The sequence below is a fragment of the Arachis hypogaea genome, chromosome 3 (assembly GCF_003086295.3).
Source record: "Arachis hypogaea cultivar Tifrunner chromosome 3, arahy.Tifrunner.gnm2.J5K5, whole genome shotgun sequence".
NCBI lineage: Eukaryota > Viridiplantae > Streptophyta > Magnoliopsida > Fabales > Fabaceae > Arachis > Arachis hypogaea.
In genome coordinates, this window is record NC_092038.1 from 136,481,390 (window position 1) to 136,603,876 (window position 122,487).

Consider the following 122,487-nt stretch of genomic DNA (forward strand, 5'->3'; position numbering starts at 1 on the left):
TTGGTTCCTAATCTTATTTTTGTCACTGTCTCACAAAATCGTTAACGACATGCTGAGATGGACTAACGACTGTTACATTATACATTCTAGCGACTGTTTGATGTGACAATTAAAATTTTTTTACCTTATTTTTTTTCAACTAAACACTTAAAACCCTAATATGAGTCACGGATACCTAAGTTAAAAAATCAAACTACGTAAATTGAAACTTTAAAAATTAGATTAAAACTCGAATATAACTTCAAAACAGAACTTTAACTTATGTAGTTATTAATTTAAATGAAAATCAAATAAATCAAAATTCAACATAATTTTTATTAATGTTTTCAAATTCAAAATTTCTATACCAAAATTAACTAGAATTTTTCTTTAAATTAAAAATTTAATGAAATAGTGACTTTAATTATCTTAACCAATGTCCTAATTAATTAATTTTATGTCTTAAAAAAATTGTATATGAGAAGAAAATAATTAATTTGTCTACTTTAATAAATAGTTATTTTACTAAAATGAAAGAAACTATCTTTTTAGAATTTTTTAAGAACTGATTAATATTATATATATTTTATTACACTACATTTAGTTATAAAAAATTTATTTATTTCTAATGTTTATATTAAAAAAAATTTAAATTAGTGAATCTTAATATATAATATAATAATAATATAGTAATGATTTTATATATTGTACGGATATAAATTAATTATTTTTTTATTTATAAAAATTTTAAGAGCTTGTTTTATATATATATATATATATATATATATATAATGTGATATATTTTTTTATGTAAATAATCTTTTAAAAAAATCTAATAGTTAATTTATTATTTTTTTTGTTTTAGTCCAAATTAAATATTTTTTATTGTTTCTGAAAAGAAAATCTTTTGAAGAATTTAATAATATGTGATGAGAAATATCGAATAAATTATACAGAAACCAATTAAAACACAATATGAGAACATCTTTAAAAAAAGGACGTTTTAGTGGACTCCATAAATAAACATATGAATACATTGATAAATTATATTATTTTTTAAAATTTAACTACTACCACATATAATTAACTTCAAATTACTTCCTTCTTTTGTCGTCGCAGCTAGACGTAGGTGAATTCACTTTTTGAGAAAGAGACTATCTTCAATAATTGATTGGTTTTGCTTCCTTCAAAAAACTGAAATTCAATAATTTGATTTCTGAAATTTTAGATAGTCGCAACATTTGGCTAGTGATGAGGTTAGCCGACTCCACGCGGTAGCATAGGATCTGACATCTGAGGTCCAACTCAAATGTGAAGAGTGAAGACCCACCTACATAATATATAAATAAATATAATACCAAAATATATATATATATGTAAATAAATATATGAATATATTGTTGATAAATTATATCATTTTTTATAATTTAAAAATTAAATTTTTATCCTTTCTTATTTTTTATCAATTAATTTTATAGAAAATAACAAATAACAAATATACTGCTCATACCCTGACCCAACGCTAAGGCTCAGAATCCAAGTAAAAAGGCCCAACCCAAAGGAGTTGAGCCTCACAATACACAAACCAGATGCCACGAAGTCGGCTATCTTCACGACTTACTCTAAAGAAGTCGGTACGAGGATCAGCTGGCAGATAAACCCTCCCTCAAGAGGATAACTGCCCCTAGAATCTTTCTAATCACTTCCAAGAGCCATATCTCAACCACCCTAAGATAAAGGGACGATTATTTCCCTTAAAAGGTGGAACTACTCCAACGGTGGTTATTGGTTCACCACTATAAATACACTGACACCTCTCAGGTATCTCTAAGTCCTAATACTCTCTAGACCTGCTCACACCCTTGCTGACTTAGGCATCGGAGTGTCTTTGCAGGTACCACCCCCATTCGTTCATACTCACAAGTCGGACGGAGGCCCCCAAGGCGCAGACCCGCTCGAAGGCTTCCTTCCTCAGACGATTAGGCCAACCCAGCGAGTCCAGCCCAACAATCTCCGGTTACCCATCGTAACATTGGCGCCGTTGCCGGGGACCCGAGAGATCAACCAGTGATGGCAGACAGATCCCCCGAAGGGGGTCATGTGGAATCAGATTCCGAACAAGAGAATTTGGATACGGGAAACAATGACGCAGACCTGACCCTCCACCAGGGAACCAATGATCAGCATAGAGAAGGTACCTCCGGAGTCAAAAATCCGAAGGTGAACTCCTCAGAAGGGCGCGAATCGGAGAAGGACGGACAGTCCCATGCAACTGAACTTATGGGACTAGTCCATGTCCACCAAAGCCACCTGTAACAATTGGAACAGGAGCGGGAGCGACAAAGGGAGACAGAAAAGAACCTAAAAGAGGAGATGGAACGACGAAAGGAGTTAGAAAGAAAACTCTTGAAGTTGGAATCCTCCCTCAAAGGTCGGAACTCCCGCGACGAGCGAGAAGAGTCGCTCCTAGGAGGGGAGGATCCCTTCAGCAAGGATATAATGAGGGAAAAAGTTCCGAGGAACTTCAAAAGCCCCGATATGGACCTCTATGACGGAACCACAGATCCGAAGCATCACCTAAGCAATTTCAAAAGTTGGATGTATCTGGCTGATGCCTCCGACGCTACACGATGCAAAGCTTTCCCGACTACACTGTCGAAAGCAGTAATGAAGTGGTTCGACAGCCTCCCCCCGAGGTCAGTCACCAGTTTTGAAGACCTCTCAAGGAAGTTCTTGATGAGGTTCTCTATCCAGAAAGACAAAGTAAAACATGCACCAAGCCTCCTGGGAATAAAGCAGGAGGTCAGAGAATCCTTACGAGCCTACATAGAAAGGTTCAACAAAGCATGTTTAGAAATTCAAGACTTGTCCACCGAAGCAGTCATAATGGGGTTAGTCAATGGGCTTAGAGAAGGCCCCTTCTCACAGTCCATATCAAAAAGACACCCCACCTCCTTAAGTGATGTACAGGAAAGAGCTGAAAAGTACATCAACATGGAGGAGAATGCTAGGCTGAGAGATTCGAGTTGGCGACCTGGGAATCTCCCCTCAACAAAAGAGAGGGAGAGGGAGCCCAAGAAGAAGGAAGAACTCGGTCTCGATAGACCAAGGAAATATCACTCTTATACTCCTCTAAAGGTTTCCATAGTGGATGTATACAGAGAGATTTGCAATACTGAAAGGCTGTCACCTCCCAGGCCCATTAAAAATAAAAAAAGGGGGGGAGTCGCAGCGACTACTGTGAGTACCATAAAATATATGGTCACTCGACAAATGACTGTTACGACCTTAAAAATGTGATAGAAAAGCTGGCTAGAGAAGGCCGGCTCGACAGATATCTCATAGAAAGGTCGGATGGTCATGGGAAGAGAAAGCGAGACGATATGGATAGAAGAGACCCACCACCGCAGACTCCGGAGAGACATATCCATATGATCTCAGGAGGATTCACGGGAGGGGGACTCACCAAGTCCTCTCGCAAAAGACATCTCAAGCGAGTCTACCAGGTCGGAGGAGAGTCATCCGACCTCCCCACCATTTCATTCACAAGAGAAGATGGGCAAGGAATAATCCCTGGACATGATGACCCAGTGGTAATTACTATGATCCTAGCCAATGCCCATCTCCACAGAACCCTAGTAGATCAAGGGAGCTCAGCGGACATCCTTTTCAAGCCCGCCTTTGACAAACTAGGGTTGGATGAGAAAGAATTAAGAGCCTACCTCGACACCTTGTACGGACTAGGCGACACACCGATAAGACCACTAGGATTTCTACCCCTACACACTACCTTTGGAAAAGGGGAAAAATCCAAAACTCTGAGTATAGACTTCATAGTCATCGACGTAGGGTCAGCATATAATGCTTTGATCGGCAGAGCTACCCTTAATCGACTCGGAGCGGTGGTGTCAACTCCGCACCTTTGCATGAAATTCCCGACCCCAGCAGGAATAGCAACGGTGAGGGGAGATCAGAAGTTGGCAAGAAAGTGCTACAATGAAAGCCTGAACCTGAGGGGAAAAGGCAAAGAAATCCACATCATAGAGCTCGGCGGTGCAAGGGCCCGAGAAGAGCTGCGACCACAGCCGGGAGGAAAAACTGAGGAAATACAGGTCGACAAAGAGGAAGGAAAAAACACCAACATAGGAGCCAACCTAGGGGAAACCCTAAAGCAAGGGCTGATTAAGCTCCTAAGAGACAATTTCGACCTCTTTGCCTGGAAAGCCTCCGACGTGCCCGGGATAGACCCCGAGCTTATGTCCCACAAGCTCTCGGTGTACCTAGGGTCCCGACCTGTACAACAGAGAAGACGCAAGCTCGGCCCAGAACGAGCCCTAGCAGTGGAAGAGCAAGTGCAGGCACTCCTAGAAGCCGGCTTCATCAGAGAAGTCGAATATCCAACATGGTTAGCAAATGTAGTTCTAGTCAAGAAGCAAAACGGCAAGTGGAGAATGTGTGTCGACTACACCGACTTAAATAAGGCATGTCCCAAGGACCCTTATCCGCTCCCAAGTATTGATAACTGTTCATACCCTGGGTCGAGCTATCCGACCTGGGATGATTGGAGATAAAGCGACCGACCTCTTCAGGTCAGACTATCCGACCTCTTCTCAGAGAGCTTGGCCAAATCAACAAGAGAGCCCAGTAAAAGGCCCAAATAGAGGAACACGACCCAAATCCTAAGGCGGCCTAAGCCTATAGAGATAAGGGCGGTTCCAATGAAGATACGCTGACCTCAACTCTAAAGATAAAGATAAGATAAGATAACTAACTTATCCTACCCAACGAAGGTCACATCTCAACACTATAAATACACTGGAGCACCCAGGTATAACTCATACTCTGATTCTACAAAAAACATGCTCAATACCCTTGCTAACTTAAGCATCGGAGTCTCTTGCAGGTACCCCCCACCCTTCGGTGGCAAAGGATCAGCAGCACAACTAGTCCAACAAGTCGGACGCACCAGCTCCGGTCACCATTCACCAACCGGACACCTCGGTTCCGACCAGCACAGAAGATCTCGACCAAGATCGACCTACAATTTCAGGTAACCCCCGGAATAATACCCTTGTAGACTCTAGCTCAGGGTATCAATACTTGTCGTTCATGGATGCCTACTCGGGATATAACCAAATCTCGATGCATGAGCCAGACCAGGAGAAAACATCATTCATCACGCCCATAGCAAATTTTTGCTTTGTGGTTATGCCATTTGGGTTGAAAAATGCAGGAGCTACATACCAAAGGCTGATGAACAAAGTGTTTGCCCCCCACCTTGGGAGCTTAATAGAAGTTTATGTAGACGACATGTTGGTGAAAACCAAGAAAGAGGCCAACCTCTTAACGGACCTCTCGCAAGTATTTGACACCATAAGGTCACACAGGATGAGGCTAAATCCCGCAAAGTGTACCTTCGTGGTGGAGGCTGGAAAATTTCTAGGGTTTATGCTGACACAAAGGGGGATCGAAGCAAATCCCGATAAGTGTAGAGCTATCCTGGAAATGAAAAGCCCGACTTGCTTAAGAGAGGTCCAGCAGCTAAACGGCCGACTTGCAGCCCTCTCCAGATTCTTGGCAGGATCAGCACTAAAATCCCTTCCACTGTTCTCCTTATTGAGAAAGGGATGTCAGTTCGAGTGGACTCCTAAATGCGAAGAGGCGTTCCAGGAGTTCAAAAGATTCTTGAGTCAACCTCCGATTCTGACCCGACCTGTAGTTGGAGAAGACCTCGTCCTATACTTATCTGTAGCAGACAAGGCTGTCGCGTCAGCCCTAATAAGAGAAGACGAGGTCGGTCAGCATCCAGTGTATTTCATCAGCAAAGTTCTACAAGGCCCCGAGCTAAGGTACCATAAACTAGAGAAGTTTGCCTACTCCTTAGTGGTAGCCTCACGAAGGCTACAGCCTTACTTTCAAGCTCATACAATAAGAGTCCGCACGAACCAACCCATGAAGCAAATCCTCCAAAAGACGGGTGTTGCAGGGAGAATGGTTCAATGGGCAATAGAGCTCTCCGAGTTCGACTTGAGGTATGAAACTCGGACGGCAATCAAAGCTCAATGCCTCATCGACTTCATAGCTGAGTACGCGGGAGACCAAGAGGAAAAGCCAACTACATGGGAACTCTATGTAGATGGATCCCCAAACAAGACAGGAAGCGGCGCAGGCATAATATTGGTCAATGAAAGAGGAACCCAAATAGAGGTTTCCCTCAAATTTGAATTCCCAGCTTCAAATAATCAGGCAGAATATGAAGCCCTGATTGCTGGATTAAAGCTGGCAGAAGAAGTCGGTGCAACAAAAGTGATGATATATAGCGATTCCCAGGTAGTGACTTCCCAGATAAACGGAGAGTATCAGGCAAAAGACCCAAATATGAAGAGATGCTTGGAAAAAACTTTGGAGTACCTCGGGCGCTTTGCGGAAATCGAAGTCAAACACATAACTCGGGATCTCAATAGCAGAGCAGACGCCCTCTCCAAGTTAGCAAGTACTAAGCCAGGAGGGAATAATAGAAGCCTGATCCAAGAAACTCTCCAGGAACCTTCCGTGGAAAAAACAGAAGAAAGGCAAGTGGTCCTTGAGGTAACCGGATTAAACCTCGGATGGATGAACCCCTTGGTCGAATATATGAAATTCGACATCCTCCCCAAGGAGGAAAAAGAGGCTAAGAAAATCCGGAGGGAAGCACAACACTACACTCTGGTGAAAAATATTCTCTATAGAAGAGGGATATCAACACCATTGTTAAAGTGTGTACCGACCTCGAGAACCACCGAGGTATTGGAGGAGGTTCACAGTGAGATTTGCGGAAATCATTTCGGAGCCAGGTCGCTTGCCAGAAAAGTAATCTGAGCTGGATTCTATTGGCTGACCTTGCAGAGAGATGCCAGGGAATTTGTGAAAAAATGTCAACCATGCCAAATGTATGCAAATTTCCACGTGGCTCCCCCTGAGGAACTAATCAGTATAACTTCCCCATGGCCCTTTGCAAAATGGGGGATGGATCTGTTAGGCCCTTTCCCCCAGGCCCCGGAACAAGTCAAATACTTGATTGTGGGAATAGACTACTTCACAAAATGGATAGAAGCAGAACCACTGGCTACCATCACAGCCCAAAAAAGTCAGAGGTTCCTCTACAAGAATATCATCACAAGATATGGGATACCATATTCCATCACTACAGATAATGGAACCCAGTTCACCGACTCTACCTTCAGAAGTCTGGTGGCCAGTATGAAGATTAAACACCAGTTCACCTCGGTGGAACATCCGCAAGCAAATGGACAAGCCGAGGCAGCCAACAAAGTCATACTGGCAGGGTTGAAGAAAAGGCTACAAGATGCAAAAGGAGCCTGGGCTGAGGAGCTCCCACAAGTGTTATGGGCTTACAGGACAACGCCCCAATCTGCCACTGGAGAAACGCCCTTCCGATTAGTCTATGGCGTAGAAGCCATGATACCAATAGAAATCAGCGAACAAAGTCCAAGGGTGATTCTCCACGATGAGATTGGAAACGTACAGGGGCACAAAGAAGAGCTCGATTTGCTCCCCGAAGTCCGAGAAGAAGCCCAGATAAGAGAAGCAGCGCTGAAGCAAAGGATGACTACAAGATACAACAAAAAAGTCATTCGAAGAACCTTCACCCCAAATGACTTGGTCTTGATCAGAAACGACATTGGAGTCAATAAATCAGGGGAAGGAAAGCTCGCCGCCAATTGGAAGGGACCCTACAAAGTTAGCGAGGTCTTAGGAAAAGGTTATTATAAGGTAACCGACCTAAGTGGCACCGAGTTACCAAGGTCGTGGCATGCTTGTAACATGAAAAGGTACTATAGTTAAAAGCGAACTCTACTCCCTGATGTACTCTTTTCCCAACTTCATGATTTTTTCCCAAAATCAAAGGGTTTTTTTCTGGAGAAGGGTTTTTAACGAGGCATCATAGTGGAGGCTAAGGGAAAATAGGCCGTCAAAAGCCCTTAGTAGCAGTAAGGTACCTCCCCAATAAATAAAGATTTTTTTTTACAATATCTCTCATGAATTCCTTCTCGTTTACTCTTTCCTACGAAACGCGCCGACTTAAGCTCGACAAAACGTGAAAATCCCATGAACTGACCTAGATGGTCGTCAGGATAAAACGACGAGGTACAAGTCGGTGTAAAGAGGTTATAAAAGTTAATCGTGAGAAACTCGGAGACATTCCGACTTATAAGTCGAAATGAAAAATCGAGTAGAAATTAAAACGCATCGCAAAAATAACCTAAGTCATAAAAGCTCAACAAAACAAAGTTGAGTATAAGGAATAACCAAAAAGAGATAAAAAAAAAAACCTAGGGAAAAAGCTTAAAAGCTGTCCTAAAGTCCTTAAAGCAAAAAGGCTCGGAAAGACAGGCAAGCCAAAGGAAAGGTTTTCAGAAAAGATCAAGGGGACTTCGAAAGAGCAAAAATCAGAAAAGCATGCACACATAAGGTAACTTAAAACTCTTATCCAAAAAAGGGTACTTATAAATATTTTGTTTACGGCCTTAAAAGGCCAGAGAAATGTTAAGTTATCAACACCACCAACAAACAATAAAGAGTTTAAAAAAGGGGAGACCCACAGGCCGGGCCCCTATATAGCCAATAAATCTTTAAAGAGAAGTAGACGGATCACCACCAGAGTCGGGAAGAGAAGTCGGAGCGCCATCAGGACCAGGGAGAGAGGCATCCATAGGAGATGGAGAGGAAGTCGGAGAAACCTTTGAAGAGCTCGGAGCATCCTTTGAGCGAGGAGGGGACTCAATAATCCTCTGCCCCCGAGTCTTCAAGTCTAACTCAGAAACAACTTGGGGGGCAGGAGGAGACACTATAGCACCGTCAATGACAACCTTGTCAGGATCCAAAGGAGAAAGATCCAAGCCAGGAGCAATGACTCCGACTTGCTCCTTAAAAATCCTCCAGGTCTCTTCAGATCCCTCGGCAATAGAGTCCTCCAACTCGGCATAGGCAGTCCGAGCATTCAGCAGATCTTTTTTCACAACCACAAGATCCTCAAAAAGGCTTGAATAGCTCTCCTGCGCCTTCAGCCTTAAACCGACCTCCATGTTGCACTGGGCCTACAACTTGCTCTCCCTCTCCTGGAGACCCTTCCTCTCCTCCTCTAGTTTGGCGACCTCCTCCTTCAACTTCTTCTCATGTTCTTGATATAAAAGAAGTCTCTCCTCCAACTCTTTCGCCCTCGAGGACGAGCCAAGAGAGCTAAGAGGAGTCTTCTCGAAAATATCAAGAAATTTGGTGCACACCGCCGCCGCCCTGATACTCTCCTGAGCCAGAATAGTGAGGTGGTTCCGGATAGAAACATCATCCAAACCTATACGGGCATGAGGATAAATGTACTTCCGGATAAATTCAGGGGCATCCACATTGGCTTCACCCTCGAAAGAAGAACTAGGCTCTAAAGCCTTGCGCTTCTTCCTTTCAGGCTCAGGGGAGGATCGGGGGGAGGGGATGGCTGAGAAGGAGCAGAAGAGGAGATATTAATAGGTTCAGAAGGGGTCCCCAAACTACGGGAAGAAGAGGAAGGAGGAAGAAGAGAGGAGCTAGTTACCCTGGCGCCACCGGTCCTGGCGCGAGACCTTGCCTTGACCTCCTGAACCCTTTGGTAAGACTCATTTGAATTCTTCCTCGCCATCTCTGCAAAAGAGAAACAATTAGTAAAACAAGTCGGTAACTACAAGTTGGTAACCATAAGTCGAAAACAAGGTGGATAAGTAAAAGCTACCTAGTTGCGACTGGACGAAGGATGGCGCCCCCTGGAGAAATTTTTTAGTATCCAAATATGGGGCCCTCCCCCACACTTCTCGGAGGAACCCCACAATGACTGTCTCCACTTCATCCAGGTCATCCAGACCATATTTCTCACAGGGGAGGCCTCCAGCCAATATAGAGGAAAGCGAGGAGAAGAATTCTCATCCAAGAAAAAGGAGTGGTGACCCTCTACAGCTTGCACTTTGAAAAAATAATTTTTGAAGTCATAGAAAGATTCATCAAAAAGGGTGAAGACCCTCCGACCTTGTATAGCCCGGAAGGACACCCACTGTTGTTTATTATTTTGTCCACTGAAGGGCTTAGTCATATGGAAGAGAAAAAAGAAAATCCTTAAGGAAGTCGGAAAGTCTAAAGCATGGCTGACAAATTGATAAATTTTCAGAAAACCCCAGGAATTGGGATGAAGCTGGGTAGGTGCAACACGGCAGTGGCGTAAAACATCAATCTCAAAGCCAGAAAAGGGAAGGAAAACACCCAGGCGGGTAAGCATGCTTTCATACATGAAAAAGAAATGAGGGGCTGCCTCCGAAGCCTTCCCAAAACAGACCCGGTCTTCTGGACCTGGGGCAAGTAGTTCATACTTCGGCTCATCCTCATCAGAGGTGCAGAGCCGGTGGCGAGTGCGAAGATCAGTAAGAAAATCAGTGTCGACCCAAGGTTCCTCCCCCAGGACTGTGACATCAACCCACTGAGCAAGACTTTCAACAAAAGACATTTTCTTTCTTTGGAAAAAGGGTTGGTAAAACCTACAAAAGGAAAAAAGGAAAAGAAAATAAAAAAAACATGGTCTCTGAGGGGGAAGTATGGAATCAAACAGAGGTCTACGGATCAACCTACCCATCTAAAAAATAAAAGCATGCAAACAGAAAGCATGTCGTTAAAGGAAAAGAAGAAAAATCTAACCTTTATATGAGAATAAGGTTGGAGAAGATAAAAGCCTTCAAATGCAAGAATACTGTACGAACGGATGAAGAGAAAATTTGAAAAATCGCATAAACGAAACAACGAAAGAGAGCGAAAGTATTTATAAACACGTTAGGGGCATAATGGTAAAAACAGGCAGTCATTAATGGGTGCACCGTTACCAAGGTAATTAATACCTACGCGAACCTCTAACGGACGCGACGTTCGATTAGACGTAACTGTGAAAATCAAAAGTCACGAAAAGTCACGTCGGTTGCGCAAAATCACGTCGGTTCCCTCATAGGTCGACTACGACCCCGAGTAGAATACTCGAACCCAATCCTAAAATAGAAATTGGGCTCGAGTAGGGGCACTGTTCATACCCTGGCCCAACGCTAAGGCCCAGAATCCAAGTAAAAAGGCCCAACCCAAAGGAGTTGAGCCTCACAATACACAAACCAGATGCCACGAAGTCGGCTATCTTCACGACTTGCTCTAAAGAAGTCGGTACGAGGATCAGCTGGCAGATAAACCCTCCCTCAAGAGGATAACTGCCCCTAGAATCTCTCTAACCACTTCCAAGAGCCATATCTCAACCACCCTAAGATAAAGGGACGGTTATTCCCCTTAAAAGGTGGAACTACTCCAACGGTGGTTATTGGTTCACCACTATAAATACACTGACACCTCTCAGGTATCTCTAAGTCCAAATACTCTCTAGACTTGCTCACACCCTTGCTGACTTAGGCATCGAAGTGTCTTTGCAGGTACCACCCCCATTCATTCATACTCACAAGTCGGACGGAGGCCCCCAAGGCGCAGACCCGCTCGAAGGCTTCCTTTCTCAGACGATTGGACCAACCCAACAAGTCCAGCCCACTAATCTCCAGTTACCCATCGTAACATATACAAAAAAGATAGCCACAGTTTTATTAACTATTTTAAACCGTTTTAATTTTTTCGTGATTCATAACTTAAAAAGACGAAAAAACATTAACAAGTCTCGAACCCAACCTCTACCTGAGTCATTTGTTCAAGTGGATAATATTCCTTGCTTGCAAATTAATATAGCGATCAAGAATAATAATCTATTTAATTTATTCTACACAGCTGACATATTCAATCAAGAATACTCTTGGTCTGAAATATAAATAAAGTGAATATTATTGGGCTATAATTACCTGAAAAATAAACTAGAACAATTCAGAGTTGAATACATTATTATTCCTTGGCTTTAAAATGGTGGATAAAAGTGAATTCTTTTTCGAAAGAAAAAATCAAAGGTGATGGTGATCTCATACTACAGTTGAGGCAAAAAGTGGGAAGGTCAATGATATGTGCAAGATTTCTTGAGGGAAAGAGGGAGAGTGATCTTGTTGGGATCCAAAGTGATGGAACAATCAATCCTCTTGTAGTATTTGGGCTTCACCAATTTGCCAAGAACGTAGGCCTTGGATCTAACCACAAAGCTGAGTTTCAATGGCACCGGCACCATTGGCATCCCCGTTGAGCTGCTAAGGCTTGCGCCGCTTCCATACAAGGGGATCTTGTTCCCCATCACTGCCACGCTCACCACCCTTTGACTCTTCCTTGACTGGTAGAACTTCCTCATCTGTTATTCATTTAAGAACTAACAAATTAACCAAGTAATGAAAACAAAAAATGTATATTTATGCTTAGCTTGCTGTCGTATTCTTACATCGCCGGAAGCAATTACGATTTCCGAATATGATAGATCTAAAGGTGTTGATGCCACATGGACCCCGAAGAATGTGCCAGTGTTACGGTAAGTGAATTTGACGGTAGAATTCATGGTGATCATGTCAGTGTTCACACCCGTAGCATCAGAACCAGCTTGAACTCTCAGATGGTCAAACTTGATGCTCTGCGGTAGACACAGAACAAGTTAAAGGGGGATATGGAGGAGTGAAAATTAAATTGAATGAAATGAAATTAAAGGAAACCTTGACGAAGATGTTGGGCTTCATGGGCCTGCTGGCACCCCAGAGGATGAGAGAGAAGAGGGTGAAGAGAAGGAAGAAGGAAAGGAGGAAAGCGAGAAAATAGTAGCGGCGAGTGTGGACACGCGCGTCATGTTCGGATTGGAGAAGGCCTTCTTCTTCGATGATGGAGTCGATCTGATCCTTCTTCTTGTTGATGAGCTTGCGAGAAGCGGAGAAGCGGCTCGACGAGGACTGGCGAGAGTGGCGGCCCATGGACGACTGGGAGTGCGGTGGGGACCCCATTGGGCTGAGCACCGGCGTCGACTGGAACGACGTCGTTGTCTTCTCGCCATCGTGTGATGGACTCTGAACGTAGTACACTGCCCTCCTCGGAGATGACGACGCATCTACGCTTGTCACTTCCGAATCTGTTTTTGCATGCATTTCCGGTTAAGCAAGTGTTTGCACAAATTGAAGCTCCAATATCTACTATAAATATATCATTGTGGCTTTGAGTTAGATTTTTTAAGCTTCAAAGGGAAGAAAAGGTAGTGCAGGCAGTAAAGTTAAATAAAGCGACACAACTACACTACACGACACGGAGTGGAAATTGAAAGTGAGAATGGGAACGGTTGAGGAAGATGAACAAGTAATGAGCCGACAGCTAGCTTCGGTACAGTTGTCACTACCCAACAGTAAAACAAACACGAATCTGCTACATACTCCATCAATCAATCTTCTTCAAAATGGATCGCAAATTGGATAATATCAATTTAAAGCGCCACCACATGCCCGCCTTCTTCATAACACCTCACTCTCTTCTACTGTACTATAATCACATCTTTTAAACCAATGTGTTTAGACACTTCTACCTTCATTATCTTTAATTGAGATGCGAATGTCGGTGCCTCTCGGATCTGTCGTAACCCATCAAGCCAGCTGACATGGGTTTCTGGAATTTATATGACTACTGTTACTGTTATTTCCACGTCAGTTCTTTTTCTGCGAAAGTCATTTTCACATTTCATGTACTATCCATCCCTGATTAAGAAAAGAAAAAATATATCAGACTAGGCTATAGGCTAACAGCCTCGAGAAATCAGTATAAAAACATGAAACCTTTTATTCTTTGTCTGATTTTTTATTCCCATATTTAATACATTATTTATGATTCTATTTTATTTTAAGACGCATTCATATTGCTTTGTAATTTAATAGCGTATGTTAACCTCTAAGAAATCAAATAAAGTAATAATTTAATAACATTATGCAAAAACCATAATATTGGTACTTGTCCGAAAAGGAGAACCATCCTTTCTTAAATAGCAAAAAATTAGAAGTGCGAAATTGGTCCACTACTACATCACATGCTTCGCGTGCGGCCGGTGGAGCCCACACACGCCATGCTTGAGTTCAGTCAATGAACATTACACTAAGTTGAGAAATTGAATACAGATTAATATTAAACTAGATTCGCAATAAACCTCCAACATAATCAGAAATTGAATTGATATCTAAAATCTAAAATGGTTAACCATGTTAATCAAAAGTGCATCGCAAGATGACGACAATCATTGTGCACACCATGCACCTAACCTCTCAATCAAATCTAAGATACAAATGAAATAAGAAAAAAGCTAACAGAATATCCACAAAGAGAGAGGGGAATGAACAGCAGCATTATTACAGGAAAAATTTCTAGCTAATTTATAGAAATTGTCCCCTTCACATTAGTCCTGTTCCTGCATGGATTTAAAACCAACCCCTGATCCATTAAACAAACAGATCATGCAGTTGCTTCGCCTTTCCATTTGAACAAATCCTGTACGACAAATTCATATGGTTATGTTCTGCAAAACAACCATAATGCATTTCTAAACGTGCAGTACAAGAAAAAACCTAGATTGGGAAGCACCTCTAATTAAACAGCAACATAAAACAGGCGAGAGTAATAAGGGTATACAAGAAGTCAACAAACAAACTTTATCCAACCACCTTGGTCACATAATCATCAGCATTGCCCATTGGGTTCTATCGGTTAATTTATACTGACTACTGAGTACTGAGCAATCAAGAAGTCAAGAACACTATGCATGCACATGAAGAATGATTGCATAAAGATTTACCAAGCTGGTAATATCTATTGTTTTGCGCTGCCGTTCTTTCTTCTGACGAGTGCACACATTACACCAGCTAGAGAAATCTGATTTATACCTTTGCAGCTCTCTAAAAGCAGAACTGCACAGAAATAATGCAACTTTCAATCTTTCATTTGGAGAACAACAAAAACCAGTCTAGATTATTGAAATATATGAAGAACATTATTCTTACAATCAGATCTAATATTTGAGTATTGAGTAAATAATAGTAGCATTCTCACAAAAATTGCAGAGATGTAGAAATTTCCGCGCAAGAAAAATTACAATGATATAATTTGTAGTGCAAGTGAAAATACCTTCGGCACCAAAGAACTAGGTTAACCCGATGACCCCATGTAGTGGCTCTAGCACCATGGCGATGACGACCATGATGAAGGACAGCTTGTCCAGGGACATGCGAATAATCAAAGATCTCCTGCTTTGAAATATTGAACTCCATTAAAGAGAATTTAAGTGATAAAGAACTGTTTACTAAATAAGAAAAATTTTATCACAACAATTTTATTTTATTTTTTACATTACCACAATCAACCATCCAATCTTTATGTTATTCCATCTCCGTGACTTACCTCTGCAATACTTTCTGTATTTATATGTTTATCACAACGCATGCCCCGAAAAAACAATTCCCCTCCACAAAATTCCTTGCCCAGGCAAACATTCAAGGTTATGTCTGCATCATCCACATGGAAACCTACAAATGTAAGAGTATGCATTAGATATTAAAGGAAAGTTCAGGACATATTAAATAGTAAAAGAATCCTACTTCCTACGTTATTGAAAAATCTATATGCCAATAGCTTATATAGCATGCTGATATGGTTGTTTGTAACATATGCAAGACAAGAGTAACTCACTACTTTTAAGACAAACTCGAATGCAACATATGATATAAGTGAACTGCAGAGAAACTCTACCCAAGTAGAACTTGTACCTAAGTCAATATCTCTATCTTTGCCATATTCCACAATAAACCCGTGATGAGCATCCAGGGTTGATCCACCAAGTTCTGCAAAAAACACTGCACAAAAAGGGATTAATTGATGAACATGTCCTATGAGAAATGAAAATGAAAATCTTAATCTCTTCTGGCAAAAAAATTATGTAATTGGTCAAATCAGCATGTGTTAAATTTAATCATTTAGACTTTATTCACCTTTAGACAAAGGACTAATGAAATTTTCTCTAAGCTTGGCAAGCATAGTTTGAAGGCCAAAGTCATCGAGTACAGTACCATACTTATTCATTGTATTGGGACGTATAATCTGAAATTTTGTTTTGAAAGCCCACCTCTCAAAGCTTTCGACCTGAGGATGCCACAGATAAATTTCAACATGTACAAGATATAAATAAATACAAGTACATGCTTCTGCTTCCAAGGTCTAAATTAAAGGAACAGAATACCGCTAGTTAAAATTATAAATTACCTCAGATAACAGCAATTCACAAAAGTGTGGCTGAAGCATTTCAAATGTAAAAATGCCAGGGAAGGGCTCAGAAACTATACTTCTAAAACTGTCTTCATTATTATCACTAATTGCTTTCAGGAATGCTGGGACAAAGAATGCTGTAGGATTCATAGCGTACAACTCTTTATTGAGAGGCTGAAAATTGTGATGCAAAAAAACCGGTAAGTCTAGTTAAAAATGAATCACAAAGGAGGATATGTGAAGTTTATCATTAAACTTCAGCACACCTTAATCTTAACCATATCTGTTGTTTTTTGAATTGGAAAATAGCTTCTTTTAGCAGCTGGATAAATTAGGTTGAAACACATAAACAGATGCCCAAGAAAATTGAATATTTGAGCTCACGTTTAATATTTAGCAGGGGACTGAGAAAAACTAAATCATAGAATCTACGATATCCATAAAATGCACTTCCATTATATATATATATATATATATATATATATATATATATATATAAGGTGCAAGTACTTAACAGCTTAGATATTGCATACCTTATAATTTGATAGTATCATCTGTGTGTATTCTCTATACTTTTGGTCCTGCCAAATAACATCACAACCATCATAAAAACAAGTGATAGAATAATAAAAGCAAAAACAACATTGATAATAGTAAATTCGAAATCATAATCATTTTATAAAAGATAAACAGAGAAAAAAGCCCTATGTACATCTGTTAAACACCATCAAATGCCACAAGTTAAAAATCACACATTCTTAAGTTGACTTTTCGGAGGGGGACAGAAACTCACCATATATCGCAACACATTCCATAATGCTACAGAACAATATCAAATATTTCTCACAAACTGACAAGCATAGAGAACCAACCAACCCCCCCCCCCCCCTCTTTTTCCTTCCCCCCAAAAAAATCATGCAGAACAACCCTAAATCCTCTGCTTTCATTCTATCCAGGTGCTGTAAATTAATTTTACAATGACACCCAATTTAAACCCTTAAACCTGAAGCAGAAGCATCACTGCTAATTAACATTTCTTGAGACACAAGGTATGCAATTTACCCTACTACAACGCTACCAATATTAAAACACACAATCATTCCCAGCAATAAGCTTCAAGAAACAAGCAATAATGACCAGGAAACAAGCCTTTCAGGTAAGGACAACGAAATGAAAAACATTCAAGAACACAAAACATGCTAGCAAGAGCGACAAGCAAACGATGAACAAAAACGAGAGAGAGAGAGAGAGAGAGACTCTAATGCGAGCGGCAGGGGGAAGATAGTCGAGGAGAATGGTTCTGAGGTACTTGAGCTTGTCCCCGCGAGTTGCATTGAGCATGTTCATCGGAAGGTGCTTCTCCAGAGAGCTGAAAATCGAAGGGCTGAAATCCAACTCCAATTCATCGTACGATTCCGATACGTGGTCTCTGATCGGGTTCACCCTCAGTCTCTGGCTCGAAACCGCTCCACCGTATGCGCACCCGGGGACGGCGTTTTCGGCGCCCCTCAATGCCGGGGATGCCACCCTCCAGTGGTCAGTCGATTCGCTGTGGAGGGACATGGTTCGAACCCTGCATTGCAACAATCAGCGTTTTTCTCTTAACATAGCATTCAGGGTGCCAAAGGAAACACTTTAGGGGAGATTAGGGTTTTTGGTGAAAATGCGGGTACCTTTTTTGTTTTTCTTTTCTTTCTTTGTTTTGGTTTTTTTTTTTTTTTGGGTCAACTCTTACTTGTGATTGTGAATGCTGTTTATCTTATTTTTCAAGCACTGCATTATTGAATTTTTCTGTTTATAACATAGTTTTAAAAATCGAACTGGACCGGCCGGGTCAATCGGATTAACTGGAAACCGATCACTAGGCCGGCTCTGTTAAGCCTATAAATTGTTTGACAAAAATCGGTTATAGAACCGGTCGAATCGGCAATTAATTGGTGAGCCGATAGAACCGGCCGATTTTTAAAGGGTTTTCGGTTCGAAAAAACTCTCCAAACGACGCCGTTTTGCCTTTAGAAAAAAAAAAACCTAAATCCCTTTCGTCACCCATAACCCAGTCATAGTACACACACTCTTCTTGAAATTGAGAGAAGAACCCTAGCCCCTAATCGTGCAGCCCGCAGCCACCGCAGTTCGTAGCCACCGCAGCGACGGTTTTGACCACCGCAACACCGCGTCGTTGTCTTCGCCGAGCTCTTTCTCTCTCTCTCTGTTTGTTGGCGTCGTCTAGTCGTCGGAAGCAGGGTTGAAGATTCTGCGGTCGTCGTTGTCGAGCTCTCTCTTCTCCTTGCCGTCGCTGTCAACCGCTCTCTTCTCCTCCGTTGAGTTCTCTCTTCTCCTCGTCGTCGCTGTCGAGTTCTTTTTCCCCCTCGCCGTCGCCGTCGAACTCGCTCTTTGTCGCCGTTGAGCTCGCTCTCCGTCTCTCTGTTTCTTCCTCCGATCAGCATTAAACACTGCTTCCTGAATTTGATTTTGCTTGTTTTGTATTGTTGATCTGTTGTTAATAATACTGATTGAGTTGCTGGATTAGTTCATTGATTGGGTTGCTGAGATTTTGTTAATTTTTTATTATTCTGAGTCACTGAGATTTTGTTAATTTCTTATTATTTTGAGTTGTTATATTCTGCCATAGCAATATTGTTGCTGGATTTTCTAATCTGTCTCTTTGGCCCTTCCTTTGGTAAATATTAAGTATGCTTCTTGAATTTGTTTTTGATTTTATGCTTGTTTTGTACTGTTAATTTGTTGTTAATAATACTGATCGAGTTGTTGGGTTAGGTTAATAATTCTGAATTATTGAGATTTTGTTTAATTTTAATTATTCTTGATTTGTTATATTCTGTCATAAACTCATAATAATATTGTTGCTGATTTTCTGATTTTTTAATTTTGAGTTAATTTTAATGATGTCCGACAATCTCAAACGGATTATATGCTTTTATATATTAATTCTGGTTTATTATTATACATTGATCATGCCTATGCTTTCATATGTTAATAGTTAACAGTGAATGAAATAACAAAATTTGTTTCATTCAAATTCAATTAATTTATAGTTATTATGGTAAATTATAAAATTTTAAATTTTATTAGATTAAAAAATATTAAATTTAAATATTTAAAATTATATATAAAATTTTAATAATTTTATTTATTATTTAATTAAACTGGTTGAACTTCGGTTGAACTCCAATCAGACCATTAAACTAGTGAATCAGTTGCTTTATCGGTTTACTGCTCGTAACCTTGGTTTATAAGAAGTTTGATTATTAAAAAAAAATAGACAGCAAGACAAAAAAAAAAAGACTATATAGGTTTAAAACTTAAAAGTAGTAGATGAGAATAAAGGTGATTTAAAAAAAAAAAAAAAACTATGGTTGAATAAGACCTTGCGTATTGTTTTTATCGAGGTTTTGAAAATCGAACCGGTCATCGAACCGTTTTAATTATTGGTTTATTGATTTAAAGGTTCAATTGATTCGACCGTAGTTGAACAAAAAAAAATCGTTTTATAATAAAATAATAAATAAAATATAAATAAATACACCAAAATTATACGATCTTATCAATTTACAAACTTAAAAGTTTTTTTAAAACTCTTAAAATATATATTTCCAAGTACTTTTGTCATCATCTTTTTCGGCTTTACATTCATCACTCAATTAAAAGATTATTTTTGTCATCATCTTTTTCAGCTTTACATTCATCACTCAATTAAAAAATCCACAACCCTAATCTTCTGTGATTTCTTTTGAAAAAATAAAATCCTATTCAAGAAGGAAACCAAAGCTGTAAGTAATTGAGAATATTTGTGAAACTCAGCACCAAGACATAGAACAAATATACATATAGAGCAGTACCAAACAATCCAATTTTCAATTCGATGAATTATAAACAAAAGGGTGTCTAAATATCCACAGAATCAATAAAATTCAGCATTAAAAAGCATCAAAAACCAAATTTTGCAGTTAAACCGTGGTTTACTTATTTTAATTCCTCCTATTCAAATGATATTTCCACCTTAACTGTGGTTTCTGCATAAGAGAAATACACTACCATTATCATCATCACTCCCAAGATCTCCAACAACGGCATCATCTTCATGATTTTCTTGCTCTAAATCAATAACATTGGATGTTTGTTAATTTTTTGAAAGCATCAATTTGGTTTAAAATTAAAATACAGCAACAAATAATCATCCCAAACTCTGAAATGAATAATTTTATCAACAAAAATTCAAAAAAAGCATACTCATAAATTAAAAAACAGCCGCAGCAGAGTAACAAACCCATTTTAGCAATAATTTCGACAACACAAAATCAATTTCTTTGATTGATTTCACATTCAGAAAATCACTAATCAGATTCAGAACAGACTCAACAGAGCAATAACAATAGAACCCAATTACAATATCACAACAACCCACTACCCCATAATCTCAACAAACAACATCCAAACAATTAATCATTTAATCATGCTTCAACAATTACTCATTTAATCATGCTTCAAGCAAACAGTTTTTCAACAATTAATCATGCTTCAGCTTCCAAGCAATCAGCTTCAACAATTAATCATGCTTAAAACAATCAGTTTTAACAATTAATTATTTAATAATGCTTCAAATGGGTGTTGACCCGATCTGTATACGAATGGTGTTGCTGAATGAAATGATGAATGTTGAACCAACAATTAATCATACTTCAAGTAATAACAGCAAGGTTTGAAGTTAGAACCAACAATTAATCATACTTAAACAATTATTATTACAACAAATTAATTTTATACCTAGGGTTAGTGGAAGACAGGAAAGAATGTAGAGCTGGCGGCGACAGGGACAGTGGTTGGGGTGGAAGGGTCGAACAGAGCTGGCGTCGGCGAGAAGACACTCGCGACAGCAAGGAGTGGTGGCAATGGCTGCGATTTCCACGGCTGACTTCGCGGAGGAAAGGGCTGTGTGAATCTCCAAGCTGGCTCTAGGAACTTGCGACGGTGAGTGACTTCCACAGAACTTGCGATGACTGCGGTGGCTAGACGGAGGTTGCGTCGGAAGCTCGAGGTGGAGACTCGAGGCGTGGGAACTGAGTGCGAGAGGTGATAGTGGAGAGCTGGAGGGTAGAGGCTCGAGAGTGGGGGCTGGGTGAAGACTGAGGCTAGGGTTCATTTCTGGATCTGTGGGTAAAACGCAGCGTTTTTGGCAAAATTTAAAAAATCGGCCAGATCACAGTTCGGTTCGACCAACCGTTTCTGGCCAGTTCATCGATTCAACTCCGGTTCTTGAATTTAACGATTTTGCCTTCTGTTCGAACCGTATTTGCTAACGGTTCTCGGTTTGACCGGTTCGGCCGGCCGATTCGAACCGATCTTCAAAACATTGGTTTTTATGCATAAGTGTTCATGGTCTAGAGTCGAGTAAGGGTGCACATGGTCCGATCCGCCCCGGCTCCAAATATTTTAGAGGCTAATTTGGTGTATTTTTATCGGGTCTAGAGTCGAGTAAGGGTCTCAAAAATAGACCCGGTCATTATTTCGGGTCGGACCCCCCGGTTTCACCCGACCCATGTGCACCCTAAGAGAACTAAAAAGGTATATATGTTTTAAATTAATTTCAATATTATGTTATATTAATTATAAGTTTATTATTTTATTTTTAATCACGCTTGTTGAATTATAAAATAGATTAAAGAAGCATCAAATTAGGATTTATGGACAAATTCAAATTCAAATATGGATATCAATTTTTCGGCAATAAGTTTCTTCTTTATAAATAAGTACATCATAAATAAATTTCTTTATAAATAAGTTTATTTATAAATTATTGTTAAAGCTTTAAAGACCCGGTTTGGATCCGGTATAATTGTGGTCTGAAAATATTTAGATTTCATCGGGTTTAGAACTGGGTTAGGGTCTAAAAAATAGACCTAGTGTATATTTAAGGCCGGATCTGGATTAGGATTAACCCGCTTTCATCTAACCCGTGAACACCCCTATTCGTTACTTCGTTATCTAATTTTATTCTTAAAAATTTTTTCCAATCAAATTAATCCTTAATAACAAAAATGCTAGGTGTGTATTTTTATTAACTAAGTTATTAAAATTTAAATTTCATTTACATTTTTTCTCCTCCTTCTCTTTTAATGTCATCATCGTCATTACTGCCACCACCACACTAGGCCTCCTCTTTCTCCTTCAACGTCATTATTGTTACTGTCGCCACCACCGTGTTACAAGACAAATGCTGAATATCGTCAAATTTACTATCAGATTTAGCGTCACAGATTAGTCCATAGAATAATATGAGAATAAATTAGTCTATCTTGAGCCACAGGACAAAATAAGTTAAGATTAATATTTAAAGAAGTGAGAAAGCAAATATGTTTAACATGACCTTTAATTATGGTGAAACTTCTTAATTTCGCTATTGAACATTTGAACTTATCTTCATAATGTTTGCTAACTTCGAATTTGAAGTACGCAGATCGCCCAGCAGATTTTAGCCCATTTGTCATCCCGTAACTTGCATGATTTAACTACATATCTTTATTCATGTATGTTACATGATACACACTATTCTACTTCTACTTTATATATAAATATAAACCTAACTTATTAGGTTGCAACCATAATTCTGAAAATTGGACCGAAACAACCAGTTAAATCGAAAATCAGCGATGAAAACAGTCCGATCCACTATTAAAAACTGTCCATTCAAAAACCGGCAAAAAATTGGCCGGTTGGACCGGACCAATAATCGGCCGGTCTTGATAAACGGCGCCGTCTGAAAAAAAAAAAAACCCAACGTTCAGCCCTCACTCACTCACTCACCCCCTTCCCCCAACACGGCAACACCCCCACCTATTCGTGAATCACTATCCCTCTGAACTCTGAAGCAAAGTTCAAAATCACCCTGCGAAAACCCTAGGTTCTCCCTGCAATGGTTCTGCCGCAGTGCCGCCGCCATCCGTGCTATCGGCGCCTCCGTGTCCTCTCTTGTAACTCAGGCCCTCTCTTGTAGCTCGGCGTCCTCCTTCCCCTGTCCCCGTCCTCCCTGGCTTCTCTGTTCGAGGTTGGAGCAGCTCGCCGCTCACCGGTCTCCGTCGAAGGTTAGTGGCACTGCGTTCACTTCTTCGGTTCTGCTCTTCCTTTTATGCTCTGTTTGCTGATTTTTGAACGTGAAATTGTGAATGGATTAATGGAAATCAAATAATTGATTTTGTGCTGCTGCCCTTTTTTAATTCCTGAAATTTTGGTTGAAATTTTCTTGCTGCTGCTAAAAATGGAAATCAAATCATTATTGAAATTTTTGTTTAGCTTTATTGATTTCAGGTTTAGTGTGATTAGGGATTACTTGTTGCTGTTTTGTAATGTTTGTTGCTGAATGCTAAAAATGGAAATAAAATTAAATGCTGTTTGTTGCTGAATGATAATTTTTGTTGCTGAATGCTGTTGGTAGTATTAATTTTGTGCTGCTATTAATTTTCTGGCTGTGTTGCTGTTGTTGTGGGTTCTCGGTTCTAGTGTGCTGTTGTGTGTTTTGTGACTCTGCTGTGTTGATCATCTTTCTCAATTGTCAATCTTCACTCTTCACTCTTCACTCACTTGCGTTGTGTTGATCAACTTTCTCAACTGTCGATGTTCTTTATCAGAACTGAGAAGGAAAATGGCAATCTAAACCAGCAAAAGGATTTCCGCAGCGTAAGCGCGTGCTCACACTCGCAGGAACAAGAAAACTAACTTTTTTTTTGCCCTCTGGTACCTCTTCGTCTTTCCTTCTATTTCTGCACTTGCTCATTGTATAGTAAGTCAACTCTTTGGATTTATGGCATAATTGAATTGGAGATTCAAGAGACACAGTTGATTTCTAATACTGAAAATTCACCCTTAGTTTTGATCTAAATTGTTTTGTTTAGTAGGAGCTAATAGAATCTCTTCATGGCTTTATCATTGTTGTTTTCCAAGTTATACTAGTTTCTTGTAAGAGAATTAAAGCTAGCTAGTCTTGCCTTCCGTTTTGCACAAATAAGAATATGTAAATAGGCCATTTTCTCAAAACTATAGTTAAAATTAGGAAGTTTAATTTAATAATATATGATGCAGATACGCCCATGGTACAAATATTTGAGTAGAAACGAAGTATTTGTACATTGTAGCTTGCATATGTTGCGGAATAGGATAATAACAATTAAGAGTATTGAGTATTGATATACTTGTTATCTCTCCTTGAAATGTTACTCTCTATTTACTGTTTTAATTTAGCTTTGCATTCTCTCGGGACTTTTTGGAACAGTGATTATAATGTTGTTTATTGGGTTTCTTTCAATATATTATAGTATTATCTGATATCTTCACACTTTGTACTATTTGAATTGGCATTTCTTTCAATAGTCACTCACAAGCTGCTTTTACATTCTAAGATGTTTATTTATAATTTATTAATTATTTTATTCTAAAATAGTTTTTTCGGTTGAACTACGGTTAGACCGGTTGGATCAGTGAACCAGTGACTAGAGCAGTTTGATGACTAGTCCGGTTCTCAGAACCTTGGTTGCAACACAGAACTCTTCGTATAAATTAGTCCATGGAGGGAAAATACGAGAACAATACCCGTGTCTCTGTTAAACCTCACGTATCCTGGCAAAATAAGTTAAGTTTAATGATTAAAAAAAAAAAAAAAAGTGAGAAAGCAAATATGTTTGGCAGGACCTTTAATTATGGTGAATCTACTTAATTTCGTCATTGAACTTATATCCGCAATGTTTGCGGGCCATGTCAGCGTGTTGGCTCTCTCCTGCGTTTTCATGCTCACCTCCTTCTCTTCTGTCATTGGCATTGGTTCAGTGGTCAGTTCCCCCTACATTCATCTCTTAATACTCATTTTACCGTTTCACTACTTTTTTTTGTTTATAATTTGAATTTGTTAAAGAATATCAAATAAATATAATCCATAGAACCCTCCCTATATTTCAACACCAATCAGTTCGGATTATATTTATTTGATATTCTTTGACAAATTCAAATTATAAACGAAAAGAAAAGGAGAAAAATCCGATTGGTGAAACCGTAAAAAGAGTGTTAAGAGATGAATGTAAAGGGAACTGACCACTAAATCAATGCCAGTGACAGAAGAAAAGGAAGTGGTCTTGAAAACGCAGAGCCAACACACTGACATGGCCCGCAAACATTGTGGAGATAAGTTCAATGACGAAATTAAGAAAATTTACCATAATTAAAGGTCCTGCCAGACATATTTGCTTTCTCATTTTTTTAATCACTAAACTTAACTTATTTTGCCCGGATATGTGAGGCTTTAACAGAGACACGGGTATTATTCTCTAATTTATATGTTTTTCAATCTCAAATAACAGAGTTTACGAAGAGTTCTGTGTTGCAACACAATAAGTTAGGTTTATATTTATGGTTTAATTATTCTGCAGGTCCCTATAATTTCACCAAATTTTCAATTAGGTCTTTATATTTTTTTTTTAACTTTTCGATTGGATCCCTGTACATTAAATTTTTTTCAATTAAGTCTCTGCCGTGAGAATAACATTTAAGGTAACAAAATATTCTCTTTAAAAAACTAATATTCTTATGAATAGGTTAGAATAGCTAGTTGAACATACATCTATTTTTTAGAATTTGGATCCTCTAAATTTTAAATTTGTACTTTAGAGGGTAAAGTGTGATCTTCTACCCTTGAATGGTTTCTCTCTCATATTTATTCTTGGTTCCACCTATAAAATAAATGGTGAGAGATCACACTTAAATCTCTAAAGTGAAATTCAAACTTTAGAGAATCCAAATCCTGTGCACTGCGTTTCTCCTCCATTGGTCCATCTTCTTCATCCATAGCCGCCGTCGTCCATGGCGGAGGCTTGGTAGTCATCCGTCCATCGCATCCTTCTCTCTGCGCTGCTCTGTTCTGTGTTGCTTTGTTCTATGGTCTTCTGTGCTGTTTGCCCGTCGAAGCCCTCGCCGTGCCTCGCCTCACGTCACCTCGCTGCGACGCGCCGCGATCTGCCTGTACTCGATTTGTCAAAACAGGTGACATTAAAATTGATTTTTTTTCATTTTTTCGAAGTTGATGAAACATGTTTATGCATATATCAATTTTTTCGTAGTTGATTAAAATTGGTTTGCTCTAATTTTAGTGTTTGATATTCATATAGATATTGTTTTGAAGTAACACTTTTTAGGATAATTCTTGCTTAGATACTATCGTTCGTTTTTTACTTAAAGTGATTGGATCAAACTTAGATGTTGTAGTAGTAGTTATGACTTGTGAAGTTCAATTGGTGTGCAAATGCAATAAGGTTTAGTGATTAATTTTGAATACTGAAAGTATACTCTTAAGTATTGATGTAAAATTTATTATGCTGTCATTAGATTATATTGCATCAAATGTGTCTGTGATTGCGAGACATGGATTCTAACAGTAAAACCTTCTTGACGAGTTGATATATAATTTGGTTATGCTTAATTTAGTTGGATAGTAACTACATCAAAATGTTTTCTTAATCAGTTGGAAAACATATCATTGATATGCTATGTCCACTATACAATTATTTCTTAATTTAGTTCTTCTGATATATTTTTACATGCAGTAATGTGGATTTGGTTGTATTTAATGTCAATTTTAGGGTTGCTTCTGTTGATAGTGAAGATGCTTTTGATTCAGCTTCTGAAGTAAATGTACATGGGTATGTTGACTGTGAGTCGCTTTTATTTCATCGAACTTATTCGAAGCATAATCTTAAATGTTATTGGGTGTGTATTTGACCGGGATTGAACAGATGGACTATCAACACTAAGTACTATACTGCTGATGTTTCTGTGTCATCTTGGTGATGATTTTTCTGTCCGGAACCTGCCCGTGTTTGTGATGGTTTTTGACACGAATAATGTTAGTTCCTTCACTTGACTACCCTTCAATTTATTTTTTGGTCAATGATCATTTATTCCATGAAAAAAATCTTACTTTCATTGTTTTAGCGTGTGTCTTGTTTTTGGCAGCCATTCTAACAGTAAACTTAATTTTCATTTTTCTTGTTATATGCAGCCATCTTCTCTAACTGCTATCTAAGATTGTGTATCTGGCTTGATATTCAAAACTTTGATATGATCATGTATGATTGCATATATTTGCTTTTATATGCAATAAATTGTTGGGACACCTGATGAACTCAAGTATGCTCTCTCAGAATTCTTCTCGGCTCGAAATCGGCCGTTATCAATGTTATTATTGATCTCTATACTGGTTCAGAGAGTGGGAGGCTGCAACACAAGAACTGATTTTCAGATTTTAAATTCAATAATACAAATTACATAGTCTTGTAGTTTTCTATGGTGTATCATGATATAATAAAGACACAAATTATATTCCATAAATCTACACAAATGTAAAATGTTACATGATCACAATTGTAAACTTATTACTACTATTTCTATTTCATTTTATCTACTTTTTTTAGGTTCTTAAGATAAGGAATTTTGAAAGTAAAAAAAAAAAAAGAGAGAAGGTATTTTGGTACAATTTATATATAAAGATATGTAGTTAAATCCTGCTGGCCAAAATTTGCCTGCCCCGCGTACCTCAGATTCGAAGTTAGTAAACATTATGGAGATAAATTCATGGCGAAATTAAGAAGATTTATCATGATTAAATTAAATAAATAAAATCGAAATATGTAATATATATAGACAATTTATTATTTAAAAAATGCGATATATTCATACAAAGGCAAAAAGGATATGCGCGTAATGTGTATCTGAGATACGTATATTATTATATTGATTTAATTATAATATTATGTACCCGTATTATTGTATTTATATGGTTAATTAAATATTTAATTAAAAAAAAATTAAAAAAATTAACATTTAAAAATTTAAAACTATCCAAAATATGTGCAAAATAATATGTATGGCTAATAAAATATGAGTCCAAATTAATAATTGACTAATAAAAAAACGCACTCTAATAAAAATATTGTATGACTAGTAAGCATCCTATATTAAAAAAAAAAAATTATCCGATTATTGCTTATACTATACTAAAAGTGCGTGTAAAATATAGGATGCTTGCTAGCCATCCAATATTTTTATTAGAGTACTTTTTTATTTTTATAAACAATGGGGGTGAAAGAACACCTAAAGGAACAACAAGAAAATCACTCTAGGAAAGAAACTCCTACTAGATAAGTCATAAAACATAAAGGAATACTGAAAGGCAAAAAGAAAACAACATGATATAATATTTATATAACAAATTAATAAAGTTTTACTTGTAAAGGTTGAATTTAATAAATATCATATAATATTTATCTAAAATATTTTAAAGCAAAAACAACACTATAATATAAAGACATTTAATTATGATATTTTATTATTAATTTTAATGTAAAATATATAATTTAATTAAACTATGGATCAGTCGAGTCTACTTAAAAGTTAAAACATGACTTAACCTGATACAAAATTATACAGGATAAAATGACAAATTCGAATATAAAAAATACTTTGATTTCGAGCCAAAATTCAGGGGTTTTGAATCTTCAACACCCATAGGCCCTCTAGTCAACTTTTGAAGAACTATAGAACTAAGAGTTAAGATCATTGCCCGAAATCCAAATCCAATCCAATATTAAGTAATGATTATGTAGTTTGAGTTAACAAATCTTGTTTTCTCTCGTTTATGCTAGCACAACGTCCAGACAATATATTGTCACCATCAATTACTCATTTAGAATATTCATTTTACATGCAACGAAAATGATAAGATACTATAATACTATCGTATCGATTTTCTTTGAAAACCAATAAAATATATTATCTTTTAAGAATAGAACAATTTCGTATCATTATTATTAAATTGCATGCCAAATCCTACGTTAAATTGAATTCATAGTAAAATTGAAGAAATTACTCGACGATGATAGAAAATCAATACAAATAATAATGTCACTAAAATCATTACAAAGGAGATGGTGGGAACATGGTCAAGCAAATCATAGAGGTTGGCCACTCTCTAACTACCTGGCTAACGTGATCCACCTTCAATTTGTCTCCCTAAAATATTACATTTTGTAGCCTAGAGATAACTTAGCATATATGTTAAACGCTTATATGCCTTTGTAATTGTTCATACACTGGCTCAACACTAAGGCCCAGTTCCAAATACACCAAAAGATCCAATCTAAAGATTGCCTTCGTTATTCACCGACCTCTTTAAAAGAGGTCGGACTCAACACAGACTTCTTTCCAAAGAAGTCGGGCTCAAGAGATAGCTGGTAGATAACACTTATTTAAATAAGTAACTGCCCTTAAAATCTCTCAACCCACTTCTAGAAGCCATATCCCAACAATCCCTAGATAAAGGGACGGTTATCCACCTAAAAAGGTGGCACTACTCCAACGGTGGTTATTGGATCACCACTATAAATACCCTGACACTCCTCAGGTATCTCTAAGCCCAATACTCTCTAGACCTGCTCACACCCTTGCTGACTTAGGCATCGGAGTGTCTTTGCAGGTACCACCCCCATTCGTTCATACTCACAAGTCGGACGGAGGCCTCCAAGGCGCAGACCCGCTCAAAGGCTTCCTTCCTCAGACGATTGGGTCAACCCAGCGAGTCCACTCCAATAATCTCCGGTTACCCATCGTAACAGTAATAATATCGGTAGCTGCCGATAATCACTTTATAAAAAATGAACAATTTTGAATGTTCCTTCAGATTGTTTCCTCTCTATATAAGCACGTCTCTCTAAGTATTTCCTTAATCTCCATACCCAAGTCTAAGTTGCTAGAACAAGAACACAGGAATGGAAAGTGTTATGACAAAAAAAAGTGAAGCTTCTTGTGGCATTAATGGCCCTTCAATTTTGTTTTGCAGGATACCACATTGTCTCTAGACTTGCACTTAATATTGGTGTCGGTAAAGTTGTTTACCCTATTTATCGAAATATAATTGCCCTTCTTTTGTTGAGTCCACTTGCTTGTTTCTTAGAGAAGTAAGTTTCATGATTAAACATGCATATTTTATAGTTTCCTATAGTCTCTGTCACTTTTTATGTTAGCAAGATTTTAACATGAAACAATGAACAGGAACGAAAGACCACCTCTTACTTTTTCTTTGCTGTTTCAGTTTTTCCTATTAGCATTGCTCGGGTAAGCAATAAAAAAAAACCCTGCAATTTTCGAGTTATTTGTTTCCGTTTTATTCTTCTAACATTATTTTTCATTGGCTGTGCTAGCATCACTGCAAACCAAGGGTTTTACTTGTTGGGATTATATTATGCTTCTCCAACTTTTGCTTCTGCAATGCAGAATTCAGTTCCTGCAATCACTTTTGTCATGGCCTCAGCTCTAGGGTATTTCATTTCACATCTCCTTCTGAGTTTGAACATTTTTGTCATCTGATCTATTCACAAGTTGTTTTTTATAGACTTGAGGAAGTCAACATTGCAAGAATAGATGGATTGGCAAAAATTCTAGGAACCATTGCAAATGTTGGAGGTGCAACTGTGAACTGTGATCACTCTATACAAAGGCCCTCCTCTTCTCCACCTGCAGACACCTCAGATGCAAGAAGAAAGCTACATACATCAGTCATCAACCAAAGTTCAGAATTGGACATGGGGTTGCGTATACTTGCTTGGACATTGTTTGTCTTGGGCTGCTTGGATGGTTTTTCAGGTATCTTCGTCATAATCATTATTGATCATGAGTTACATGCATGAAAGTTGAAACTGCAAATTAGTAAACGCCTGGCTTCATTCTTAATAATGTTGCACTGACTCTATTTGCTTAATTGTTTTCTCATGTTAAGCAAAGTGGCTAAACCCTTTTTTCAGGCTCTTGTGGTGAAGAAGTATCCAGCAAAACTATCACACTTCCTTTACATTCTTCTTTGGATTAGTTCAGTTCTTGATTATAGCAGCCTTTTTAGAAACTGATATGGAACGTTGGAAGATAATATCAACAGAAGAGCTTCTTACCATCCTATATGCTGTAATACTCTTCACTTCATCAATGAAATATAGTTCGGATGTTGATCATCTTAATTGAAAAAGTCACGTGAATATGTGATTCATTCTTATCTAATCTCAAATCATGCAACTTGGTGTAAGTCAACTGAATTCATTTATGCCTTGATGATTCCAGGGAATTGTATCGTCTGGGGTGTCATATCTCTGCAAACATGGTGTATTCAAAGGGGTGGCCCTGTATGTGTTGCTGTCTTTCAGCCATTGCAAACCTTTTTAGTTGCTATAATGGCAGCCCTCATTCTTGGTGATCAGTTATGCTCTGGAGGGTATATAGAACAATTTATTAACCCTGAATATAAGATTTTCTTCAATCAGTTGAAAAATGGCATAATTACGTAATTTGACCACCCCCCCCCCCCCTCTTTTTTTTTTCTCCATTTACAGGATTATCAGCGCAATACTGATCATGGTTGGCCTCTACTTAGTCCTATGGGGAAAGAGCAAGAGCAAAGAGAAAAATGCAACCAATGCAAAAAAGTCATTACTAACAGAAGCCTTGCTCAACGATGAGGAAGAGAATAAACATGCTGATGCAGCACCTAAAGGCATACCTTGACATCTCGATCCATTGACATTGACAAATACATGCAATCATGCATACCATGGCATCTAGTTTCTGGTGTAGTATCAGCACAACACAACACAACAACTGAAGTAGTCCAGCTCTTTGCAGCATTGCAACTTGTGCAAGAATCAGCTATTTTTCATTAATGTTCTTTATGCTTATTTTCACCTAGTAAATCATATACTAGATATTCGAGTCAAGGGCTCGAGGCATAAGGCCTGCTGGCTAATGTTAGTTTAAACGAGAAGATAAAACTGTCCGCTAGAATCCATGTGCTTTTGCTTTACTCACTGACATGTACATCTGATTTTATGTATGAAAGGTCATACTCACTATGAACATTTAAAAACCCACTTTAGATGAATGATGAGTCTAAATAGATGAGTTCTCTATACATGAATGTTAAGTTTACCGTTCCTTTTTCAATTTTATAAACAGCATGCCAGCAAAAAGAAAGAACTTACCACGCAACTATTAACAAGGGGTCCAGAACTCAGAAACCCAACCGAGAACAACAGCAACTAAGAGGCAGTCACCACACTCAATGAACACCGCAGCCAATCAACCACTCACAGTGATACATCAACCGAATCCACAATTCACACAACTGCTAAAACTATTCAATCCAAGGGCTCACTTTTTAATTTGAATATGGAAGCAAAAGTGGTGTTGATTTCGGATATGGGGGATAGTTTCAGTGAAACAGAACTCGGACCATGCGAGTTCTCCGTCAGTAAAAAAATTGAAAACAACAAACAACTCGGAGGGTCCGTTTTCTGGCTTCCGAAATTCATATTTGTCCAACCACAAGTCGGACCATGCGATTTCTTAAGGAAAATTTTAAAATCAAACAACTCACATGATCCGATTTGTGTACTCCCACAAGTCGGAGTCTGAATTTTTTTTCAACTTTTTAAACACAAATCGGATGGTCCGATTTGTGTACTCCCACAATTTTAAAAAACACCAAAAATTACCATGTTAAAGTATAGCACTCATTTTGCTTCCATATCAAAATTTTTTAGCCAAAAAACCTTCCTGGTGCTTTTCAATAAAGTCTTGTCATATCCAAGTGGATGACATCACTGCAGCAGAATACTGATCTAAAGTTTCTGCATGAGTCCCAACCTGCTATTCCCACTGCAGCAATCAAAGGGGTGGACAACCCCCTCATCAGTAAAAAGGGCAACACCAAATATCGCTGGTAACCCTAGCCCAGTTTTACAAGAGTTGACTCAGAAGTAGATTCCGAAAATAGTTCTCCTTCCCTCTTGTAAGAAGCCATTCTAATGAGATATATACATCCCTACCGTATTTTCTGATTACTAAAGAAAGTGAAAATGGTTAGACATAACACACCTAGAGACTTGCTACATCAACAGAAGAAATGAATTAATATTAATAGACTCTAAATGGATAACATTAAGTAAAAATATTGCTGGTGACACCAGAAAGCACCACAATTCACAAGGGCATCCAAAATTTTAGATATAGAAGCAAAAGCAAGTTGAAATTACATAACCAAAGTCACTAGCAAGCACATACACTAGGAATTTAATTAAAACAAAGAAAGGCGTAAGATGATGACTCTTTAATCATTTAAAAAAAGGATGATGGCTCAATTTCTGTAACTATTCACTCAAATCTACCTCACAGTTACAATATCATCGATCTTCAGAATCATCCGCACACACTCTGTAGCCAAGGTGATTGCACTCGTGCTTACCAGCAGTGGCTGCACCACATTCTCCTCCAAGATGTTGGTAATCTGACCCTTCCTCACATTGATTCCGGCATTGATCTCTCCCTGCGCGTGCCGATTCCTCAGCTCAGTCACAATTGCAATGGGATTCAAACCTGCATTCTCAGCCAAAGTATAAGGAATGACTTCGAGCGCCTCAGCAAAAGCTCTAACACAGTAACCCTCCATCCCATGCAAAACCTTAGCCCAGGCACCAAGTTGCCTTGAAAGCTCAATCTCGGGAGCACCGCCACCAGCAATCAGAAACCTCTTGGCAACCAAACACCTAACAACACACAAAGCATCATGCAGACTCCTGTCCGCCTCATCCAGCACCAGCTGGTTGGACCCGCGAACAAGCACGGTAGTGGTCTTCCCCATATCCTTAATCCCAGTAATCTTCACAATCTTACCATCCCCAAGCGAAACCTCCTCCACAAGGTCAGCATGGCCCAACTTTTCAGCCCGGAAGTGCTCAATGTTGGCAATGGGCAAGCAATTCAAAGTTTTGGTAATAAACTCAATGTCATCCCTCTCAACATCCTTAATCACCAAAATCTTAGCTTTAGCAAGGTAATGCAAAGACAAATCAGTAACAGCATCTCTCAGAATACTCTTCTGAATCAACAACACATTACAGCCAGTAGACTTAATCTTCTTAATCATGCCCAAAATATAGCTCCTCTCTTCCTTCAGAATCCTATCCATCTGAGAGTAATCACTCACCACTATACTCTGCTCAATGTCGGTCTTAGGGGGCGAAATCTGGAACTGAATGACAGCGATCTTGGCATTCTCCATGCGGGTAGGTCCACCGGCAGCATGGCTGACCTTCTTGTCAAAAACGAGACCCTTCACAAGTTCAGTATCGTCGACTGTTCCGCCAAGCTTCTTGACGATCTTGATGTCGCGGAGGTCGACCATGTCAGGGGTGGCAGGGTCTACAACGGAGAGCACGGAGTCGACGGCGAGAGGGGCGAGGAGCGTCGAGTACTGGCTGACAACCTTACTGTTTAGCGAAGTGCTGGCAGACTTGACGAGGGAGTCCTTGTCGGAGAGCTCGACGGGGACAGCCATGGCGGAGAGAACGTCGAGGGCCTTCAGCGAGGCCTTGTGGAGGGAATCTGAGATGACGGTGGGGTGGATGCCGTGTGAGAGAAGGATTAGACACTGCTCGAGGAGTGCGCCGGCGATGACGACAACGGTGGTAGTGCCGTCTCCGGCGGCAGAGTCCTGTGACTTGGAGAGCTCAACGAGCATCTTCGCGGCGGGCTGGAGGACCTGCATCTTGTTGAGTATGGTGGCGCCGTCGTTGGTGATGATGACCTCATCGGAGGAAGTGGAGATCATCTTGTCCATGCCTTTGGGGCCAAGGGAGGTCCTGACGGCACTGGCGACGGCGCGTGCAGCGACAATGTTAGCATGGCGGATGTCCTCCTTGCGCTTGTTGTCGACGTAGGACTCCGTCTTGGAGGAACGGTGCTGCTGAGGGGCTGTGACTGCCGCCATTGTTGAGTGAGCGAGCGAGTGAGTGGGAACCCTAGTATGAGAGTGATGAAATGGGGAAAAAGTGAAAACCCTAGATTTGGGATTCAGACTTCTTTTTTCTTCTGTTGAGCGGGGTTTATGTCTTCACTCTTCTGGGAGCCGCGATTTATTCGGTTTTTTCACTTTTTCTAGACTCTTTCAGTTTCACTTCATCATTTTAATGATTATTGATTATTGATTATTGTATATATAAAAGGAAAAGTCTAGGGGCAAGCAACTTTTTCAAATTCTGACCAGTATGTAACCAGCAAAAAAAAGTGAGTCATTGGATGAAATTCCACACCAATCTCACACCATTAAAACTATCATTGATGGCTATTTGATGGCTACAAATGCCAAAAGTTACTACTCCATAACACTCCTCTATATAAAATCTGGATAAAAGTTTTAAGATTTTGATTAATTTTTCTTTCAATTTTTTTCCTATCTATCTTTTGAATTTTGTAAAAATAAAAACACTTAGGATAAATGATCCTCATAAAAAAAATTCAGGCAACTCAATTTTTAATATTAAACAAATAATTAGGATGTAATATTATTTGGTCCTGTAATTTGAACTAAATTTTAATTTAATCTCTAATATTTTAAATATTTTATTTCAGTCATAAAATATTTTAAATATTTTATTTTTATTTTAAAAAAAATTAAACAGATTTAATATTATGACACTATTAAAGTTATTGTTCTATTAGATAATCAATATGAGAGTAACTAACTAGATAAAAAATAAAAAATTTGTTGTAAAAAAAAAAATAACTCTTTATTATTCTAATTTTTCGAATTTCAAAACTACAAATACAAATAGTTAACTTGAGTTTTTTTTTTGTGACTAAATAGTTAACTTGAGTTAGTTTATATTGTAGTTAGTTTCTAAATTTTGTCTTAAATTTAACAGGAGTAATTTGCATATTGAATAGCTAATAACATTCTATTTTAATTTGTAAATAAATTAATTCATCAAATATCATCAATGTAAAAGTTTTTCCTTTAATTCTAGAGTATTAATTATTGATTGTTAATATTTAAAAGATTGAAAAAGAAATTATTACATAAAAAGTTTAGTTGTGTTTTTTTAATACACAAAAAAATATATCACTTAACTAATAATGTTATAACATTCACATCACTCATTTTATTATATCAACTTTAATAATAGGACAACATTAAATCTGCTTAAAAACTTCTTGAGATATAAATCAAACGTTTGAAACATTAAAAACTAACTTAGAATTTAGTCCAAACATTATGAATTAAAATAATATTTTATTTCAAATTATTAGAATAAACCATAAAAAATACACCTAAATTTGTATAGTTGTTGTATCATCACTCTAAAAAAAACACTTGTGTACATAATCAATAATAAAATTTAAAGCAAAAAATTCGATTTTCCAAAAAAACCCTGAAACTCACTGTAAACAACAATAGTAGAAGTGACTCATCAAGAACTTCGGTGTATCGGAGCCATTGAAGCCGTCATAGATTCTCACGAACAACCAATTCTATTACTCTGACATCACCACATGCACACAATCCTCTCCCGCATTCTCCAGCGTCCACTACACATTACTCTGCCGCTATAGCCCTTTCCCTCCTTGACTCCTTCAGTCTTCGACGGATCTTCCTTCCTCCTGACGAAATTCAGCATGGACACACCCCAAGGCTGCTTCATCTCCAAAAGGCTTCTTTAGTGGAATGCCTTAAGACCGGAGATCCTCTTCTTCCATTCCTTCTTCACGTACAAGCTGTCCAGCAACACTAAATAAGTTTGAAATGGACGAAAGCACCGAAAATGAACTTGAAAGTGAATTTGGTGTGGATTGGGAAGAAATGGAGAAAAGGGGAAAAGGGAAAACAATTGGAATAAAAAAGTGAGTTAGTGGAAGAAAAGATGTATGATAAAAATGAGAAAAAAAGAAGAACAAATGATGAAGATAAAAAGAAAAAAGAATAAATGATAAAGATGAAGAGTTAAAAATTAGAATTTTATAATTATGTATAAATCAATTTGAACATTTTAAACATATTTGAAATACTAATTTGAATTAAATTTTATTGTTTGTTTACATCAATTTGTAGAGTACAAAATTAGCATTTAATTATATATATTAACAATATTAAAATAATTTATAATATTTAAACTAACAGAGACTCATACTTTATAAAATAAAGAGTATATTTAGTTATTTAAAGTAAAAAACTTAATTAAAACGACCTGAAAATTTCAGAGATTATTTAAGACATTAGCTTTTAAAAATTAAAATATATATTAAAAATAATGTGTAAATATTCCGAAAGGTAGTAGGGATGAACGGCGAAGCTAAAACCCCCAAAAAGTCCTGAAGCGAGTTGGGGGCGTTACAGCGGAGCTCACTTCAACTGTCTCTGCAACCATGTTACAGAGCTACTTCAGATTCAGACTCACAACCACAACCGCCATGTCCCTCAGGCCTCTCAGGCCCTCTCTTCCTTCCGCCACGTCCCACTTAATTGGCCTCAGGGCCTTTCACCTCCGCCCCACCATAGCCTCTCATCTTCGTCTCCGCCCATGCTCCGTGGCGCCAACCGGGCCGGTTGAGCTGGAATGGAACGACAGGCAGCGCTTCAAGCAGAGAACCGTTGCTCTGCCGTTTTGGCGTCAACGCAACTCCAATTACGGCCGTTTTGCCTACCAAGACTTCTCCAGTGATGATGAATCCGACGTGGAACTTGCCTCTTCACGCTCTCCGGCTCAGCAACAAATGGTTTGTTTCCATTCATAAGGCGACTATCTGTTTTTCATTGCGATACATGAAAGCCACTTAATAAGAGTTATGATATTTTATTTTAGAAAAAAATCAGGTGAATTGAATTTGTTGCAGCCGTGTGTATTCTCTGTACTTGAGTCTTGAAATTCCTCGGTTGAATACAAAGATTTTCCGTAATTCTCAAAGTGATGGAAAAACTTATTTTATGCTTACAGAGAGAGTGCATCTATTTGCTTTGCTGGTGGACTTCAATTTGGATAATCTGATACTTTGCAAGGGGTAAATTTTAATTTATGGATATATTGTTTTGCCTGACAAAGGAAGTTGCTTGCTGGTTGTTAGGGAGAGTCGACTCTTGAAAACATTGATGAGTGGAGATGGAAGCTGACCATGCTTCTTCGCAATAACGAGGAGCAAGAAGTTGTGTCCAGGGAGAAAAAGGACCGGCGTGATTATGAGCAACTTTCAGCTTTAGCTACCAGAATGGATCTATACAGGTACCTTAATGTTATCATTATTTATAGGTTTTCTCAATTCTGTTTGTTAAATTCTGAACAAAATTACCCTGGGCAGCCGACAATATGCAAGAGTTGTTGTCTTTAGTAAAGCACCTCTGCCAAATTACCGCCCTGATTTGGATGATAAGCGTCCACAAAGAGAGGTATCACATTGCATTGATGTTTTCTGTTCTTTTCCTTTTATTTATGCACTAAGAGTTATTAACAAACACCAGCCTTATTAATTGTTTTAACACTTTAAAAAGTTGTGATGTTTGGTAAATTCTTTATCCTCTTGCATGTTCATGCTCTGATTGACTGATTTTTCTGTGCTCTTGCAGGTAATCTTACCTTTTGGTGTTCATAGAGAAGTAGATACTCATCTCCGTGCCCATCTTTCACAAAAGCCTACAAAAAGGCTAGGTTCTTTTGATGATTCTTTGCATAGATCAAGTGATGCTGGAAGTATTCACACCAATGACGGGATTTATGAGAAGCCAGTGCCTAGGATCCATAATTCTGTTGTCAAGGAGAAAATCCTTCAGCGAAGAAGTTTGGAACTGCGTAATAAGCAAGAGGATTGGCAGGTTTATTAACCCTATCTAAATTGCATCTTATTTGCCAGTATATTCTTAGTTGGCATTTAAAGAGTGTTGCGTGTTCTTTTTTGAATATCTTCCAGTATTTAATTTGTGGATTTTGGGTTCCGGCAATAAAAACATTTTTATTGCTGGTTCAATTCAAGTCTCATTCGTATTGTGAGTGCAACTTTACGAAATCTAAGTACAATTAACGACCTTATTGGTCTAGCCCTGATCGTTATTGTAATAATGATATCTATTATGTTTGAATACATTTTTAATGAGTAATAGTTCTTATATTAACAAATTTAAAAAGTTGTTTGTTTCATTGTAGTTCTTTTGACTGGAGTGTAATGAGCAATAGTTGAATATTCTAGATGTTTGTGAGTTTTGATTCATGTTATCTGGTTTCTGAGCTTGATGACTTATGATTTGAGATGTTTGTTGATCTTCTCTATCTGTGAAAATTTGTGTGTATAAATGTCCTTGTACAATTTTAGCTTTTAGAAATTTATAACAGATGCTGGTTTATCCGTAGGGGTCTCCTGACGGGCAAAGGATGCTCGAATTTCGTAGAAGTCTTCCTGCATTCAAAGAGAAAGATGCATTTTTGAAAGTCATTTCAGATAATCAGGTGAAAAGGGAAAAATGTATCCCATGTGTTATGTAATGCTGTCACTGTCATATTACAATTTTTTCTGAGATTCATGCTTTGTTAGCACTGGAACCACAGTTACAAATTTAGTTTAGGGCTGTGAAGTGAGTAATGACTTGTAACAATGCAGCTATCCGTGATCGATTGTATGACTGTGACACGTTTGGAGAGGCATAGACACTGGAACATACATTTCTGGACAACATACCTAATAGAGACTAATTTAGTTGTATAAGGTGCTATCAATCAGATCATGAATGGATGATATTCAATCTGATCAGAAAAATTTACCACAATAAAATACTCTGAATCATGTAGTGTTTTTTTTTTTTTTTAAAATGTTATAGAGGTTAGTTATCAAATTGGCACAAGTTATAATTTCTTAGCAAGCTATAATTCAGAATTCGTGACATAAGTTGCAAATTTTTTTCTTATGTAGGACCATTTATTGCTGAGACTATGAATCCTGATATGCTTTTATTGAATGATAGTTTATATTAATTGGTGTTATTAATGAAAATTTGCAGGTCATTGTTGTCTCAGGTGAAACTGGTTGTGGTAAGACCACACAACTTCCCCAGTACATACTAGAATCTGAGATTGAAGCTGGACGTGGTGCTGGATGTAACATAATTTGTACTCAGCCTAGAAGAATATCTGCTATGTCTGTTTCTGAAAGAGTTGCAGCAGAACGTGGGGAGAAATTGGGAGAATCTGTTAGTTTGTGAATCTTTTGGGCTTTCTCGTTCTTGAAGTATCTGTTATACTTATGACTACTTATTAACTTATATTATCTAATTTGTCCTTCTGAAGGTTGGCTACAAAGTTCGGTTGGAGGGTATGAAAGGAAGGGATACTCGTCTTCTTTTTTGTACCACAGGTGTATTATTGAGGAGACTACTAGTGGATAGGACTCTAAATGGTGTAACTCATGTTGTTGTTGATGAAATTCATGAACGCGGAATGAATGAAGGTAGCCATATATAACATGTATATTCCAGTGTTGTTGATTGCGATACAAGTTTACTTACCACTGGTTTTCACTTTTGTCAGATTTTCTTTTGATTGTCCTGAAGGAGCTTCTTCCTCGCCGTCCTGATTTGAGATTAATTTTGATGAGTGCAACCTTAAATGCTGAGCTTTTCTCTTCCTACTTTGATGGTGCTCCAACTATGCACATTCCTGTAAGCTCCAGACACAAACAGCTTATACCATATTCACTTTCTCTAAAAAAAGTTCGTTTATAAAATAGAGACAGCTCTTTTTTCAGTCAGGTCTCAGTAGTAGTTGCTTGTTAAATATTTCACGAAGTGTCATGCATAGATTTCTCATTTTGCTTATAGTTATCTTTAAAAATACCCTTCTCCTTTTGATTTTATGGCCTGTGAAATTATAGGGTTTTACATATCCAGTCCGAGCACGTTTTCTGGAGGATATTCTGGAAGTGACTGGATATCGGTTGAATCCTTATAATCAAATTGATGACTATGGTCAAGAAAAAACATGGAAAATGCAGAAACAAGCTCTAGCTTTCCGGAAAAGAAAGAGCCAAATTGCTTCTGCTGTTGAGGTGCGTAACTTGCTGTAACATTCTTGCTTTTTTAGCTATTCTTTTTGGGCTAATTCTGTTCATTTCTCTGAGTTTGTTTAGGATGCACTAGAAGTTGCAGACTTCAATGGATATAGTCTACGCACTCGGGAGTCATTGTCCTGCTGGTGCCCTGACTCACTTGGTTTTAACCTTATTGAACATGTGCTTTCTCACATTGTCAAGAATGAAAGGCCAGGTGCTGTTTTGGTTTTTATGACTGGGTGGGATGACATAAACTCCTTGAAGGATAAGCTCCAAACTCATCCTTTGTTAGGAGATCCCAGCCGTGTCTTGCTTCTTGCATGTCATGGATCCATGGCCAGCACTGAGCAGGTAATGTTCATAGTAATAGGCTGGAAAGAAGCCAGCAAAAACAGTTTCCACAGTCTAGTTTGCGATTTAATTCAAGATATCAAAGTGCTATATAGTTCCCCTCATAAGCTTATTGAGGGTAAATATTGTATTAAAAATGGGTTGTTTCTTTTACTGGCTGTGGGGAACATTTTTTTTTTTCAGATTATTTGATTGTAGAAGGGGAGATATTTCAAAATGCAACTTGGAATCAAGAGTCTTGTAGAGCATGAATTTAATCTCATCCATTTACTGCTGCAATTGCGTATCTAAGGGACTTACTTTGTCACGCTTGCATTTATTTTGCTGCGGAAGATGGGGGAGTGTTGGATTTCATGTCATATTGAAGCGATTAACAATAACATCTGTGTGTCACCTTACATTTCTAGTCATATTTATGCATAGCAATGTATTTTCTTAAAATTTTGTTTGCTTTCCTGTTTTTTCTTTTCTTCTGCAGAGGTTGATATTTGAAAACCCTGAAGGTGGGGTGAGGAAAATTGTTCTGGCAACTAATATGGCTGAGACTAGTATTACCATCAATGATGTTGTCTTTGTGGTTGATTGTGGTAAAGCTAAAGAGACATCATATGATGCACTAAACAACACACCTTGTTTACTTCCATCTTGGATATCAAAAGCTGCTGCCCGGCAGGTATTTTTTTATTGTTTATTTAATTTTGTGGATATTGATTATTTACCCCTTTGAGGTTGAACATTGTCAGATTAAACTGGCTAAGGAAGACCTAGAAAAATTGAGAACAATGTTAGAAAAACCGTTGATCCGTATTTTTTCCTGAAATTTTGGTTTTTCATCGGGTAATAGGATCAGGATCAGCTGTATTTTCTTTACAACAAAAATCTAATAAGGTTAGATTGTAAATAATGTGTCAATTGGAACAGATGGAATTGTTGCTGTCACATGCATAGACATTCTTGTATAGTTTAGCTAACATACAGATGTGTATAGATTCACAATGTTTGATACTTTCGAAATTACTTCTTGTTATGAAGTATATGGATTTGCTTATTTCGGTTGCTTAAAAGGTTTCAATTTCTTTTCTTTAGAGAAGAGGAAGGGCTGGTCGTGTTCAACCTGGTGAATGCTACCATCTATATCCCAGATGTGTTTATGATGCTTTTGCTGATTATCAATTACCAGAACTTTTGAGAACACCTTTGCAGTCCTTATGTTTGCAAATCAAAAGTTTACAACTTGGAAGCATATCTGAATTCTTAGCTAGAGCTCTCCAGCCACCAGAGCCGCTATCGGTAAAAATTCATTGTGCATATTTTTGGAACTTGTGCTGAAATACGATGGTTGTTAATTAACTTCGTTACCAGTGACTTGTATACATAAATTTTAATACATGTTCAACTTATATAAGTTTTATTTTATTTAATTAATTGTATTGTCAATTAATTTGATTCTGCAGGTTCAAAATGCTGTTGAGTATCTGAAGATTATTGGGGCCTTGGATGACAATGAAAATTTGACAGTTCTAGGTAGAAGAACTAGTACTTTATTGTTTCTTGCTCTCAACTTCCCTTCCCATTTATTCTTCCAACAAAGTTTCTCCTGTCATGGGTTTATCCAAGCTCTTCTTTTTTAATATTACATTTAGCTATATAAGACAACTGCTGATATTGTCATATTGATTTGTTACTTTCCAGGGCGCAAGTTGTCAATGCTTCCTGTTGAGCCCAAACTCGGCAAAATGCTCATTCTCGGCGCTATCTTCAACTGTTTGGATCCCATAATGACTGTTGTTGCTGGTCTTAGTGTAAGGGATCCATTTGTGATGCCGGCTGACAAGAAGGATGTAAGTCACCATGACTATCGTTTTCCCTTGACATTGGATGTAAATCTTGCTAGAAAAATAGTGGATTTTATCATTTTTTATGTTATCATGTGATGACATCACTTGTTTTTTGGAATATTAATATTGGAACTAAAGTTTAACAATATAATCTGATTAAGTATGTTGGACCTATCAAGTACCAAGCATGCTCTCTGGTAGAGCATATTAATGTTGAGTAAAAATGGCTTCTATTGATTCCTTTTTAGCTCAAATATTATCACTAATTTATCAAGCAGGATTAAAATAATCAATATGCTATGTGTGAGGCAGAAAAGGCTTAACTTTGTATTTAATTGTTTTATATGCATGTTTCATACAGCTTGCAGAGTCTGCTAAGGCCCAGTTTTCTGCTCGAGACTATAGTGATCATCTTGCACTTGTCCGAGCTTATGAGGGTTGGAAAGAGGCTGAAGCTCAGCAAGCTGGCTATGAGTACTGTTGGCGAAATTTTCTTTCTTCTCAAACACTTAGGGCCATTGACTCTCTTAGAAAGCAATTCTTTTACTTGCTTAAAGATATTGGGTTGGTTGATCACAATTCTGAGACCTACAGTAGATTGAGTCCTGAGGAGCATCTTGTCCGAGCAGTCATCTGTGCGGGTTTGTTTCCTGGAGTATCATCTGTTGTGGTAATCTCTTGTTTATGTTAATTCTACTTCAGTTTCCAATTTTCACTCTTCTTTTTCCCCCCTGGCTTTCCATGTGTGTCAGTGTTTACTTTGGTCCATCCATATGCGTCAGTGTGTGTATTGTACTGCTCCAACATCTGCAGAATCCATTTTCTAATTCTATTAATGGTATTTTCATTAAACAAACATGCCTGAGTGACACACATATACACAAATAGGAGGTGTATGGGATTCCTTACAATTGTGCTCCCTCTTAGTTTGTACTCAGTTTTCCTGTTGATATGGGCTGTTGTTTCAAGGACATATAAACAACAGACGATAGCACGGGGAGTTGATCCCATCAATTCAAAAACTCTTGTGATGTGGAATAATACTATCTTATTTATATTTTAGTTATCATTTTATTTTGTAAATGTTGTTGACATGAAGTTGTGCAAATTGTGTTTTGCAGAACAAAGATAAGTCAATAGCACTGAAAACAATGGAGGATGGCCAGGTTCTTCTGTATGGTGTAAGTTTCTCATATATATGTTGTTTTACTAATTCTCATTTTCTTATAACCCAGTTTTTTTTATTGGATTAAAGTATAATTCACCCAAGTTCTAATAGTTTAATTTTGGGTTTCTATTATCTTTTGGTTCTGTGCTGTCTAGAACTCTGTAAATGGTAGTGTACCCAAGATTCCATACCCATGGTTGGTGTTTAATGAAAAGGTGAAAGTGAATGCTGTATTCCTTAGGGATTCGACTGGTATATCCGATTCAGTGCTGCTCTTATTTGGTGGGAATGTATCCAGAGGTGGACTGGTAAGTTATAGCTTATTTCCTCAACACTTTTCACAGATCAGTTGTTCTTTATCGTATATGTACCAGTTGTTTCCTTTTGACTGTTTATTGTGGTGCAATTTGTGGTGAGCATATGATTCTTTTGACAGGATGGTCACCTAAAAATGTTGGGAGGTTATTTGGAATTTTTCATGAAACCTGAATTAGCTAACACTTACTTGCGGTTGAAGGGGGAGCTGGAGGAACTGATACAGAAAAAAGTATGTTCAATCCAATTGATCATAGTTTTTATTATATTCCCGCATTTCTCAAATTCTTCCGGCCATTATTCATTTGTGTAAAGACTTATTCTTCATTCAATTTTCAGTCTCTCCAAGTCCATGACATACTTATAATTTACTTTATGCTTTGCATGTTTTGCCAGCTTCTGGATCCCATGTTCGATACACAATCGCATGACGAGCTTCTTTCAGCTGTTAGATTGGTGATATCTGAGGACCACTGTGATGGCAGATTCGTGTTTGGTCGCCGGGCCACACCTGCACCCAAAGTAAAAGAGGCAACAAACTCCAAAAGTAGTGCTGGAGTAGAGGCTGAGAATTTTAAAAACCAGCTTCAGACATTACTTAACAGGGCTGGACATGAAGTGCCAACTTACAAAACAAGGCAACTGAAGAACAACCAATTCCGTTCCACTGTCATTTTTAATGGCTTGGATTTTGTTGGCCAGCCTTGCAGCAACAAGAAACAAGCAGAAAAATCTGCTGCTGCCGAGGCTCTTCTATGGCTGAAGGGTGATATGCATTCTTCACGCGATGTTGCCAGCCATATGTCTGTGCTTTTGAAAAAGAGCAACAAGAAAGATAAGAAAACTTCATCAAAACGTGCTAAGTGGAGCTGACTCAAATCTACAAGATCTCCCTATCCTGGATAGATAATTTTTACATGGTTTTTCACCAAGGAAGAACATGTTCATTTTCAAGGCACTGGTTTCATCTTTCCAGTCACAATTTCAACAGTAAGTGTATGGAACTACTAATGGTGAGGGAACTAGAATCTAGATGTTACAATCTGAGCCCTTGTGCCCTTTTTTAAGATCTGGGAGTACTTGTTCTTGTAAAGGGTGATTCCATCCAGAATCTACCGAGTTTCAAAGCAAAACGGAAAACAGCTCTAGATTGGGAGGCTGAGCAGCTACCGTTCAGACTAAGGACACTAATCTATGCTGATCATGCAGTCTTCCAATTCATTGTTTTTGATGTGGAAGTTGGAAGGCATATCTGTCCACTATTCTTTAAAGTATATTGTAGCTGCTTAGGAAACAGGTTTACATTAATCAAGTTAGCCGATCATCCATTTGAATGAAATGTAGTATATGTATTAAGGGACTTGGTACACCTACAAACAATCTTTTACTTATAATACATTTCGTCTTTATATGGAAAGTAGTCCTGAAGTGAGAAATGTAAAGGGAAAATGCAATTCTTATACCATATTAATATAATGAGGTGGCATTGGTGTTTACTTTTGGATGAAGAACAAATAAGAAAAAGGTCATCTCAGAGAGTATGATTATACATTAATTATTTTTAAACCATTCTCTAAATAAAGAAAAATAGATTAATAGGCAATTAGTCTATAGTTGCTTAAACCAAAGCTTAGTATAATTGCAGAAATTACATGTCGTTCTGCAATGTAATAGACTAACATTACGTTGAATTAATATGAATTTTTAATCAGAATAACATTACGTTGAACTAATATGAATTTTTAATCGTATATTATATTGTATGAGCACTAATGTTAAAATAATTACGTCATTATGTCCATATTTTAGTTCAAACTAGTGTTGCTATCCTTGTGGTGCACAAAATAAATGTGTAAATAATTTACTATTCAAGAATAAAATGTAAAATTTAAGAAGTATAAATGAGGTAAGGTTTACTTTGGTCCCTGGAATCACCAATGATCATTAAAGAAGTCCATAACTTTCGAAAATAAAAAATTGACTCCTGAATTTATAAATTGTGAATCTCTTTTGTCTCTGATTCAACTGTCCATAACACAGTATTGACATGTAATGTTAAAATGTTTGTGTGATAGTTCCAACAATAAGGTGACACGACTAAAATTTCAGCATGATCAAATAGGTGTTTTAAATTGATTAATTAACCCATTTTAGTTATCAGATTTTATACTGGTATTTGACAGAGAAACTAAAATAAGTTCAATTGATTAATTTGGGAAAGCTATTTACTGTTAGAGATGACAGTTGAATTAGAGAGGTAGGAGATTCACAATTTTACAAATTCAGTGACTGATTCAATCATTTTCTAAAGTTGAAACTATTTTAGTGGGAGTTGGGAATTTCAAATACCAAATTGAGTTATATTTCAAGTTCGACTATATGCTATATTTTAGGCGACCAAAAGTCCAAAAGCGAATAGTAAAGAAGACAATGAAGACAAGTGGAATAAGAACATGCATCCATAGAAGGGACAAAGACTCCTAGCAATACACATGGTGCCTCTGGAGATAAATACATAATGGGACGAACCAACCAAAAACATCCAATTGGTTCAGTTAAATAACTCTAAACTTATTATCATTTGCCGTTATTATACATCATGAAGATACTTTGAGGGCAACTCAAAGTCATATTTGACAAGCCATTCGAAACCACCATGAGGAACTTCTTGTATCAAAACTGCATTCTCAGGAAGGAAAACAATGTTAGTGAGGCCAGCTCCATTTAATTCCCAATAGCACATCACAAGAATTCACCACATTTGCAAAGTTTGACATGCTTCCACCAGCTTCCATTACAATCGCCTTGAATCCCATGCTTCTATCCATCTTTGCTATTTCAGCTGTGTTAGTGAATGATCTTGAAAGAATCAAAAGCCTTGGCTGCTGCTTCTTATTCTTATTATTCTCATCTTCACCCTTCTCTCTCAATTTGATTGCATTAACTCTCTTCTGTGAATAAGAGTCTCTCAGAAAACTCCTAAAGTCTTTCATGGAATAAGAGTACTTTTGAGGGTCAATGCTTAGTTCTTTCGGATACCTTTTGAGACCAACATTCACACCTGGGAAGCAGTGCACTTGGTTATCTTTGCCAATGTTCAAGACCTCATAATTGGATAGCTTATTGAGGATTGCTTGGTACTTAGAAATCCACCAAGGACGCATTTCGGACACAACAAATTTAACTTGTCCATTGAATTGTCTAGAAGTCAGAAACAGTGGGATGATGATGTCTGTGAATTCATGGAATTGGTTGCCAATATAGCCTGAAGTAGAGAATACCACAGCTGGAATGCTGTGATGTTGAGTTTTCAGGCAAGATTGTTGTTTCAGGTCTCACAATGTAAACAGAGGAGGATTTTCTGCGGTTCAATTGCAAGAATGATTAGCAGAGTTAGGGTCCGGGTTGCCAATTTTTCGGTCAAACCGGTCAGACCGGTCCGGATTTGATAACCATGCGTGAAAGTTGCTTCCCACCTTCCCTTTATTCATGTGTGTAACATGATATACCGGCCACATTCTCTTCAACCTTTAAGAACCTGACCTTGTTCGCTTGGCTTCAACCCCTGACTATGTCCTTCATAACCTTGTTTTCTAAATCAAAACCCACTTGGGACTCTCATCTTCTTCACCTTCTAACACCATTCTCAACAACCATTTATCACCAAGGCACCCCTCTACTTCTCCTGCTACCAACCCAAACAAAAACAACAGCAGCAGCAACACAACCCCTTTTCAGGCTTCAGTGCTGGTAACAACCTACTTTTTGGGTTACCAAACAACCCCATTAGCCCAATGCAAATTCAAGTTTTTCAGTCTCTCGTGACAGTATCTATGGTGGGTCTGTGTCAAAATCTAAACTTCACTTTCACCTAGTATGAGGAGTGATGGTGCTGGTGACTCTTTTGTTGATGAGCAAGAAATGGGTGATTAACTTTCTTTTCTCAACGGTCACTGAATAATAATGTGGAAGCTGTGGATTCAATTAGGCTTGATTTGGGTCATGGCCTCATGGGTGCTGTCAAAAACAATGGCGATGGCCATTTCTTCCATAGGAGGAGTTACTCGGCTAGTGACGCGTTCTTTAGGATGCCTGATGAAGTGGGAATTGAGTACAAGCCATGTCTTTACTTTGCAAGAGGGTTCTGCAAAAATGGAAGCAACGGCAACTTTGCTCATCATCATGATGACGTGGACAACGCCTGCCATTGTTGATTCTCCAACTGTGGAAGAGCATGGGGCTCTTATGAGTTTAAAGGCTGCACAACATCAAAGATTAATGGCTGCTTCTCAGCTCATGTCTGCTGGTGCTGCACTAACCCCAATGGACAAATAGTCAAATACATTAACTCTTCCATGCTGCTAAGGAATGATCCCTAAAGGTTATGATGCATATATATTTATAAACTTGTTAATGGTAACCATAATGATAGGACTTTTGATACTTGTTCTCTATATCAAATTTTCTTCTTCATATTCATAGACGTGCACCTCACGAAGGAAAAAACTTCAAATTTAAAATAAAGGAGCTGTGCCATATCGAATGGTGTATCTTATTGGGTGAATGTGTTGATACTTGCTCTGTACATCAAGTTTTTTCCGTCATATTAAGTATTTTATTGAGCGAATGTGTTGAATATTTTGAAAAAAATGCTTGATGTAAAGAATAAATATCAACACAATTATCCATCAAGAAATACAATTTAATATACATCTCCTTTATTTTATATTTGATGTTTAAGAATATTTGTCTTTTCAATTCATTGCGATGAATCATATCCAAAAGTTTTCACCTTGAGCTTTTGTATTTAAAAGATTTAAAAAATTTTAAAAATTTAAAAGATGTTTATATTTCTTATGATTTTTTAATAATTTTTTTTGTGTTGTATTTTGTTTATTTTTAAATAAGATATAAAGATATTATTTTATTTTATTTATTTATTTTTATTTTTATTTTTTTTACCTTTGTTCATGTCAGTTTATGTGATGTCTGAGTGTCTCTCTAACAATAAAAAAAATAATTTGTGAAAAATAAATTTTAGGCATTGCAATAATACCACTTTTTATTGTTATTTGAGCTAACATTAGATAGAAAACTAATATTTAAGGTAAAGCGTAGTAATATTAGGATATTTATCACATATTTAGAAAATAATAATATTATTGTAATATTTTTATATATTTTTTGTGATATATGAATATCTTTTAAAAAATGGTAATGACTACAAATTTTAATATTTTTACTTTTGATAATATAAAATATTAAAATTTAAAAATAGAAAAAAAATTAAAAATCATTGTAATTATGGTAAGTTTTAAAATTTAAGACCTTTTTTATAATCTATTAATCTTTATTTTGTTGATGGTTATGTGTTCATACCCTAACTTAGAATGTAAGTCAGGCCCAAATTAAGACAAGAGGATAAATCCAAAAGGATGACCTTCACTTATTTTCGGACTTCCACTAAGAAGTCGGAGTCAACACCAACAGAGCAGTCAATACTTATCCGAGTGATTTACTGTTTCCTTAAATCTTTCACCCACTTCTAGAAAAGAGATCTCAAAAACTCTAAGATAAAGGGACGGTTATCCACCATCAGAAGTAGAACTACTTCAACGGTGATTATTGGATCCTCTCTATAAATACACTGTCTCACCCAGTAAACCTAAGTTCTAATACTCTAAATAACCTGCTTATCCATTTGCTAACTTAAGCATCGAAGTGTCTTTACTGGTACCCGACGGTGATTTTCAAACGTAAACTAAGTCGAAAACGACCTTCTTCTAGTGTTTGGGTCTCTCGTTCAAACCCAGTCATTCGGTTCTAAGTAAGACCGGAACACTATGTTATAGAAAATTTAGCACAGTCTTTCTTAATAATAATTTTAAAAAATTTTAAAAATTAATTAGGATACTCATAATTAACAATACAATTATAAGTACATTTATTTTATTAGATAAAATTAAATCGTTAATTTTAAATTATTTAAAAAAATTAATATAGTAAAAGCAATAATTAAATAACTTGTTATTTTTAAAACATAACATGTTTATTAGCCATAGCCATACAATATCTTTGTTAGAATTCGGTTATTATTACCATCTATTATTTGAAATCATTTTAAAAATAATTTTAAAATTAATTAGACAGTACTCATAATTAATCATACGAATACAAATATATTTATTTTATTAGATTAAATTAAATTATTAATTTAAATTATATTCATCTAAATTTTAAATTAAAAATTTTATAATTTTAAAAGTTTATATTATTTCAAAAAATTGGATAGAATGAAAAACTTAAAATCAAACCATCGTAATACTGTCTTAACTAAAACATTATACCGCGTGTAAAAGAAGCTTTGCACATATTATGGTTAGCTTTTTTAAATTTAAAAAATTTAAATCATTATTTTTTTCAAATCGAATATTTAATTATGAATACAATAATACAAATATCTAATATTATATAGTTAAATCGATACAATAATATATGTATCATTTAAATAATAAATTGTCTATGTCTTACATATTTTAAAAAAATATTTTATTTATTTAATTTAAATATAAAAATTTGCATAATTTCTTCTATTAAATTAGAGGTGTACATGGCCCAAAGATTCGGTCCGGTCCTGAACACTTTAAGGACTAATTTGGTGTGATTTTACCAGGTTTAGGATCGAGTAAGGATCTCAAGAATAGACCCGGTCATTATTTCGGGTCGGGTCCGAGCCATGGCTCGGATCACCCGAAATCGGCCCGGTGGCCCGGTCATCATACATAATTAATATTTTGTGTTATTAGTGATGGATGATGGCTATTCTTATGTGGAATTTAAGTATTGTAAACCTTAATATTTTGTGTTATTAGTTATTATCAGACTATAAGTTAATATTTTATGTTTAAAATGGGGTTAAGTACTGAAATCGTCCTAAGGTTTGGGGTGAAAATCAAAATCGTCCCGACCTTGAGTGGCTATTCTCGCGAGTCGTCGTTGCTCGGTAGATCTGCTGCCTCAAGCTCCGCCGTTCCCTTCTCCTGCTTGTCTGCTGGCACCGCCGTTCTCTTCACTGTGTTGCTGACGTTCTTTCTCTCCCCGAGGCCTGAGTTCTGCCGCTGCTGTCTTGTACTCGAGCTCCGGTGTCGCTGCTGTCCGCGAGTCGTCGTTGCTCGGTGGCATCAGATCTGCTGCCTCAAGCTCCGCCGTTATCTTCTTCTTCTTCTGTGAATTAGATTTTTTGTAGAATTTTTGAATTTTTTGTGAAATTTGTTGTGGAATATCTAAATTTTTTGCTTGGTGATTCTGAATTTGTTGTGGAATATCTGAATTTGTTATGGAATTTATTTTCTTCGTTTGTGAACTGAATTTTTTATAAAACTTCTGAATTTTTTGTGAAATTTGTTGTGGTTGATTCTGTGTTAGTTTTGTTTGATTTTTCCTAACAAGCTGAGCCCTAAGCTGTTGCTACCGTTGCTCCTCTTGTTCCTGCTGCTGAGCATATCTCTACATATAGAGCTGCATTTGCAGGATATTAAAGTAAATCCCAGAAGAATCAGGAAAAATTAATTAAGGTCTATTAAAAAGCAAACTTCTACCTTGCTATAAATTGCTGCTGCTTCTGAGTGTTTTTGATCAGTCCTTGCAATATACTAGGCGCATCTATATTGCTGGAAGTATAAGTCAAATTCAACAAATTGAAACAGCATTGCATCATGAGCATATATATAACAACAGGGTCTTATTAACTTACCAACAGGTCGGTCAACACATTTCCTTCCGCCTGAAATGCCCTGGCAGAAGCATGCAACTGCTTCTTCATCAGATAATCATAGATATACACATCCAGCCTGTTTTATGGGGGATGATTTTTTTATTTTTGTTTAAAGGTAAAATTATTCGAAAAATTTTATTTATGAATAAAAGGACGATTTTATAAAGTTTTGTAACGTTAGAGATGATTTTTTTTTGTCGGGAGACGAATTTGATTTTCATTCCAGACCTTAGGGACGAAAACAGTACTTAACCCTTTAAAATGCATAAGGTTTTAGACTATATAATGCATAATATTGTATTAATTGTATTGATTTAAATATTTAGTGTTATTAGACCATATTAGTATTGATTATAGTTATACTTTAATTTTAGAAAAGAGTTGGTTTTTATTATATTTTTCCAAGTGAATTTTACTATATCAAATAATGGTTGGAGTCTTGAAAATTTGAATATTTTCACATGCTAGCTTATAAGAAGGTATCAAGGTAATGTAATGTTAACGGCCCGATTTTCATCCGGTTTTTACCTGGTATAATCATGGCCCGAAAATGTATAGGTTTCATCGGGTCTAGAGTCGGGTTCGAATCTAATAAATAGGCCCGGTATATATTTCAAATCTGAGTCTAGGTCACATCAAACCCAATTTCACCTGACCCATGCACACCCCTACCTTAAATCACTAGATTAGTATTTAAAATCTGAAAATTACTTAGACTACCATTCCTTTATTTATGTAACACACGTAGTATACTACTTTTCTTTTATTTATATAATTTATAAGTGGATGAGTTTTAAATTTACTTAGTATATTGGTATTCTAATTATTTTAACTGTTGATCTCAATTACAAAAATATATATAATATATATTAATTAAAATTAATGATTAAAATTAATAAAAACACTAATGTTCTAAAAACTTTCTATACAATATACATTATACCTGTCCTCCTACTTCTACTCTATCTTTTGACTTGTAACTAGCATGATTTAACTGCACATTTTTATTTATATATTTTTTGGAGACTACATCTTTATTCATATATGTTATATGATACCTATTTTTCTACTTTTATTTTATATATAAATATAAATCTAACATATTGTGTTGCAACCAGATCTCTTCATACGTCGTTTTCAAACAGATTTATTCTTTCTTATAAAATTTTCATAAACTTTTCGTAAATTTTTTGACTCCACAACTTGTGTAAAAATATATAATTTAGTCCATAGAGGGAGAATACAAAAATAATACTATATGACTATATCTCTGTTAAACCTCAGGTATCCTGTCAGAATAAGTTAAGGTCAGTGATTAAAGAAGTGAAAAGGTAAATATATTTAGAAGATTTTTAATTATAATAAATTTTTTTAATTTTGCTATTGAACTTATTTCAATAATATTTGTTGGTCACGTAAGTGTGTTGACTTTTTTTAGGGTAAAAAGAACTAACCACTAAACCAATGCCTAAAAGAAGTGGCATATAAAAACACTCGAGAAAGTCAACATGCTTACGTGACCAACAAATATTATTGAAATAAGTTTAATGGCGAAATTAAGAAAATTCACTATAATTAAAGGTTCTGCCAAATATATTTACTTTTCCATTTTTTTTAATCACTGACCTTAACTTATTTTGACCGGATACGTGGGGTTCAACAGAGACATAGTATTATTTTCGCATTCTCTCTCCATGGACTAAATTATATGTTTTTACACAAGTGGAGTTAAGAAGTAATTTATGAGAAGTTGATGAGAAATTTATAAAAAAGAAGCTGTTCTGTGTTCCAACACAATAGGATAAGTTTATATATGATACCTATTTTTCTACTTCTATTCTATCTATAAATATAAATCTAACCTATTGTGTTGCAACCAGACCTCTTCATGTCGTTTGAAACCGGTTTGTTCTTTCTTATAAATTTCTTATAAACTTCTCGTAAACTTTTTGACTCCACAACTTGTGTAAAAATATATAATTTAGTCTATGGAGGGAGAATACAAAAATAATACCATATCTCTGTTAAACCTCATATCTAATCAAAATAACTTAAGGTCAGTGATTAAAGAAATGAAAAGGCAAATATATTTAGAAGATTTTTAATTATAGTTAATTTTTTTAATTTTACCATTGAACTTATTTTAATAATATTTGTTAGTCACGTAAGTATGTTGACTTTTTCGAGGGTAAAATAAACTAACTACTAAACCAATGTCTAAAGGAAGTGGCCATATGAAAACACTCGAGAGAGTCAACACGCTTACATGACCAACAAATATTATTAAAATAAGTTTAATAGCGAAATTAAGAAAATTCACTATAATTAAAGTCCTGCTAAATATACATTTTTTTTAATCACTTACCTTAACTAATTTTGACCGAACACGTATGGTATTATTTTGGTATTCTCCCTCTGTGGTCTAAATTATATATTTTTACACAAGTGGAGTCAATAAGTAGTTTATGAGAAGTTTATGAGAAATTTATAAAGAAGAAGTTGTTCTGTGTTCCAACACAATAGGTTAAGTACTTATATATGATACCTATTTTTCTACTTCTATTCTATATATAAATATAAATCTAACCTATTGTGTTGCAACCAGACCTCTTCATACGTCGTTTGAAACCGGTTTATTCTTTCTTATAAATTTTTCATAAACTTTTCGTAAATTTTTTGACTCCACAACTTGTGTAAAAATATATAATTTAGTACATGGAGGGAGAATACAAAAATAATACCATGTCTCTGTTAAACCTCATATCCGGTCAAAATAAGTTAAGGTCATTGATTAAAGAAGTGAAAAGGCAAATATATTTAGAAGATTTTTAATTATAGTGAATTTTTTTATTTTACCATTGAATTTATTTCAATAATATTTGTTGGTCACCTAAGTGTGTTGACTTTTTCGAGGGTAAAAGGAACTAACCACTAAATCAATGCCTAAAGGAAGTGATCATATGAAAACACTCGAGAGAGTCAACACTGACTAACAAATATTATTAAAATAAGTTCAATGGCGAAATTAAAAAAATTCACTATGATTAAAGGTTCTGCCAAATATACATTTTTTTAATCACTGACTTTAATTTATTTTGACCGGACACATGTGGTATTATTTTCGTATTCTCCCTCTGTGGACTAAATTATATGTTTTTACACAAGTGGAATCAAAAAGTTTATGAGAAATTTATGAGAAATTTATAAAGAAGAAGCCGTTCTGTGTTCCAACACAATGGGTTAGGTTTATATATGATACCTATTTTTCTACTTCTATTCTATATATAAATATAAATCTAACCTATTGTGTTGTAATCAGACCTCTTCATATATAGTTCAAAACGGGTTTGTTTTTTTTTTTTTATAAATTTCTCATAAACTTCTTGTAAACTTTTCGACTCCACAATTTGTGTAAAAACATATAATTTAGTCAATGGAGGGAGAATACACAAATAATACCATGTCTCTGTTAAACCTCACGTATTCAGTCAAAATAAGTTAAGGTCAGTGATTAAAAACGTAAAAAGGCAAATATATTTAGAAAATTTTTAATTATAGTGAATTTTTTTAATTTTACCATCGAACTTATTTCAATAATATTTATTGGTCACGTACTGTGTTGACTTTTTGGAGTGTAAAAGGAACTTACCACTAAACCAATGCCTAAAGAAAGTGGCCATATGAAACACTCGAGAGAGTCAACATGCTTACGTGACCAACAAATATTATTGAAATAAATTTAATGGCTAAATTAAGAAAATCACTATAATTAAAGGTCCTCCCAAATATATTTGCTTTTTCATTTTTTTTAATCACTAAACCTTAACTTATTTTCACCGGACACGTGAACGTGAGGTTCAACATAAACATAGTATTATTTTCGTATTCTTCCTCTATGGACTAAATTATATGTTTTTACACAAGTGGAGTCAAGAAGTTTATGTGAGATTTATAAAGAAGAAGCCGTTCTGTGTTCCAACACAATAGGTTAGGTTTATATATGATACCTATTTTTCTACTTCTATTCTATATATAAATATAAATCTAACCGATTGTGTTGCAACCAGACCTCTTCATACGTCGTTTTTGAAACGGATTTTTTCTTTTTTATAAATTTCTCATTAACTTCTCGTATGAAGAGGTCTGGTTGCAACACAATCGGTTAGATTTATATTTATATATAGAATAGAAGTAGAAAAATAGGTATCATATATAAACCTAACTTATTGTGTTGGAACACAGAACGACTTCTTCTTTATAAATCTCTCATAAACTTTTTGACTCCACAACTTGTGTAAAAACATATAATTAATCCATGGAGGGAGAATACAAAAACAATACCATGTCTCTGTTAAACCTCACGTATCCGGTCAAAATAAGTTAAGGTCGGTGATTAAAGAAGTGAAAAGGCAAATATATTTAGAAGATTTTTAATTATAGTAAATTTTTTAAATTTTGTCATGGAACTTATTTCAATAATATTTGTTGGTGACGTAAGTGTGTTGACTTTTTCGAGTATAAAAAGAACTAACTACTAAACCAATGCCTAAAGGAAGTGGCTATATGGAAATACTCGAGAGAGTCAACACGCTTATATGACCAACAAATATTGTTGAAATAAGTCAATGACGAAATTAAAAAAATTCACTATAATTAAAGGTCCTATTTAATATATTTGCTTTTTCATTTTTTTAATCACTAACCTTAACTTATTTTGACCGGATACGTGAGGTTTAAGAGAGACATAATATTATTTTAGTATTCCCCCTCCATGGACTAAATTATATGTTTTTACACAAGTGAAGTCAAAAAGTTTATGAGAAATTTATAAAGAAGAAGTCGTTCTATGTTCTAACACAATAAGTTAGGTTTATATTTTTATATAGAATAGAAGTAGAAAAATATGTATCATGTAACATACATGAATAAAGATGTGCAGTTAAATCATGCAAAATTATGGGTCAAAAAATAGAGTAAAAGTAGGAGGATAAGTATAATGTATAGTGTATAAAAAAATTTAGAACATTAGTATTTTATTTATCTTAACCATTAATTTTAATTAATATATTATATATATTTTTTAATTGAGATAAACAGTTAAAATAATTAGAAGACTAATAATCTAATATAGACAAATAAAAGAAAAGTAGTATATTATATATGTTACATAAATAAAGGAATGGTGGTCTAAGTAATTTTTAGATTTTAAATACTAATTTAGTAATTTAAGAGAGGAAATTATATAGGTTTTTATATTGAAATTAAATAAATAAAATATTTTTTAAAATATATAAAATGTAGACAATTTATCATTTACCTGCATTCAATATTTTTTGTATATTATTTATCGATTTAACTACAATATTAAATATTCGTATTACTGTATTCATAATTAAATATTCGATTTGAAAAAAATAATAATAATTTAAAGTTTTTAAATTAAAAAAACTAACCATGATATGTGCAAAACTTCTTTTATACGGTGGTATAATGTTTTAGATGAATATAATTTAAATTAATAATTTAATTTAATTTAATAAAATAAATATATTTATATTTGTATGATTAATTATGAGTATTGTCTAATTAACTTTTAAATTATTTTTAAAATGAATTCAAATAATAAATAGTAAGTAATAAACGAATTCTAATAAAGATATTGTATGGCTAGTAAGCATCTTATATTATAAAAATAACAAGTTATCTAATGATTGTTTTTACTATATTAATTTTTTCAAATGATTTAAATTAACGATTTAATTAATTTAATCTAATAAAATAAATATATTTGTAATCGTATGGTTAATTATGAGTATTCTAATTAATTTTAAAATTTTTTAGAATTATTATTAAAAAAAACAATGCTAAACTTCTTATAACATAGCCATCAACAAGATAAAGATTAATAGATCTCTATCCTGGATAGATCATTTTGATGTGAAAGTTGTAAGGCATATCTGTCCACTGTTCTTTAAAGTATATTGTAGCTGCTTAGGAAATAGGTTTACATTAATCAAGTTAGCCGATCATCCATTTGAATGAAATGTAGTATATGTATTAAGGGACTTGGTACACCTACAAACAATCTTTTACTTATAATTCCTTTCGTCTTTATATTGAAAGTAGTCGTGAAGTGAGAAATGTAAAGGGAAAATGCAATTCTTATACCATATTATTAATATAATGAGGTGCCATTGGTGTTTACTTTTGGATGAAGAACAAATAAAGAAAAAGGCAATCTCAGAGAGTATGATTATACATTAATTATTTTTAAACCATTCTCTAAATAAAGAAAAATAGGTTAATAGGCAATTAGTCTATAGTTGCTTAAACCAAAGCTTAGTATAATCCCAGAACTCTCTCCAATATAACAGACTAACATTATGTTGAACCAGAACTAATATGAATTTTTAATCGTATATTATATTGTATGAGCACTAATGTTAAAATAATTACGTTATTATGTCCACATTTTAGTTCAAAATTAGTGTTGCTATCCTTGTGGTGCGCAAAATAAATGTGTAAAAATAATTTACTATCAAGAATAAAATATAAAATTTAAGAAGTATAAATGAGGTAATGTTCATTTTTGGTTCCTAAAATTTCCAATGCTCATTAAAAAAGTTCATGATTTTCGAAAATAAAAAATTGGCTCCTAAATTTATAAATTGGAAATTTCCTTCATCTCTGGTTTAATTGTGGATAACACAATATTGACATGTAGTGTTAAAATATTTGTGTAACAATTATTGTTAAAAAATTGGCTCCTAAATTTATAAATTGGAAATTTCCTTCATCTCTGGTTTAATGGTGGATAACACAATATTGACATGTAGTGTTAAAATATTTGTGTAACAATTCTAACAATAAGGTGACATGACTAAAACTTGAGCATAATTAAATAAATGTTCTAAATTTGATTAATTAAGTCCATTTTAGTTAATTGATTTTATTATTTTATATTGCTATTTGACAGAAAAACTAAAATAAGTTCAATTAATTAATTTGAAATAGCTATTTAATTATATTGAAGTTTAAGTCATATCACTTTACCGTAAGATATGTCACATGAATTAGAGAGGTAGGAGATTTATAAGTTCTGCTGCATATACAAGTTTTTTTGACTTACAAATTATACAAGTTGGCCCAAATCCAACAAAAACAACCCTCACATATACGAGCGTGTAAAAACGCGCCCACTCAACCAATTTCCATAGCGCGCTCACTCACGATTATGAAAGACGGTTCTTCTTCTTTCTCGATCAAAATCCCAACCCTGAAGATTCAAATGACGACGCTCAAAATCTCCCAAGAAACTATCAAAATCGTCACCAAAACTCAAGGAAATCAACAAAAAAGACTTCAAAATCTTCATAAAAAACACAGAAACAAAAGAAGAAAGATTATTCAAGGTACTGTTTCACTAATCGTCGAGGTTTTTTACGTTTCTCTTTCTCATTTCGATCGCGAAACACTAGATAGTCATATTTCTATTTATTAAGTAGATTCATTATGTGTTCTTAGTTTAAAATACATGTTACTGTTCACGTCATATTGTTTAATCGGTGATAACTGTTTTACGTACTATTTCACGTATAGTTTAACGTATATTTCCATGTGTTTTTGTGCATGTTTGTGTGTTTCGAACTGAGTTTGTATAAATAAAAATTTTCGTTGTATTTCAAGTAAATTCACGTGTAACTAGTGCTGTTGTTCTTGAATATTGTTCTTGTGCTTCTAGTGTCATTTTATACATGTTTGGTTAACTTGAATATCATTTTGAACTCATATTATGTCATGTAATCAACAAAATAATAGAGATGTATATGGCTGGTATTTCGGTGGATTTTAAGTGAATTCGAGTGTAACTGATGTTGTTGTCCTATTCCTGGTGTAGCTAGAAACAAAATATTGTTCTTGTACTTTTGGTGTCATTTTATGCATGTTTAGTTGACCTGAATATCATTTTGAGCTCCTATTATGTCATGTAATCTAAAAAATAATAGAGGCATATATGGCTGGTATTTCGGTGGATTTCAAGTGAATTCGAATGTAATTGGTGATGTTGTTATCTATTAACCTTATTTTTTATTTCTTACAGTAAAAATGACAAGTAAAAATCTTACTGCACCAAAATATAATGTAGATACATATATTTTAGACCAACTCAATTTTTTCTTGTATAAATATAGTTTATTTAAATGATTCTCGCTTGTTTACAGAAAACTCATGAAAGAAAGTGAAGCCATCAAATTGATGAAATGAATCGACTTAGAGATAGAGCCATTTTGATAAAGCGAAGCTATCAGATTGTCCAAGCCGTCTGCAGCATTATTAAGTCCTTATTGTCAATTGCGTTCAGAAAATATTGACAGTGAATAGTTTGAAATGTCGTAAAAAGTTAAACATTGTGTACTAAATTGTCTGTTTGAATACATACTTTCTATAAATTATATAGTTTGTGAATATTTAATCCAAGCTTTTTATAAATTTTCTTTACAAAAATAAACTTTTGTGAAGCTGCCTGTATTCAAATGTTGTTAATTATAGCTTCAAAAAATCCAGAAAAACAAAATTAAATAGACTAATATGCCGGATTTCTTTTATAATACACCGAAAAATAACCAAAATACACCAGAAACGCGTGCATACATATTTTTCTGTAAAATTTAACCAGGAGATATGAAAATTCAGAAATTTGAATTGTTACCCTCCTTAAGTATTGAATTGTCTATGTATTGTATATTTAAAACAAACAAATTCCTTCAGATAGTTCAAAACACTAATTTTCAAACAAAAGCAACACCTCAAAATATAAAAAAACAAAGAAAATATAAAAAAGAAGAGCATGCAGAATACACCCAAAATGTTCATTGGTACACCGAAATAGTGTTACGCTACACCGAAAAAACTATTCTATGCTACTAAATCTCTGAACTGATAATTCATAACATGTCCATGATATTGGCTGAAATTTGATTGCACCACTAAGCTACCATAAAAAACTATAGAAAATAAAATTACATATTAGCAAAACTATTAACAAAAATAAACTCAATTACCGCTATTTAAAGAATATCACTTCTACCTCATTTAGAGCTTTTATTTTTTTTCCTTTGAAACATTTGCAATCCGTTTTTTTGTCTTTGAGTTCAAGCTCAAAAAAGAAATTCTGATTCTTCTCTTTCATTCTTAATAAGTATTTCCCAAATTCTTTTGCATCCTCTCGTTCCAAAATATTTCGCACTTCTCTCGTTCAGAACTCATCATCAAACAGAAACTAAAACAATTCAACTATAGAATCATAAAATACAAACAAACTACATTATTTAGACTCAAAACTATACCTCAACACTTGATTCGATTCATAGCAATAATACAATTCACCCTTGTTCAATTGAAAAGTCTGAACTTGTAAATACACCAAAAAGTCCCCACAATACACCAAAATAATTTTGATATACACCGAAACGAGAAATGCAACATATTCATCATAACTCCTAAAATACATTCAATTCAAACCATCAACAATGAACAACAATTTTCACAAGCATTTTCACAATATTATTCACCTACAGAATCATAAATAACTAACGAAAACATTAACTAGAATTGAACCACACCTCAACCACTTCATTAGATTTAAAACAATAATTCACTTCACGCTGGTTCAATTGACAGTCTAAAGTCTAAACTTGAATTATTCATTATTTTCAAAACTGATTTGAATGAAGAAAGAGAACACAGAGAAACGAAAGAAGAAAAACGCAGAGAACACAAAGATGGAAGATCGAAAACAGTGAAAAAATTTGAAAAATGAAAGGAAATCCGTTCGAAAAAGGCAATTATATATTCGCACGTTGATTGAAAAATTGGTTAAATTAGTTGGCGTTTGAGATGAATTAGATTTAAAAGACTTGTAAGGACTTATATAAAAAAATGACTTATATGTGGAGAATAATTGTTTACCAATTTAGTGACTAATTCAATCATTTTTTAAAATTGAAACTATTTTAATAGGAGTTGGAAATTTCAAAGACCAAATTAGATTATATTTTACGTTCGACTGTACGCTTATATTTTAGCGACCAAAAGTCCAAAAGCCAATAGTAAAGGAGACAATGAAGACAAGTGGAATAAGAACATGCATTCATAGAAGGGACAAAGACTCCTTCCAAGCAATACACAACATGGGACCTCTGGAGATAAATACATAATGGGACAAACCAACCAAAAACATGCAATTGGCTCAGTTAAATAACTCTAAACTTATTATCATTTGCTTGTTATTATACATCATAAAAATACAAAAAGTTTCCACAGTAAACATCTTGACTCCACTAAACATTGTTTCAAGTACAAATATTTTGTGCCACATGATGATTTCTTTGTTCATCATTTATTCTATACACTACTTGAAAAACAATGGATAAATATAACAATAAAACAAAAAAGACTCATCCACCGTGAACAAGTACTTACATTACTGCTGCAATAGCTCGTAGGCCTAAACCTATTGAGATCTAGCATCTGTTGTTCCAAATACACAGATTTGAATCTTTCCCATCCAAGATTCCCAATGGATTTGGGGAGGGGGGAGGGTTGCTTTATGATCATGTGATCTTGTGGATATTGCTGAATAAGAGTGTTTTCTTCCACACTTATCTTGTAATCCAAGTACTTTAGTCCCATATTGTGAGAATACAGGAAAGCTAAGAGCAAACTTAGAGAGTAAAATAAGGTTTGCAAGGAGTTTTTAATAGGAGAGAACTTGTAGGGAATTTTCATAGGAGGATTTTATTCTTGATCGTTGAAATTATAGCATAGATGATACTATATATATTTCTGTAGCATTGTAATTGAAACATCGTCAAAAATAAGAAAGAAAATTAATTCACATCATATTTTCTCATATTGTATTTGTTATAGTTAGTGTATTATTGTGGGTAGTGTTCAATTTCATATTACTTTGTATCTATTAGAAGTCCAAATTCTGCTGCAGACTCAACAATTGGTATGAAGAGCCAATGTTATATTATTCATTATTTGCGTGGTAAAATTCAATTTTGAATATAATGGCTTCTACTAGTGGTAATGTCAAAATAGGCAAATATGAAATCGAGAAATTTAATGAGAAAAATGATTTTTTCTATTGGAGGATGTAGATGAAAAATCTGCTTATATCACACAAAAAAATACACAAGGCACTGGTAGGAAAAGAGAAAAAGCCGGAGGAAATGAAAGATGAGGATTGGAAAGAATTAGATCTTGAGGCACGGGCTGCAATAATCTTATGCCTTGAGAGGGATGTTGCTTTTTTGGTAAATAAAGAAGTAACTGCAGCAGGCGTTTGGGCAAAGTTGGAGAGTAACTTCATGACAAAGACCCTAACTAATAAGATCTACTTAAAATCCAAATTGTATACATACAAGATAGAAGAAGGTACATCAATCCGAGAATATATCAATAAGTTTGATAGGATTATATCAAACTTAAAGGATATATATGTGAAGATTGATGATGAGGATCAGACACTCGTATTGTTACTTTCATTACCAAAGTCCTATGAAAATCTGGTGCAGACATTGATGCTGGTGGGTAACACTCTGACCATGGATGAGACGAGAGCATCACTTTTAGCGGATAATCTACGTAAGGTTGCTACAAGTGTAATGTCATCTCCAAATGGAAGAGAGTATAATGATCAAGCACAAGGATTGTTCGCAGCTAGAGGAAGGACTAATGAAAGAGGAAAAGGTAATAAGCGTGGAAAGTCTAGGCCAAAATCTAGACCTCATGCAGAGAGAACATGCTTTAAATGTGGGATCCTGGACATTTTAAAGCAAATTGTCCAAATAAGAAGATAACTTTCAAGAAACAGAACAATGACAACCCAAAAGAAAAGCAAGAAGCAAACTACGTCTCAAATGATGAGGGGGACTGTTACTCTGTGACAGAACAATCTTATGAAATCTTCAATAAGTGGATTCTTGATTCAGGAGCATCTCACCATATGTGCCCAAATAGGAAGTGGTTTACTACCTATCAAAGCATAAATAGTGGCACAGTTTTAATGGGCAATGATCATGCTTGTAAAACTATGGAGTTGGGTAGTATAAGAATCAAGATGCATGATGGAATAGTAAGAACCTTAAAGGATGTGAGACATATTCCAAACTTGCGGAAAAATCTTATCTCCATAGGTTTGTTGGAGAAAAATGGTTGCAAAATAGTTGCGAAAAATGGGGTACTAAAAGTTGTTCATGGTTCTTTGGTAGTGATGAAGAGAGTTTGTCACGGTAATCTTTATTCTCTTTTGGGGACAACAGTCATAGGTGAGTTAGTAATTGGAATCGGTGGAAGTAGAGATCAAACAAATTGCACAAGAATATGGCACATGCAGCTTGGATATATGTCAGAGAAAGGTCTATCATTGCTTTGTGGACAAGGTTTGATGAAGAATATGAAGAAACAACAAATGAAATTTTGTGAGCATTGCGTGTATGGAAAGACACACTGGGTGAAATTTTTTACAAGCAAGCACAAAAGCAGAGAGTTGTTAGACTACGTGCATACTGATGTTTGGGGCCTGTCTAAAGTTACTTCCAAACGTGGTTCTAGGTATTTTGTTACTTTTGTTGATGATTATTCCAAGTATGTTTGGGTTTACTTCCTCATGCATAAGAATGAGGTATTCGACACTTTTAAGCGATGGAGAGCAATGGTTAAAAACCGAACAGGTAAGAAGTTGAAACTCTATGATCAGATAATGGCACAGAGTACATTGATGGGGCTTTCAAGGAGTTTTGTGATCGAGAAGGCATTGTGAGACACTGGACAGTTAGAGAAACACCACAACAGAATGGAGTCCATAAACAACTGAATTGTACGCTACTTGAGAAGGCACGGTGTATGCGCTCTAATTCTGGGTTAGGCAGAGAGTGGTGGGTGGAGTCGGTTGCTACAGCTTGCTACATAGTGAACCGATCCCCACATTCTTCTCAAGATGGAGACACACCTTATAAGGTGTGGTCAGGGAAACATGTAGATTATGAAAAACTCATAGTTTTTGGATGCACAACTTATTATCATGTCAAAGATAATAAGCTTGATGATAGAGCTAAAAAGGTAATCTTTTTGGGGTATCCAAGAGGAGTTCAAGGGTGTCGTCTTTGGAGCGTAAATGATTCTAAGTTTGTAATTAGCAGGGATGTTATCTTTGATGAACGATCTATGGTAGCTTTGTCTAAAGATACGATGCCAGATGATGGTGATGTTGAAAAAACTTCAAATACTCAAGTGGTGGAGATAGAGTCTAAATACCAACAAATAGATTCTAATAATGTTCAGGTGGAGCATCCTAATGCTACTTAAGATGATGCAGAGGATGAACTTGATCACGAGGATATTCAACGAGAAAATGCACATACATTACAACAACAGGAGCATGATTCTTTGGCATCCACTAGGCCAAAGAGAAATTATAAATTCGTTTAGAAGTTTGGGTCAGACAAGCCTTTGAGATATTATGGGTAGGTAAACTTGGTAGATTATGAACTCTCGGTGGAGGATGATGAATCAATCACCTTCAAACTTGCTATCAAAGATAAAGATAGAGAAAGTTGGTTGGTCGCCATGGAAGAAGAGATGCAATCTCTCCATAAGAACAAGACATGGGAGGTGGTCCCATTTCACTGTGGGAAAGACTGTAATTGGTTGTAAATGGGTGTATAAAAGAAAAGAAGATCCTACTAAGTCAGATGGTATAAGATTCAAAGTTAGGTTAGTAGCAAAGGGATTTGCACAAAAAGAAGGTGTTAATTACAACGAGATATTTTTTCCTGTGGTGAAGCACACTTCCATAAGGGTGCTTTTGAGTCTTGTTGCTCAGGGTGATCTTGAGTTGGAATAGCTAGATGTAAAGACAGCTTTCTTGTATGGTGACTTAGAGGAAGAAATTTACATGTATCAACCTGAGGGTTTCAAGGTTGAAGGTAAAGAAAATTAGGTATGTCGCTTAAAGTAATCGCTATATGGACTGAAACAATCTCCTCGACAGTGGTATAAGCGATTTGACTCCTTTATGTTAAAATAAGATTTTTCCAAAAGTAATTATGATTATTGTGTATACATTAATAAGCTTTCTGGAAGTGATTATATCTATCTTCTATTGTATGTAGATGACATGCTTATTGCTTCTAAGAGCAAGGTGGAGATAGATAGGTTAAAGGTTCAACTTGGTAAAGAATTTGAAACAAAAGATTTGGGTGTTGCACGAAAAATATTAGGCAAGAAAATTAAAAGAGAGAGATCAAGGCAAAAATTATTCTTGAGCTAGAAAGGGTACATTGACCGCGTTATTGAAAGGTTCGAAATGAAAAATGTTAAGCCAGTAGTAACACCGTTGGCTCCACATTTCAAGCTCTCTGGTAAACAATCTCCCACAACAGTAGAAGATAAGGCTTACATAGAAAATGTACCTTATGCTAGTGCAGTTGGTAGCCTGATGTATGCTATGGTGTGTATACGCCCAAATATTTCATAGACAGTCAGTATTGTTAGCAAGTTCATGGCAAATCCGGGTATGGCACACTGGGAAGCAGTTAAGTGGATATTAAAGTACTTAAAGGGTACCATTAACATAGGTTTATGCTTTAGTGGAAAATCATGTCAAATCAGCAGTTTTGTTGATTCTGATTATGCTGGTGATCTAGACAGAAGACGTTCTATGACCGATTATGTATATAAAATACAAGGTGCTCCAGTTAGTTGGCGATCAACATTACAAGCTACAGTGGCACTATCTACTACAGAAGTTGAGTACATGACAATAGCAGAAGGGGTGAAAGAAGCATTGTGGCTAAGGAGTCTTCTAGATGATTTGGAATTTCAGTAAGATTGTGTGAATCTGAATTGTGATAGTCAAAGTGCAATTCATTTGGCAAAAAATCAGGTTCATCATGCTCGTACCAAGCATATTGATGTAAGATATCACTTCGTGCGTGATGTTATAGAGAAAGGCAATATTTGTCTTGTAAAAGTACACATAGATGAAAATTCCGCAGACATGTTGACTAAAGTAGTATCGGAAAACAAATTCCAGCATTACTTGGATTTGCTCAACATTATTCCATGTTAAGTATTACATGGCGAATAAAGGAACTACATTTCGTTTGATCCTGGTAAAGGGCATAGGCAGTCGTTGTCAAGATGATGCAACCAGATACGAGTACTACAATTTGTTCGTTCAAAATTTGAGTCAGTTTTTCAAATTGTGATCGAAGTGGAGAATTGTGAGAATACGGGAAGGCTAAGAGCAAACTTAGTGAGTAAAATAAGATTTGCAAAGAGTTTTTAATAGGAGAGAACTTGTAGGGAGTTTTTATAGGAGAATTTTATTCTTGATCATTGAAATTATAGCATAGATGATACTATATATATTTCTGTTGTAATTGAAACATCATCAAAAATAAGAAAGAAAATTAATTCACATAATATTTTCTCATATTATCTTTGTTATAATAAATACATTATTGTGAGTAGTGTTCAATTTCATATTATTTTGTATCTATTAGAAGTCCAAATTCCATTGCAGGCTCAACACATATCCTTTGAGGGCAACTCAAAGTCATATTTGACAAGCCATTCGAAACCACCATGAGGAACTTCTTGTATCAAAACTGCATTCTCGTGAAGGAAAACAATGTTAGTGAGGCCAGCTCCATTTAACTCCCAATAGCACATCACAAGAATTCACCACATTTGCAAAGTTTGACATGCTTCCACCAGCTTCCATTAAAATCGCCTCGAATCCCATGCTTCTAGCCATCTTTGCTATTTCAGCTGTGTTAGTGAATGATCTTGTTCTTCTTCTTGAAAGAATCAAAAGCCTTGGCTGCTGCTTCTTATTCTTATTATTCTCATCTTCACCCTCCTCTCAGAAAATTCCTAAAGTCTTCATGGAATAAGAGTACTTTTGAGAGTCAATGCTTAATTCTTTCGGATACCTTTTGAGACCAACATTCACACCTGATAGGGGTGTTTATAAGTCGGGTGAAATTGGATTTGTCCTGACCTAAATCCGATCTTAAATATATATCGGATATATTTTTTAGACTCTAATTTGGTTCTAAACTCGATGAAATTTAAATATTTTTTAGCCAAAACTATACCGAGTCCAAATCGAATGAAAATTTGGTCTTTAAAGGTTTAACAATAATTTATAAAATAATTTATTTATGATACACTTATTTATAAAAAAAAATTATTATCGAAAAGTTGATATCCATATTTGAACTTGAATTTGTCTATAAATTCTGATTCGATGCTTCTTAATCTATTTTCTAATTTAACAAATATGATTAAAAATAAAACAATAAGCTTATAATTAATATAACAATATTAAAATTAATTTAAAACATATATATCTTTTTTAGTTCTTAGAATACATATGGGTCGGATGAAGCCGCATTCGTCTTGATCCGGTCCAAAATAATGGCCGAGTCTATTTTCGATACTCTTATCCTATTCTAAACCCAATAAAATCACACCAAATTAGTTCCTAAAATATTCGGGACCAGACGAGTCTTTGGCCGAGTCGAGCCATGTGCACCCCCTACCGGGAAGCAGTGAACTTGGTTATCTTTGCCAATGTTCAAGACCTCATAATTGGACAGCTTACCGAGAATTGCTTGGTACTTAGAAATCCACCAAGGACGCATTTCGGAGACAATAAATTTAACTTGTCCATTGAATTGTCTAGAAGATGATGATGTCTGTGAATTCATGGAAGTGGTTGCCAATATAGCCTGAAGTAGAGAGTATCACAGCTGGAATGCTGTGATGTTGCCTGCACTGTGGGAATTTCATGCCATCTTTCACTGCCTTTATTGACCATCTCTTACACGCCTCGTTGCTTCTGCATCGTCCTTTCGCGCAGAAGGCCATATGGTCCATGCCATGAGGAGTTTTCTGGCAAGATTGTTGTTTCAGGTCTCACAATGTAAACAGAGGAGGATTTTCTGCGGTTCAATTGCAAGAATGATTAGCAGAGTAACCCGGACCGATTCAGGGTCCGGTTTATTAATTTTTTGGTCGAATCGACCAGACCGATCCAGGTTTGATAACCATGCGTGAAAGTTGCTTCCCACCTTTCCTTTATTCATGTGTGTAACATGATATACCGGCCACTCATACTCACCACTGCTTCTTCTACCATCTCTTCATTCATGTGTGTAACATGCATGATATACCGGCTACTCACACTCACCACTCACCACCGCTTCTTCTACCATCTCTTCTTTCTTTTTATTTTCTCTCTTCAACAACAAAACCCAAAACGAAAAGATATCATTTTTTTTGTTGTTTTTCTTTTTTAATCTTCGATTATACGATTATGGGTAGTTTTGAAGCCACGAATGTTGTGGTGGCCAGAATCAACAAGCTTGACCCTGAGAATGCGTCGTTGGCCACATTAGTGCTTTTTATTTGGTTAGTTCTCACAATTCTTAGCTACCAGCACTTTACATGTTACTGTGGATATTATTATTTGCTCCGATCTAATCATTAATGTTGGGAATTTCAGTATGAATACAGCATCAACTATTTGGATGATCCCGTTAGGATTAAGTGGAGCTATAAGGTAACTTAATTACTGCTGTGTGCTCATGAACATTTAGAATTCTGTGACAACAAATGTCAAAATCAAGTGAACGGTTGCAATTGCATAATTGTTTGTTTGTGTTGCAACAATGGTGTATCTAACGAAGTTGGAGCTGGTAATCCTTGGCCTGCTTGCGTGTAGTGTTAGTAGGCAGCAGCCATTATTGAGGGTACCCTGATTGCAACACTGATGATAATGATACACAATGTTTAGGGCCATGTTTATAGTAACGACATACAAGTGGTTTGACACGTGGGACTCATGCTGCCGATTCTTGGAGCATCCAATTTCTTGGAGCATCCAATTTCTTGGAGCATCCAATTTCTTGGATGGGGTGCAGTGTTCTCTCAGGAATTGTTAGAGGATACAGATGGCAAAAAATGGGTGCTTTTATTAACTTAGGGTCATATTATGTAGTTGGAATTCCATCCGCTATTGTATTAACTTTCGTTTTGCATCTTGAAGTAAAGGTATGTAAATACCAAACTGAAATCTATTGTTATTATTTGCGGAGTGTCTTAGGTATTGTGCAGGGACTCTGACTTGGAATCATATGTGCCCTTGTTGTTCAAGTACTTAGTCTTATGATAGGTGTCAACTTTTTTTTTTCTTTTTGCTTTTTCTTTGAACTTTTAGTTTTGCTTATTAGTTACTGATATGGTTAGGGATAGCTACCGAAAGAGTTAATAATTCAGGATAAATAAGTACTGATAGAGTTAATAATTCACTAATATTGAACGTAACCTAACTGAGTTAGAACTTAATTGATTCGATTTACATAAAGTTATTTTAGCATATATATGTAAGCTAATTTATTTTAGAACATTTGTCTAATATTGATTCCAGCTCGTGCCCTGACTCACTAAAATAACTCTCTATATAAATCGAATCAATTAAGTTCTGACTCAGTTAGGTTACGTTCGATGTTACTGAATTATTAACTCTTTCAGTACTTGTCTGTGCTGAATTATTAACTCTTTCAATAGTTATTCTTATCTAAAATAACAAATTTAACCATATGAGTAACTAATAAACAAAACTAAAAGTTTAAAGAAAAAGCAAAAAAAAAGTTGACACCCCTTTTTGCCATCAATGCAAAGAGTTATGAACTTATGATCATGAGATGAAGTACTTGAACAACAAGGGGCAAGGGCTCCAAGTCAGAGTCCCTACACAATACCTAAATAATTAAGACACTCCCCAAATAATACCAATAGATTTCAGTTTGGTATTTACATACCTTTACTTCAAGATGCAAAACGAAAGCTAATACAATAGCTAATGATGTCTGTGAATTCATGGAAGTGGTTGCCAATATAGCCTGCAGTAGAGAATATCACAGCTGGAATGCTGTGATGTTGTGTGCACTGTGGGAATTTCATGCCATCTTTCACTGTTTTATTGACCATTCTCTTACACGCCTCGTTGCTTCTGCATCGTCCTTTCTCGCATAAGGCTTTATGGTCCATGAGGAGTTTTCTGGCAAGATTGTTGTTTCAGGTCTCACAATGTAAACAGAGGAGGATTTTCTACGGTTCAATTGCAAGAATGATTAGCAGAGTAACCCGGATCGATTTAGGGTTCGGTTTACCAATTTTTTGGTCGAACCGACCAGACCGATCCAGGTTTGATAACCATGCGGAAAAGTTGCTTCCCACCTTCCCTTTATTCATGTGTTTAACATGATATACCGGCCACTCACACTCCCCAGTCACCACTCACCAATGCATGATATACCGGCCACTCACCACGGCTTCTTCTACCATCTCTTCTTTCTTTTTATTTTCTCTCTTCAACAACAAAACCCAAAACGAAAAGATATCTTTTTTTTTCTGTTTCTTTTTTTAATCTTCGATTATACGATTATGGGTAGTTTTGAAGTCACGAATGTTGTGGTGGCCAGAATCAACAAGCTTGACCCTGAGAATGCGTCAAAGATCGTTGGCCACATTCTCTTCAACCTCTAAGAACCTGACCTTGTTCGCTTGGCTTCAACCCCTGACTATGTCCTTCATGACCTTGTTTTCTAAATCAAAACCCACTTGGGACTCTCTTCTTCTTCACCTGCTTCACCTTCTAACACCATTCTCAACAACCATTTACCACCAAGACACCCCACTACTTCTCCTGCAGCAGCAACAACCACTTTTCAGGCTTCAGTGCTGGTAACAACCTACTTTCTGGGTTACCAAATAGCCCAAATTCAAGTTTTTCGGTATCTTGTGACAGTATTTATGGTGGGTCTGTGTCAAAATCTAAACTTTCACCTAATGTGAGGAGTGATGGTGCTGATGACTCTTTTGTTGATGAGCAAAAAATGGGTGATTACCTTTCTTTTCTCAACAGTCACTGAATAATAGCGAGGATGCTGCGGATCCAATTAGGCTTAATCTCAATTATAAAAATATATATAATATATATTAATTATTAACGAAATACTAATGTTCTGAAAACTTTCTATACAATATACATTGTACCTACCCTCCTACTTCTACTCTATTTTTTTTACCCGAAACTTGCATTTGGTAATGTTACCCGTAGCTTGCATGATTTAACTGTTACATGATACATATTTTTTAACTTCTATCCTATATATAAATATAAGCCTAACCTATTGTGTTGCAACACAGAATTCTTCATAAGTTCTATCATTTGAAACTGGCTTGTTATTCTTTATAAATTTCTCATAAACTTTTCATAAATTTTTTGACTTTATAACTTGTGTAAAAACATATAAATTAATCCATGGAGGGAGAATATGAGAATAATACCTGTGTCTCTGTTGAACCTCACGTATCTGGTCAAAATAAGTTAGCATCAGTGATTAAAGAAGTGAAAAAGCAAATATATTTTGCTTAATTATGGTGAATTTCCTTAATTTCAATAATGTTTCGTTGGTTACGTAAGCGTGTTGACTCTCTCCAGCGTTTCCATCGCCACTTCCTTTACTTCTGTCACTAGCATTGGTTTAGTGTTTAGTTCCTTTTTACATTCATCTCTTAACACTCTTTTTATGGTTTCACCAATAGAAATTTTCTCCTCTTCTTTTCCTTTATAATTTGAATTTGATGAAGAATTTGTTAAAAAATATTTCAACACCAATCAGAGCTGGTTACACCCTTCCATGGCATGGAAACTAGAAGCGATTACTTCATTGCCAACCGTTCCTTTTAAATCAACTAACTTTGTGTTCAACTCCTTGTTGGTTTCATATAATGACAGATGGGAATTGCAAGTGCGTTGGATACTTTGTGTGGCCAATCATATGGAGCAGGACAGCATCACATGTTAGGCATACACGCTCAGAGAGCCATGCTTGTTCTTACCATCCTTTGCCTACCCATCTCTATTGTTTGGGCAAACACAAAATCCATTTTGATTTTATTTGGGTAAGATCACGAAATCTCCACAGAAGCAGGAAGATATGTTCAGGTACTCATTCCATACCTTTTTGCTTCTAGTGTTCTCAAGTGTCAGACTAGATTTCCACAGACACAGAGCATTGGAGTTCCAATGATGCTCAGTTCTGGAGTAGCTACTGCACTGCATGCTGCTTTGTGTTGGGCTTTAGTGTTAAAAGATGGCTTAGGGAGTAAAGGAGCTGCCTTATCAAATTGTATATCGTATTGGGTGAATGTGTTGATACTCGCGTTATATATAAAGTTTTCTCCAAGATGTTCACAAACTTGGACTGGGTTTTCATTCAAGGCATTCCATAACATTCTTCTTTTTTGAAACTTGTTATTCTTTCTTCTATGGTTTGGTAAGTTTCTACTAACTGTTGCTTTCCTCACAGTTACACTGTTTGGTAAGTTCCAGACACCAAATTGGAGTGTATTTTAAGTTCGACTATACGTCATATTTTAGGCAACCAAAAGCGAATAGTAAAGGAAACAACGAGGACAAGTGGAATAAGAACATGTGGTAGGTTCATAGAAGGGACAAAGACTCGTTCCAAGCAATACGCAACATGGTGCCTCTGGAGAAAAATACATAATGGGACGAATCAAGAAAAAACATCCAATTAGTTCAATTAAATAACTCTAAACTTTATCATTTGCCGCTATTATACATCATTCCGACAGTAAACATCTGAACCAACTTCAATTTAATTTCATAAGGCACATGATAAATTGTTTGTTATTGCAAGATGTAATCTCTGATTCCACTGAACATTGTTTTCCCTCAAGTACAAATATTTTGTGCCACGTGATGACTTCTTTGTTCATCATTTATTATGTACACTACTTGCAAAACAATGGATAAATATAACAATAAAACAACAACAAAAACTCATCCACCGGGAACAAGTACTTACATTACTGCTGCAATAGCTCAAGGGCTTTCTGCAATGTAGGCCTAAACCTATTGAGATCTAGCATCACATTCTGTTGTTCCAAATACACAGACTTGAATCTTTCCCATCCAAGTTTCCCAATGGATGGGGGGTGCTTTATGATCATGTGATCTTGTGGATATTGCTGAATAAGAGTGCTTTCTTCCACACTTATCTTGTAATCCAAGTACTTTAGTCCCATATCCTTTGAGGGCAATTCGAAGTCATATTTGGCAAGCCATTCGAAACCACCATGAGGAACTACTTGTATCAAAACTGCATTCTCAGGAAGGAAAACAATGTTAGTGAGGCCGGCTCCATGAACTCCCAATAGCACATCACAAGAATTCACCACATTTGCAAAGTTTGACATGCTTCCACCAGCTTCCATTACGATCACCTCGAATCCGATGCTTCTAGCCATCTTTGCTATTTCAGCTGTGTTAGTGAATGATCTTGTTCTTCTTCTTGAAAGAATCAAAAGCCTTGGCTGCTGCTTCTTATTCTTATTATTCTCATCTTCACCCTCCTCTCTCAATTTGATTGCATTAACTCTCTTCAGTGAATAAGAGTCTCTCAGAAAACTCCTGAAGTCTTCGATGGAATAGGAGTACTTTTGAGGGTCAATGCTTAGTTCTTTCGGATACCTTTTGAGACCAACATTCACACCTGGGAAGCAGTGAACTTGGTCATCTTTGTCAATGTTCAAGACCTCATAATTGGACAGCTTACTGAGAATTGCTTGGTACTTAGAAATCCACCAAGGACGCATTTCGGACACGACAAATTTAACTTGTCCATTGAATTGTCTAGAAGTCAGAAACAGTGGGATGATGATGTCTGTGAATTCATGGAAGTGGTTGCCAATATAGCCTGAAGTAGAGAATATCACAGCTGGAACGCTGTGATGTTGTGTGCACTGTGGGAATTTCATGCCATCTTTCACTGCCTTTATTGACCATTCTCTTACACGCCTCATTGCTTCTGCATCGTTCTTTCGCGCATAAGGCCTTATGGTCCATGAGGAGTTTTCGGGCAAGATTGTTGTTTCAGGTGTCACAACGTAAACAGAGGAGGATTTTCCATGGACTCTGATATCTCCCTGTACTTGGCAAAAATTTGTCCTTTCTTCTGAAAAGCATCCTTGCTCCATTTTCTTTGTTTCTGTCTCTTCAACTGTAAAATGAAGAAGTTTCTGTCAAAATTATTGGCCTCATCACCACTATTCAAGTTTTCAAAATCATTTGCTTCATCACAATCAAATTATCGTCTATAAATGGACCTGAATCAATGTCTTACCTCTGGCTATTCGTGGAAAGTTGCTAGTTTCATTCAGCATCAGCATTTTGGTGTCAACGCTGACATAGAGCTTCAGCTTCACTGTGATGAAACAGAAACAAGAAGTAAGAACTAAGAAATGAACATGAGTAATCCACCATGCATCATGCATGTATGTTTATTAAGAACTAAGAGTTGAGGACTCACAATCATGAATAGAACCTATGTAAGGCTTAAAGACTGTGCAAAGACTCAAAACTATTATTAAGCATCCCACAAATGCTCCATATCCCAATTTTTTCTGCTCATAACGGCTAAAGCTTTTGGCAAATATTGAATTGTACATCATTTTGGAATTTGGATGGATATGATCAGATAATACCAATCAATCTTATGCAGCTCTGAACACTGAGGAGACTAACTAAAATGCTGCCTCACATTAACAAATAGAAGTCATTTATGCTTAGTGGATCACCATTCACAACTAGTATGTTGGCCTCCACATACTTTCTTGAACCAGGAGGATCCTCTATATACTAATATAGTATTCCCTAGAAATGAATATGATTTTTTGGTTGACTGTTTAGACATGGAATCCTTTACAATCATTACTATTAGTTAGCTTATATTCTTTATTTCTATTTCTTTCTTCATGTATCAACCAGCTTGAACTGCCTGCAGGGCCCACCTTTGAAAAATATTAACCAACTACAGCTTCTTTAAAATTTTTTGATTTTTTCATATCATCAATTATTGCAATCACCCTGAGTTAGTACTTAGTACCACTACTAGCTAGCACTACACTTCCATAGTTGGTGTCACAAAGTTATTTTTACTTATAGAATCAACCTCTGCATGAAGAAAGGCACTTCAGTTAACGTAAGAAACAAAAAACCAAGGACACACACAAAATGATTAAAGTGTAGCATGGACCATTTTATAATTAGAATAGTATGTTGAATATAAGTATATAACCTAATAGATGAACGTGGCATCATATATAAGAAGAGTTTACAAAAGTTAAATTAGATTGTCGGCAGGAATTGAATTGAAGCTGGTTTTAATTAATAATTAACGTTAATTGTAGCAAGAGAAATTGAAATGAAACAAGGCGTTTGGTAGCAGAGAGTAAGACATGTTAACAAGCTTAGTATTTTTCTAATTGTTTTTGTACAGTAGGGTGGGGTGCATGATGAAGCAGAAGTAGTAGGGGCTTTCCAATGGTTCCATATGTTTGATTTCTTGTAGAGGAATGCGTGTGCCTCATAAAATAGTTAATTAGTATTTTTTTATTTTCCAAGTTAGGTTTGGATTTGATTATCTCGGAGTGCAACCACCCTAGTCCTTAGCTGGTTGAGACACACGGAGGGATGCACGTATAGGAACTCAACATATTTAGAAGCAAGGTATCGAATAATCCAAACACAAAACACTCAACTAACAAATCATTGACCTTTATATTTTGTTACATCGCATGCCAATTTTGATCTTCATAATTATAGATTATAAGTCAGCGTTAGGTAGTAAATTGTGGGAGTAGGAGCATACATAATATATATGTAACTGCAATGTGCCCTCACAGTGCGATCAACAATGCTGAGTTTTTTCCTTTTAATTCCACTTCTGTTTTTAAACGTAAATTGGTTCGAATTACTATGTTTTATTTTAATCAATTTTTGTTAGGACAGGGATCGCCGGATGGAAAAAACATACTAGTTCTCCCTAAACCTAAATTTAAAGCTATTTCAAAGTCACTGGATCATCTCTCATATGATTGGCCGAATTGGTTGACTAAGTTATAAATAAAATAGTTATATAAAGTTCTATTTTTTTAATAATAAATAATTTTTTAATTATATTTTTTTATTAAATTAATTATTATTTTTGTATTTTAATAATTTATTAATTAGTTTGTATTATATTTTTTAAGTATGTTTTTTAAAAATATTAATAAATCAAATAATTATGATGAATAGAAAGAATATGTTATGACCAATAAAAGTATTTTGTATTTTTTTTTAATTTATAGATGTTCAATAAAATTTAATATTTATTTCAATAATTGTATATAATAAAAAATAAATTAATTTAAATAAATAAATATAAATATAAATAAATATAAAAATATTAAAAATTTTAGATTATATATATATATATATATAATTAGAATATATATTAACAAAGATAAACTTAGTGTAATAGGCTAATAGCAAAAGAAAATTTAAGTTTCTCATTTTTCAAGAATATTTTGAAATTAATTCCAAAATCTCTACCGCTAGATTATTGGTGTACTAGAAGCTTCTTAAACGTAAAGGGCCTTACATTTTTTTTGGTGCTCAAGGGCCTTACATTATACTCATACATATTGGGCTTCCAATTTTTTCTTCTTTTACGTCCTCGTCTCCTCACCCAGACACTCACTCTTGTCCCTTAAAATTACTAAAAGGTGAGTTCTTTGATACAGAAAGATTGCGTTCCGAATTTGCCGAAATGCTTCAGCACCCAATGGAATATGGACAAGTATTATCATGTCACATGATTCATGTAGTCTAACAAAGGTAGAGAAATTTTAGCCGTTGAATTTCTTGTTCATTTCCAATCTAATTGTTACTGATACTCAACAAATTAGTATTTAAAAAGCTGAGTATTTTGAAGCATGCATATGGATATTAAGTATTTTGAAGCACACATATGGATATTGTTATATGCTTTATTTTGTTACAATATCTTATACAAGGTAGGGATATTATGGCTGTACACTCTGAGTCAGGTTCGCAGGAGAAGAAATCAGGCAATGGATTGAATGAGTTACTGATTTGTATTGCCGAGAACATGCAGAACAACATAAAGATTATCTATTACAGTTTACAGGTTTGTTTCTATAGTAGATAGATTTAACATACTATCTTGAATACATTTATACAGCCAGGAGTATTATATTTGGGATGGACTACTAAGTAGCAAGAATGGTTTGCCTCTTTTCTTTCTCTACCAGCTTATTTGGGATGGTGATTTGGTATGGATTCCAATGTGTGGTTCTACTCGAGTGCTTGAAATGCATATATAAAGCACTCTTAGGAAAAGGAAAAAGAGTGAAAAAGATAGTGTTATATGCCTTATTTAGTTTTGTTGTTGTTAAGGAAACTTGCTGACAAGGTTGCAGCTGCTGACTATTTTGTGAATCTGAAAAATAACTTGCAACATTTTTAGTGACAAATAGGTACTTATGAATTTTCTATGTAAGTCTTAAGAAGAAAGGTGTATTAATGACTAGTCAAATTGACGGATGGAACATTAATATGGCATTTGCAGTTTGTGGGACTACACAAACATTGTCATGAATTTCCTCTCTGGATCCAGTGAGGTAGATGGAAGTAAAAGTTTTGCCTGGCTTCAATACTTCGATGTTGTTATCACTGGCAGGTCATGTTCTTTTCCAAGGATCTGTATTTGTTTATGTTTGTTTGCCACATCATTCTGGATATTGTGAATTTTTTCCTATATTATCAAATTATAGAATTTTCATTTCCACAACATGCAAGCTTTGTTACGTCCCTGTATTATTTTGTGCATTGTACTTGCAATTTGTTTCCCTTTGATGAGATATCATGAATCACACATTTTACAAACTAGATAATTTAAAAGAAACATATAAGTTAAAACTAACATATTTTATGAGAATATAACATGACTTTTCCTTGTTAACCCAATCAATTCTTCAATTCATGCAGTGCAAAGCCAGGATTTTTTCATGAGAAAAATCACCCCAACCTATTTGGGGTTGTGCCTGAGACTGAAATGCTTCTCAATACAGATAGTGTTATATAGCCAGGATTTCTTAGGTTAGCAGTACAGCAGATTATATTATTGATTTCTTCAATGGTCTTGTGGGTTGATTTAAGAACTCTAGTAATTGTTGGTTGCTGTTATACCGAAGTTTCTTGTGAAAATTTGAATGCTTTTACATGTAGGTTCTGTATGTTGGGGATCACATTTACGGAGCTATACTACGCAGCAAAAAGGTTCTTGGTATATCATATGATTCCTTCCAGCTATTATATTAAATATATTTTTGCATTCAATTCTATTAACTAGTCTTTTATGGCATCTCTTCTAGCTATGATCTGCGGAATAGTACAGATACATGAAAATCTGAGACTGAAATTGATGAAATTTTTCAATAAATGAATCAACTCGCTGCTGGCTTATGTAGAATTCCTTCTTAAAAAATTTATTTGTATTCGCGGATTCTCGAAGTAACTTATATCTTATTGTGATGCTATGTTCTCAACGAGCAGGATGGAGGACCATGCTTGTAATACCAGAGCTTGAGAAGGAGGTTCAGCTTCTGAGGGAGTCAAGAGATACCCGCAAGGTACATTTAAATTTTATTATATATATATTTTTTAATTTTATTTTTGTTATTTTGAAAATTTTGAACAAATGGCCAGGATAAATTAGTCCATAAAGGATTGAGTTATGCTACACTGCTAGAATTTTAACAGAGGTCAAGTAAAGTCAATTGTTATCATTCAATAGAATAAAGTGGTAGGAATGCTACGCCTATCTAAGAATCAACAATCATATCAATTTTTTTGGTATGGTAAAATAGTTCTGGTTGTCTATCATTTTTAAGAATACTCTTTAATAGGTATTTGATGCTTTTAATAAGGCATTCTTTTGAATTCTTATCCCTCTTGTTGATTGACAATTAACAAGCCAATACACATTCAGGAAGAATTTTACATATATAGTCTTGTACAGGAACTTCAATTCCTGAGGAGCGAGCGTGATCGCATTGAAGATGAGATACATCATTTGTAGTGGTCTCTCAAGTTAGTATAACACTAGACCTCTCATAAGTCCTACTCATTTTCTGTCTGCGGTCTTAGAGTAGTGCATTATTTTTCAAATTAAAAAACTTACCAATGTTTTTTTTCTACTTCAGTTATAGGGGAAAAGTTGAATTGTGACTATACCGAAATTTTCCAAATATATGAAGAGATTATAAGCATAAAGGATTTTTCTATACACACCAAGTTTAATGGTAATAATTATACTCGATTCTAAAAGTTGAACTATATGCTATGATTCCTTATGTTTTAATTAGATTTCTTGTGAGGGGAGAAGAATGGTAGTTGATTTTGATTTTATTTTTTCCTTTTTGTTTTACCATTTTATTTTGCAATTGAGCCTATCTTGAGTGAAAATCTACTTCTTGGCTTTGCTTCAAGATTCAAGTTCATGCTACAGTAGTAAGTGAGTAATGAACATTTTATTTTGTGTCTTTTTTAAGTTAATATTTTAAAATGTGTATTTTTTGTTGAGTTTGATATATTTATTTTCACGTACTTTAGTACTTAGTAAGTGCTTTGTTGACTTCACAACCTCTTTAGATAAAGTAGTTTTATATTGTTCAATATTTTTAGTAAATAATTTACAAATAAGTGTTTTTCTAGTTAATATTTTGGAATTATCTATGAGTTTAATATTGTTTATTTAGTGTTTTTAATGTTAATATCTCAAGTTTAACCTATGATGTAAAGAAAATAAGTTATAGTAAAGAAAAATGGTATAAATTATTATAGTTGGTAAGTCTTTTTTAAGCTTATGTATGAAATTGTGGCGGTTCAAAGCCATCGCATTCTTTTTAAAAAATGCACATAAATTTGCGGCGGTTGTGTAACCATCGCAATTATTTTTAAAATTTCGCTTACTAAAATAGATAATCGCTGCAAGATCATCAACATGATTAGCAACGGTTGTGCCAGCGGTTCGTAAAAACTACCGCAAAATCAAATAGCCACGCCCTAAATTACAATGATTATATGTCGTTTTGTGCCGATTTAAAATCGTCGCAATTCTCCAAAAAAATTGCCGCTATTTACTGGTTCGAATAAGTAATTAAGATGTAGAATTCGAATAAGTAATTTTTGTACACCCTTCTTTAGTAGGGTGAATGCAACAAACCATTAAATTGTTATACCCTACAATAATTTATTATGAGTCCAGTTTAATCTTAATTTACATCGATCTAACTCGACTTATTTACAAACCTACTTATATTATATACCAAAAATAAATATACAATAACAATATATGCTTAATATATTATAGTTAAAATTTTATTATCTCCTTATCATATTATTTTAGTTAATTATTACACGCTACTTGAAAAACTTAATTTATCTAATTATAAAATTACTAAACTATTATTATTTATTTTTTATTAACAACAGAACAAAACATAAAAAAACTATAAAGTAATTACTTTAGAGTGAAAAACACCAATGTATGGGTATTTAATAATTAATTATTTATTAAATATATCATGTAATTTTGTAGAAAGTAAAAATTATAAAATACTTAATATATATTATATTCAAAAGTGAAAATAATAATTTTAGTGAATAAAAACTGTTTTCTATAAGGCAACAAATACTATATATGGATCAAAATGAAATTTATATTTGTTTAGTAGTGCAAGTTTGCATACTAGTTGAATGAAATTTTAAAATATTTTAATCAGCAAGCACCATGTTTTAACAAATATATATATATAGCAATGTTAGAAACTTAGAATCGAAGTACCACACCACCCCATGACAACTACATGCATTTCTAGTTTCATAATAGGACAAATTTTACTCTCCAATATACTTTACACAGCTTAACTAACTCCGTTAGTATTTGGAACGTGGAAGTTGCCTCCCATCTTCCCTTTATTCATGCAACATGCATGATATACCGGCCATAACATAATCCTCTTTATAAACTTCTCAACTTTGGCCAAGAACAATGCATGTATATTCGAACTCGTTAAAGCTGATGATAATGATAATGATAATGATAAAAGAGAAGCAGCTATGTTTTGCAGGATCTTTGATAATAGTGGCTCTTCTAAATGTCGCAATTGAAGTTATCTCAGCGAGTTGGCTATCCCGCGTTTCCATAGCCACTTCCTTTTCTTCCATCACTGGCATTGGCTTAATTGGTCGGTTCCTTTTACATTCTTTCGTTATTAACACCCTTTTTACAGTTTCTTCCATCGGATTTTTCTCCTCTTCTTTTGATTTATAATTTGAATTTGTTAAAAAATATCAAATAAATATAATCCGAACTGAACTATCCCGATATTTTGTTCGGGTTAGTTATGAAAATATTTCAACACCAATCAGACCCGGTTATTCCCTTCCATGGCATGGAAACTGAAGTTATTACCGATTCGTTGTCAACTATTTCTATTGAATTGACTAACTTTGTTTCAACTCCTTGTTGGTTTCATACAATAACAGATGAAAATGGCAAGGGCTTTGGATACCTTTTGTGGCCAATCATATGGAGCAAGGCAGCATCGGCATCGCATGTTAGGTGCACAGGTATGCTAAGTTGCTAACAGAATGTTAAAATAACTCCATTTATTAATTAAAGTCAGGTAAATCCTCAAAGTTTTTGAAAAATTATTAAATGGGATTTATTAGATACTTAGTAGTAACATTACCGAATTTAGAACATACATAAAGAAAAGAATTTTGATGTGGTGCAATTCAATATATAATAACTCACTTGTTTTTGGATTGCTAACACTTATTTTTATTTAGTTTGGAAAAAAAACTAATTTATTATATACAAATGATTTAATTAAAAATAGCTTCATTTGAAATTAATCGTAAGTAAATTTTTACCTATTAAATTGTTAATTCTTTTCAGTTACTGACTTACTGTCTTTTTCTATAGAAGAAACAAATTGAACTACACACAAAACTAAAAATACTATTAAAAAAAACCAAAAAGAAAGTAAGTAAAAAGTTGGCATCTCTTGCTCCCAATCAATGCAGCCAATTATAATGATCAGACCAAGTACTTCGACAATATAAGAGCACGTTGATTCCAAGCCAAATTCCCTACACAATATGTACATAATTAAACCACTCCACATAATAATAACTATAAACTATTTAGATAGACTTCGGTTTGGTACTTAGATACCTTTACTCTAATATGTAAAACAAAAGCTAATATGATAGCTAACCGAACTCTAACTATATAATAAGATCCTAAATTAATAATAGCACCAATTTTTCTGCCGTTTACATCCTCTAACGATTCTTGAATCAAGTTAAGTATCAATACATTCACCCAATAAGAGATACAATTTGATATAGCAGCCCCTCTACTTCTTAATCCAAATTTATACACCAACACCTAACAACACAAAGCAACATCATCGGAATTACAATACAATGGTGTATCTGTAAAAATCTAGTCTAACACTGAAGAAGACTAGAAGCAAAAAAGCATGGGTGTTCTTCATAAATTGTTATTTTCGGACGGACTGAAGGGTATTCTTTCACGAATGGTCAGAGGATGTGGTTGGCAAAAAAATTGGTTTTATTACAGTCTTATTATGTAGGTGGAGTTCCGTTATTAGGTTTCCTTTTGTGTATTAGAGCAAAGGTATGTAAATACCAAATTGAAGTCTATATAGTTATTATATGTGGAGCAACTTAATTATGTACATATATTGTATAAGGACTATGGCTTGAAATCATATGTACCTTTGTTATTCAAGTACTCGTCTTATCATCATAACTGTATGCATTGATTGGGAATAAGGGTGTCACCTTTTTATTTACTCTCTTCTTGGTTTTTCTTGGTACTTTTAGTTGTGCGGGTTAATTACTCATATCCTTTAATATATTTCTTTGTGCAGACAGTGACAGTTACTGAAAAATTAACCATTCAATAACATAAAGACGTTTTTTGAATCCACGTTGATGTAAATTGAATTGCACCACACGAAATAAAATACTTTCCTTCATGTATGTTCTAAATTTGTATAATATTAATACTAACTAGCCAATGAATCTCATTTAATAATTATCCAAGAATTAGTGCTTGTTTGGGTGCTATTAAATTGATTTAAAAAAATTTAATGAAAAAATATATTGTTTATTTTTTAGTGTGTTTGATAAATTTCTAATAGTAAAAATAAAAATATTAAAAAAATAAAAAATATCTTTTTTAAAAAGTTACAATTCATATTTTTTTAAAATTTTTTTTAAAAAAATATATTTTTCACCTAATAAATGAACAAAAAAATATTTTTATCTTATTTTATCCAAACATAATTAATAAATAAAAAAATATTTTTTCATGAGATATCCAAACATAAAATTATCTTTATTTTATAAAATATCTTTTTAAAAAAATTATTTTAAAAAAAATCTTTTTTAAAAAATGATGCTCAAACAAACCCTTAATTAACTAAATTAAGGATTCACCTGAGTTTAATCAATAGATGGAGTATTTTAACCTTATGTTCACATAGCCTGGCATGTATAGCCGTATAGGCACCATTTCAATTCCAAAAAAAATTTCTTTGATTAAGAATCTCATATTCGTCTCTTCAATTCATTGCACCGAATTATATCCAAAAATTTTCGCTTTGAGCTTTAAAAGATTGAAAAGATGTTTATACTTTCTATGATTTTTTAATAATTCATTTGTTTTGTCTTGTATTTTGTTTATTTTTAAATAAGATATAAAAATACTATTTTATTTATTATTTTTTTTTACCTTTGTTCATGTCAGTTTATGTGTTTTTTTTTATTAAAGATAGAAGACTCGAACCCACAACCTCTTAATTAAGTAGGAGGAGATTGCCATTTGAGCTATAACTCATTGCCTAATTTATGTGTTTTTTATTTTAATAAATAAATTAAATATAATAATTACTAAAATAAATAATTTAAAAAATATTTTCTGAAATAAATATCCTTCTTTTATTTCGTTTACAGGTAGACGCGACACGCGTACATATATTTGTAAAAAGAATTTCTGAAAATGATAAAAAAATATTAATAATATCAATAATCCAAATTTTTAGTATGTAATTAGTACATAAAAAAATTGGTAGGAGAAATTAAAATGAATATATTTGATCAATTTGTATTCAAAAAGAATACATACAAATTTTAGATTAAATTATGATCCAATTATAAGGAGCTTGGGTGAGTAAAGATATGGCGCCTCTCTTTACCACTGTGCCATCTTGTTCTTATTAATATAGGTGACTAAAAATTAAATATATAATAAATTTTTATTTATATTTTTATTCTTTTAAATATAGATTGACATAGATACTAACACAAGTAATAACACATAATATATAAACACATTGATATTGATTGTGTTATTTTTTATTTTCTCTTGTTCATTTAAATTGAGAAAATATTTTGTATTAGTGACAAATTTACTATCTGTTTTTATACCATAAATTATATCTAAGAATTGATATTTGATTGTCATTAGTATATTTTTTGAAAACATGTATTTAACTTTTAATTTTAATTTATTTTTATAATTTTATATTTTTATTTAATTATGACCGGGTTAACCGGTTGAACTTGTGACCCACCGGTTGAACCAGTGACTCAGTGACCCAGTAATCTGGCCGGGTCGATTACCGGATCGGTTTTGATAACTATGTCACTAAGCTAGAGGTACGCAATACATTCAGTCTTACTCTAAATTACTTTACACTACTCTTACTTATTTGAAAGTTGGAGTCCCTTTGCAGGTGCCCAACGCCGCCTTCCCAGCACACAAACGACGTTCCACACTTTGTGCTCCAAGGAAGGCCGGTTCGAACCCCCACGAGACGAGCTATACCTTGGAGCGTCGAATCCACACAGAAACACCTGATATTATAGTTAAATCGATATAATAATATACGTATCTCGAATGAACGTATTTTTTAAATGATAAATTATCTACATTTTACCTATTTTAAAAAATATTTTATTTATTTAATTTAAATATAAAAACCTGCTTATTTTTTTTCTTAAACTACTAAATTAGTATTTAAAATCTGAAAATTACTTAGACCACCATTCCTTTATTTATGTAACACATAATATATACTACCTTTCTTTTATTCATATCATATATAAGAGAATGAATTTCAAATTTACTAAGTATATTGGTGTTCTAAATTTCTAATTATTTTAACTGTCAGTTACAAAAATATATAATACATATTAATTAAAATTAACGATTAAAATTAATGTTACACTAATATTCTAACAACTCTCTATACAGTATACATTATACCTACCCTCCTAATTTAACTGCACATCTTTATTCATATATGTTACATGTGATACATATTTTTCTACTTCTATTCTATATATAAATATAAACCTAACTTATTGTGTTACAACCCAAAACTCTTCATAAGTTATATCATTTGAAACTGGCTTGTTCTTCCTTATAAATTTCTCATAAACTTTTCATAAACTTTTTGACTCCACAACTTGTGTAAAAACGTATAAATTAGTTCATGGTGGGAAAATATGAGAATAATATCGTATTTCTGTTAAATCTCACGTATCTGGTCAAAATAAATTAAGGTTAGTAATTAAAGAAGTAAAAAAATAAATATATTTAGTAGAATCTTTAATTACGGTGAATTTTATTAATTTCGTCATTAAACTTATTTTAATAATGTTCATTAGTTACGTAAGCATTTTCATGGCCACTTCTTTTAGACAGAATTTACTAAAAGAAGTGGCCATGGAAACACTGGAGAGAGTCAACATGCTTACGTGACTAACGAACATTATTAAAATAAGTTTAATGACAAAATTAATAAAATTCACCATAATTAAAAGTTCTACCAAATATATTTGCCTTTTCATTTCTTTAATCACTGACCTTAAGTTATTTTCACTCGATACGTGAGGTTCAGCAGAGACATGGTATTATTCTCCTATTCTCCCTCCATGGACTAAATTATATGTTTTTACACAAGTTAAAAGTTTATGAAAAATTTATGAGAAATTTATAAAAAAGAAAGAAGCCAATTTCAAATGATAGAACTTACCTTCTGTTTTTTTTTTTGTGACTAAACTTACCTTCTGTGTTGCAACACAATAGATTAGGTTTATATTTTTATATAGAATAAAAGTAGAAAAATATGTATCACATGTAACATACATCAATAAAGATGTGCAGTTAAATCATGCAAGTTACGGGTCAAAAAATAGAGTAAAAGTAGGAGAGTAGGTATAATGTATAGTGTATAGAAAGTTTTAAGAATATTAGTATTTTATTAATTTTAATTGTTAATTTTAATTAATATATATTATATATATTTTTGTAATTGAGATCAATACTTAAAATAATTAGAAGACTAATATATTTAGTACATTTGAAATTCATCCTCTCATCTATTATATAAATAAAAAAAATAGTATATTATGTGTAATACATAAATAAAGGAATGGTAGTCTAAGTAATTTTTAGATTTTAAATACTAATTTAGTAATTTAAGAGATGAAATTATGCAGGTTTTTATATTTAAATTAAATAAATAAAATATTTTTTAAAATATATAAGATGTAGACAATTTATCATTTATGTGCATCCAAAATATGAATATTATTGTACCTATTTAACTATAATATTAAATATTTATATTATTGTACTCATAATTAAATATTTAATTTAAAAAAATAATTATTTAAATGTTTTAAATTAAAAAACTATGATATGTGCAAAACTTTTTTTATACAGCGGTATAATGTTTTAGATGAATATAATTTAAATTAATAATTTAATTTAATTTAATTTAATAAAATAAATATATTTGTATTTGTACGATTAATTATGAGTATTGTCTAATTAATTTTTAAATTATTTTTAAAAATAAATTCAAATAATAAATGGTAAGTAATAAACGAATTCTAATAAAGATATTGTATGGCCAGTAAGCATCTTATATTTTAAAAATAACAAGTTATCTAATTACTGCTTTTACTATATTAATTTTTTCAAATAATTTAAATCAATAATTTAATTTAATTTAATTTAATAAAATAAATATACTTGTAATCGTATGGTTAATTATGAGTATCCTAATTAATTTTTAAAATTTTTTAAAATTATTATTAAAAAAGACAATACTAAACTTTCTATAGTATAGCCATCAACAAGATAAAGATGAATAGATCTCTATCCTAGATAGATCATGTTTATTTTCAAGGCACTGGTTTCATCTTTCCGGTCATAATTTCACCAGTAAGTGTATGGAGCTACTAATGGTGAGGGAACTATAATCTAAATTACAAATCTGAGTCCTTGTGCCCTTTTTTAAGATCTGGGAGTCCTTGTTCTTGTAAAGGGTGATGTAAATTGAATTGCAAAATAAAATACTTTCCTTTATGTATGTTCTAAATTTGGATAATGATCCGTTCCACTTAACTCGAACTTCACCAACAAACTCAAAATCAGAATCAGCAAAACAAAATAAAGCAAAATAATTTTTTCGCAAATCTCTCTACACTCAAACCATCGAAGTCTCAATAATCGAAATAATAGCAAACACGACTCTATCAAACTTAACGGAAGTTCAATAGACTAATAATATAAATCCAGAAGATGAGTCCAGTAAGAGGTACGCGATTCATTCCAATCTTATTCTGAACTCTCTCACACTCATACTTACTTGAGCGTTGGAGTCCCTTTTCAGGTATCCAACGCCGCCTCCCCAGGAGAAGACGACGTTCCACTCCCCTCGCTCCAAGAAAAGCCAGTTCAGCGCTAGCTGAACGAGCTATACCTCGGAGACCTATTTTCACACAGGAACATTTGGTGCCCACCGTAGGCCACGATTTTTCTAACCCCACAACTTCTCTTCCCATATATCTGTATACTCTTTTTTGCAAGTTGCGACGCATGGCAGACGAGTGCAGCCACGCTCCCTCGAACACCAATCAGGCCGAAATTTTGGCAATCAACGAAGCCTCAAGACCGAGAACCAAAGAATGGCCGAGCTCCTACGATAAATGGAGCATGACCGAAGTAAAGAAGAACACAAAAGTGCCGAAAACAAAGACAACAATGACGAGCACACTTCGGAAACTAAGCACACCATCCCTAAAGTCACCAAAACGACCACCAAAAAGAGAACCAACCCCTTCGCAAAAGAAGTCATGAGTTTCGAAATGCCCCAAAATTTTACCTTACCGTCAACCCTAAAGCCCTACAATGGAATAGGAGACCCGAATGACCACGTCACCAAGTTCCAAGCCATGATGTTCATGAATAAGGATTCCGACCCGATCTTATGTCGTACCTTCCCAACTTTCCTAGACGGAGCCACCTTGATTTGGTTTTCCAACCTCCCTGAAGGTTCCATTTCAAACTTCGACAAACTAGCTGACCAGTTCATTAACCACTTCACCGCGTCCAAAATATACGTCCATAACTCTGACTACCTAAGCGCACCATTAAACAAGGACCGAACGAAAGCCTAAAGGACTACATGACCAGGTTTGCCGAAGCAACCAACGAGATACCTAACCTAAACCCCGAAGTCCACCTCCACGCTTTGAAGAGCGGCCTCCGACCAGGGAAATTTCAAGAGTCCATAGTCATTGCAAAACCTAAAACTCTGGCCGAGTTCCGCAAAAAAGCAACGACACAAATCGAGGTCGAAGAATTCCGAGCACTGCAGAAAGCAAATAAACCTACCTCGAACAGAGAGGAGGAAAGGCAAAACAGACAATCCAACAACAGAACGGATCAAAGACCTTTCAGGCTAACGCCTAAATTCGACAACTATACTCCCCTGAATGCGAAAAGGGAGGACATTATAAAGGACATTTTGCACTCGAAGCTCATCAAACCCCAAACAGGGCTGATACATACCAGGACCAACGACATGTGGACAGGTCAAAATACTGCGCCTTCCACAAAAAAATATGGTCATACTACAGACGACTGCGTAATAGCCAAATATGTTCTCGAAAAGCTCGCCTGCCAAGGACTGCCAGACAAATATATTGACAACCGAGGACGAAAGCGAAATACAGAAGATCTCGGCCAACACACCAAAACAACTGACAATTCCCAAGATAAAGGGAAAAAGGTAGACACAGATATCAATCCACCACGTAGAATAATAAACTGTATTTCTGGTGGTTTTGCAGGTGGCGGATGTGCAAACTTGGCAAGAAAAAGATCATACCGAGCTATGATGACGATGACAGAATCAACCCCTTCCGAACATGCAAACAAGGACAAGCCAAAAATCTCATTCACCCCTGACGATTATAAGGCAAACGATCGAAACCTGGACGACCCAGTCGTCATCACTGCACAGGTCGGAGAACCACTGGTAAAGAAAATCCTGATGGATCAAGGAAGTAGCGCAGACATACTCTTTTACTCAACGTTCCAAAAGATGAAACTGAGTGACAAGAACCTCTAACCCTCATCAGGAGAACTGGTAGGTTTCTCAGGTGAGCGTGTTTCAATTCGAGGCTATATTTGGTTACAAACAACTTTTGGAGAATATCCCAATAGTAAAATAATAGACATCCAATACCTAGTCGTTGACTGTAAAAGCCCCTATAACATCATTCTGGGCAGACCATCCTTGAATGCATTCAATGCAATTGTTTCTACTATGCATTTGTGTGTTAAGTTCCTTTTGCAAGATAGCAGGGTCACTACTATATATGGAGACCAAAAGGAAGCCAGGCAATGTTATAATGCCTGTCTAAAGAACGAGCAACCAAAACAACCCGAGCAGCAATACGTCTAGGCAGTCTATAATTCGGAAAAATTACCCCCAGTGGCCGAGTTAGACCCAAGGACCAACCACCAAGAACGGCCAATGCCAACTGATGATCTTACTAAAGTTCAATTAACAAGCAACGAAGCCAAGTGTACATACCTCGGCAGCACACTAACAAAAGAAGAACAAGATCAATTGACCGAGCTCTTAAGACAAAATGCCGATCTTTTTGCATGGACTCCCGCAGACATGCCAAGAATAGACCCCAACGTCATCTGCCACAAGTTGGCCATCAACCCATCAGCCCGACCTATAGCCCAGAAAAAGAGGCACCTCGGCGATGATAAAAGAGTAGCCTCCCTCGAGGAAACTACAAAATTACTCAACGCCGGATTCATCAAAGAACTCAGATACTCCACCTGGTTAGCCAATGTGGTAATGGTAAAGAAAAACAACGGTAAGTGGAAGATGTGTGTGGACTACACAGACTTAATAAGGCATGTCCAAAGGACGCATACCCCCTCCCATGCATTGATAAACTTGTTGATAGTTCCTCTAGTTTTCAATGTTTAAGCTTTATGGATGCCTACTCTAGTTATAATCAAATTCTAATGCATGAAGCTGACCAAGATAAAACTGCTTTTATCACTGACAACGGTAATTTTTATTCTAAGGTCATGCCATTTGGACTCAAAAATGCAGGTGCCACTTATCAAAGACTCATGGACAAAATCTTTGTAAATCAAATCGGCCAAAATATCGAAGTCTACATGGACAACATGGTAGCAAAATCCAAACATACGGCAGAACACATCACTGACTTGAAAGAAATTTTCCAACAACTCTGACGATATAACATGAAACTTAACCCAGAAAAATGCGCCTTTGGGGTCCAGAGTGGAAAATTCCTCGGGTTTATGCTGACTTGCAGAGGCATAGAAGCCAACCCCGAAAAATGTCAGACTATCCTAAACATGAGAAGCCCAAAAATAATTAAGGAAGTCCAACAGCTCACAGGCCGACTTGCAGCGTTATCCAAATTTTTCCCCCGTACAGCACACCGATCACATCACTTTTTCAAAAGTCTCAAGAAACACGAACAGTTTAATTGGACCGAAGACTGTGAAACGGCCTTCACTGAGCTTAAAGCCATACTATTAGCACCCCCATTATCCGAACTCCAAAAGTCGGTAAGCTACTTTATCTTTATTTATCTATCACTAACTATGCTATCAGCTCTGTCTTAGTAACAGAAACAGGAAAGCACCAACATCCAGTGTATTTTGTCAGCAAATACCTCCAGAACGCCGAGATCAGATACCTGAAGCTGGAAAAACTAGCTTTGGCTCTTGTAACAACTGCTCGCCACTTACGGCACTACTTCCAGAGCTATACAATTGTGGTCCAAACAGAACAACCTTTGAGGCAAATACTAACGAAGCCTGACCTGGCAGGAAGATTAATCAAATGGTCGATAGAATTGTCGGAATATGACATCCAATACCAATCCAGAGGGGCCATTAAATCGCAAGCACTGGCCGACTTCATTGCGGAACTAACCTCGGAAGAAAAAGAGACAAAGGACAAACAATGGACACTATATGTCGACGGAGCCTCAAACAGTAAAGGCTCCAGAGCTGGAATACTGCTCGAAGATGAAAAATGAGCAGCATTAGAACAATCTTTGAAATTTACTTTTCATGCAAGCAATAACCAGGCCGAATATGAAGCTCTAATAGCAGGACTAAGGCTGGCTACACAATGGACATCACACAGTTAAATGTCAAATGCAATTTTCTCCTCGTGGTACAACAGGTAACAGGTAATTTTCAGGTAAAAGACCCACTATTGAAAAAATACAACACTGTCGTCACTAACCTCATTAGCAACTTCCAACAAATCAATATATCCCACATACCCCGGGAACAAAATAACAGAGCAGATATCCTTTCAAAACTAGCAACAACAAGAAATCAAAGTACCACGCCGATGCTATCTCAACTGACACTGGACGAACCTAGTGTCATCTTACCAACAATGTCGAGTATTTCACAGGAGGATGACTGGAGATCACCCTTCATAACCTACCTGCAAACAGGTAACGTCCCAAACAACATTCAAAATCCAAGAAAGTTCAGGAGAAGAGCAAGCTTCTACACTCTGCTTGGCGACGAGTTATACAAGAGAGGATTCACAAGACCTCTACTACGATGTTTAAACATAGCAGATGTCGGGCTGGCAATGGACGAAATCCATGAAGGTGTCTGTGGTACACACATCGGCGGCTGAAGTCTAGCTTCCAAAATCTTGCGAGCCGGTTACTATTGGCCAACATTACAACAAGACTGTATGAACAAGGTCAAACACTGTGACCACTGTTAACGCCACGCACCGATCATCCACAACCCGGCCGAACAGTTACACTCATCCGAGATATGCTGGCCTTTCAACAAATGGGGACTCGATATACTCGGACCTTTTCCACCCGCACCAGGACAGGTTAAATTTTTAATTGTCGCCATTGATTATTTTACAAAATGGATAGAGGCAATACCTTTGGCAAAAATCACTTCCGAAAAAATAATTTCTTTCGTATGGAAAAACATATTATGCCGATTCGGTATTCCTCAATTCATTATCACTGACAATGGTAGACAATTTATAGATCAAAGATTTACAAATTTTTTACAAAATTTCAAAATAACCCAACAGTTCTTTTCTGTCGAACACCCACAAACTAACGGTTTAGCCGAAGCAGCAAATAAAATCATTTTGCAGGGTCTCAAGAAGAAGCTCGAAGACTCAAAAGGAGAATGGGCCGAGCTTATCCCTGAAGTGTTGTGGAGCTATAACACAGCTGAACAATCGTCAACAAAGGAAACACCTTTCAGACTCGTCTATGGGTGCGACATAATGATACCTATAGAAGTATCACTACAAAACATCAGAACCATGAAGCTCGGCGAAAGACAAAACGTAGAAAACAGAAGAACCGAGCTTGACCTCGTCGAAGAAGATAGAGACATATCGGAACTACAACAACTAGATTTTAAACGAGCTATAGCTCGAAAATACAACAAGAGACTAAAACCAAGAATACTATCGAAGGGATACCTCGTCCTTCGAAAATTCGAGGACATACGACGGCTGCAGGGACATGGAAAGCTAAGTGCAAACTGGGAAGGACCTTTCCAAATATTCAAAGTCATTGGCAAAGGAGCTTACACACTAAAAAAACTTGATGAAACTATCTTACAAAATAGTTGGAACATATCTTCTTCAAGATTGTATTTCAGTTAGCCTATAAGTCGGGCAAGGTGATGCACTCTTTTTCCTACTACTAGATTTTATCCCTAATGAGGGTTTTGCTGGAGAGGTTTTAATGAGGCACACCACCCCGCACACAGTTCATCATATTCTAATTCAATCAAATTTTATCCACATTCTATACCGTACTATAATCAAATCTAACAATCGAAAATATTCAAACATGTAACAGAAACATGAGCCAATATACTAACGTTCGGCTAAATGCCAGCAATTCATAACAAACGTATCTAACAAGGCCAAAATGGCCACAAATCCAAACAATCTTTTCAAAAAACAAAAGTCTAAAACTAACACAGTCTAAACACCAGGATTTTCATCCTCACCCTCATCATCATCATCATCGACCAGTTCAGTCCCAACAACTACTTTGCAAGGGTCCATCGCTGATAGATCCACAGCAGGCACCAGAAGTTTTGCCTGCTCGGTAGCTCTGTCAAAACCAGTAGCGAACATCTCAAGCCCATGGTCTTCTTTCTCACCCTCAAGCTGCTTCTTCTCAGCAGCAAGGACAACCAGCATGGCCTCCAAAGCAATTTTTTCCTCGTCGAGTTTCTTTCCAGCATCCCCGGCAGCAGTCAACTTCTCTTGCAAAGAATCCACCAAGTCCAGCGCAGTATAAAGCTTATTCCCCTTCTCCAAATTATCCTACATCAGTTGGTCAATTGATGCCCTATCAAACGAGTCTCTCGCATGTTTGAGCTCTTGCGTTTGACCAATCGACAATAGCCGAGCCCCTATCACCTGAAACAAAATAACAGAATGACTTACACAGATAGCTGCTAACACCATCAAAACAAAACAAACTAAGACAACTTTACCTGAAGGTACTGGCAGACACCCACATCACCAACTTCTTGCACCAGCTTAACATCAACAGTGTAACAACCACCCTTCTAGAAACAAAATTAAATTCGAAATTTGAAAATCAGTTAGGAGATAGGCTTAGAATTTTAAATTTATGGATAGGAATCTAGTAACCACCCTCGGTTTGAAATTAAAATTATCCCAACCACCCTATCCCCAAATGTATATAAATAGGGGTGCACCTATAGGTAGAAAATAACTTCTCTCAAATACCAAAACCTCTCCCTTCTCTCTCTACAAAATATATTATGTGTGCAAATACAAGAGGCAAGCTCAAAGAAGCGTTAGAAAAAAAAAAGAGTAGGGAATTATGTTTTTTTTTAATGCTTGGCATGTGTTATGTTCCATTTTTATTTTCTTCCATTCACGAATGTTATCATGGCATTAATTATTTTTCACTCATCCTTTATCCATGTTGATCATGTCTGTCCATCATGTTATTCATGTCTTCTTAAATCATTAGTACATGTCTCCTTATGATATTCATTCAATTATTTACTATACCTATTTTTGTGCTCTTTCATATGATATTCCCTTAGGGTCGAGAGTACATGCCTTCTTATAATGCTTATTCAGCTATTTAATATACGCCATTTTATTATGTGCTCTCTTATATTATTATATTATATTATTCCCTTAGGATCGAGAATACATAACTTCTTTAATATTTTGTGCAATTATTTAAAATGCCCTATTTCCTGTACTTTGATATGACATCTTTCAATCCATGCTATTATACTACCAAGATCTTTTAATTAGAAAATTCATACATATGCCAGAGTCTCATATTTTTTATATATCCCTTTATCATCATAATTGTCCCTTTTCTTGCATGATCTCTTCTTATATGATTTTCCTCTCGTGTATGGTTAAACAAAACCTAATTATAAATTAAACTGAGGGAATGATCCTTCGGTAAGGGAAGGTGACCTCCAAAGACAAGATATCGATATGATCCTTCGGTAAGGGAAGGTGATCGATCGAGATGAACCTTCGGTAAGGGAAGGTGATCGCCAAAACGTTTGGGATAAGAACCTTCGGTAAGGGAAGGGGACTCCCACCTTTTATACCGGTTTGAGCTCAATACCTTCCATAAAAGTTATAAGTTAAGAAAGGAGAAAGCATGAATGAAAAGTTTGATTATGTTTTTTTTAAGATATATTTATGATTATGTTGATGTTACTTAAGATGTTATCCTTCTATTCTCTTTCTATGTTCTTTCCTTTTTACCTATATGTTTTACGCTTTACAAGAGGTTCATATTACATGCCATATCGTACGACTTTCTTTTAAAATCCCGCACGTGGGCTGGAGATAGATATGGAGGTGTTGCATAGCACTCCTACTGAGACGTTAGGTTCTCATCCTTTTTTCTTTTCCTATACTGTCTCCAGAGGAACATGGCACAGCGGATAGAGACGACGCAGTGTCCCCCGAAGGTAACTTCTGAGTATGACCCCTCGAAGCACGCGTGGGTAGTTACGACCACTACTACCGTACTCCAAACTATCTACTTAGGTCGAGAGTTCGTGGAAGGAGAATCTCAGCTGCTCATCGAGTCCTAGTTCATCCCACACAACGGAACCAGATCTTCACTGCGCGAAAAGGTGTTGGAGGAAAACCACTGATACCTCGATACGTGAATAACTGAAGGGTCCTAACCAAGGATAGGATAGGACACAAGTATGGGAGCCTCTCCAACAAAATTAGTTAAGACGTATTAGTTTCTTTTCTTTGTTTAATTACCTCTAAGCATTTTATTTTGAACCGTACTCATGGATAAGGTTATTATTTCATATTTATCATCATTTTAGTACTACTTGTTTTCCTCTTCACACGTACTTCCTCCCTTCCTTGCGTAACGATTAAGTTCAGTCTCTTTCTCTATCGAGTGTGCCATCTTATTTAAAGACCCTCAAAGATAGGATATAACTTAGGGTGTTACAAATAGGGTTTTGGCAATACTCATCAGCCACCACGCTCAACGGAAAATGCTCACACTAAAGAGATGAGACCTCCTGCTCCCCCTTATACCCATGAAGACTCCTCTGATTCTCAACAAATTTTTTAACCTGCTCCATATCAACCTCTTCCCCACCAAACTTATCCTCGGCTGCCCCTGAAACTTTCTCTTTCCGACCCACGCTTTTTCGCTTATAGCTCACCTTTTTAGCAGGCGACGACTGATCCACCTCATCCTCTTTCTCAGCCACAGTATGACTACTGGAACCCTATTTTCCACATTTTTTGTTCAAAAAATGCCTTCAAGCTATTCGAAGTCATCTTCGGAGCTCTCTCAACTACAGAAGAAAACAAAACACACATTAAAATCAATAAATCAACAAACGAGACGAAGAATATGACAAATTCACAACTTACCAATATAACCCAACAATGCATCACTATCAGATTCTAACTCCAAAATTTCCACAACAGACAACAAACTTGAAGACGAAATATTGTTAACCAAAAACTCTACCAACATCTCATTCTCATACTCCATTTTCTCTAACCCTAGAATCTGCCTAGGCCTCGGACAGCAAAACAAAGGAAATCTTTCCAACAGGCAATCATCAACATACCACGGAAACTCCTCGGCAGCACAAGACACTTTTACAAACATTGACTTAAAACCTTTGTACGACGACTTGTATAGACTAAACACAGAACGACCAAGAGCACTAGCCAAGTTTATCCAACCCCCTCTCCTTACACCCTTACATTGAAACAACGCAAAAAATACTTCCAAAGATAGAACCAAATCAAGATAAGACATCAATACCTGGAAAGCCCTAACGAAAGTCCACGAATTAGGATGTAATTAGGAAGGTGCGCATTTTATTTGATTCAAAACTCCGCATTCGAACTCATAAAAGGGAAATCTCAAACCCAAATAAACAAAAACACAACTGTACATAAAGAAATACTCAAATCCCTCCCCACGATGATATACACGATCAGAAGAATAGCATGGCAAAAACACAAGACTAACACCGCTACCCGCCCTAACCCATGAAGAAGACGCACCCAACTGAGCCAAACTACGATCATCATCAAACATAGAAGCATACTCTTTAACCGACTCTGCCACCCACAAAAAAGGGTCCCGGGGATCCCACACCCAAACCTCCTCAACGATCTTATCTTCATTTTCAGAAACCCCTTTCTTCCCTCGACCCTTAACATTCTTACCCACAACACTCTTTCCTTTATCCATCAAAAAAATAAACCAAGAACACACACATGCAAAATCAAGTTATGAAAGAAAACCTAACATTTCCTGCTCATCTTCACGATAAATGCGAAAAACTGGAAAATGAACTACAATCCAACCCGCTTCAACTCCCACTATAGACACGACCTTTCGAAAACCCCAGCACAATCCCAACCGTTAATCTAAGACACAACCATTATGATCGTGGAAAGAGAAACGGAAATAGCCTCGTTCCTTGCTACACATTAATTGCAACTGTCCCATCAACTCCACATTTCCTCTTTCCCAACGCACTAAAAAGAAAAAATTCAAAATCTACCGCGAAAATCAAAACCCACAACAGCAAAGCCACCGAAACCCTTCACATCTCCGACGTATATCTAAGCCATCTACACCACGGTCTTTTCATTTACAAGCCCAAACAAAACACTAATAAACAAGGATGAGCTTGGGGGCTCCCACTGATTCTGATTCCAAACTATAAATCATCTTTAAAGCTCACCCTGTTTATAACTCGGACTTCCAAAACAGGCCGACCTTGGGGGCTATGATCTGCTTCACTTAACTCGGACTACACCAACAAACTCGGAATCAGAATCAACAAAACAAGATAAAGCAAAATAACTTCCCCGCAAATCTCTCTACACTCAAACCATCGAAGTCCCAATAACCAAAATAATAGCAAACACGACTCTATCAAACCTAACGGAAGTTCAATAGACTAATAATATAAATCCAGAAGATGAGTCCAGTAAAAGGTACGCGATTCATTCCAATCTTATTCTGAACTCTCTCACACTCATACTTACTTGAGCGTTGGAGTCCCTTCTCAGGTATCCAACGCCGCCTCCCCAGAAGAAGACGACGTTCCACTCCCCTTGCTCCAAGGAAAGCCAGTTCAAGCGCTAGCAGACGAGCTATACCTCGGAGACCCTATTTTCACACAGGAACAGATAATATTAATACTAACTAGCCAATGAATCTCATTTAATAATTATCCAAGAATTAGTGTTTGTTTGAACGCTATTAAATTGATTAAAAAAATTTTAATGAAAAAAGATATTTTTTTTATTTTTTAGTGTGTTTGGTAAATTTCTAATAATAAAAATAAAAATATTAAAAAAATAAAAAATATCTTTTTTGAAAAATTACAATTCACATCTTTTTTTTAAAATATTTTTTTTTTAAAATATGTTTTTCACCTAATAAATGAACAAAAAAATACTTTCATCTTATTTTATTCAAACATAATTGATAAATAAAAAAATATTTTTTTTAAAATATCCAAAAAATTATCTTTATTTTGTAAAATATATTTTTTAAAAAAATTATTTAAAAAAAAATCTTTTTTAAAAATGATGCTCAAACAAACCCTTAATTAACTAAATTAAGGATTCACCTAAGTTTAATCAATAGATGGAGTATTTTAACCTTATGTTCACATAGCTTGGCATGTATAGGCACCATTTCAATTCCAAAAAAAAACTTCTTTGATTAAGAATCTCATATTCGTCTTATATCCAAAAATTTTCACTTTGAGCTTTAAAAGATTGAAAAGATGTTTATACTTTCTATGATTTTTTAATAATTTATTTGTTTTGTCTTGTATTTTGTTTATTTTTAAATAAGATATAAAAATACTATTTTATTTATTTACTTTTACCTTTGTTCATGTCAAATTATGTGTTTTTTATTTTAATAAATAAATTGAATATAATAATTACTAAAATAAATAATTTAAAAAATATTTACCGAAATAAACATTTTTTTTATTTCATTCACAGATATCAATAATTCAAACTTTTAGTATGTAATTAGTACATACAAAAATTGATAGGAGAGATTAAAATAGATATATTTGATCAATTAGTATTCAAAAATAATATATAAAAATTTTAGATTAAATTATGATCCAATTATGGGTAGCGTGAGGTTGATGCACGATAAATAAAACACAAAAAGATGATATAACCATTTGTCAATTATCTGAAGAGGTTGATGGGATATGGTAGGAAGAGAATTAAAATGGTTATTTTTCACTATCCAAATGGGAGATAACCGTTTCAATTCTCTTCACACTATCCGTCAATGTCTCCTAACCGTTTCAAATTTTTAAACGAAATAATTAAATATAATTTTTGAAATTTTAAATTTTAAATTTATGAAATTTCGTTTGTTGCATGGAATTATATAAAAATTTGAAATATAATTTAAATATTTTTATCCCATATTCAATGGAGATGGATTGATTGATTGGATGCTTCATTAAGGGGTCAATCCAAGATAACCGTATTAATAGTGGGCAGTTTAACGATGCACTTATGAACGTGTTAAGGTGCTTATTTTAAATGAACCGTTCATCTTCCTTCTTATTTAAAATGGACGATTTATCTTTCTTATTATTTGAAACATTCCATTCTTAAGAGTTTGATAAAATTAAAAGTATTAATATTTTTTATTATTTTCAAAAATTATATTTAATTATTTATAAATACATATATCTCGTTTACAATGTATATCTCGTTGATACTGTAAACGAGATACAAGAAAATTAAAAAATTACATATATATGTAAACGAGATATATGCAAAATTATCTCACAGTGTAAACGAAATAAATAAAGGATATTTATTTCGGTAAATATTTTTTAAATTATTTATTTTGATAATTATTATATTTAATTTATTTATTAAAATAAAAAATTCGATGTTTGAGTGTCTCTCTAACAATAAAATAAATAAATAATATGTGAAAAATAAAATTTAAGCATTGCAATAATACCACCTTTATTGTTATTTGAGCTAACATTAAATAGAAAACTAATATTTAAGGTAGAAATCAGAGTAGTAATGCTAGGGTATTTATCACATATTTAAAAAATAATAATATTATTGAATATTTTTATATACTTTTTTGTGATATATGAATATCTTTTAAGAAAATGTAATGACTACAAATTTCAATATTTTAACTTTTGATCATATGAAATATTAAAGTTTAAAATAGAAAAAAGATTAAAAAAAACACTCAAAATCATTGTAATTAAGTTTTAAAATTTAAAATACTTTTTATAATCTTTATCTTGTTGATAGCTATGCTATAGGAAGTTTAGCAACGCCTTTTTTTAATAGTAATTTTTTAGCAATATTTGAAGAATAAAAATTTATGTTAATGAACTAATATTTTTAATTAAAAAAATAAAGAATTGGCCGACACAAATATAAGATGAATATAAAAAAAGTATTAATGACAATATGTTTTCTTTAGTTATATTATTATCATTATCACTTAATATTACCAACAACTCACAATAATAAAATTTTGTGGCTTACAAAAGTCAATTCATTGTCATTTAAATTTAGACCCTTGGTAGTAGGTAGTACTTGCCATTATCTGGAATTTAAGGTGTTAAAAAATTTGAAATCATAAAAAATAATCATATACTAATATCAAGTACTAATAATTATTTATGTGAGATTTAGTAGAGTACAACGTGAAAGAAAGGAAATAAGAAAATAAACCGCGTTTGAAATTAAAAAATAGAAATTAAGATAAATAAAAAAATTAAAATTTTATATTTATAAACAAATTTTTTTTATTTCATCAAATATAATAATCAATTTCAATTTCAAAAAACAAACACAACCTAACAGTTTGAGAAAAAATTGGGTCGCAAGTCTCAACAAATATGAGGTGGAGTTTTATATTGAAGTATACTTTTTCTATTGATATTAGTTATAAAAAGAAGGACTTACCAGCAATATGAATGAGAGAGGTTAGCAGGAGGGAAGCTGGGAATGCGGCAAAAGAAGTGTTCAGAATTCAGATACTGATACCAGAAACAAACCACCACTGTATAATTCAATATATACCCTCCTACTTCTACTCTCTTTTATATATAAATATATAAATATATAAATATATACTAACCTGTTGGGTTGCATTACAGGAGAACTCTTCATAAACTCTCATTTGAGACTGACTCGTCCTTTGTTGTAAGCTTCTCACCAACTTCTCAGCTCGGCGACTGTATGTAAGAGAAAATAAATTAGATATGGAGAAAGAAGATGAGAATAATGTTTCTGTGGAGCCTCACGCTATTCAGATATCCGGGTCAAATGATGAACAAGTCAAGGCTGATGATCATGATAATGACAATGATACAACAGCAGTACAAGTACCGCAAACCAAGACAAGTTTGGTGGTAAAAGAAGTGAAGAAGCAAGTATGGCTGGCAGGGCCTTTGATATTAGTGTCTCTTCTCAATTTTGCAATACAGCTTATATCTATAATGTTTGTGGGCCATCTCGGCGAGTTGGCTCTTTCCGGAGTTTCCATGGCCACATCCTTTTCTTCTGTCACTGGCATTGCCTTAATGGTGATCAATTCGCTTTTCCTTTATCTCTTTATAATAGGAATTTTCTCCTCTTCGTTTCGTTTATTATTTCAATTTGTTAAAGAATATCAAACCAATTCATTAGAACTTTTTGAGAATAACTTTTTGTTTATGATTGCCAACTGTTTCTATTGAATCTGAATTAGTACTGATGAACCTATTACTATGACCTTAGTTTGAATTCTCTGTTGGTTTCATATTATAACAGATGGGAATGGCAAGTGCCTTGGATACATTTTGTGGCCAATCATATGGAGCAGGGCAGCATCGCATGTTAGGCGTACACGCGCAAAGAGCCATGATTGTTCTTATGATCGTATGCGTACCCGTTTCCATTATTTGGGCAAACACAAAATCCATTTTGATTTTATTTGGCCAAGATCATGAAATCTCTGCAGAAGCTGGAAGATTTGCTCAGTTAATTATTCCATGTCTTTTCGCCTTTGGTCTTCTTCAGTGTCAGACTAGATTTTTACAGACACAGAACATTGTAATTCCGATGATGTTCAGTTCTGGGGCAACTACTGTACTACATGTTGCTTTGTGTTGGGTGTTGGTGTTCAAATCTGGATTAGGGAGCAGAGGAGCTGCTATATCAAATTGCGTAGCTTATTGGGTGAATGTATTGATACTCGCTGTGTATATCAAGTTTTCTCCTTCATGTTCACAAACTTGGACTGGCTTTTCAATGGAGGCATTCCATGGCATCCCTTCTTTCTTGAGACTTGCTATTCCTTCTGCTGTTATGGTTTGGTAAGTCTCTACTCAACTATTGCTTTCCTCAGCATTACACTGTTGGAGATCCTCAAATAATGTTTTTGTTTGGTTCCCCCTTGTTCTGAACAGCTTAGAACTATGGTCATTTGAATTGATGGTTCTCCTGTCCGGTCGTCTTCCAAATCCAAAGTTGCAAACATCAGTGCTTTCTATTTGGTTAGTAGTTCTCACAATTCTTAGCTACCAGCACTTTTTACATGTTATTTTGGATATTATTATTTGCACCGATCTAATAATGTTGGCCAATTCAGTTTGAATACAGAATCAACTCTTTGGATGGTCCCTTTTGGATTAAGTGGAGCTATAAGGTAACTTAAAGTACTACTGTGTGTTTATCAACATTTAAAATTCTTTGACAACAAAACGTTGAGATCAAGTAAACGGTTGCAATTGCATGATTGTTTGTTTATGTTGCAGCACTCGTGTATCTAATGAACTTGGAGCTGGTAATCCTTGGGCTGCACGCTTAGCAGTTCGTGTAGTGTTAGTAATGGCCATTATTGAGGGTACCCTGGTTGCAACCGTGATGATAGTTATACGCAATCTTTGGGGCTACGTTTACAGTAACGATGTACAAGTGGTTCGACACGTGGCACTCATGCTGCCAATCCTCGCAGCATCCATTTTCTTGGACGGACTCCAGTGTGTTCTTTCAGGCATTGTTAGAGGATGCGGTTGGCAGAAGATTGGTGCCTTTATTAATTTAGGGTCTTATTATTTAGTTGGGGTTCCGTCCGCTGTTGTGTTAGCTTTTGTTTTGCATACTGGAGCAAAGGTATTAAATACTAACATAAAGTCTATTGTTATTATTCTTAGAATGGCTTAATTACGTATGTAGGGCATTGTGTAGGGACTGTGGCTTGGAATCATAATTGCCCTTATTCTTCAAGCACTTGGTCTGATGATCATAACTGCACGTACTGATTGGGAGCGAGAGGTGTCAACCTCTTACCTACTTTCTATTTTGTCTTTCTTCATATTTTATGACTTTATGATTTGCGGTTTGTTACTCATATCATTTAATTTGTTTCTTTGTTCAGGCAGAGGAAGCTACTAAAAGAGTCAATGATTCAATAACACCAGACGTCTCTTGAACCTACCTCATGTCATATTCTAAATTAATGTATACACCAAGGATAGCTTACAACAGTGAAATGAAGTTTTACTATACTGATACTATGTTTTTTTAGCAATTAAACATAAAGCAAATATAAGTGATGTCTCATTAGCATTTAAAGGTCTGTATGACTACTGTATTCCATTTTTGTTTTCATCATTGTTAAAATATTCTATGAAAGGAATTCTTAATTTTGTTAAACTTTTCATATTTATTCGATTGAAAATTTTAACATAGTACAAAATTATTTTTTTTGAAAAAAAGAGCTCAACATTAAAGTGGAATAAAGAAACACAAACAAGAATTATAAAAGATAAACCAACTTGTATATTATTTCTGACATAACCATTAACAACATAGATTATTTATCACACTATTCTGTAACACATGAAAACGATTGATTCACACAAACTACAATTTTTATTATATTATTCTGAAATATGACATCATTCTATTATAGCCAAAGTCAAATAGTCCATATAATTAAGAAGAACCCAACTAATCCATAATGTGCTCTGTGTGTAATGTGTATTGTTGACCGAATCTTGTACTCAAAGTCTGATTATGTGCCCCAAAACAAATAACAAGCTTCCATGAATAACTTTATTCATGTAGCATATTACAGCTTGATATACATTATGTACCTAAACAGATTCACAAATACATCATGTATCTTAGCTTTGACCACCAAACACTACAGCTTGATATACATTATGTATCTAAATAATAGCCCCCGCCAAACGTGATGCCGGTCTTATCTGAATTGCCAGTAATAGTATATTCTTTTTAAACCATTAATTAAGTATTCATTGTCAAGTCATAATATATATATATATATATATATATATATATATATATATATATATATATATATAATAAATTAATAACTCAGCGCACTGATTAATTTTGAAAAAATAAAAAAATCAAACTGTTCCTGCATAATAATCTTGTCTTATGTATATTTTGGTTTTTGAAAGAATTAGACTTTATTTTTTCTGTACGAAGATGAGATATACTTTGGTATTATGAAAAAAATTATGTGAATATTTTCAAAAGATAGTCACTGAAATAATCTAAAAAAATATTTATATTTTTATAGTAGGTAAAATTATTATTTTGGAATCTTAAATTACTAGTGTGAGAATTGATCACTGGAATAAAATGTATGATATATTTTGTGCGTTATCTATTTATAGGATTAAAACGACCATTCTGTCAGAAATATATTTTAAATTTGACCGAATTATAATAGTTGAATCACAAAGCATCATTGAAAACTTTAATGAATTGGTTATTTCTGAAAGCCACTGAAGATCAAACTTTCAGAAGCAAGAGTAATGTGTTGCAATATCAAATTCCAACCACTGTTTATATAGAAGATACTAATGCGCTAACAGTCTAATACAAAGACATCTTAACAAATTCCTAGTGAACCTTATTGGAATAAGCACGTCCTTCGGTTTTGGTCAAAGAAGAAGCTCAATTACTATTGTTAATTTGTTATATATTATTTTGGTCTGAGCTCAAAATTAAATATGCTGTACACCAACCGCTTTCACTTTTATTCTCCTGGTGGACAGTATTAATGTATTGTACAATGACCTTAATGTACAACTACGGTTTTATTTTGGAAGACCAATTAAATTTGTCATGTTGTATCAAAATTTAAATTAAATTAAAATAAAATACTATAGTGATAATTCTCACATTTAATTTTAAATCACTATATAATCTCATAAAAAAAATATAGAGTACCAACATATTATTTATCAACTTATTGCTAATAATAATTAATTATTATATTTTAAACATATATATAAAGAGATACAGAAAATATATCTATAAGGACACTTCTATTAAACACAATTATAAAAAATATATTTTTATTAGACACATTCACAAAAATACTTCTATTAAATATAATTATAAATAAGAGTCAACAGAAATTAGCATGGGAAATGATTTGTTGACTCATGTCTTGGCTATTTGTTGTTCTTGACCAATAAGACACTAGTATAGTAATACTAATATGTTCAAGACTGAATTCCAGTGTCATTTTGCAAAGCTTGCAGTAAGATTTTACAGGTATCCTTATGGGCCTAAATTTGGCTTAGTGAATATAGTCCAGGGGAGGGGAGAAGGGCATTTGCCCCCATCAAGCATTGATGTATCTACAGTTAATTTTGTGCCTCTAAAATTTGTATTTGTTTTTCAAAGAATAAAATATTATTTTTATCCTAAATGTTTGGGGTAAATTTTATTTGTGTTCTTAACGTTTAAATCGTCCTATTTGTATCTCTACCGTTTGTAAAAGTAATTCAATATTATCCTGCCGTCAATTACACATCATGAGTGTTTTAGTTTGAGTTTTAAAAATTTCTTCTTGAAGTTAGAATACAAATGTTTGAGATAGAATCGATGATTTACTCCGAAAAATAGCTCATCAAATGTTGAAATTAATTTCTACAACATTTACATAATTCACTTTTCTAGGGATATAATTGAATATAAACACAAATAGTGAGTATAATATTAAAATCGAACACATCCAAGTCCTAATTGAGAATGAATACATTCAAGTGAGAATAATTAAAAAATATAATCTGATTTGTTAATATAATTGATAGTAGGATAACATTGAATCACTTTTATAAACGTTAAGGATACAAATAGGATGATTTAAACGTTATGGACACAAATAGGACTTACCCCAAACGTTGGGGACAAAGCCGATATTTTACTCGTTCTCCAAATTATCGATTTTATTCTTATACTACTGTTATGTAGGATATTCTGTTAATTATTTAATTTTGACCCCACAGTGGGATTACATTGAAGCTAAATAAAACTTTTTTTAAATTCAAATAAGGCACTTTAAATTTTAAAAACCAAAATAGAATTACGCCCAAACGTAAAGAATCAATTTAGTACTTTACCCTTTATTATAATATCATTTTTGCTTTCATATTTTTTTTTTTAAATGACGCTCTTATTTTTTACAAGATATTTAAATAATATTTTTTAATTTATTATAAAATGCATATTCGTTCTTATGCGAGATTAAAATAATTATATTTTTGTTTATTTGATCAAAATATTTTTTAATAATAATTTTATTTATATAAATATATTAATGGTAAGTATTTTATTCATTCAAATAATAATAATTTTAATGATTTAGTATATATTTATTATTAATTATTGTAATAATTTTATTTACTTTTGATATTTTTTTACATAATATAAAATATTTTAACTTGTTAGAAAAATATTTAATTTAAAATTTTTATATATTTTCATGATTAATAATAAAATATTGAAAATAAATAAAATTTATTACACTAATAATAAATTTATTATTATAATATTTAATTTTTTTAATTTTTATTATTTTACTAAATTTATAATTAAATCACTATATTTTAAAAAATTTTAATTAAATTTTTATATCATTTTAAATTTATAAAATATTCTATCCACAACTTAAAAATACCCACCGTTAAAGTTAAATCTCTAACCATAAAATTAAATCCTCTGATATTCTCAAAAAGACAAAATAGTCCTCACCCTTTTCATCTTTTAGATTTGACCAAAAATCTCTATCTCCCTAGTCTGATTTGTAGTTTTGTACTCCTACAGAGAGAAGGGAGGGGGTTTGTTTTGTTTTGATTCATCTCCGCTGCTATCATTACTATCTAGAGCCTTCAATGCTTATGTGTAAATGCGTGTGTCTATAAGAAAAAGCATTTTAACTCATTTGAGTTAGTCGAGTAATTAATTCATTTGTCCGTTTAAGTAAATATTGAGAATTTAAATTTTGCCTTGTGTATGTAGTAATTTATTGACTAACAACACAACAAATTAGCCCTTAACCTGTCAAATTAGGAGACACCTACAAAAAAATCACATTTTCAAGATCCTTATTACCTTCTTGTTCAAATTTTAGACCAATCTTTAAAGAAGTCAAATCAAACTCTATCTCTCTCTAGTATTTAAGATTAGTTTGAATAAATAATTTAATTAAATTTTTTTTAAAAAAGAGATTAAAATATATAAAAATTTATAAATAAGTTATTTTATACTTAAAAAATTATCATAGAAGTACTTATTTTAAAATTGTGTATAAGGGTGTCCGCGGATCGGATCGGATCGGATATGGCCGAAAATTCGATCCGATCCACACAATTTCCATCGGATCGGATCAGATATGATATCCGCACATTTCAGTGCCAGATCCGATCCGATCCGATCCGCATATTTGCGGATCGGATCGGATCGGATCAGATATATCCGCATAATTAAACCTTCTCTTTTTTAATCATATTTCTATGTAAAAGAATTCGATAAAAATATTTCTTTCATACTTTTAAACTTATTTATTCCTAAAATATTTTTAATCAAACTCTCTCTAAATAACAAAAATAAAATAATATAATATATGAATAATAATTACTAACTAAAACATACAAAAGTAAATATAATACCAAATATATATATATTTTTTATTTTTTAATTATTATAGTGCGGATCTGCGGATCGGATACGCGGATGTAGAGTAGATATCCGCGATCCGATCCACAATCGGATGCGGATATTTACCGCGGATCTGCGGATACGATCCGATCTATGAACACCCCTAATTGTGTAAATAAGAGTGATAAAATAGCTTTTGAGAAGGAGAGAAGTCAAATTTTTTAACTTTCTCAAAAATTCTTGAACAACTTTTCGAAAAATTAAAAATATATCTAAAAAACTGTACCAAACACTATTAATATGGCTTTTTATAAGTAAGTTTTTTGAATTTTTAACTTATGAAAGATTATAATATTAATGTTTGGTGCATATTTTCAAAACCAAATTTTAACTTTTTAAACAATTATTTAAGTGAATGACTTCTTTTGTAATAAAAAGTTTTTTATTACTTTTTTTTTAAAATAAGCACTTTTATAACTAAAAAATTAAGTACAAAATAACTTATTTATAAGCTATTTTTAATATAAATATTTATTACTTAAAATTTTTTTAAAAAAAAATTAATTAAGTTGTTTACTCAAATTAAAACCTAATTTTATGATAAAGTTAGTCACAATTTTTGTAATGTATCTTTTTTTTTTAAAAAAAATGTATATCCTAATAAGTCTAAGAATAAAAGTGTTTTTAATTCACATACTTTATCTAATAATATTGTTGATGAATAAAATAATGAGATAAGAAAAATTAAGAGAACTAAAAAAAACTTTGATGATGATTATATTATTTATTTTATTTTTAATGATTATTTGTCATATAAATAATGTTATGTCTTTTTTTTATGCTCTTTTTAAAAAGAAACTGTAAATATTAAATTGAATCTGTTATGTCTAATATGCTTGAGAATTGGTTTATTTACCTCCTAATATAAAACTTATTAAATGAAAATAAATTTTTTTAAAAAATTAAAATTAGAAAATAGTATTAATAAATATAAAGCTAGATTAATTAGTAGTAAAAGGTACAAATAACAAAAGAATGTAGATTATTTTGATACATGTGTTTTAGTTGTTAGAATTACATCTATTAGAATTTTATTTGTCATTGCATCTATATTTAAATTTGTTGTGCATCAAATAAATGTAAAACTTGTCACTACGAGAAAAATGTTGAGTACCGTTGGATGTTAACGGCGAGATTTCTATCAGATTTACCATCGGAACATAATTTTTGACAGTAACGTCGACAGTAATATTTGGAGGGAAAAAGAGAAATTTTGGCGCACCCACTACCGTCAAATTTAGTGAAACAGTGCGTTTTGGGCACGTAAAGACGTTACTATCGTTAGATTAACCCGACGGTAAATCTGACGGTAAAATTGGGACTAAATTTAAACGCGAAGTCCTTCCCCCTCACATGTATGATGTCATTCTCTCTCTCTCTCTCTCTCTCTCTCTCTCTCTCTCTCTCTCCCCTCGTTTGCTCACTCCTCCGACGACAACAGTCACCGTGGCTGCCGTCAGAGCTTGCCGTCGATGTCCCACCGCGCCTGGAGCACCCGCTGTCACCACCGCTGCACGTGCTCGTGCAATCTGCTGCTGCCGTTACTGATGTCCCCATAGCATCTTCCGTCGCGGTTGCTGTTCACGTCACCGTTACCGCCGCCTCTATCACCATGATTTTAAAGAAAGACTGCCACCACTATCATCAGATTGGTTTCTTAGCATGGTTATTATGTTTTTCATATTATTTTGTGAGTTATCATTTTGTTAGAGTTGTTAATTCAGTGGTTAAATTTACTTAATGAAGTATGTTAATTGGAGTTGTTGTGTCACTTTAATGCAAGTAAAAATTAAATTTGTGATGCCTCTTGTTAGTTTGGTTGAATTAAGAATTAGGTTTTAATTAATTAGAGTAATGAGTTTTACTTATTCTTTTAAGTTAGTTTTTGAATTAATCTTAGCTTGTGAATTTAATAAGTAATCCTTTTTATTAGGATGGTGCTATTTTATCTGAGCTCAATTGGAGTTTTTTTCTTTTGTTGTATGTGGAGTAATATTCTATGTTAGTTTTCTATCTCTAAATATAATGAATTGTTTAAATTTTACGTTGGACTTACTTTTTCTAGGATAGAGTTTTAGGACAGAAGTGTGAGAAGGTCGCGTAGTGGTGCCTTCTCAAAACCCTTATTTGCTGAAAAATTATGGAGTTATAAGGGGTTGGGCTCTAAAATGGTTAGGATTTTATATTTTATTGCATGCCTATATGTTAATTATTTATGCCTGCAGTTGTTTCCTATATGAAAGTTGTTGTATTTATTTCATGGATATCGCTGAATTAAGCAGAAGTTCTGCCGAATTATCATTTAAAGTGTTTAAAATGTGTTCGGTTTGTTAGAAAATGATAATTGTATGCGCGGGAGCTTCTAATTATAGGGGACACTCTGCCAAATTTTTTAAAAACTTAAATAATTTCTGTTGTTCATTGAATTCTAGGGTGTGTGTTTCGATATGATTCCAAGTCATCGTCTATAGATATGTAAGAGGGACAACGATGGTCGAGAGGTCTAAAACTCGAATTCTTTGGGGGGGGGGGGTTGACGCGTTTGTCGCGCATGTTTTCAACATGAAATCGTTTATGTCCGAAGGTCTTTTTAGGTGTCTGTGTCAAAACTGTCGGCTAACTAAGTGGTTAGGACTTGCGGACATAACGCTTCACCTCTACCGTAACGGGTTCAAGGATGGGAATTGGACGTAAATGAAACACGAAGTGGACGAGTAGGGAATTAACCGGTTTGCCTTTAATTTGAATAGGTCCAGTTGTCAATCAACGAGAGTTTGTGTGGTGAGAGACCTAAAATGACTTGGGAGGCAAACCAAGAGAGATACAACGAGATGGTGTGTGATGCAACAGGTGTTAATGAATTGAAAGATCTTGAAGAAGAGCCTAACCTAGAAGCGAAGAGGTTTTATCACATGTTAGAAGCTACTGCGAAACCTTTGTATGATGGAGCCGTCCATTTGGAGTTGTCTGCGTGTATTAGAATGATGAGTATTAAGTCGAAGTCAAATCATACCCAATAGTCTTTTGATAAATGGGCCACCATTTGCAAGTTTGCAGCAAACTGGTACCTGTAGGATCATCTAGCATCTCCCAAAACCACTACGAAGCAAAGAAGATAGTTTTGAAATTGGGTCTAAATGTAGTAAAAATTGATTGTTGTTTGAATGGTTGTATGTTGTACTACAAGACGGATGTAGACCTTAATGAATGCAAATTTTGTAGATCACCGAAGTTCCAAGTCAAGAGAGAACAGATTGGTAAACGTCGGTTAAAGAGAATTTTTATGAAACGGATGCACTACTTGTCCTTAATCCCGAGGTTGAAGCGATTGTATGCCTCGACGAGTTCCACCCCTCACATGACCTGGTATAATAGCAACAAGAGAGATGATGAGATCATGACGCATCTGTCACACGGATTAGCTTGAAATCACTTTGACTAGATCTATCCTACATTTGCAAGCGAGCCCAGGAACGTTAGACTAGCTTTGTGCTCTGATAGGTTCGCACTCATTTCCAATTTCGGTAATGTGTATTCTTGTTGCCCCCTAGTCACGAACACCTTATAACCTGAGTCCTAAAATGTGCATGAAGGACCTGTAAATGTTCCTAACTTGCATCATACCTAGTCTCAGCAATCCAAAAGCCAAAATAGATGTCTTCTTGTAGTCGTTGGTGGACGAGTTACAAGAGTTGTGGATCCATGATGTACAAACGTATGATATTTCAATGAAGAAAAATTTTCAACTGCGGGTTGTGTTAATCTGGACCATTAACGACTTTCCTGCATACGGTATGTTGTCAGGTTAGTCCACGCTTGGCAGAATGGCATGTCCTATTTGTATGGAGAATACAAAGGCATTTTGGTTGACGAATAACGGTAAGGATTTGTGGTTTGATTGCCATCGAATATTTGTCAACATGGATCATCCTTTTCAGCGCAATAAGGACTCATTCAAAAAGAATAAGGTTGAACACGATGAGGTACCTAGGAGGTTGGGTGGTAGGCAAGTTTGGCAGCGTGTCAGAAGAATCCTAAAGATTGTCGATAACGAGGCAGGTATAAGACATCCAGAATATGGCAGGGAGTATAATTGGACTAATTAGAGTATATTTTAAGAGTTGCCTTATTGGAAAGATAACTTGGTTCGACATTGTCTTGATGTGATGTACATTGAAAAAAATGTGTTTGATAACATCATGCGTAAAGTAATGGACGATGAACGAATAAAGGACAACAATAAGGTTAAGTTAGACTTTATGGATATTTGCAGGTGGCTAGATCTGAACTTAAAGAGATTTGATAACAGACAATAGGCTAAACCAAAGACGGTATTCTCTCTAACGAAGGAGTAGAAGCAAAATATTTGTAAATGAATTAGAGGATTAAGGTTTCCTGATGGTTATGCCTCTAACTTGGGCAGGTGTGCAAACGTGTCACAAGGTAGGCTTGCTGGATTGAAGAGTCATGATTGTCATTTATTCATGGAGCCTTTGCTTCTGATTGCATTCAGAAAACTTTCAACCAACATCTAGAAACCCCTAACAGAAATAAGTGAGTTATTTAGAGATTTTATGTGCTACGAAATTGAGCATGAATGACCTAATAGACATGAACATTCTCATTATACTTTGTAAGTTAGAGAGGATATTTTCTCCATCCTTTTTTGATGTCATAGAATATTTAGCAATCCACCTACCGTACGAAGCAATGCTACGCGGGCCGGTCCAATTTTGATGGATTTACCCATTTTAGAGGATGATTGGTTCATTTAAGCGCACTATGAAGAACAGATCTTAGATTGAGGACAACATTTGTGAAGCATTTTTGGCTAAGAAAACTTTCACATTTTGCTCCTTCTATTTCCAGTCTCATGGTGTGTCACGTAGAATAAGGATTGCAAGAAACAATGAGAGGAGAGAATCCTTGTCAAGTGGAACAACATACCCAATCTTTTTGTCGAAAAGAGCTGTAATGGGTGCGGACAGTGACTACTGGTTAGAGAAGAAGGAGATCGACGCTGCACATCTGCATGTGTTGCTTAACTATGACCAATTTTTACCCTACCTCATGTGATTTTTTTAAGTCTTCGTAAATATTGTAATCTGTAATATACTAGATTTGTAATCTAATTAAAACTTCATTATCCTATTCTATCATACAGGAGTTTCTGAGAGGAAAATTCGAAAACATCATTGAATATTTTTCCAAGTTGGTTCCGAGAATATGTCAGCATGCAGCTAACTGACATAACAGATTCGTAACTAGTTATACTTAGTTGGGGCCCATTAAATAAGACAACTAGCTACTCGATTTACAATATTAACGGATCGTTTTCATACCTTACAATGGTCGATTAGAAATAAAACAGATAATAGTTTGGGTTTGTGGGTATTCAAGCAAGGTCTATTCTGATTGGCTTGGTGTGTTTCACAACATAATTGAACTACAGTATTTCAGTCACACTATATACAAGGTGTGCATGTTTAAATATGAATGGTATTATCCAAGTTTGTGACAAAAAACACAAAAGCACAAGGACTACGATATCACTGAAGTAAATGTAACCAAGAAATACAAGCACTACGATCCTTTTATTCTACCTTAAAATATACGACAGGTATACTATTTGCCTTATTCGGGTTCATGAAAGTCTAATTGGGTGGTTGCGGTTAAGACTAAACCAAGAGGCCGCATTGAGTCTGATGATACGATAGAGGGTTAAGAACCTTACCAGATTGATGACCTAACTCCTTCAAAAATGGTGCGATACTGGTGAGCCAATCTCCCTTCGGTCTGCTGTTATGGATGATGACATTATTGACCTTGGACTAGATGCTGACGCACTTCCACCAGAGGACGACGATCTTCAAGAAGAAGACGAGGTCGATGGCGACGAAGAAGAGGAAGACGAGTTCGATGATAATCAGAAAATTACATCGGAAGAGGAGGATAGTGAATCAGAGGAAAAAGATGATGAATTTGATTAAGGTTAACGTAAACATAATTTGGTGATATGTATTTTTTAAGAAACTTTGCGTTTTTATAATATATGTTTCATTGAATGTAAATATAGTTCTACGAATGTAATGTAGTTAACATTATTTCAGATATTTCAGTTATCATCATTCGATATTTGTAATTTAAATTTTTCGTACTTCACATTAGGTTTGAGCACTATTTCAATTGTTACTTATCTGGGTACACTAGAAATGGACGGAAAAAGATAATTTAAATTGAAAAAAAAAATACTATTCCGACGGTAACATTATTTTTTTAAAAAATTTAAATAACATTTTCATCGGTATTAGTGTCGGATGAATCTGCCGGTAATATGGTGGAAAAAACGAACGAAGTGGCGCCAAATGTTACCGTCGGAATACCAGGATCCATTTTCGTTTTTTGCTATATTCCGTCGAAAATCCGAAGGTAAACATTTACCGACGAGATTTATACCAGCTGATATTTTTCGACGGTAAATTGATTATCGTCGGATTTATTCAATGAATCAGACAGTAAATTCGACACTACTCAATGTTTTTTCTATAGTGTGTATTTCTAAATGGAGATCTCGATGAAAAAATTTACATAGATCAACTTGAAGATTGTATGATAAAAAATAAAGAGAATGTAAACTTATTCAAATCTCTTTACGATTTAAAGCAAGCTCCAAAACAATGGCATGATAAGTTTGATCAAGCTATTTCTTCTAATAGACATGTGACTAATGAATATGATAAATGCATACATAGCAAGTTTAATGATAGAGTTGGTATTATTGTTTGTATATATATTGATGACATGCTACTATTTTAAAATATGCTTAGATAAAATAAATAAAATTAAAAGGTTTCTATCTTTTCAATTATATATTAAGGATATGGGTGTTGCGTATTTTATTTTTGAAGTTAAGTAATATGGAAAAATGATAGTTTTATATTATCTCAATCTCATTATGTTAAAAATATACTTAAAAAATTTGGTTATCATAATGCAAATTTGTATCTACCCCATACAATTTAAATTTACATTTGTTTAAGCTTAAAGGTGATAGTGTTTCTCGAATTGAATATGCTCATATAATTGGTAACTCGATGTATTTGATGATTGCACTAGACTTGATATTACATATGTTGTAAATAGAATGAGCTCAGTAGATATACTCAAAATCCTAATAAAGATGATTGAATCACTTTAATTAGAATTATGAGATATTTGAAAAGAACTATAAATTATGATTTGGTGTATTTTGGTTATCCTCTGTTTTGGAAAGATATAATTCTGCAAAATAAATTTCTAATTTTAATGAAATAAAATTTATAAGTGATTTGAGTTTATGTTAGGAGAAAAAGTTTCTTGAAATCTACCAAGTAGATATGTATTGTTAAATTAACTATGGAATTAGAATTTATAACTTAGAGAAGTCATTGGCAATGATTGAAGTCGAGGCTAAGAAATTTATTAGTGGATATGCCACTATAGAATAAAACAAAAACATCTATGACTATGCATTGTGATAGAGAGGCTGCTATTGCTAGATTAAAGAATAAGATTTCTAATGGTAAAAGCAGACGTATAAGAGTGCGGTACAATATTATGATATGACTGATTGAAAATGGTGTGATAACCATGAATTTTGTGAGATTATAAAAGAACTTGGTTGATCCTTTTACGAAACCATTTGCTCGGACATTAGTAAGTGAAACGTTAAGAGAATGGAATTAATTTTCATTGAGTAAAACTGTATAATTGATATCCAATCACTCTATTTAAATATTCCATGAAGATGGTTCAATATGGTTAACGAAGTCATACAAGTTTTAAGTATATTTTCGCTTCTTTTGCTTTCCACCATTTATATTTGATGATGAGTTTATCCCTATGGTATATGTTCTATGCGTATGAGGCCGATGTATGGTAATTTCTTCTGCTGTCGACCGAGTCCGAGCAGAAGAGTTATACGTCGCCTGGTCTGGAACACCGCGGTGGAAACACCTGCAAAAAATACTCCGACGCTCAAGTAAGAATATGAAGTAAGAGAAGTGATAATAACAAATTAGAGTGACTTCTGTGACCTGTCTTACTCCGAGGTTACCTATCTGTTTATATAGGCATTTGAGATTGTTTGGTTGGAGTTAGTTTCGAGATTCTCCATTTTTGCCGAAGTTATCCATAAGGATAGCGTTTGACTAGTTAGTTGTGGTTCTGAACTTTGTTAAGCTTGTCCGGATTTTGTGGTAACGGTTTTGGAGATAGTTTTTGACTTGTTGGAAGTTGTTATCAGATTACGTAGCCGAGCTCTGACTTGACTTTTCCGGATTATTAGCCGAGTTTAATTTTGGGTTGTTAGCCGAGGTATAGGGTACGTATCATAGCCGCCAAGCTTGCCTTGTGTTCCAGAGGAAACATAGGCGATCCTATAGTTTATTCGTATACCTCAGCTATTGTAGGCATGATGCCCTCGAGCTTGCATTTGTTCCTATCCAGTAATCTAAGCCAAGATATAACTCCTTCTAGTGCCGAGGTATAACTCCTTCTTCCGTGTGTATGGAATTTTCTGTCCTAAGAGCACAGACACCGAGCTATACTTCAGCCATCGAGGAACACCGTAGGAGGTTGGGACCTGCAAAGAAACTCCAACGCTCAAGTCAGATAGAATATTTTAGCTTTCTTTGAAAGAGAAAATAAAAGGGAGAGTTCTCCTCTGTGTACTTATCCTGCTATGTTTACTTGGTTCTGTTTATATAAGATTTGTATATGACTTAATTGTGGTATATATGTTCTCCTCATTCCGAGATATGAGGCATGAATACCGTCCGAGAATCTCACAGAGAATCATTTGGTGGCTTCTTTGAAAAGGTCTTTTTAGGGTTATCAGCAACTAACCGTTCTCTTTTGGAATTTTCTACACGTGGCCGAGTTATAGCACACGCGGCCGACTTATACGGATGGATTACGAACTACTTTATTTTGAATTTGCAAGTGGCCGAGCTATAGCTTACGTGACTGACTTATAAGTAGGGGTGTTCAAATCCAAACCGATCCAAATTAAACCGCTCATCCAATCCGATCCAAACCGAAAACCGATTAAAACCGCACTAATTCGGATTTGATTGGATTGTATTTTTTGCAAACCGCTGGATTGGATCGAATTTTGGATCTACTTTTCATAACCGATCCAATCTAATCCAAACCGCACAATGTGCTATAATATTATTATTTTAATATTATATTTACAATTATACTTATAATATGTTTAATTTGTTTTACATTTTTCTATTATTCATGCATTATTATTATTTAATAAATATTTTATGTTCAAAATATTATTTATTTATTTATTTTAACTAACCTATAATTTTATTTCTATTGTTATGTTATCGTTAGCTTTTTAAGATATTATTAAAACTTGTTATGTCATTGTTGATTATTTAAAATTTGATGTTGAGACTTGTTATATGTATTTAATTTTTTTATTTAAAAAATCGCAAATCTAAACCGATCCAAACCGCTTGTAATCGGATCGGATTTCCAAAAAAATTTCATCCAATCCAAACCGCACCGCACATAAATTAAACGTTCGGATCGGATGACTTTTTCCCTTAAAACCGAACCAAACCGCACCACGAATACCCCTACTTATAAGGATAGATCAGACCTAATCTCTGAATTATAGTTTGTATCTATCGAGTTATAATGACCAGATCACAGCACCCAAGCTTAACCTGTTTATTTTTAAGAAAAGCAGGTTGAGCTTTTATGAAAATTGAGTTATAACTCGGCAGGATGTAGAAGAGATGCGGTTGTGTTACAAAACGAAGATATAAGAATTAGCCCCCCAAGATCAACCTAATAATCTTGAAAATAAAATTGGACAAGTTTTTCATTAGAAAATGGGTTGCTTATTTCAATATATTTTTGAACGAGCTTATAGGTGATTGTTTGTTGGAATGCTGCCGACTTATAGGTGATTGTTTGTTGGACTGACGTCGACTTATAGGTGTCGGTTTGTTGGACTGAGGCCAACTTATAGGTGTCGATTTGCTTTGATTGATTCAAACTTATAATTATCAGTTTGTTTGAAGTGATTCCGACTTATAGGTATTGGTTTGTTGAATTGATTCCGACTTATGGTTTCCAGTTTGTTAGATTGGTTCCGACTTATAACTGTCGGTTTGTTTTTGTATGCCGACTTTAATATTAGTTTGCCATAATATGTGTAGAGCGTAAACAATAGCTGAACTAGAGGCATGGATAAAAATAAAGAATGATGAAGTTAAAAATAATATACTCTTTATTGACGATTACTCTCTTAATATAGAAGGTATAAGATGAAAGTGCCTCATTAAAACCTCTCCAAGCAAAACTGGTGTAGAAAAAAGTCGTGTGAGTAGAAAACAGAGTACATCTTCGAGCCATAGTTCTTTGCCTAGTAGTGCTTGAAGGGTATAAGTCCCCTTCCGATCAATTTGTTGATTCAAAAAGATCCTCCTGGTCATCTTCTTTTGATTGAGTTGGTTTATTGATCCGCCGAGCTTCTCTAAGCTCTTCTATTTCCATCTGTCTAACTGCCTTTTCTCGAAATTCTGCTAAAGTCTTTGGCTTGGTCACGGCTATAGTCTCTTGAAATTTTTCAGGACGGAGGCCGCTTTTAAGTGCGTGCAGGTGGACCTCGGGACTGAGGTCTGGGATCTCTATAGTTACCTTGGCGAATTGTGTCATATAGTCCTTCAGACTCTCGTGTTGTTCTTGTATGATAGTGCTGAGGTAGTCTGATCTGTGTATGTATATCCTTGATGCGGTGAAGTAATCAATGAAAGACCTCGCCAGCTCTTCAAAGGAAGAAATTGTACCTGCAGATAATTTAGAGAACCACAGTAAAGTAGCACCATCGAGATAAGTGGGAAAAGCTCGGCAGAGTATGGGCTCATTATTAGCGCCGTTAAAAAACATCATGAACTGGAATTTTTTAATGTGAGCACGGGGGTCACCAATCCCCTTGTATGGCTCCAGGGAAGTGGGCAGCACAAAGTTCTTTGGCATTTGAAAATTGGTAATCTCTTCAGAGAAAGGGTTGTCTAACGTCAGCTTCTCCTTTGGCGGGGTGATGCTTAGAGGGTCTGTGTTGCCCAAGAGCGAGCTTTTGGAGTTTCCTTCCTCGTTCTTTCCGACATTATTATGGAAGGACAGCTCGGCTATCCTTCGAACTTCTGCCTGGAGTTCAACAATCTGAGCTAGAAGCTCGGCCTATGTGGGCTGATGAACCCGGTTATCGGCCATGTTGGAAGATCGGAAATCCTGCAAAAGAAAAGGGTAAAGAGTTGGGTAGAGAAAATAGTGGGGTTAGATGAATTCCGGCCCACGGTGGGCGCCAAATGTTCCGTGCGTATGAGGCCGAGGTATGGTAACTTCTTCTGCTGTCGACCGAGTCCGGGCGGAAGAGTTATACATCGGCTAGTCTGGAACACCGTGACAGGAGCATCTGCAAAAAGTACTCAAACGCTCAAGCAAGAATATGAAGTAAGAGAAGTGATAATAACAAATTAGAGGGAGTTCTGTGACCTGTCTTACTCCGAAATTACCTATCTGTTTATATAGGCGTTTGAGATTGTTTGGTTGGAGTTAGTTTCGTGATTCTCCATTTTTGCCGAAGTTATCCATAAGGATAGCGTTTGACTGATTAGTTGTGGTTCCGAGCTTTGTTAAGCTCGTCCGAATTTTATGGTAACAATTTTGGAGATAGTTTTTGACTTGTTGGGAGCTGTTATCAGATTACGTAGCCGAGCTCTGACTTGACTTTTTCGAGTTATTAGCCGAGTTTAATTTTGGGTTGTTAGCCGAGATATAGGGTACGTATCAGTATATGACAGTAGCAGTGCAATTGTGGAATTTTATTTTTTTCACCATTCATATGAGATGATTGATGATGATGTCTATAATTCCAAAAGAGAAAATACTTAGAGCCCGTTTGGGAAGTAAGCTACTTTTTTTGACTTTTGGATTATGAGAAGTCACAATTTGTGTGTTTGGCACCATTTTAGAAAAAGCTTTTAACTTCTCGAAAAGTTAATTTACAGCTTTTCAAAGAAGTAGAAATATATGACTTCTCTGCTTCTCGATAAGTCATTCTATCACTTCCTCAAAAAAATTTAATTTCAAAACAAAAAAAAATCTACTTTCCTTCTTGACTCTGTGAAAAATACTGACCCTTCATCACCACCATTTTCACGCAATGTCTGCTAGAAGCACTGGCCTTCTACCATCATTTCACCATCATTCTCACACAATGTTCCAAACGTCCCCTTTTTCACGTAATGATTCATCTGATGGAAGTATTGATCCTCCACCACTATTTTCAGACAATATTGCATCTGAACAACTTACTGCATATATTTCTTCTAAATATTTTTTTATCATTTTATCACTCTATTTTTTATTATTAAATTTGTATTTAACTGTGGTATGAAATTTTAGTTTTAATTTTATTTTTTTCACATGTGATTTTATAACTTGCTATTATTTTCATAGTTAATTATAACAAGTTCTTGACCTCAATAAAGGATAAGGGAGTTCTAATAGGAGTAAAAAAAAAATAAAAAACAGCAACAAAATATACATTGACACACATATTTTATATTTATTTTTTTTTTCACCTACCATATCATACACAATATATATCAGTGATTAGGTTATGTAAAATCAACATTCAATATTGGAAAATATTTGTTATCATAGTTATTTTAATATTCATTCTCTTCTGTAAAAAAAAA

At 34.7% G+C, this 122,487-nt stretch overlaps 10 protein-coding genes, 3 long non-coding RNA genes and 2 pseudogenes across 32 annotated transcripts; 10 read left to right on the forward strand and 5 right to left on the reverse strand.

Moving 5' to 3' along the window:
- Positions 1-11,833: 11,833 nt before the first annotated feature.
- Positions 11,834-13,924, reverse strand: LOC112734231 (uncharacterized). The gene is made up of 3 exons (XM_025783463.3): positions 12,657-13,924; positions 12,392-12,577; positions 11,834-12,304 (listed from the first exon to the last, which is right to left on the reverse strand). The coding sequence occupies exons 1-3, from the start codon at positions 13,077-13,079 to the stop codon at positions 12,020-12,022; spliced, it is 894 nt and encodes a 297-aa protein (XP_025639248.1). The 5' UTR covers positions 13,080-13,924; the 3' UTR covers positions 11,834-12,019.
- A 190-nt stretch (positions 13,925-14,114) lies between these two features.
- LOC112734230 (2-oxoglutarate and iron-dependent oxygenase domain-containing protein CP2) lies at positions 14,115-18,247 on the reverse strand. 2 transcript variants are annotated; one of them, XM_025783461.3, is made up of 9 exons: positions 17,482-18,247; positions 16,758-16,805; positions 16,222-16,398; positions 15,951-16,101; positions 15,729-15,815; positions 15,364-15,488; positions 15,091-15,209; positions 14,762-14,873; positions 14,115-14,457 (listed from the first exon to the last, which is right to left on the reverse strand). In XM_025783461.3, exons 1-9 carry the CDS (start codon positions 17,785-17,787, stop codon positions 14,422-14,424), a joined length of 1,161 nt encoding a protein of 386 aa, XP_025639246.1. In that variant the 5' UTR covers positions 17,788-18,247; the 3' UTR covers positions 14,115-14,421. The 2 variants fall into 2 exon arrangements, with proteins under 2 accessions (XP_025639246.1, XP_025639247.1); XM_025783462.3 differs by having other exon boundaries at positions 16,029-16,101; positions 17,482-18,167.
- Positions 18,248-23,032: 4,785 nt separating this feature from the next.
- Positions 23,033-24,095, forward strand: LOC140183895 (uncharacterized). Its single transcript, XR_011880404.1, has 2 exons — positions 23,033-23,324; positions 23,868-24,095. It is a non-coding gene; the product is annotated as an uncharacterized lncRNA (long non-coding RNA).
- Positions 24,096-24,953: 858 nt separating this feature from the next.
- On the forward strand, positions 24,954-27,686 carry LOC112734233 (uncharacterized). Its single transcript, XR_003168338.3, has 4 exons — positions 24,954-26,265; positions 26,862-26,921; positions 27,015-27,124; positions 27,281-27,686. It is a non-coding gene; the product is annotated as an uncharacterized lncRNA (long non-coding RNA).
- Positions 27,687-30,066: 2,380 nt separating this feature from the next.
- LOC112735585 (WAT1-related protein At3g18200-like) lies at positions 30,067-31,988 on the forward strand (annotated as a pseudogene).
- A 1,311-nt stretch (positions 31,989-33,299) lies between these two features.
- LOC112734234 (T-complex protein 1 subunit delta) lies at positions 33,300-35,281 on the reverse strand. The gene has a single exon (XM_025783464.3). The coding sequence runs from the start codon at positions 35,084-35,086 to the stop codon at positions 33,482-33,484; it is 1,605 nt and encodes a 534-aa protein (XP_025639249.1). The 5' UTR covers positions 35,087-35,281; the 3' UTR covers positions 33,300-33,481.
- A 2,108-nt stretch (positions 35,282-37,389) lies between these two features.
- LOC112734235 (DExH-box ATP-dependent RNA helicase DExH3) lies at positions 37,390-46,346 on the forward strand. Of its 2 annotated transcripts, none has more exons than XM_072233617.1 (19): positions 37,390-37,869; positions 38,088-38,369; positions 38,446-38,533; positions 38,711-38,956; positions 39,489-39,584; positions 40,133-40,321; positions 40,419-40,578; positions 40,659-40,789; positions 41,002-41,175; positions 41,257-41,529; positions 42,008-42,202; positions 42,616-42,819; positions 42,984-43,053; positions 43,222-43,370; positions 43,729-44,037; positions 44,489-44,548; positions 44,691-44,843; positions 44,972-45,082; positions 45,247-46,346. In XM_072233617.1, exons 2-19 carry the CDS (start codon positions 38,263-38,265, stop codon positions 45,721-45,723), a joined length of 3,192 nt encoding a protein of 1,063 aa, XP_072089718.1. In that variant the 5' UTR covers positions 37,390-37,869; positions 38,088-38,262; the 3' UTR covers positions 45,724-46,346. The 2 variants fall into 2 exon arrangements, with proteins under 2 accessions (XP_072089718.1, XP_025639251.1); XM_025783466.3 differs by having other exon boundaries at positions 38,215-38,369.
- Positions 46,347-47,440: 1,094 nt separating this feature from the next.
- Positions 47,441-48,637, reverse strand: LOC112735586 (alpha-1,3-arabinosyltransferase XAT3-like; annotated as a pseudogene).
- An 18,571-nt stretch (positions 48,638-67,208) lies between these two features.
- Positions 67,209-67,520, forward strand: LOC140183645 (secreted RxLR effector protein 161-like). Its single transcript, XM_072232108.1, has one exon. The coding sequence runs from the start codon at positions 67,209-67,211 to the stop codon at positions 67,518-67,520; it is 312 nt and encodes a 103-aa protein (XP_072088209.1).
- Positions 67,521-69,812: 2,292 nt separating this feature from the next.
- LOC114925085 (uncharacterized) lies at positions 69,813-73,993 on the forward strand. Its single transcript, XR_003813220.2, has 3 exons — positions 69,813-70,114; positions 70,209-70,265; positions 73,509-73,993. It is a non-coding gene; the product is annotated as an uncharacterized lncRNA (long non-coding RNA).
- A 426-nt stretch (positions 73,994-74,419) lies between these two features.
- On the reverse strand, positions 74,420-76,525 carry LOC112734236 (alpha-1,3-arabinosyltransferase XAT3). The gene is made up of 3 exons (XM_025783468.3): positions 76,108-76,525; positions 75,922-76,002; positions 74,420-75,798 (listed from the first exon to the last, which is right to left on the reverse strand). Exons 1-3 carry the CDS (start codon positions 76,247-76,249, stop codon positions 74,606-74,608), a joined length of 1,416 nt encoding a protein of 471 aa, XP_025639253.1. The 5' UTR covers positions 76,250-76,525; the 3' UTR covers positions 74,420-74,605.
- A 1,793-nt stretch (positions 76,526-78,318) lies between these two features.
- LOC112734237 (uncharacterized) lies at positions 78,319-85,385 on the forward strand. 18 transcript variants are annotated; one of them, XR_011880410.1, is made up of 10 exons: positions 78,319-78,458; positions 78,671-78,771; positions 79,041-79,120; positions 79,213-79,323; positions 79,632-79,742; positions 79,872-79,929; positions 80,199-80,275; positions 80,665-80,735; positions 82,778-82,894; positions 83,196-85,385. XR_011880410.1 is itself a non-coding variant. In XM_072233620.1 (10 exons), the coding sequence occupies exons 7-10, from the start codon at positions 80,705-80,707 to the stop codon at positions 83,294-83,296; spliced, it is 348 nt and encodes a 115-aa protein (XP_072089721.1). In that variant the 5' UTR covers positions 78,319-78,458; positions 78,671-78,771; positions 79,213-79,323; positions 79,632-79,742; positions 79,872-79,929; positions 80,199-80,275; positions 80,665-80,704; the 3' UTR covers positions 83,297-85,385. The 18 variants fall into 18 exon arrangements, 9 of the variants coding, with proteins under 9 accessions (XP_072089721.1, XP_025639256.1, XP_025639261.1 ...); XM_072233620.1 differs by lacking the exon at positions 79,041-79,120 and adding an exon at positions 80,849-80,947; XR_011880409.1 differs by lacking the exon at positions 79,041-79,120 and having other exon boundaries at positions 82,765-82,894.
- Positions 85,386-90,229: 4,844 nt separating this feature from the next.
- LOC112735588 (uncharacterized) lies at positions 90,230-91,177 on the forward strand. The gene has a single exon (XM_025785116.1). It carries the CDS (start codon positions 90,230-90,232, stop codon positions 91,175-91,177), a length of 948 nt encoding a protein of 315 aa, XP_025640901.1.
- A 2,070-nt stretch (positions 91,178-93,247) lies between these two features.
- Positions 93,248-94,786, forward strand: LOC140183646 (uncharacterized). Its single transcript, XM_072232109.1, has 2 exons — positions 93,248-93,301; positions 94,199-94,786. The coding sequence occupies exons 1-2, from the start codon at positions 93,248-93,250 to the stop codon at positions 94,784-94,786; spliced, it is 642 nt and encodes a 213-aa protein (XP_072088210.1).
- A 7,821-nt stretch (positions 94,787-102,607) lies between these two features.
- LOC112734240 (protein DETOXIFICATION 16) lies at positions 102,608-105,385 on the forward strand. Its single transcript, XM_025783480.3, has 8 exons — positions 102,608-102,748; positions 102,844-103,272; positions 103,499-104,043; positions 104,137-104,223; positions 104,319-104,375; positions 104,485-104,842; positions 104,918-105,004; positions 105,108-105,385. Exons 2-8 carry the CDS (start codon positions 102,949-102,951, stop codon positions 105,159-105,161), a joined length of 1,512 nt encoding a protein of 503 aa, XP_025639265.1. The 5' UTR covers positions 102,608-102,748; positions 102,844-102,948; the 3' UTR covers positions 105,162-105,385.
- Positions 105,386-122,487: the final 17,102 nt, after the last annotated feature.

Excerpts from the sequence above, each read along its gene's own strand:
- LOC112734231 (XM_025783463.3), bottom strand. The coding sequence starts at position 13,079 with ATGCATGCAAAAACAGATTCGGAAGTGACAAGCGTAGATGCGTCGTCA. Across the intron at positions 12,578-12,656 it reads AGCCCAACATCTTCGTCAAG|AGCATCAAGTTTGACCATCT; the intron begins GTTTCCTTTAAT and ends TGTCTACCGCAG. Across the intron at positions 12,305-12,391 it reads TCGTAATTGCTTCCGGCGAT|ATGAGGAAGTTCTACCAGTC; the intron begins GTAAGAATACGA and ends AATGAATAACAG.
- LOC112734237 (XM_025783471.3), top strand. The coding sequence starts at position 79,269 with ATGGAAGTAAAAGTTTTGCCTGGCTTCAATACTTCGATGTTGTTATCA. Across the intron at positions 79,324-79,631 it reads GATGTTGTTATCACTGGCAG|TGCAAAGCCAGGATTTTTTC; the intron begins GTCATGTTCTTT and ends CAATTCATGCAG. Across the intron at positions 79,923-80,198 it reads CTATACTACGCAGCAAAAAG|GATGGAGGACCATGCTTGTA; the intron begins GTTCTTGGTATA and ends CTCAACGAGCAG.
- LOC112734240 (XM_025783480.3), top strand. The coding sequence starts at position 102,949 with ATGGAGAAAGAAGATGAGAATAATGTTTCTGTGGAGCCTCACGCTATT. Across the intron at positions 104,044-104,136 it reads CCTTCTGCTGTTATGGTTTG|CTTAGAACTATGGTCATTTG; the intron begins GTAAGTCTCTAC and ends TGTTCTGAACAG. Across the intron at positions 104,376-104,484 it reads GGATTAAGTGGAGCTATAAG|CACTCGTGTATCTAATGAAC; the intron begins GTAACTTAAAGT and ends TTTATGTTGCAG.
- LOC112735588 (XM_025785116.1), top strand. The coding sequence starts at position 90,230 with ATGACCAGGTTTGCCGAAGCAACCAACGAGATACCTAACCTAAACCCC.
- LOC140183646 (XM_072232109.1), top strand. The coding sequence starts at position 93,248 with ATGGACATCACACAGTTAAATGTCAAATGCAATTTTCTCCTCGTGGTA. Across the intron at positions 93,302-94,198 it reads TTCTCCTCGTGGTACAACAG|TTCTTTTCTGTCGAACACCC; the intron begins GTAACAGGTAAT and ends ATAACCCAACAG.
- LOC140183645 (XM_072232108.1), top strand. The coding sequence starts at position 67,209 with ATGGCACACTGGGAAGCAGTTAAGTGGATATTAAAGTACTTAAAGGGT.
- LOC112734235 (XM_025783466.3), top strand. The coding sequence starts at position 37,519 with ATGTTACAGAGCTACTTCAGATTCAGACTCACAACCACAACCGCCATG. Across the intron at positions 41,176-41,256 it reads AAATTGCTTCTGCTGTTGAG|GATGCACTAGAAGTTGCAGA; the intron begins GTGCGTAACTTG and ends GAGTTTGTTTAG. Across the intron at positions 42,820-42,983 it reads AGCCACCAGAGCCGCTATCG|GTTCAAAATGCTGTTGAGTA; the intron begins GTAAAAATTCAT and ends TTGATTCTGCAG.
- LOC112734234 (XM_025783464.3), bottom strand. The coding sequence starts at position 35,086 with ATGGCGGCAGTCACAGCCCCTCAGCAGCACCGTTCCTCCAAGACGGAG.
- LOC112734236 (XM_025783468.3), bottom strand. The coding sequence starts at position 76,249 with ATGATGTACAATTCAATATTTGCCAAAAGCTTTAGCCGTTATGAGCAG. Across the intron at positions 76,003-76,107 it reads CATAGGTTCTATTCATGATT|TGAAGCTGAAGCTCTATGTC; the intron begins GTGAGTCCTCAA and ends GTTTCATCACAG. Across the intron at positions 75,799-75,921 it reads CTTTCCACGAATAGCCAGAG|TTGAAGAGACAGAAACAAAG; the intron begins GTAAGACATTGA and ends TTCATTTTACAG.
- LOC112734230 (XM_025783461.3), bottom strand. The coding sequence starts at position 17,787 with ATGTCCCTCCACAGCGAATCGACTGACCACTGGAGGGTGGCATCCCCG. Across the intron at positions 16,102-16,221 it reads GTGAATTGCTGTTATCTGAG|GTCGAAAGCTTTGAGAGGTG; the intron begins GTAATTTATAAT and ends TGGCATCCTCAG. Across the intron at positions 14,874-15,090 it reads CTAGTTCTTTGGTGCCGAAG|TTCTGCTTTTAGAGAGCTGC; the intron begins GTATTTTCACTT and ends ATTTCTGTGCAG.